At 36.0% G+C, this 120,675-nt stretch overlaps 13 protein-coding genes across 15 annotated transcripts; 6 read left to right on the forward strand and 7 right to left on the reverse strand.

The window, feature by feature from the left end:
- Window positions 1–1,371: 1,371 nt before the first annotated feature.
- Window positions 1,372–11,183, reverse strand: LOC136797995 (large ribosomal subunit protein eL14-like). The gene is made up of 4 exons (XM_067054585.1): window positions 11,079–11,183; window positions 10,822–10,923; window positions 4,903–5,151; window positions 1,372–1,433 (listed from the first exon to the last, which is right to left on the reverse strand). The coding sequence occupies exons 1-4, from the start codon at window positions 11,079–11,081 to the stop codon at window positions 1,386–1,388; spliced, it is 402 nt and encodes a 133-aa protein (XP_066910686.1). The 5' UTR covers window positions 11,082–11,183; the 3' UTR covers window positions 1,372–1,385.
- A 42-nt stretch (window positions 11,184–11,225) lies between these two features.
- On the forward strand, window positions 11,226–20,057 carry LOC136797994 (ubiquitin-conjugating enzyme E2 variant 2-like). Its single transcript, XM_067054584.1, has 5 exons — window positions 11,226–11,332; window positions 17,831–17,967; window positions 18,286–18,408; window positions 18,610–18,689; window positions 19,405–20,057. Exons 1-5 carry the CDS (start codon window positions 11,314–11,316, stop codon window positions 19,463–19,465), a joined length of 420 nt encoding a protein of 139 aa, XP_066910685.1. The 5' UTR covers window positions 11,226–11,313; the 3' UTR covers window positions 19,466–20,057.
- Window positions 20,058–25,046: 4,989 nt separating this feature from the next.
- On the forward strand, window positions 25,047–27,319 carry LOC136797981 (stabilizer of axonemal microtubules 4-like). The gene is made up of 4 exons (XM_067054567.1): window positions 25,047–25,306; window positions 25,554–26,160; window positions 26,423–26,529; window positions 26,805–27,319. Exons 1-4 carry the CDS (start codon window positions 25,083–25,085, stop codon window positions 27,217–27,219), a joined length of 1,353 nt encoding a protein of 450 aa, XP_066910668.1. The 5' UTR covers window positions 25,047–25,082; the 3' UTR covers window positions 27,220–27,319.
- Window positions 27,320–28,130: 811 nt separating this feature from the next.
- LOC136797982 (stabilizer of axonemal microtubules 4-like) lies at window positions 28,131–30,449 on the forward strand. Its single transcript, XM_067054568.1, has 4 exons — window positions 28,131–28,487; window positions 28,642–28,878; window positions 29,092–29,543; window positions 29,808–30,449. The coding sequence occupies exons 2-4, from the start codon at window positions 28,655–28,657 to the stop codon at window positions 30,425–30,427; spliced, it is 1,296 nt and encodes a 431-aa protein (XP_066910669.1). The 5' UTR covers window positions 28,131–28,487; window positions 28,642–28,654; the 3' UTR covers window positions 30,428–30,449.
- A 1,813-nt stretch (window positions 30,450–32,262) lies between these two features.
- LOC136797983 (uncharacterized protein MCAP_0864-like) lies at window positions 32,263–35,688 on the reverse strand. Its single transcript, XM_067054569.1, has 6 exons — window positions 35,234–35,688; window positions 34,721–35,044; window positions 34,335–34,625; window positions 33,049–33,372; window positions 32,596–32,838; window positions 32,263–32,299 (listed from the first exon to the last, which is right to left on the reverse strand). The coding sequence occupies exons 1-6, from the start codon at window positions 35,655–35,657 to the stop codon at window positions 32,292–32,294; spliced, it is 1,614 nt and encodes a 537-aa protein (XP_066910670.1). The 5' UTR covers window positions 35,658–35,688; the 3' UTR covers window positions 32,263–32,291.
- Window positions 35,689–38,521: 2,833 nt separating this feature from the next.
- Window positions 38,522–43,536, reverse strand: LOC136797984 (kinesin-related protein 4-like). The gene is made up of 6 exons (XM_067054571.1): window positions 43,051–43,536; window positions 42,256–42,567; window positions 41,043–41,336; window positions 39,925–40,263; window positions 39,404–39,652; window positions 38,522–39,053 (listed from the first exon to the last, which is right to left on the reverse strand). The coding sequence occupies exons 1-6, from the start codon at window positions 43,475–43,477 to the stop codon at window positions 38,905–38,907; spliced, it is 1,770 nt and encodes a 589-aa protein (XP_066910672.1). The 5' UTR covers window positions 43,478–43,536; the 3' UTR covers window positions 38,522–38,904.
- An 889-nt stretch (window positions 43,537–44,425) lies between these two features.
- Window positions 44,426–54,696, reverse strand: LOC136797986 (myocardial zonula adherens protein-like). The gene is made up of 7 exons (XM_067054574.1): window positions 54,639–54,696; window positions 49,037–49,285; window positions 47,437–47,754; window positions 46,814–47,092; window positions 46,213–46,536; window positions 45,080–45,325; window positions 44,426–44,778 (listed from the first exon to the last, which is right to left on the reverse strand). The coding sequence occupies exons 2-7, from the start codon at window positions 49,191–49,193 to the stop codon at window positions 44,741–44,743; spliced, it is 1,362 nt and encodes a 453-aa protein (XP_066910675.1). The 5' UTR covers window positions 49,194–49,285; window positions 54,639–54,696; the 3' UTR covers window positions 44,426–44,740.
- Window positions 54,697–54,764: 68 nt separating this feature from the next.
- On the reverse strand, window positions 54,765–69,520 carry LOC136797985 (RNA polymerase II subunit A C-terminal domain phosphatase-like). Of its 2 annotated transcripts, none has more exons than XM_067054572.1 (7): window positions 69,233–69,520; window positions 58,557–58,646; window positions 58,183–58,273; window positions 57,782–57,904; window positions 57,116–57,357; window positions 56,605–56,915; window positions 54,765–56,323 (listed from the first exon to the last, which is right to left on the reverse strand). In XM_067054572.1, exons 1-7 carry the CDS (start codon window positions 69,454–69,456, stop codon window positions 55,113–55,115), a joined length of 2,292 nt encoding a protein of 763 aa, XP_066910673.1. In that variant the 5' UTR covers window positions 69,457–69,520; the 3' UTR covers window positions 54,765–55,112. The 2 variants fall into 2 exon arrangements, with proteins under 2 accessions (XP_066910673.1, XP_066910674.1); XM_067054573.1 differs by lacking the exon at window positions 69,233–69,520 and adding an exon at window positions 60,426–60,494.
- Window positions 69,521–69,793: 273 nt separating this feature from the next.
- LOC136797988 (zinc finger TRAF-type-containing protein 1-B-like) lies at window positions 69,794–74,703 on the forward strand. Its single transcript, XM_067054576.1, has 5 exons — window positions 69,794–70,093; window positions 70,489–70,727; window positions 72,195–72,406; window positions 72,662–72,823; window positions 73,352–74,703. The coding sequence occupies exons 1-5, from the start codon at window positions 69,890–69,892 to the stop codon at window positions 73,561–73,563; spliced, it is 1,029 nt and encodes a 342-aa protein (XP_066910677.1). The 5' UTR covers window positions 69,794–69,889; the 3' UTR covers window positions 73,564–74,703.
- A 6,092-nt stretch (window positions 74,704–80,795) lies between these two features.
- On the reverse strand, window positions 80,796–108,642 carry LOC136797989 (alkylated DNA repair protein alkB homolog 8-like). 2 transcript variants are annotated; one of them, XM_067054578.1, is made up of 8 exons: window positions 108,058–108,642; window positions 107,615–107,818; window positions 107,301–107,371; window positions 106,896–107,002; window positions 106,199–106,705; window positions 105,385–105,901; window positions 103,595–103,636; window positions 80,796–80,879 (listed from the first exon to the last, which is right to left on the reverse strand). In XM_067054578.1, exons 1-7 carry the CDS (start codon window positions 108,611–108,613, stop codon window positions 103,631–103,633), a joined length of 1,968 nt encoding a protein of 655 aa, XP_066910679.1. In that variant the 5' UTR covers window positions 108,614–108,642; the 3' UTR covers window positions 80,796–80,879; window positions 103,595–103,630. The 2 variants fall into 2 exon arrangements, with proteins under 2 accessions (XP_066910679.1, XP_066910678.1); XM_067054577.1 differs by lacking the exons at window positions 80,796–80,879; window positions 103,595–103,636 and having other exon boundaries at window positions 105,300–105,901.
- LOC136797987 (carbohydrate sulfotransferase 11-like) lies at window positions 92,664–95,933 on the forward strand. The gene is made up of 3 exons (XM_067054575.1): window positions 92,664–92,844; window positions 94,530–94,567; window positions 94,833–95,933. Exons 1-3 carry the CDS (start codon window positions 92,709–92,711, stop codon window positions 95,811–95,813), a joined length of 1,155 nt encoding a protein of 384 aa, XP_066910676.1. The 5' UTR covers window positions 92,664–92,708; the 3' UTR covers window positions 95,814–95,933.
- On the forward strand, window positions 99,095–104,108 carry LOC136797991 (neural cell adhesion molecule L1-like). Its single transcript, XM_067054579.1, has 8 exons — window positions 99,095–99,432; window positions 99,851–100,150; window positions 100,628–100,945; window positions 101,227–101,352; window positions 101,772–102,041; window positions 102,460–102,617; window positions 102,863–103,031; window positions 103,680–104,108. The coding sequence occupies exons 1-8, from the start codon at window positions 99,369–99,371 to the stop codon at window positions 103,766–103,768; spliced, it is 1,494 nt and encodes a 497-aa protein (XP_066910680.1). The 5' UTR covers window positions 99,095–99,368; the 3' UTR covers window positions 103,769–104,108.
- A 139-nt stretch (window positions 108,643–108,781) lies between the features above and the next one.
- Window positions 108,782–111,624, reverse strand: LOC136797992 (nucleoporin Nup43-like). Its single transcript, XM_067054580.1, has 3 exons — window positions 111,362–111,624; window positions 110,063–110,266; window positions 108,782–109,798 (listed from the first exon to the last, which is right to left on the reverse strand). The coding sequence occupies exons 1-3, from the start codon at window positions 111,573–111,575 to the stop codon at window positions 109,089–109,091; spliced, it is 1,128 nt and encodes a 375-aa protein (XP_066910681.1). The 5' UTR covers window positions 111,576–111,624; the 3' UTR covers window positions 108,782–109,088.
- Window positions 111,625–120,675: the final 9,051 nt, after the last annotated feature.

Here is a 120,675-nt window from a genome sequence, read left to right on the forward strand (position 1 = left end):
TTTAAAGTGAGAGATTTGACATTAAAAATAAATTTGTATTGGAAAAGTGTCAATTTTTGTGACATCTTACTGTTAGAAATGTCATTATGCTCAAGGTGTGAAAATATTTAGGTATCAAATTTTTTTTGAAGCCAAATAAAAGTTAATGAAATTACAGAAAATTTCACGGCAAAAGCTCTATTATTTTAGTAGCTATTACTAATAATTTGACCTCCGAACAGAAACAGCCCCCCTAGGCCGAATAAAGTTAAGAAACATTTTCTTTTCCTTGGTGCGTATGAGAGGATGACAAAGATGACAAAAAAACACGCAAAAAAGGGCTATGAAAATTATTTTCTCTGTCTGCGTGCGTACATTTTCCTTGGACCCCTCCCCTCCCCTTGTACGCAAGCATACGCTTTTGCGGAGACCCCCCCCTGGTGCGCACGTACTAGTGAGGTTAGGTAAATCGGTAAAATCACGACGACGAACGAAAATTTAACAGGCTAGTGAGTTTCAACCAATAAAATTTCGTATTTCCACTAGCCTATTACATTTTTCGTCCGTCGTAGTGATTATCCCGGTATACTTAACCTCACTACTATGTGGACGGCCCCAATCTATCTTGTGGTCAAAATTTTTTGCATTTCGGCTTGGAGATATGCTTTTAAAAATTATACAAATTTTGTCATATTTCGCAAATTACTGGGGAATAAAAAAAAATTTCGTGCAAAAATTATTTGTTGCCTGAAAAAGGTTGAAGATTCATCTAACCCCCTATGAGCACTAACCTCCCTTAAAATGAGAATTCCTCGACACCCCTCTTTTTTCGACCTTTCACAAAAGCAGTTGAAAAAGCATCATACTCCATCAAGACTTGTAGGAACAGATCTTTTGCTTCATTCAAATTCAAATGAATGGAAAACACTCACTCTTTTGCAAATTGCCAAATCTTACGACCCCCCTCTTTTTGTCCAAGCCACCCCTTTATTTGAAATTTTCACAAGCCCCCTCCTCTTTTGAATTCAGTAAAATTCTCAAATCCCCCTTGGGGGGGCGGGGGGGGGGGGGGTGTGCCCACTATGTGAACTAATGTTATTTGCTTCCTTTTGTCAGAAAACTTTGTCCAAACCCGTTCCAAGATTAGCTACAAATTTAAAAAGTTTCACCGGGACAGTCCATTTCGACAAAAAAGATTAAACTAAGTGGGTTACAACATCCTTTTGTCGTTTACACACGCACTTTTAAATCGAAAACCTTCGCGAAATTGTAGGCCAAAATCATTTATAAAGTACGACCCTAAATTTAGAAATCATTTTAAGACTAAACATCCCAAAACTTAACCCTTCAATAGCAGAGAAGATATGGAGAAAAAACATAGATTCTCAAATGTAAGGTTTCAATATTTATTTCTTCTTCAAAGTCTTGACGATGGCCTTCACCTTGCGATTTCTCTGAAAAAAAGGAAGAAAAAAATAATAATTTAGACTGATTTTGTAAATCACGACACGACACGACAAGACAACCATTGAGTTTAAGCTATAGAGTTCAATCTCTAACCTTTATCAGGCAAGAAAAAGTGAAGCCTTAAAAAATGCGCCGCATTTTTGACGACAGATTGAATCTAGAAATTCCTTTGTTTACTATTAATATTTTTTTCGAAATTTAGCGGTAAATTTCAGTTTCAATCTGCCATTTGTGTAGTCTAGCAAGCTAGACGACTAATTTATACATAGTAGAAATAAAGCAAAAAGTAATGAATGGAACAATTTTAGTCGTCTAGAAACCTTTGTGCACTAACTCCAAACAAAAGAAAAGTGTCAATATTTGCGATTATAACTTTTTCCTGCTCAAAATAATTATTGAGAAAAAAAATATGTGTGGATTTGTGTATTGAAAGTTTTTCATTTGAGTTGATTTCGTTTTGAGAGTTTGTTGTTGCTTGATAAATTGTTTTCTCGCTACGCAAGTTTCTGCGTAGCTAGCCCCTGTATCTATAAGGCTGGAACACCGGATTCTTCCAGTCGTTTATACAAACTAAATCCCGTATTATTATTATTATTATTAGTATTGGTATTATTAGTATTACATACATTATAAACGACTCCAGTCTACCATTTGTGTAAAAACCAGGCGAGCCGCTCAAGGCCGCGCAACTTTGGTAGGATTTGTTGGCTTTAAATCCTACCAGGGAGATTGACTTCTAGCCCCTCGGGCTTATACTTCATTGAAGACAACCCCGATTGATTAAAAAGTTCTTAATCCTTAAAACAACATAATTAAAGAGTTGGTAGACGCATGGTTGAACGAAATTGTGTTATCAGTTACCATAATTCTTCTCACAGATCAATCTGATCTCCGAAGGTGTCCTAAGGTTACTAATCATCACTTAACACATTTAAACAAAGTATATCGTACTCATCCAACTCAGAAGTAGACAGATTCTGAAAATACTAGAAAAGCTCCGAGGAAAAAATGTAAGGAGGCTTCCAGCAGATAAAGAACATCAATCTCATATGCATTTATCCTTCCTTTTGATGATATTGGCACTTGGGAACGAATGGACAGTTACTGAAAACTTCTGCTCATTAGCTTTAACGTGCCTGAATCAGAAAGCCCAATAATAAATGATCGAGCGAAAGACAACAGCACACATTTTATGTAAGTTTTAGACATAGATGCTTCAGTTACCATAATCACTCTCATAGACCAATCTGATCTCCGAAGGTGTCCTAAGGTTATTAATCATCATAGCACATATTTCAGAGCTGTAACGAACAATTATTATCAAGTTGGATGGATGTAAGGAGGCTTCCAGCAGATAGAGAATTTCAATCTCATATGCATTTATCCTTCCTTTTGATGATATTGGCACTTGGGAACGAATGGACAGTTACCGAAATCTACTGCTCATTAGCTTTAACGTGCCTGAATCAGAAAGCCCAATAATAAACGATCGAGAGAAAGACAACAGCACACATTTTATATAAGTTTTAGACATAAATGCTTCAGTTACCATAATCACTCTCATAGATCAATCTGATCTCCGAAGGTGTCCTAAGGTTATTAATCATCATAGCACATATTTCAGAACTTGTCACGGAAAATGTTCATCAATTTGGATGTAAGGAGGCTTCCAGCAGATAAAGAACATCAATCTCATATGCATTTATCCTTCCTTTTGATGATATTGGCACTTGGGAACGACAGTTACCGAAATCTACTGCTCATTAGCTTTAACGTGCCTGAACTTTTAACAACTCTTAAAATGCACCACAAACATCAAAACAAATTGTTTAGCCCATGCCATGTGAGGGAAATTCGGTAGTCAGTTCAAAACCAAAACGAAACATTCAAATATGTAGAGAATGATGATACTCTTAACCCTATTATTATCAGGCTTTTTTGTGTTTCGTATTCTCAAGGGGGGGGGGTTGTGTTTTCCACCAGCCTTGCATAACTTTTGATCTAGAAAAGCTGTGGACTTGAAACTTGGCAGAAATGTTCTCTACCATATAAGGAATTCATAGAAAATAATTTGGGTTGATGACGTAATCATAAAGGTGATGACGTCATCACAAAATTTCACAATTATCACTGACCAGTGAAAAAGTACCATTTAATAAAATAATAATTAAAGTTGAACAAATGGAGATTTTTCATTTCTGTTTTGAATTTCTGAAAGCAAAAAAGAAAATCTTTTACATTTTTAACATACTAACAAAATGGACGTTTAAAATCCATGCAAAAGATGAGTAAATATTTTCAAAAAACAATGACGTCATTTTTCAAAATTTAAAGTCAGTTGGATGCCTATATCAAAAGTTATGCTAAATTTAAGATTTTGTGATTTTACAGTGTTTTAGCTGGATCAACGGATTAGAATAGGTGGATTAACTTCTCTCGTTGCTCCCAAGAGAGATCCATTGTCTTCTCATTGTTACAAGAAAAATCTGTAAATGACTCTGCGCACTCCTCGTTTAGTTTTTTCATTGTTTTTATAAGAACAATTTTCCAATTTATACAGTTTCGAAAACGAATTTGTCCTATGATTCGATCAATTTTGATGATTTTGCAAATATTTTAAATCCTGCACTTAAGTTTTAGCATCAACAAACGCTAGACCAGTTTTAATGTAAATTTTTAATCTTTTGTCAATGGCAATCTTCAGATAAGTGAAAATTAACGTATGGTCTATAACTAAGAAACTATCGATGGGTCACGAATGGGTTGCATACTGGTGAAAGAAGACTGTATTTAGAATTAGGAAAATAAATTTCAAATTATTTGGCTAATTTCTGCATTGGATAGAAAGGGCTAAAAAAGTGCATTTTCTTATTTAAAATGTACCACGTGATACGTAATGACCAATGAAAATGTTGAAAGTAATGATTTTTTACAACTTTTTTACAACTTATCAAGTTTTAATTGCTAGCAAACTCGTAAAAAAGTTTGATAACCTAACGAGGAGTGTTTTCTATGAGTTCTTAATCCACCTATTCTAATCCGTTGGCTGGATTTTATGCTATGCTTGCACAAAAAGTCCTAAAACCTGATCTGGTCGGTGTATAATTGTAAAATTTGGTATATATGCCGCTAATAAGATAATATTAAAAGTCAAAAACTTTCAGAGTGTTTAACATTTTTTTCAATGAGTTATAACCAAAAGAGTGCCAGCCTGGTGGAAAACACCAACCCCTGATAAAAATAGGGTTAAGGTAACTCAAATGCATTTATCGTCGACACATGCAAACAAATTTATAGTCACTGTTAACCAGTGTTAACCCCTGTCCTTTAACTTAAGCCTCAATCAGTGAAGTTTCTTTATAAATGTCCGAGAAAAAAGCACCAGCATACTTTCTTTCCATTAGTTTGCTGACTGCCAACGTCTCAAATTGGAATGATTACATGAAATGTACTTACAACTTGTTTTGCAACTTTAGATTTGTATCTGTCAAAATCATTCATGTTTCGTTTTGCTTCTCGTAAGGCCAACTTTTTAGCATAAGCAGTAGCACCCCATTTTCCCTTGATGTCATCTTTTTCTAATTGCTTGCGAATGGCTCCACTTCTTGCACCAGGAGGGATGTTAATCTTGAGAGAGGTCAAAGTAAGCTGGGCGAATGAGAAAAGTTGACGTGGTACTCCATCAACTGGGTTATCTGCAAGAACCTATGGTGTAAGATAAATATCATTAGCAGTAGCAATTATGAATACTTTTAAACATTGGGAATTGGTTATTCGAGCCCGGGGGTCAGTACTAAAATCTCCGACATCATTTTGTCTAGCGACGTGGTGACATATCAAAAACTTTAAAATTAAGAAAAAAATAATTTGGGATGTTTGTCAATGTTTTTAGCTATCAAAGTGAGATGTAAGGTTAATCTTAAGTTTTCTGAAACGATAAAAAACTTTCTGACTTTTAGTAAAACTATTAAGAGTACTTGTGCAAATTTATTTTGGGGTCAAAGGTCCTCTAGATCAGGTTTCTTGACTTTATTATGAAACTTGACATAAAACCAAGCTAAATTTGCAAAAAGATTTGAAAATACTGGTAACTTCTAAACTATTATTTATTAATATTCAAATGTTGAAATGTGATAGATACAATGTAAATTAAAGAAATTGCAAAAAATATTGAAAAAGATGATGTCAACAAATTTCGAAAATTTTACTATCTTCAGCATAGATTTTAATCGAAAGCTATGACCACTTACAAGTCAAAAATCACTTAAAAAGTGTAAAAATAAATAAAGGGATTAACATTAGTTGGATTTGCTTTATTGGCCCAGCGCTAAGCGTAGGCCTTTCATTTGCAATTTTCTGTCTGTCCGTTGTCCGTGTGTCACTTTAGGCAGAAACAGCGCTTAAAACCAGTACCGCACTTTTTAATTTTGCCGTCTGGAGAGGGAAAAGCTTGCTAAAGTCGGATACTGGCTATAAAAAATATATTTTCTGATTCCGCGCTCCTTCAAAACAATTTTCAAAACAAACCAAGATGGCGGTCGAAGCGAGGAGGTTAATTCATACTTTCTTGAACATTTTCTTTGCTTTAGTGGTCAAGAGACTTTCAAACCAAAGAAATTTTGTAATTGTTTTTCTTTATAAACCTTTTTCAACATTCTGCCATATCTTATAGTCTTTGCTCAAGTTTTCATAAAGTTTTATGAGTAAAAATTCTACCTTAAATCACTTTCATTTTTAGTTTCTTGTTTTCAAAAAGACTTTACAAATTTTTAGGAAATAATGGCTTCTGATATAGAAATAAATAAACTGAAATGCAGCTGATGTGTAAAATTGAATAAGATTGGAACTTTTTTCTTGATGCTACATAAGAAAACAATCACTTCTGGATCTGTCGCTGTTCAGGCTGTTAACAAAACCACGGTGCAGTGGTCAGTGGTGGGACGTGGTATGATTTTCAAACTCAACACATAATTATTTCAAGTAAACTGATTCTGGAATTTGGTAATGGACACTAAAATGGAGCCCATGTGTAAATTGGAACAAGATTGGAACTTTTTCCATGATGTTACGCGTGAAAATGGTTATATCTGGATCCGTCTCGTTTGGCGATTGGTGGCTTGGTTTGTCGTTTGTCAAACTCGACACATAATTATTTCAAATAAGTTGATTATGGAATCATGTTAATGGAGACTGAAATGCAGCTCATGTGTAAATTTGAAGAAGATTGGGACTTTTTTCATGATTCTACACGTATATTAAATAAAATGGTCATTTCTGGATCTGTCGCATTAAACGATCGGTGGCTTGAGTTTTCAAACTCGACTCACATAATTATTTAAAGCATAAACTGATTCTGGAATCTGTTAATGGACACTAAAATGCAGCTCATGGGTAAATTTGAACTAAGCAGTGAAAATGGTCATTTCTGGATCTGTCACATTAACTGTTAACTCACATTAAATCACATTAATTTTATTAGCCTTGATATGCAGACCGTAAACTATTTCATCGTCTAGTTTTTTAAAGATTATTTTTCTGGTTTACGGTCTGGTCCAACTAACATGCCTGCAGGGATATTTCTACCTGAATATGTGAGTGCACCTAATTGGTTAAAGAGCGCCCACTCACTATATATTCGCGGGTTTTTAAAAATATTTTTCTATGGGCGCGCATAATTTATGGAAATTTTCGACCTAGGACATTTTTATTCCAAACCCCCCCCCTGCTTAGTAAGTTTTGATATTTTTTCCAACCTCCCCCCGCTTATTCCAAACCCCCCAGCTATTAGGTACGTGAGATTGGATAACTTGCATCAGTGTAGGCTAACATGCATAGCCCTTTAAATGAAAGACCTGGCTGGTCATTAAAATACAAAATTAAATCAAAACAAAAATGGTAGAGTAGAGCTGCGAGCGGAGCTGCGTAGTTGTATTTTAATGACCAGCCAGGTTTCATTTGAGGGCTATGCATGTTATGTTAGCCTCCACTGATGCAAGTTACCCAATCTCACGATACCTGAGAGTATTCAACCGGGTGAACCTGCGCCTGTAGACCCGATTGGTAGGAGACCATTCAATAAAATTTCAAGCGTCTAACCGATGAGAAGAACAGCGGTGATTTTGGAAAAATTTTCCCTGTCTTCACTTTGATCCATGTCAACAGGGTCATACATTTGCTGTTTTGCACGCTCGTTTTCAACACGTTACTTTTCGCTGGGCCTTCAAGCCAACAGGCTTCTTGTTTTCTTTCATTTTGTTTCAAGCAAACATATAGTCGCGCGGCTGAGGTCGAAAAAAGTGGCTAGAAAATGATTTTCGTGATATACACCTCTTAGATTCCACTTTTTTCGATGGAAACTCTCAAATTAGTATATGTAGATTCCAAAATCAAAAAGTTTCCACGATATTATCGTGCAAGTAACGAGTAAATGGCGATTTTTTGCGTTTCCAGGCAAAATTGCAAGGCCTGGAAATTCATGATTTTTGGGGGTTTTCAAATTAAAAAAAGACCTATATCACATGATAGAGCTCTTCAAACTGAGCAAAAAAGTGTATTACACCAAAGTCCCAACTTCTCTAGATCAAAAGTTATGAGCCTATTTGTGGTCAAAAAGGTGTTTAATTTTGCATAAATTGATGCAGATTGTGGGGAAATTCCCTGTTTTCCATCAGTTTTTTACCACAAATAGGCCAATAACTTAGAGCTCTATCATGTGATATAGGTCTTTTTTTAATTTGGAGACCCCCCAAAAATCATGAATTTCCAGGCCTTGCAATTTTGCCTGGAAACGCAAAAAATTGCCATTTACTCGTTACTTGCACGATAATATCGTGGAAACTTTTTGATTTTGGAATCTACATATACTAATTTGAGTTTCCATCGAAAAAAGTGGAATCTAAGAGGTGTGTCACGAAATGAAACATTTATCGACCTCAGCAGCGCGACTAATATATGCATGTAGAATTAACAATTAAAATTGTTATCTGGTAAAACTTGATAGAAAAGAGTCAATCATTTGGATTACTTTTCAATTACCTTTAATCATATTGAATACTGTTGATTTTATTAAATATGTTTCCTGCAGCAGCGCGTCAAAATAATCTGAAATAGTTTATCTCGCCCAATGAAAACACGCAATTCACACACACAAAATCCACTTTTGTTTTTTGACCAATCAGAATGCACGATATGAGTTACTTGAGGACCCAGGACGGACCCAGGACAAAGACACAAAGTCTGGGAAATCCTCTCAATTGCACGCTTATGTTCCGAGGCCGTACAGTTATCAAAATGGCAGAATTTTTATACACGCGTATCGAAATTTGTTCTGAAACGGGCGGCGGTAAGCGTTAAGCAAGTAAGTTGACGGGTGACGGCTTTCGCGGTAAGCGTGCAATTGCACGCTTTAAAATTTCTTATATTTTTGACACGCAATTCCTTCCGAAAGCTCTGTTGAATTTCAAAAGCCTAGGGCAGTTTTACTCAAAATTTATCGTAGAAGAAGATTCCGTAAAAATGGATTGCCCGTTAAACCATGCCTTCGCCCGAATTAGAGAATTCTGAACCCCTAGGGAGCGGGCGTAAATTATAACCATGCAATTAGGCGCTTACGCCCTCGGAACGAGGTCGGGCCTTACGCGTGCGGCAGTAACAAAACATAGATTTTCGAAAAAAAATATTCAAGCTTACATATCTCAAGGAAGGAAATCTCTTTTAACATAACTATTTTTTCCAAAGTGTAGAGAATTTATTCAGCTTTCTTTTGCAGAAAAAGTCAGCACATCATGTCTTCATGTTCCTTCAAAATTTGAAAATGAGTACTCGCGGGTGAGTTTTTTCAAACTTTTTGTTCGCGGCACGGCAAAATATTTTATCCGGGGGTTTTAAAATCCAAAGCGCTAGCCACCCGAAACAGCTATCGACCTGGAATTTTTTGCATCGTTCCCCGCAATAGTTTAGCTTTTGAGACGTACCACGTTCGTTGGTTGGAGCAACGTATATTTTTCAGGAAGTCAAATTATGTACTTAAAATGCGTTTTTTTCATTGAAAAAATCAAATTTTTTTATTGAACATGAATTTTTTAGAAAGAACAATGTTTTTTCTTTCCAAATGTGAAAAAAGTAAGAATCAAGCTGTTTCCGGTGGCAAGCGCTAAGGGAAAGATTATGGTGTAATTACCCCCGTTTCAGCTACATCTACGGAAAATAAAACTCGCACCAAACCTCTCGCGCGGAATTTTTCATAAAACACTTTCGCTTTTGGTGCCGTAATGAAGGTACAAAATGGCTGGCGATGCGTGCACGAAAATGCTTGAAAAATTGAACTTCAAAATGTAATATCTTTGGAACTTTAAAGAATTGGAAGGTAAATGACCCCTCATTTTTCTTCTGATGGTTATGGCTTTCCATTAAACTTGTTTTGGTATTCTGCAAGTAAGTTTGAAATTTCCTCTGACCACCCTAACATAAGAGAGGATTTCCCAGACTGACAAAATGGCGGGGAAAGGGGTCAATCTTGAAGTCACTCAACATGCCTAAAGTGAACAAAAACCAAACATTTCCTTCGTTCTTATAAATAGCTATTGTATTCTAACAAAGGCTTTATTAATTTGACCTCCGAACAGAAACAGCCACATCTAGTATCTAGTTCAATTTCAACTGTTTTGAAGAGGAAGGGGGAAGAGAGGTTTTTTTTATCAACTGCTGTTTGAAAACTTCATTTATGGCACTTTAACTTTCATGAAGTACATTTGTGCAATCACTTCACCAATTTTTAAATTCTTAGGCCACGGTGACAAATAAGTTGTGTTTGCGTCCTCCGACCGACTCACTTTTTATCTTAAAAATCTGACCCTTTTCTAGTCGGAAAGGGCGATATTATTAAAATAATTTTGTAGATGCAGCATAGCCAGCGTTTTGATCATTGAGTGTTTTTAAGATTTCTATCCACAATTTTCTGAAGATTTTTTGTGTTAAAAGGCACTAATGCTTTTTGAGCGGTCGCGACGATATGCAAAATAATTGCATTACAGATGATTCTTGTCACCTGAACAAACCTTTGCTCAGAGTGCATCTTGTTGATGATTTTAACACAGCTCGACTGCCTATATTGAGAGCACATTTTTCAGATGGTTAAAGATATGCCAAGAAGCGACCGACCAAATCACATTTTGGGGCTGTAAATGACACGAACACAAGTTGTTGGTGACCCAGGCCTTAGTCTTAGTAAGGCTTAAGAAATAAATTGAGGGTCCCTTTAAAGGATTGATATTAAAGTTGCAATCAGAAGGTTTTCTTTAGAGAACTGAAGTCCCATCTGAAAAAGCCCCCTTCAGTTACACAAAATATAAAAGGTAAATCAAATTGTATACATACTCTTGACTGATTAACTACATTGGCGATGACAACAAGTTTTCCATCGTATTTTCCTCCATTGACAAGTGTCACACGTCCGGCTTCTACAAACTTGGTGAAACCCTAGAATAATTTTAAACAAATTCTTCATATCAGGTACAACAGTTTCCAAAAAAAATTTGTCAATGAAAATGTCTCCACAGATTTCAAAGATTATCATATGACATAAAGTAATAAAGCGAAATGATACAAGGATATGAAATAGAGGATTCACTAACCATGCTGACCTTCAGGAGTCAGTGATTAAAAAGAATGTTCATGCGTTTCTATACTTTCTTTACGAGACCGAAACTTTTTGAGCACCCGGCTGAGAAAACTTTTAACTTAAAAACCGGGGGTCAAACTATCATATTTCTAGTCATTTTGAACCCCGGATTGTAGACTTTTTATATAGAGAAGAAATAAATTCAGGGGGTACCGCTCCAAAGAGAAAATCACCTTCCATTTTGAAAGATGGCGGCGCCGGTCACAGGTAAGCTTCAATTTTCAATTTCAATTTCAATATCTTTTTATAACAGTTAAAAATGAGCTAAAAGATACAATTCCATGAATAAAAATATCCTATAAGAGGATTTCAAAGCTATTCACAGTAAAAATAACCTATTATGGAATATAGGTTACAAGGAAAAACATAATATATACGTTATTTTACAGTTTACTATTAAAAACAAAATATAAACAGGGAAGAAGGACTATATAGATTGTCCCATGAAACAACTAAGAGAAAAAAAGCATTTCACCAATAAAATGTGAATTTAGAAATACTATATGTTATGTGGATAAAAAGCTCCACAAGGTTCAACAACCACAAGGTGTCAATCAAAATTATATATAAATCAAATGTCTATATAAATCAAAAATGTCTAGAAATCCCTAGAAATATAAGAGATTATTTACTCATTTTTCAAATCTTTCTTCAAATGAGTAGAGAAAGCTGTAGAAGAGTACTCAGCTAATTTATAACAATTCCTATGGTTCCAGAACTGAGGCCCATGGAACATTAGCGGACAGAGAGCTTGGTCAAAATGAATAGTACCAACATTGTTTTTAGAATTTTTCCTAGCGATCATATTGCCAGTTTGAGATCTTTGGAAGAGACAAATCAATGAAGATGGAAGATGATTGTTTAGGAATTTATGTATGAGTTTACATGATTCAAGCTCATATAGTTGATCTATATTAAGTGGGTTAAAGATGATCTCATCCTCCATAGGAGGACAGACCTTGTTAATATAATTTTTACATTTAAGTATAGATTCATTAATTCTACCCAAGCCATTGGTTACAGGGGAACCCCATGAAGTTATACCGTATGTCAGATGTGAGTTCACTAAGGCATAAAAAAGAGATATCATATTCTTTCTAGGAAGAAACCAGCCAACTTTGTGTAGAATACCTATATTCTGCTTAATTCTTGTGTGCAGTCTCTTGAGATGTTCTCTCCAGCTCAGTTTATGATCAATGATTACTCCAAGGTATTTAGCTTCATTGACACGGTTCAGAGTCTGACCTGAAATAGAAATGTTGAAATTAGTTTGTTTGTGCTCACTGAAGATCATATAGTTGGATTTAGAGATATTTAGAGTAAGTTGATTAGCTCCTAGCCAGTCTGAAATCTTGCCAACCTCAACATTAATAAGATTTTGAAGAGCTTCAGGGTTTTTATGACTCATAAAAAGACACGTATCGTCAGCAAACAACGTCTGTGAGAATGATGAATTCAATGGCAGGTCATTAATATAAATCAAGAAAAGAAGGGGACCAAGCACTGAACCTTGGGGGACCCCGTGAGACATGGGTAAGGGTGTTGAATTGGCGTCGTTGCAGTAAACGCTTTGTATTCTGTTTGCAAGATAACTTCGAAACCATGATAGAACAGGACCCCTTATTCCAATTTTTTCGATTTTTTTTAGCAGTATTGCATGATTAACTGTATCAAAGGCTTTTGCCAGATCGAGGAAGATTGCACAACCAGTCTCTTTGTTTTTTTTGCATTTGTAGATAAAATTTGTGAGATGTAGGATTGCACAAGAGGTAGACTTACCTTTCTGGAACCCATATTGACCATCAAATAAAATTTTGTTCTTGTCTAGAAATTCAGTAATTCTCTCATGGACAATTTTCTCAAAGATCTTATCGAATAATGGAAGGACTGATATCGGTCTGTAGTTTTTTATATCCGTCTTATTCCCACTTTTGAAAAGAGGTGTAACTTTTGCATGTTTCAGAAGTCCCGGGAAGACACCTGTGGACAGAGATTTGTTGATTAGTATTGCAAGTGGATTGGAAATTAGCTTAGCAAATTTTTTTTTACAGATTCCACTTTTTGAGGTCCAACTATTAAAGCCATGTATTCAACGATTCTTTATCTCGACTATAGAAAGCCTCCAAATCTTGGACTGCATTCCTTTTACTTGTTTTGTCAATGAAGTCCATCCCCAATAAATGTCATTTTCAATCGAAATGGCATGGGCAGTTCCAGAAAAAATCCATAACACCCCTGTGGTGTGGACGACAGAGATTTTTCGATTTTTTTTTCACTTGAACATCCTTAAAAAATAAAAAAAGAACTCTAAGGTAAAATCCATGTCGCCCACAGGGGGCAGCAGACTATAACTGGAACTGCCCAATGTGACACAGCAAATCTCAAGTCTCTGAAACATACAGTAGGGAATATGTTAATGCCCCCACCAGACCAAAAAGGGCCCAACGAATAGGATAGGATTTTGAACGCGAATAATCTTTGACAAACAGCTGAAATAAACACAAATATCAAGTGTTACAATCACTAACATAAAATAACCTAAGCTAAGCAAATATATACAGGCAGTCAGTGTGGTAGACGTGCCAGAAAATCCGAACAAAATTTCAAAAACGCCTTAGTGAGAAATTTAGAAATCCAAAAAAATAGGCAAGAAATAGGTAGGCAGAGAATGAAGGCTAAGGCGGCAATCACAAATATCTTCATTTCGCGTCCTCGTTGGATTTAAAAAGTGAGTCGGTCAGTCGGCCGGTCGGTAGTAAAAATTTTTGGGTTTTCTTTAAGTTGGTCTGCGAGGCGGTAAAAGGTAAAAGGGCGTTAACTGAGGCGGCAGAAGGCCCAATCGCGTGTATGTTTTGCATGGTTTCAGATTATGAAATTTAAACACTGTGACCTTTGACACATAATGGCACGTGTAATGATAAACAAAGTTAAAATGCTGCGAATGCGCTAGAAATCGCTCACAAAAATTGGCAAAAATAAAATTTTTGAGCAAAGGAAACGTCATCAAAACAAAAAGTCCAAAGAATTTACCGACTCTCCGACTCAATTTTACTCAATTTTATGGAGACGGTCGGGCGACGCAAAACGAAGATATTTGTGATTGCCGCCTAAGTTATATTATAATTATAATATACTATATAACAATTATAGTGATTGTTATAGGGAGGCTATATACAAAACCGAAATCCAAAAATTTCTTACTAAAATCACTGTCTAAAAAGCACTAGATGTTACCACCCAACACATCATATTATTTGGATATCTTCTCTAGGGGTATCCTTCAAATTTCTTCAGCAAGCGGCGGTGGGAAACAGTATCGAAGGCTAGTAAAATCCAAATACTTCAAGGGAAGAAATTTTGGTGGGAATTTGATTTGGCGGATGAATTGAAAAATCAAATTTTGCGGGAATTTTATTTGGCGGATGAAGGACATTTTAGCCATTAATAAGAAAAAACCTGTTTTAAGGCCTGAAATAGCACACATTTGGGGAATAAATACAATAATTTAAATTTGGCGGGAATTTAATTTGGCGGAAGGTTTGAAAATTTAAATTTGGTGGGAACTTACTTTGGCGGATTTTGACCAAATTTCTCCCCTATGTGTTCACCTTTCTTGACACATTCTCTTTAATTGATCATATCTTTAGAACAACAAATTTTTATATATCAAAAGTATATATTTTCTGAAAGCCAATAATATTCTCTTTCTAATGGTAAAAGTTTCAGCTGAATTTAAAAAACTGGGCAGGATATAATTATGATCTTAAGAATTTTGACCTTACCTACTTCAAAGAAGTTAAAGTCACCCATAGCTTTTGAATTTTGAAAAAATAATTTCGATACTATGTTCCCAATAGATTGAACTAAAAAAGTGTCTTGGGATTTTTTTTGGGATTGACTTCAACTCTTTAAATCCTAAGTTCTGTAAAAATATCGATAAAAAAGTAAATTTAAATGTGATTTTTTCAGTTATCTGTAAATTGAGGAAAAACAACTCGGTTAGAAATAAAATCCTAAGACACTTTTTAAGTTTGATCTTTTGGGAATCTCATAAAAAAAGAATGAAGTCGATATCTAAATGCTATGGGTGACTTTAACTTCGTTAAAAGTAGTATGGTGTGGTAAAATTTCGTTTTTTTCTACATCAATTTGAAATTTTTAACGAGATGATTGCTGTTTATTCGAGTAATCAGTGAAATGTGTCAAAAATATTACTATTCAATAGAGGTGAGAATAAACATCAGCTGAATTCTCTCTTTTGTCTTTGATGTTTCCGAAAGAGACAATTATTTGAGTAAATAATCCATCATAAGACGAGCTTTGTTTTGAAATTTAAATGGTTATAACTCCGGATTAAAAAAAGATTTTAAGATCGCGATTTTACCAAAATGAAATCCAGTAACTTTTCTTCCACTTTGACTGAAAAAAAAATTTTTGACAAAAAATCGGAAAAAAGGTGTACACATACCTTAAGGTATATATTGTATCAACTACCGTGAGTGGTACTAAATCCGACAGCCCTGCCTAAATCCAACCCCCCAAATAACTGCTATGAAAAAAAATTCTATGTTTACAAACATTCCCTCTTCAAGTTGAACAATAAACTATTGGAAGAAATCTAGAAACAAAACATCTAACAAGATGACTATAATGTCAAGATGTCAATTAATGTGATCAAAAAAGTGCGAGTTGTAAAAATAATTACCTCTATTATTCTGAATCTGTTGCTTGTGTTTAAAACGTTAACAATTTTGTAATAAAAAATTATGTTTTGTATAAGAAGCAATTATTGTTATTTGAACCATTTAGTTAAGTGTATCAAACCTTTCAGTTTAGTTGACACTTTGGTATCTTCATTGCGTCACAGCGAAAGATTTGTTTTCATTTTGTATCTTTGAAAGACCCCATTGGATTTAGGCAGGGCTGTCGGATTTAGGACCACTCACGGTACTTTACCATTAGCAATGCATTCGCAACACTTATTCAAGTAGTTCAGGAGTTGATTGGTGACTGATGAAGCCACATTGTTTATTTTTACAATAGCTTTTGATCTTGCAGATGATTCATGATAGGCTTCCTTAGAAATGATTCCATCAATTTACAGACAACAAAGGTCAGGCTGACTTGTCTATAGTTAATTGCTAGAAATAAAAATGCAATGCTAAATTTTGAAGCAAAATAAAAAAAGCAAAGCAAAATTTTGAAGCAAAATAAAAGAATTGAAAGGGCTTTTCAAACCAATTTTGACTTTTGTGATCTTATTAAGTTTTGGGGCATTGTACTGTAAAATTTGGAATGATGGAAATGTATGCTTGTAATAATGGAAAGGGCAGTCTAGATCAAACTTCTATATCAGGATTAGAAACTTGGCTAATGTTACCTCTTTTCTCTTTCCCTTTGCGACAATACAATGCTGACAAATTGACACGACATATTGACATTTATGTAATTGGTGTAATCCCTGTCATGAAGTTTATATTGAAATATGCAACAAAAATGAAAGTGGTCTCTTCTACTGATGGCTTTCCGGCACTCCTTCACAGACTGTTTATCAAATTTCCACCAATGAGATTTCCGCATTTCACACAGCCCTCTTTTTTGGCACTTGTGCCCTCTCAGTGCCTTGCACAAAGGGCAGCTATAAAATCTCTCACCCTTCATATTTGTTTCAGTCCATGATCCTAAGGCTTAGGTTTTTTCTCATCTTCAATTCTCTGAAGAAAGCGGGAATGCAATGCAAGAGTTAGATTGTCAACAAAGTGCCATAAAATCATTGAATAAAAGAAGAACTTCAAATCTTAAATATTTTCATTTTGAAGAATTGGTGCAAAAAAAGTGAAACATGGAAAAGTTTCATTTTTTATTGGTTTAATCGAAAAAGGGGATTTGGAAAACTTTTTTTTATGTTTGGTTTTTTGCACAAGCCCCTGTAACTATAGGCGAGCCTCCCGTTGCTGAGATATTGGCTTGAAATCGAAACTGAAACCACTGAAAATGAAAGTAAAATGGGCCCGTACTCAAAATCTTGATATATGAGTTTAAGGGAGGGAGAAATAGTAGGCTTTATCATTTGAGCATAACATCTTCTTTATCTTAATTGAACGTATCTAAAAGCCTAATCTCTTTACAGTACAGTAGTACAGAAGAACCCTGGTTTAATAGAGACTCCAGAGTATATCCTTGCTGCATTTGAAGGGATTCTGTTCAAAGGAACAACTTTCCCTGAGGAAATACAGGAAAATGGGTTTGTTTACCTCCCTAGGACAAACACTAGAGAGCAACAAAATATGTATGCAAAAGTTTTTGAAATTACAGGAAAAGTGTATTTTTTATGTTCAGAAATTTCAAAGACATTACCAAGGAAGTAGGCTAAATTTCTTTGAGATCACGTATCAAATATCTATACTGAAAACTATGCCTTGATCTTTCTAGTTTGAAAGGTCATTCGGTCAGAAAAATCTAATTGGACTCAAAGACTTTTATAGGATAAATTGACTCTGAAAAACTGTTAAAAATGTTGGTGAAACTTTAAAGTATGATCGGTCAAACTTTACTGAATTTGTTGAATTAGTAGAACAGTTTGTGTAATGAATTTTGTGGTTTTCTAAATCATGTTATTTGTCTATTATTTCATCTGTTTGATTTTAATTTGGATTAATCACTATCAAAACAATAAATTAGTTTTGTCTTTATTTTGTTTTTCAGTTCCAAGGAATTTCCGCCTTTTGGAGGAATTAGAAGAAGGACAGAAAGGAGGTGATGGCACTGTTAGTTGGGGTCTGGAAAATGATGATGACATGGAGTTAGTTCGATGGACTGGTATGATCCTTGGCCCTCCAAGAGTGAGTACACACGCGGGCACTAGGCTTTCCTTTTAAAACATTAAAAAACTGCGCGCAATCTTAAATTTCAATGGCAGGGAAGGGCTAATTCCAGAGTAATTGCCTTGGACACAACAATTGCCCCTAATTGTAACGTTTACAACAATTGAGATTTTTTATAAAGAAGAAATATATTTCTATTAGAAAAGAGGGGAGCAGTTGTCTTGGGTAGGGGACTATACCCCTTCAAAATCGTTGACTTTCACATCTTTTCATTCATCATTAAAATATTTATATTTGTAAGTTACGAACCTTGAATTTTATCCATTTTTACAACAGACAGTATTCGAAAACAGAATTTACAACTTGTCACTGGTGTGTGGCCAGAAATACCCCAACGAAGTACCTACTGTGAGATTCACTACACGTGTAAACATGAGTTGTGTGGATAGCGCTGGAAAGGTTAGTATTTTGAAATCGAACTCCGAGGTCTTTCCTTTTTTTTGGTTTTGGAGCCATTGAAAAGGAAAATAGTTTGTAGTTAACACTTTAAGGACCGGACAGCCCTTAAATATAAAGTTCACTTAGCATACTTTCCTCACAATGCAATTGGACTTGACCGAACATGATGACAATGTATTGATTGTTGTTCCATTTTTCTAGGTTGAAGCCAAATTAGTGGGGGTTCTGGCCAAATGGCAAAGGACGTATACCATTAAAACTGTTCTCACAGAGTTGAGGAGGTGAGAGCATTTTGTTTAATCTCAAAAGATTGGTAACTCTTTGATACCTTATAAACTTGAAAGTATTCCTCCCAAGACAAGCACATTCCAGCTCTTTGCTTTTTGATTTTCTTTCACTATTTTTAAAGGTTACTTTTTCCACCCTATTTTTTATAACAAATTAAGAAATTTGTTGAATATAAGAACTAAAGTCGAAGAACATGAACTTTTGTATAATTGTGCTATGATCTTCATTTTTATATCATAAAAACTTTTAAATCTTAGAACGTTGTCATAAATGCTTAAAAATAATAAATATTCCAAGAATAATGCATTTTTAAAGGGCTCTTTTTGTTGTTTTTGATGGTTTTGGAAGTCAACCAGTGATAAGCTTTAGGCTATATCTTTCGATAGATAAAAAAATCACTCGTGTGAAAATTATAAATATAGCTCTGTTATTGAAGAAGTTGATTTTTTCTTCTTCACTTTCAATCTTAATTTTCCGACATTTTTTGATTTTTTTTGTTTTTGATAATACACCACTCTTGAATATCTCTCTAACAAGCACTAAAACATTATTCAATTCGAATTCTCTATCAAAAGTTACGGACTTTTTTCGTCTCCGCTGCAGATTATATTGAGACAGACTTCAGAACCATAATGGAATTTGAATGGTTTAAATTTCATGGGCTATATAAATAGTTTGCTGTTTAGTCTATTTTATTTTCTTACTCAGGATTATGACCGCAAAGGAGAATTGTAAATTATCCCAACCACCAGAGGGATCTTCATATTAGAGCGAAGCTGGGCTTCACCATTACAATTTCTTATAAAGACTCACTTTGTAGATGATAATTCGAGCGTTGGGTGAAACTGTTAGGAGATGCATGGGGATAGAGCCCTGCGTTTTACCGGACACGGACATTCTCCTTTGGAAAACAACGTACGAACATTACTGTAAAAGGAATGGAATTGAAATTTCAGAAAAAACCTTCGTATTTGCAATTTTCTTTAGAATTTTATTTTTAAATCAATTTAGATTCTACTGTTTTTTTTCTAGCCTTTTTTTCTATTGACTTTTCCATATTATAATTCCGTGCTTTTCTTAGTTAAATTATGTGCTGATTTTGGCCAATTGTCAATACTTGATGAGTACACTTAATTTCTTTTATTCTTTAATTAGAAATTACATCAAGTAAATCATGAACATTTGATTCACCGAATAGACTCGTCAACGTAACTCAAAATTACTGAAACAGAATGGCTTCAAATTTGGAGAAGTAAACTTTAAATATAGGGTAAATTGAAATCATCAGTATTTAGCATATAAAGTTATCATTATTGTGTTTGTGTATAGTTCATTGTCACAATAAATTAATGACAATACAATTATTCCATTTTAAAGTCCTTCAAATACTTTGGTGAACAAACTTTCACGAACAGAAATTTTGCTTAAATGAATTGCAAAATATCTTCAACTCCTTTCGCCGAAATTAATGTTGTAAACTTCCCAATTTAATTTAGGCTTCTGATCATCCTCTAGCAAAAAAAGTTTCAGGTCTGCGAATCAGACTACCTTGGTCGTGGAACTTTCTAAGCTTTAGTATGTTCCCAGTTTCCGTTAATAATGTCTCACTTTAGCTGTTTTCTTGCAATCTTTTATTTTGACTTTTTATCTAGCAATGTCAGAATATTTATCAAACAAATCTTGTGTAGCGAAAACTAGAGAAAATGAAAAAACTAGAGTAAAAACTTAAGTTTTGAGAATTTTTCGACCCACCCCGCCTTATTCCAAACTCCCCGTTTATTAGGAACCCGAGAGTATATTAAAAGCTCTTTTAACCCGAGCAACAAAAAATTTTCGATAACGTTTGAAATCTTTATTCATTTTCAAAAAACGACGATGTCATCAATGAGGCCGAAATTTTCACCAAAGATGGCCATTCATATTTAGTACACACTTTCAAAATTTCAAGTTTGACAATAGGACCCCCCTCTAATATTTTTTTCGCTTTATTCTTTTTTGCTCAAATTTTGTGAGACAACTCCGTGTGACATGTATTTTTGGGGAAAAATGGCGAAATTCTTCAAATTAAATTCGCAAAGCATACAGTAGTTTACGACACAATAAACTTGTTTTGAATCATGAAACATCCTTGGGGAAATTTTAGTTTGTGTTTTTTTTATTTTTCACTAAGAAATTTTATGACACTGACTTACCGTACTTACTTCTGGCCTTTTTCGCGTGCCGTACTTTACCTGCAACGTCGATGCCCATAACAATCCAAACGATCCCTTAACAATCAAAAGCGCCAGAATTGCAAAAAAGGGGCTTTATTTTTATAAGTTATGTCTAGCTCCCCATATATATACATATTTCGTTATACTTATAGAAATTGTTAGCCGCTCATTGCTTTGTTTATATCTATATATTTATAACTGTTTTGACTACTTCCTAACAAGAAATATATTTTATTTTAGAAAAAAAAAAAAAAAAAAAAAAAAAAAGGGGCTTTGCCGCAGCAATATCCGAGTTTTTCCGATTTTAACGCTATGCTTTTGATTATTAAAAGTTAAGAATAAGAGACCGTTTTGTGAAAAAGACCAGAAGGGATAGACTAGCGTGAGTATCACAGCTCGAATAAACTGATAAATATCGAAGGGATAGACCGTAATCTTTTTCGGGCTATGGGCTATTTATTTTGCCGGAACATCTAGGGTTGTCACGTTACCAACACAAATGGACGTAAATAAAGAAGGTTGCTACGATTATTTTGACCCCCGTGTTGATCGTGAAATAGTGCGAAATTTTCTTTGTGTGACATGTTTTTAACGGGGGTAAAGAATTTTGATCACATGTCAAAACATTCGAAACGAAATGGTAGATGAGCAGCGGTAGAAAAAAGATCAACTGCTGGGATTGAGGAGATGAGAATAGGCTGAAGATCATTCATCCTCCTGCCTAATGAGATGAACTATTTTTCAACCTTCCAGCTTGAGATTTCCCTTCAATCGAAGAATTTGTGATGCAAGTATAAAGTTTTTTAATCATTTCAATTTTTCATCAACAGGGAATGCGCCCATGAAGCTTGAAACCATCATGGTAGCATCTTTTTCATTTCTGTAATTTTTACGTAGAATTTGCAAGATTAGGCTTCATTTTCTTAATGCAAATACAATACTAGACCTAGAACTAGAATCTACATGCTCGTTTTTGGATTATGATGTCGGTTTATAATGACATAGGTTTGAAGATGTGATTTATATAGCAAATTTTCGCTTGGGATAGAAGTTACTACGTGCACACAATATAGCAAAACTGCTTCGCTCATAAATTCGCTTCGCAAAAATCTTCAATAATGCCAAAGCAAAGTCGCAAAAATGAAAAAAAAAACTATGCGTGTTTTAATCCCTATTGGGCCACAATCACAAAAACTTGCATTTATAGCTAGTAAGGTATATACCATCAACCAGTTAGCCACACTAGCGTCCCGCCAAAATGCGTATCAAAGATTAATGCTGCGAAAGCGCTATATCGTTTACTTGACTCTCAAGCAAAAAAATGCACCGCAAAACTTCTAAAGGAAAAAATGAAAAAATAACCCGGTGCTTTTTAATGAAATTAACATTTTCAAAAACTTTGAGAAATTGCCTAAAATTTGAGCCATAGATGAAAAAAATTGAGCCAAGCCAACCTTGAAAACTAATTTGAAGATCAACTTACCAAGAAAAAGATCTACGGGGGAGGCGGAACCCACCTAGATCCGCGCACTGCCGGATAAGCTATCTCCCGGAAATTTTGCCGGACCTCAAACAATGACCCATTTACATGTGCATAATTGTTTTATCTTTAGCGTATAAACAAGGCCTTAAAAATTGAAGCGCTGTCTCGGGAATTGAATGACAAATTTTGGTTGGTTGATTTTTGCTGCTGCACGTTTTATTTTGTTTCCAACTTTCAAGTTTTAATTAATATTGTCTTGCGAACTTGATTCAGGTAACTCTCATCCTTGTTGTTGAAATGTATCCTGTAGATGACTGATGTTGTTTTTTCTGAAAGCTAGATTTCCTAGTGTGACTAACTGTCAACTGCTCTAACTTGGGACGATTGGTCAAAACATGGGACTGGTTGATATCTGGCCTGTATGTTCACTTACTGTTAAATCTCTTAAAATTGACAACAATTTTTTTTGATAACTCCACCAGGTTTATCAATCATACTTCTTCGTTCCTCTTAGAGTGCACAGACACTCCCAGACGATCTCAATCGAACGGAATCGACGATCGAACCAGTCGAAACAAATCGAATGCAATCGACCGATTGAAATTCGATTGTCGAACGCAAAAGAGGTGCAAAAGAGAAATCGTGTATTTTTTGATACGCCGTTCATTAACTGAAATCAAATGACTTTGGGGGTTTGGTGAATTGCCGTCCCATGAAATAATCATTTCAATAAATATTCCAGGAGATAATAGTATTTCAAATTTTTGCTGACGTCAACAACAGCAAAAAGTGTTTTGCTTTAAATTTCCCAAAATAGCTGAAACAGAATTTTTGGCCCAGGGCTTTTTGGAAAGGTATTAATATGAAGAGTGAAAATAACGAAAAATTTTCCCATAAAAAGGGGTGGAACAACTGGCCGTCACGATTTATCAAATCTTTTGCACAGGCCGTAACTTGCATGAGTAATCAAATGCAATCAAATAATCAAACAATCGAACGGCCAATTCCTAGGTAATATTCAATTGTGTTTGATTGCATTCAAGTAGGGTTAGATTGTTTCAATTGATAGTTGACTATGTTCGATTGATTGTCAATTACATTAGATTAATCTTTGATTTCGTTCGATTACGATTATGTTCGATGAGTTTGATTGCGATTAAATTAAATTAGATCACTTACGTTAGAGCTTTTTAGCATGGGCAGTCAAGCGCTTAAGTACCGTAAGAAAGCAAATAAAATCAATCGAACGTAATCAAACATAATCAAATACAATCAGTATAGACTTAAACTTGTATATCAAGATTACAGGATTTCGAGTACGGGCTGATTTTACTTTCGTTTTGAGTGGTTTAATTTTCAATTTCAAGCTAACATATTAGCAACGGGGTGCTCGCCCATAGTTACAGGGGTTTGTGCAAAAAACTAAACATAGGAAATTTTCCAAATCCTCCATTTCGATTAATATGCAATTAAAAATGAAACTTTTCTATGTTTCACTTTTTTGCACTTATTCTTCAGAATAAAAATATTTCAGATTTTAAGTTCTTCTTTTATTCAACGATTTTTACGTCACTTTGTTGACAATCTAACTCTCGCATCAAATTCCCGCTCTCTTCAGTAAATTGAAGATGGGATTGAAACAAATGTATGAAGGGTGGGATTTTACAGCCGCTCGTTGTGCAAGGCACTGAGAGGCCACGGGTGCCAAAAAAAAGGGCCTTTTGAAATGCGGCAATCTCATTGGTGGAAATTTGCTAAACAACTGCAAAAGAGCGCCGGGAAGCAATCAGTAGAAGAAACCACTTTCGTTTTTGTTGCAGATTTCGATATAAACTTTTTCTTTACAGGGATTACTTGTCACGGTATTGTGTCAACTTGTCAGTATTGTATTGTTGCAAAGGGAAAGATAAAAGAGGTAAGACTAGCCTAGTTTCTAATCCTGATATAGGAGTTTAAGCTTAGACTGACAATCGAACGTAATTGAAGCAATCGAATGGCAAATCCTGGGTAATATTCGATTGCGTTCAACAATCGAATTGCAATTATTCGATTGTGTTCAACTGCATTCAATTGCGTTCAATTTATATTCGGCGTTCGATTTGTTCGGTTGACACCGTCTGGGTATAAAGTTTGTGGATATCAGTGTCAGGATGATTTATCAATAACTCAATACTCATTCCATTGTTTTGACGAAAGACTTTTCATTTAGCCTGGAAACCTGGCAAAAAAACCCATATTCATGAACGCTGAACGATGAATTATAAAATACACAATTTCTCTTTCACACTGAGTAGGCTTTTAAGGGGTCACTCACATATCGATTCTTACCACGACTAACATCAAATTGACGCTAATTTGAAAACCCCCCACCCCCACCTCTTCACGTCAAAGTTTAAAAATAATCAAAAATCGATGAAACTCTAAATTTTCTCCTTCACTTTCATTGTTATTTCGTCAGCCATCTTTATTTTTGCTAAGCCTCAAATATTTTTCATTTAAAAAATAACGGATATAATTTCTAAACTTTTTTACCAATAATCCCAGATTTTTTTATCTGTATATAAGAGCCGTTGATGGTATATTTTTCATGAAAAATGACCTTTATTCTGGCTTCTTAACAATTTCTTTTTTTTTTAATTTTCAAATCTTTTCATTGTTCACTTTCAGCTTAAAAAAAACAAAGCATAACAATGAGCCGACAGCAAATAGGTAAACCAAATAAGCATGTCAATGAAAGCTATGGTGCAGGAAACAATATCATGAAGTTTTATATCACAGAATATTCAAGTCGTCTTGGTATAGACGATTTCACTCCTCAAAAAGGAAGTTGTGAGGGAACTGGCTACAAAAGCAACTTTCGCCCAGGCGTTTATTACACAAGAAAACTTGATGAGCTAGATAATCCTACAATGGGGTAATAACACCTTTTGTCCAGTAGTTTATAGTTGAAATTGAGTTGAATTTATCTTAAAACCTACTTAAAAACTACGTTTTTACTAACGTAAATTTTTAACATTAACTTTATCATTTGCCAAAAATGAAGCACAATAGCTTAGAAAGTCTGTCAAGGAAAATAAAATCCTGCTTTTTAAAATATGAAGGCATAATCCACCTATTTCAGCTTCTGAAAGATTGATAATGATCCAAATTTTTTACTTTAGGAAAATTGTTGACAAGAATTACAAATCGTTGACTCATAAAGATTACCAACCATCAAGAGGACACAGTGGAAAAGAACCTTTGCCCCTCTCTACTCAAACTGCTTCAACAGGGTTCTCTAAAGAACACCAAACAGTCCCAACTGAGCGAGAAGCTTATGCTATGTTTCCTAATCTGGCCATGTCAAGCTACAAAGAGAAAACACCTCTACTTCACACTTTAAAAAACAAAGATCCCATAGCAGCTGAAAATGCCAGAAGCGGTCCTGCATATAGTTCAACAGAAAGCCATACACAATTTACAAAGAAACATTCTCATATAGAGACTGATGATAAAATCACAGGACCTCTTGAGAACACAGGCTTTACACGTGCCAAGAACCCTGAACCAGTCACCCACTACCCTGAAGCAAACCACAAAAGTGTGCAACCAACATTAAAATCCTACTTGAATCCGATTGTACCGAGTATCATGAAGACTTCGTATCAACCACACCAACACAGTGATGGACGTGAAAGATTGAGTGGCATTTCAAAACATGCAAACCCTGATACCGGATTCACAAGATTCATCCAGCCTACAGGTGCTCACACTGCTGCTAAAGGGAAAGTATGTCATTCTAAACTTCATATTTGAGAATATACTTTCAAAAAAACGAACAATTTATTCTTCAGATATGATTGAATATTGGCTACCATTCCGCTCCAAGAAACCCGAATTTTCCCACATCTTTGACCTACAGACTTCATTGTTTTTGATCTTTTAGTTATCGATATCGATTTCCTTTCTAACAAAATTCCAGAATATTGCTTTCGAAAACTATCCTAGACTTTTATTGTGATATCTCATTATATTTTCACAAACACTTCAGGTTTACACCACACTGGGAGAAGTTGACAACCCGTTCACGGTGGAGCGAACCAAGAAATCAGATCCTGCTGAATATCTCAATATGACAAACCCACATCCTTATCCGAGGTAATTCAATATCCAAAAATTACCAACTTAACCCATTAATTTGATCGGTTTATAATGTATGATACAAAAACATAATGAACAAATCTAACCTGAATATGAGTTTGTTTCTCCACTATTTTTTCTATATTTGCATAAATTCGTACGAGTTATTCGCAACAACTTTCACTATGTATTGAGTTTCTCGGCCATTCTCGGTTTTTCCTGGCAATTATAAGTAAGCAATTATCGATCTTAGAATTTAGGGTGTTTATAATTTTTTTTCTGTTTCACAATAGTTTGAGTAAATCAATCTACAATGGACAACAAACAAATGAGCCAGCTTTGAATGAAAAACTCGGTAACGTGAGTATCGGTAGGAAGGAAAACACTGGACACACGGACAACAACAAAAGTTTTTGGTCGACACCCAATGATTCTGAACAGTACAAAACTGTCTATAATGATACGTTCTTCGATAAAAACCGAATACCGGAAACCGAGCGTTCTCGTATCAACGACGATTGTACACGAGATTTACAAGGCGACGGGTTCACAAAGAGCGAGAAACTGCATCCGGCGCTCGGCTCATACGACGAAGGGAGCCAATTGAGATTTCTTCATCCCTACGTCAACAGAAGTATAAAAGCACGTGACCCATTTTATGGGGAGACAAAGTACGCCCACAAAAGTAGACCCCTGCTTTTAGCTTGAAAATTTCAAGTCAGATATTCGGAGTTAATGAAAGAGTTTTATGCTTAGGGTTGTCAGGATATGTCAGCATTTATTCGAATTCGTACTAGAAAAAGTTGGGTCGATTTTCAATTTCATGTATCTGATTTAGAGTAACTCGATTGTTTTTATTACAAATTTCAGTTACTACTCATTCTTCAGGATTGGAATGAAAACTTTGACCCTTAATATTTGAATATTGCGGAAACTTACCCGGCCTAGATATGACCAAAACTCTTCGGAATTCGAGAAATTATGGATTGTTTATCGCGTTTCCTTCGGTCCTATTTTTTTCGTTTTTGATTTTTATTGATTTTATAAAGGAATGAGGAATGAGGTTTTTGAATTTTTTTTTATGGAAATAATTTTTTGAATGATTTTATTTTTGTACATAGCAAATTTATTTTTATAATTTAACTGTAAAATTTTGAAGGGGCTGAAAAATATTATTCTCTACTTTAGGCGTACAAACTTTCGCGAGCAGAAACTTTCACAAGGTCGAAAAATCGCGAAATTCACGACATTTACTTTCGCGTATCATCCTGTTAAGAAAATTCAAAGACATTAACTTTCGCGAAAAAGGCCAAGTTTCTGCTCGCGAAAGTTTGTTCTTCATCAGAACCAGTAATTCTTGATCAAAACTCATCTGTTTTAATCTGATTTTAAAGCTTAAATGTTCTTAATCTGTTTTGAAACAATTTTGAAAGGAGTGTACTTCGTAAAATAGACGAACTGTTCATGTAATGTGAATTTTGCTTTGTTCACACTAATTTTTAGTGTACAGTATTGCAAATTACAGGTTAAGAAAATTGTACAAAATCAGATTTAATTTTTGTTTGAAATTTCTTTATTTAGTTCAGAAAAAGATCAAAAATATGAAAATATTGAAGATGCCATTGAACTTCAAATATATCTGGACATCAAGCTACTTTGGTATTTGGAGAGATGAGAATACAATGGAGGTCTTAACAATTTCTCGCGAGATGTTTTCGTTTCCACCACGCATGTGCTATCTTCTGGGCGATCTTGTGAAATGCGCTCACGTTTATTGATGTACAGGCTAGCTTCGGTTGGTTGGTACGGAACACCGGCTAATTTGCAGTTCTCAGCGATGCGTGCACGGTTTGACATATCTATCTTCCATGCTGGAGTGTACAGTTTTGGAATGACTGGATGGTAAGCAGAGAATTTGGATGTTTTATCCTCCATGTTGGTGTGTTGTACGTTGTCCAAAAGAATTGAGTTTGCAGGTTGGATTTCTTTTTGGTTTTGTTAGTTATTTTTGACGTCAAATTTTCTTTAAATAAAATATTTTGACGTCAATTCTTCAAGCTATTTTGAATACAAGACATCAGTTTTTTGAACGGAACTGTGAAATCTCGCTGTTAGACTCTATAATTTTAGGACTTTGAAGACGATGGGGCCACTACCTTACGGGCCCGTGACCCGCCACGTCAACGCGTCAAATGGGCCGGATAACGAACGCGCAAAATTTTACGCCACAGAGTATTCAGTTAGCCATGGTAAATCTGGCTTCGTAGCGCGACCAGGGAAACACACAGGGACTGGGTATCAAAGCAACTTTCGACCTGGCTTATTTTACAGCAGACGGCTCGATGAAATTGACAACCCTAAACTTGGGTAAGATAACATTTCCTAATTATTTTCAAACTTTTTGCATCACTTGGCAATTTTATCTACTTATTTGCTATCTTGTATAGATATTTCAATAGTCCATTAGAAACTTTAATTTTCAAAAAATTAAAAGTCTTATTCTAGAGTTAGAATTGGGATAGGGAGTTTTCTTGAGAGAGAAATATGCTTGCTAGTATGCTGAACTCTTCATCATTTTAGAGATGAATTATTGAAGAATTACTCATCGAGCAACTCTTTCCAATTCCGTAAATCTGCTGGTCCAAACGGGACCGACCAACTGCCCGGAAAACTTCACATGGCCAAGAACTCTTTCGTTCGTGATCTCCATCCAACGCTACCTTGCTCACGACAGATCGGGGAAACGTTGAAAATCAATGCCACCAATAAGTTCAATAAATCGCCAGCATCGCTTTTAAAACTACGGAGCAATGTAAGATCTGGGTTACTTGAAGACCATCCAAAAGCTTCTCTTGCTACAGAGAATACAACAGAGTTTGAAGATCGTATCCACGAGCAAACACAACTCACATCTAAACCAGACATTGGTCCCAAATGTGAATCAGGCTTCACCAATTCTTTAAGCAAGGAGCCAATCACATACCGGGAAGATGAATGTTATGGAACGCAGAATGTCTGTCGAAGACCAACAGGTTCTTTTCACATAAATTCTACTCTTTCCACATTGAAATCAAGTGAAACAGTCGCTCTATAGTTATCTTCTACTTTGCCATAAGAGCCAGTGAAACTCAAACATTTTAGGTACTTTCGCATGATTATGAGTTTTGTCCACTCTACTTAGTTAAGTCGCTGAGTCCAGTAATTCATAACCTCTCAAAAAGGCGCGGCAATCCTTCTTTAAAGATTTTTTGATATAAATTTCGGTTTTAACAACTCTAAACCTTTCCTCCTTTCAGGTATTTCAAATATGCGAAACTCATTCCAACCTTTACACAGCGCTGACGGTAAAGAAGAATACATACTGTTATCTCAGCGAGCCGCTAATGTCAACGGATATACAAAAAGCATGAAACCACGCGCTGAGTATGCGCTACATAGACTAGATACCTACACTAAAGCGAACGATCTACAACCTACCATGCTACGCAGGCTACAAAAGAACGATAAAGGTGAATTCTTCAACGTCTTGTATGCAGCACCCTTCCCAAGTATGAACAGTGCATCCTATACTCGCCATCCGAAACCCAATTCGGGACCGGAAAAGCGAAGAATCGGACCAAAAGAAGAAACCGGTTTTACAGAGAACAACTGCAAGTTCATCCCGACTTTGGAAACAGGGCAATCTTTGAAACGTTTCGATACTCACTACAAGGCACGTTTCTGTAACAAGAATTTGAAACCAGTTCCCTTCACCGCAAATCCTGGCAAAACCGCGTTGATGGAAAAGGGGAATGGGTTTAGTAAGAGCACACGTGTTCATTCGCCCATTGGGAAACGAATTGACTTCACTCTGCCCACAATGCACCCTTATGTTGTTCGAAGCAATGCATCACGGGATCCATCATATGTTAATTAAAGCATTGATTGAAATGATTTACTTAGGGAAAGAAAGTTGATTAAAAATTTAAACAAAAACAATGCTTTGATAAATTCTTAAACTTAATGCTAAAATCGGCAAGATGTGACACTGGTTCAGGATCCCTTATTCGTTTTTTTTGGACCTACCTGGAGGTCCTATAAATTAACCTTTGTCCGTCCGTTCGTTAGTTACCAGCTTTTCTCGAGATTGGCTCATTAGTTTTTTCAGATTTTTTTGCACAAAGATGCATAACTATAAACCCTCGAATGTGACGGAGCCCGATTTTCGGAAAAAAAAATTTTTGGCCAAATTTGAGCCAAAAAACGGCTCAAAAACGGGTTTTTTGGACTTTGTGAAAAATTGGATCATTAATTTTTTCTTATTTTTTGTATGAAAGTAGGGTATGTAAAAAATAACTCAAGCAGATTTTTGCAAAAAAAATTTTTGGCTCAAAAAACGCATGTTTATCTATAAGAATCACTATTAATAAGCATACATCAATGTTCTTAGTCAAATCACTCATTTTCTTTTATGAGATAGATGTTTTTTTTGCTCACGAGGGCTTACTTTTGAAGAATATGTGTGTTTAGACATGAGATTTTGGCTGCTTGGCGTGTTTTTGCAGAAAACTGGCCAAATTCGAAATGCTTTACTCGAGGTTGGCGCTTTCATTCTTTATGATTTTTTGCACAAAGATGCATAACTATAAATCCTCGAATGTGACGGAGCCCGATTGTTCGAAAAAAAAATTTGGGGGCAAATTTGCGCCAAAAAACGGCTAAAAAACGGGTTTTTTGGACTTTGTGAAAAATTGGATCATTAATTTTTTCTGATTTTTTGTATGAAAGTAGGTAAAAGATGGCTCAAGCAGATTTTTGTAAAAAAATTTTCAGCTCAAATAACGCACGTTTATCTATAAGAATCACTATTAATAAGCATATGTCATTGTTCTTAGTCAAATTACTCAATTTTTTTTATGAGATAGATGTTTTTTTTGCTTGCTTGAATATGAAAGAATATTTTAAAGGGACATTAAAGTAGTAAAATGTAAACATTGTGCGAACCACGTGTCATTAAAGAGAACAATTAAAACCACGTGTCCAAAACAAACTTGTAAAACAATTGAACAATCAAAATTAGCCATATTTGGTTTGAATTTTTATTTTGACATGTGACATTTGTTTTGATTTTGTATCCGCTGCATACAGTTTGTTTACAAATTTCGCAAGTACTGTTATGTTCCTTTAAAGAGCATGAAATTTTGGTTTCTAAACGTTTTTTTTATAAGAAACAAACGATTAATTTTAATAGATCGTCACTATTTGTGTTCTGAATGATTGTTTAATGGTCACGCTCACGTAGATATCAATTATATATGTGTTAAATGCATAACCAGGTAGGTCCATAAAAGTATCACTTGTTATTAAGCTCTGTTTGATTAAAACAGGATTTATCGTTCATTGGCTAAAATAGATCTTTCATCCGATATGGCCCAAAATCTGTCTGTCAGGATCGGAATTTCGTTTATCTGGGTCCGAATTTTTATTAGAATTTAATTTATGATAGGTTCAATTTTTCAATTTTGAGAGACAGGATTACAAACCGTGAGACATCAAAGATTAACATTAAGATTAACAATTAACAAATTGTTAACTTTGATGATAACCAAAATTTTAAGTAACACAGTTAAAAACTTTTAAGAAGATTCTTAAATCGTTATAATTCGAAGAACAAGAGAAATAAATTAAGTACAAAAATTAAAATTAAAATTCAAAATCTAGATTGAGGTTCTTCTTTCATTTTTCTGTGGGGAAAATTCCAGTATTTCGACAAAATGCAACAAAATGCGGAAAACGTCTCTTCATTTACCTGAAATAAAAAAGATATTTGCTATTTTTTTTGGAAAATGGCTGAACTCGGGATCCTTTTACACGATTCAAATTACTTTGCGGAACCTAGTGAATAAAGAGATTTTATCAAGTTGACAACACTAAATTCATAAAATTTGTCTGTTGTTAATTAAGTATGGTCCGTTTAGCTTTATCTGCATAAAATGGATCTCTAAAAGAGATTTATTTTGAAAAGTTTTGTGGGCTTGTCGATAAACGGTTAACTAGATAAAACTGAACGGTCATGATTAAGGAGATAATTGGAGTTCTACTTACAGAATAATTTAATGATAACAGTAAAAACGAAAATCATGTTTTTAATATTTTCACAAAGTGCCATCAAATTTTCTTGCATTTCGGACAAAGTAGCCTTCATTTCTTTATATTTCGGACAGTCAGCAAAATATTCTATCTCATTGGACAATTGTTGGACTTTCGATTTACATTCCTCAGCCTCTTTTTGTAGAGATTCCAGCTTGCTTAGGATTTTTTTGAAAGTGGTGCAATTGAATGTTAGACCTAGAGAAATATAATGGTGTTTTTATAAATTGGAAAACAATGAGAGGTATAGTTGTTGGTATCATCAAGAGAATTTCCGAGGCTGACAGTTTTCAGGTTTGCTAGAAATAATGATAGTTGAAGAAGTTTTAGTTCAGTTTAGTCAGATTTTCTAACCTGGTTAAATATAAGGCATGAGAAACGGTATGAAAAAGAAGATGTTTATTTCACCTGTAAAGAGGACGTTGTATTGTTGTTGCAGTTTTTCGATCTCCTTTTTCTTTTTGTTCATATCTTGCTGCAAAGGAAGAATCGTCAACAGTTTTTGTAAGTTCTCCAAACAGTCTTGAACGAGCTTACACAATCCTTTCAATTCCATCCTCAGATCATCCAAAGCATGCTTACATTTTTCGTAATCTTCAGGTGTCAGACATTTTGCAATTTTATTGAAACAATCGATCACAATTTCCAATTCTTCTTTCAGCTTTTGAAGTTCTTCGTGATACTTTTTGAGATTATTGATGGCTTCAAGGATCAGTTTTTTGTTGGATGACCCTGTTAGCGAAAAATAATACAATCGAACATTAATACATTTACGGAGAAGATCGTCGTTGTTACAAGAATGTTATATAGCTGAGTATTATGGAAGCGTTGGCTCTTTCACCAGAGCTACTATTTTTTCCTGAAAGATGGTGAACTGATTTTTTTTCTGTATAGTATTACAGAGATAAAGTTGTACGATGTTAGAGAGGCAGGAGTGTAAAGTATTATAGAGACAGGGGTGTACTATGTTAGAGAGACAGGGGTGTAGTGTTAGAGAGTCAGGATTTATAGTATTATAGAGACAGGAGTTATAGTATTAGAGAGACAGGGGTGTACTATGTTAGAGAGACAGTGGCGTATGGTGTTAGAGAGGCAGGGGTGTACTATGTTAGAGAGACAGGGGTGTATAGTGTTAGAGAGGCAACGGTGTATAGTGTTAAAGAGGCAGGGGTGTATAGTGTTAGAGAGACAGGAATGTATGGTGCTAGAGAAGGGGCGTATGGTGTTAGAGAGGCAGGGGTTATAGTATTAGAGAGACAGGGGTGTAGTGTTGAAGAGTCAGGAGTTATAGTATTAGAGAGACAGGAGTTATAGTATTAGAGAGACAGGGGTGTATGGTGTTAGAGAGGCAGGGGTGTAGTGTTAGAGAGACAGGGGTGTATAGTATTAGAGAGACAGGAGTTATAGTATTAGAGAGACAGGGGTGTATGATGTTAGAGACAGTGGCGTATGGTGTTAGAGAGGCAGGGGTGTAGTGTTAGAGAGACAGGGGTGTATAGTATTAGAGAGACAGGAGTTATAGTATTAGAGAGACAGGGGTGTATGGTGTCAGAGAGGCAGGGGTGTAGTGTTAGAGAGACAGGGGTGTATGGTGTTAGAGAGACAGGATTTATAGTATTAGAGAGGCAAGGGTAGAATGTCACAGAGACAGGGGTGTATAATTTTGTTAGAGAGACAGGGGTGTATGGTCTTACCTTCTACTTTCAATTTGGCCAACGAAATTTTGTTGTACAGATCGTTTCTGATTTTGTTGATCGCACCAATTTTGTCGACAAACATTTGTTTCAGACAATTTCCAAGTTCTTCGATCAACCCAGACACTTTTGATTGGAGTTTCAACAGACGTTGATAACAAGGAACTTTCTGTTTATCCGTCAAACACTTCCTACTAAGCAACTTTTCGATCTTCTGTTTGATCTCCTGTTGGAACTTGGTCAAAGTTCCCTTCATTTTGAGGTAAGCTTCGATACAATTCTTGTTGAATTCTAAAAGTCAAAAAAACATCAAAGATCTTCACACTGGGAACGAGAGAGTCTCGAGATAATACTCAGAAACCCTGAGGAAATCGATATCTTTTTACCTTTTTGTTGGCAAGCATCTTTGATATTTTTAAACTGATCATAAAACTGTTTGTATTTATTCTCCAAAAGTTCGATCTCTTTCAGCAAGGTTTTTTTCTTCAGCAAGCACTCCCATTGGTCAATCTGTTCTTCAATCTGTTTACAAAGTGCTTTCACTTTCTTCAAGAGTGCTTTTATCATGTTGACGATGGCTTGGTTGTTTTGGTATATATCTAGCCATTCTTCGATTGTTGCGGCAAATTCTTTGAGTTTCTTTTTCCGTTCTTTTAGTTTGTTTACGGTGAGGTTGATAAAATCTTCGTTGAATATTGGTGTCGGTGAATCTGTGGAGGAACATGATACGTTAGTTTACTTCGCTGGTTAATGGAGAGAATTTCTTTCACACCTTATGCGTAAGAATCAAGGAAATTTTCTGCCCACAAAACTGAGTTTCTTTTCTTAGAAGCCGGATGAGCAATTTTAGAAAACACAGTACCTGTGCTAAGGAGAAGGATAACTGAAGGATAACTTACTGATTTGAGCTTTGTATCCACGAACTTCTTTTGCAATCTGATCGACTTGTTTATCGGTTTGAGCGATCCTCTCTCTGATGCTGGTGTTTTCATCAATGCTTTTGGTGTTGGTTGTGGAAGCTGGCTGTTTGTTAACATTCAAAGATTCAACAATCAATGACTCATCCATATTGCTCTCAACGATCGGTGGTTCGGTGTTCGCTTTTTTATTCTTCAATGCTCGCCTGCCAGATCTTCTTTTTTGTTGTTTTAGAGAAGTTCTAGGGGCCAGCTGACTCAACTTTATCGCAACATTATCGTTAACTTCAAGTGCATTGGGTGCGGTATTTGTATTTGATAAAATGTTCATTAGACCCTGTCCCGACGTCACTTCTATTAACAAGGCGCCGAGATGGAAAAGGAAAACGAGCTTCAAATCTCTCATTTTGTTCAACTGCGTGGCTTTTGGTGTCTTTTCTGTTGAGTATATTCATTCTAAGTGAACTTCGTGAAACTTGTCCTTTTATAGAGTGTTTAGCTCGAAACTGACGTTTTTCCTGGAGATTTTGAATACATTTCATGTATATTTAACATCCTCGTGTTATAAGAAGCTGAATTAGCACCATATGAATTTCGTGTCTCTTATTAATGGAAATCTGAATGAAATTCAATAATTAGCCTTCTCGTTATGCAGATTAAAATAAGGAACTTACAGAATTTGTGATTATGTTGATAACTGTTCATATTTGGCATACATAAAGTCCATTTATAATCCCCCTGCACAACTTTCAAATACTTTAAATAGTACACTTTTTTTATAAGAACATCCAAAATTTTTGAAGCCTTCGGATGTTCTTAACTTTTTGGGTTTTTAGCCTATATCTATCCGCAGACACGTGTTTCGTCCTCCCCAGGACTCATCAGTGCGGCTCGGGTGAGCGAACATAGACTGCTGTTGTCACCAGAGTGCTCAAAACACTAAGCCTAAAAATGTCCTTTTAAAATGTTCTTAATTTCACCATTTTGTGACCATTTTTACCTATTTTCCTAATAAATTGGCTGTTTTAGAGTCTGCAAAGATTTAAAATGCTCTTAACTTGTTCTTAAAATTTTGGCCATCGAAGCCTTATGTTCTTATATAGTTTGTTCTTATAAAAAACGTGAATGTAAGCTTGTGACAGCAGTTGAATTGAAGGCGACTCGAAGGTTCCTTTTTCTTTAGCTGCTACCCTAAGGTAGGGGAAGGCGCCAATCCTTGTCCTGGATATCTTCAATTCCCCTTGATCCAGGGTAGGATAGGCATCGAGTACCACTTTTTACGCAGTCTTTGGTATAGCCCGCCGTGGATTGCACCCACAATATTGCGCACCAAAACTAGATGATCTTTCTTTATGCTACAGCCGCTTACGTTTCGAATAATATATAGCTGAAAGCTAGAGATGAATCTTCAACCTTTCTCAGGCAATCTAAAATGATGCCAAGTTTTAGATGGTGGATTGAATCACTTTTTGTTTTCGCATTTCACATTTTTTGTGATTCTAGCAGCAAATGTTACTTTTAGTCCAGTCATTGAGTGAAAATCACGTTGGACCACACAAGTTATTGAGGAAATTTAAGTGACTTCAAATCCTTCATATGATTTCACACCTCACCATTTATAAGTGAAATGAATGAATACGTGGTTTCATATAAGAACGTCCAAAATTTTTGAAGCCTTAGAATGTTTTAAATATTCCTAACTTTTTCAGTTTTAAGAAGCCTAAAATGTCTTTAAAACCTTCTATTTTCACCATTTTGTGATTATTTTTGTAAGTTATTTCTTAAGAAATTGGGTGTTCTAGAGTAAATTTTCTTATATAGTTTGTTCTTATAAAAACCATGTTCGCTCAAAATTCCTTTTGAAAAACGAACATCTAAATACGATAGTCTTGATACTGCACCAATTAGCATTCAGATTTAATCATCGAGATATTTTATCAAGCAGCTGTCATTTTCGAAACGGATTATATGAGGGATTAGAAAATGTTTCTTTATCACAATTTCTGAAGAAACATAGGATTTCTAAACAATTTATAGAGTATATGTATGTGTAAAGGAATAACACTTGTTAGTCCAACTCTACCCTGCTACCGGACCTGAGATACTTGCGATTCTATTTCATTTGATTGATAAAAAATTCCTAATATATAAAATCCAGTTTATAAGAACATTCAGGCTGAAATTCGTCAAAAATTAAGAACATCGTAAGAACACACCCAGCCTCAGTTTGGAAAGAAACTACAATTTTTTCCTCGATTTTTTCCTCTTTTCAAGCAGTTTTAACCAAACTTAGGGATGGATTTTCTAAAATCGAGAATCAAATATTGTCCAAATTTTACCAATTTTAAGTGCTCTTTATATTTTGCATGATATCGTCAATTTAAAGTAGTCTCAAAAATTAAGAGCGCATTTGAGGTGCTCTAATAAAAAAGAAACGTATATTACTCCCAGTATATATTCAGTCTCTTGGATCGATTTTCAAACTTTGGGTCGGACATACCCGTCATCTCCACTACCACTACCACTTTGAAAGTGATAGGTCCACGATATGCTGACTAAGGAGGCGCCATCATGGTTGGGGCCGACGGGTAAAAACTTTTGAATTCTAGCCCTTCTAGATCGCCTAAAACAGGTCCGTTTTAAGGTTATCAAACAGAATTCGGCTTGATTAGTAAATTTTCTTTTTGCTTTTAAAAAATGTGGTCGGGCCAAGGCCCCCCCCTGCTGCCACGGCGCCTGTATCTCAATGGTAAAAAGTTTAGATCTATAAGACTTGAATGTACCACTAGAATATGTAACGTGGCTCCCTAGAAAGAAATGAAAATCCGAGGAAATGGAAACCCTCATTCATTTACCCTGAGTATCAGAGGTTATGGTTTCAAAGAATACCTTCGTTCCACTAAGTGAGTTTGAGATTTTTTACAATCCTGCGAACTGTTTGATGATCAATACTCCTTCCACCCCGGATACAGAGACTTTAAAACGATTTTAAACGACTGGTCATTAAAAAATATAAAGAGAGAAAATATATTTTCTGAAAAAAATAGTTTTGACAAAATTTATGATTAATATTGGAAAACAAAGCTATAAAAATATCCAGTTGAAAAAGTTAGATTGAAAAAAGGATCCTAATTTAGTTAATTTTACTAAACCCCCTCGTAATGATTCTAGGATAGTTACCCCCTGGAACAGTGCCAGTTTTTCTGATCTGAGCGCTATCTTGGAAAGAAGAAGATTCGAAAAATAGAATTTTTTTGATCACCTGAAGCGCTAGATCTAGCTACCATTCGATTTTTTGTCTAAAATTGTCTTCGTTGATTCTATCTCACTGTTACATAATCAAGAGAGAATTGAAAAGAATAAATCGACCTTTAGTTGAAAATTAAAAAGTGTAAGATGACATTTTTTTTCTATGATGGGAATATCAATAGACCTAATTGTCCGGAAGTAATTGTTTGAGGGGGGGTTGTCCTGGGACCAAAAGTCCAAGTTGGGGAATAGTCTGGGTTGAATTGTTCCACGAGGCAATTTTCCTACCACGTTTCGTAACAGATTGAATTAAATACAAATTCGCCAGGCGAATAAAAAATCAAATAAATTCAATCACCATCCAATATTGACCAACCACTTGCACCGTCACACCGTCACACCGTTTAACGACTAAACGGAGATCCATCTGTCGTCGTGGTAACGAAGGGTGGGTCGGCCGTTGATGGACCAGATGTTGGTGGTGTAGGCGTTATTGATCCAGAAGTGGTGGTACCAAGTGTTGACGGGTCAGTAGTCGTTGTGACAAAAGAACCTAAAATAAGCATTTAAAAGATATGATATGCGTCAGTTCCCAGCTGGCACATAACATTGTTTCAACGTTCATCTAACGTTATATGGACGTTGTAAACGTTAGATAAACGTTGAAACAACGTTGTGTGCCGAATGGGTTACTTGACAGTAGATACATGAGCTTCTAAGTTTTTCCAATTTATAAAGGTTAGCAACAGGTAGCTCTGAAAAATCTCTTAACCTGTCTCTCGTTTTTTGTCCACTGATTCATATTTCACTCCTATTTTGAGCTTTTCTTTGCGTCGAACCTTAACACCCTTAACGCCCTAACTGGCATCAAAGTAAATGTTATAAGAGATAAAAAAAACTTACAATTCGAAAAGCTGGCATAAAACTCAAGGAAAGGAATGTATTTTGTAACTTTTTCACAAAGTCCTTCAACTTTTCCTTTCAATGTGTCTAGCTTAGCTTTCAACTCCTGATACTCTTTAGGAGAGTCTTTGATGTCATCGAGATACCGATACAACAACTGGAGCTCTTCTTTGTACGTCTCAAGTTTTGGTTTCAGCACTTTCAAACCAATCAGAGCATATTTGACTGAGTTGCAATTAAGTCCAAGGACTGAAATAATTATTAAAACAAGAATAAATAGATTTTCTCAGTTGTGCGGCCCTAGTAAATTTAAACTGTGATCAAAAGTTTAGCAAAGTATACTTCAAAAAGCCGTCACTTTCATTATTACAGCCATAGACCTGACATAAGAAAAATATTTTTCATCTTTTAGTCGGGAGGACAGCATTTTGAATTTCAAAATTCAAGATAATCCTCTTTGGATTAAAATTGTCTAAAGATAAAGAAAACTAGAAAATATTGTTTGGACCAACAGAAATCACCTTTGAAGATATGGTGATTTTCCACTCTCAAATCTTCAAATTTCTTTTCCATTTTTTCAACCTCCTGTTTCAAAAAAAATACCATACTCTTTTCCATGAATTGTAACCAAAGTTTTATATTTTTGCACAGTAAATCTGATTCCTTCTGCAAACCATCAAAAGTTTGTGTACATTGTTGATAATTCTCCGATGTCAGAAAGTTTTGAGCTTGTCTGAGACAATCCTTCACAATTTTCATTTCATCCTTCAGTTCCTGAAGATCACTTTGATAAGAACCAAACAGCTTGGCGAGAGCTTCTATCTCTTTACCTACATATCTGTTTTCAAGAAAGATGGTATCTAGAGGAGAGAAAATGTACAGTCAGACAAAATGATAACTTTGAGATTGGGGACAGACTTAAAGGTTTTGTTTTTACATAAGTGTTTCCGTTTCATATCAGACACATATTTCATATCAGGATAGTGTCTTGTTATTGTTATATTATACTTATATACGCAAAAAGATTTTTTTCTTTTCCTCTTTCTAACCAATCTTGCTTCACCTCTGTGCCAATTCAATGTGAAAAAGCTTTTAAATTAAAATCGATGAGTAAGCAAACGTTACATTTTTGTTACATTTAGAAAATTTAGAACAAGACGATCAAAACGAGCTATATATTATTGAAATTTTTTTCTCAATGCGTAATAATAGACGTTTTAAAATTTCCCTTCTTTTAAAATCACTTAAGCGTTGAGAGTGGGCTAAAGGCTTTAATGGGTGTCAGAATAAGACCAAATCAGTAAAAATTGTGACCCAGGTTTGGTTGATAGCTTGATATGTGCATGGAAAAAATAGCTAGGACTCAAATATACACAAGATCTTTTTGGGGGGTTTGTATTTTATTGCACCTGTCATAGGTTTGAAATGAAATGCTGACATTTATCATTAGTCCGGAATTTAAGATCTTACATACATACATGTGGTATGAACTTTGTGATCCTTATTGGGACTGAATATTTACAATCAGCTCGATACAAATTTTGATAATGGCTATGGGAATATTGATGTCCTATAATAAAGAAGAATTTCACCAGAAATGATTTTAAACAAAAAAAATCAATGAAATGCGAGCACTTACCTATCCAAAGTTGTCCAGCTGTTTTGATTCTCTTCTGCAGAGAATCCTTGATTAAATTCATTTTGGAAATCTTGATGTCAAAGAATCTCTTCAAACAATCTTGAATGACCTTGATCAGAGCACCGGCTTGCTGTTTCAATCCTAACAGACGATTTTCGAAGTCCTTTTTCTCTTCAGGAGTCAAACCACAATCGTATTTGTTCAGTATGTAAAGTGGTTGGTCACTTCTAACTTGGATTTCGGCGAGTTGGGGAATGTAGTTTTGCAAGTTGGTGATGCATTTTTTGTTGAAAACTAAAAACATGAGTTTAGACATTTAAGTTTTATGCTAGTTAGTAGCGTTCTTCTAAAGCAGTGCATTACTAGACTAAAAGTTATACTTCGCAACTCAAAGAAGTCATAAGGCGCGAAAATTTACGCATGGACGGACCTTGCTTCGCAAAATAAGGTTATAGCATTAACTTTTTGAATTCCGTTAGGTAGAGGTCCACAATGTAAAACAGCGAGTATCTTCGCAGAAAATAGTCATTTATCGGTTCATCATCAATGGGCGATCGCTTATATCCGCTTTGCTTTCGTCAAAATGCCCTGCTGGTTTCTATAATAATTGTTTTTAAAACTTATCTTTTAGACCCTCATACAGGGTGTCCCTAATTAAAGTATCAAGTCGAAACACAACTATGAGTAGAAAGTTTTATGTGCGTGTTCACAAAATTGTATTCTAAGCTCTCCCTCTTTTTTCTTTGTCATTACGATTAATTTATACGTTGTAACTACCTTTTGTAATAAGCCTGTGTGATGGAGAACGTTCTTATATTTTAGCGAAACTTTTCTACTCAACCGCATGTCCAAACTCGATACTTTAATTAGGGACACCCTGTAGAATCATAAAAAAAGATACAAAAAATATTCAAAATTGGTAATTTCGTGATTGCGTGATCAGAGATCAATACGTGATTGTGATTTGAAAAATTGTTGAGCTGCAGTAATTATCCAATCTTTTTGCTGATTTTCGTGATCGTTATTGAAGACAAAAAAGTGTGTGATATCATGATCAGAGTTACCACTGGGGCCTCATTTACTGACTTAATTTTCTAAACAAATTCCAAAGAGATTAGAAACGATTAGTTTAAAAACGATTAACTTTTGGAGAAAGCTAAACTAAGGTAAATGGTAAGAGCTTTTGAAAACAATCTTTCAAAAAACGACTTACTTTCACCGTTGCATTCTCCAGATTTCAATTCCTGAACTCTGTCATCAATGCTCTTCAACCACGATTCAAAATCATCGCTTAACATATCTTTCAATCTGCAATTAAACTTCCTCAACAAGTCAACAGTTCGTTGGAGTAAAGTCTTGATAGCTTGTGAAAACATCTTCAACTCTTCAAGTAAAAGTGTGTTGCCAGCATTCTGTTCAATGGTCTGACCAAGTTGTGTTTCCACATTTTTCATCTCTTTGTCCTTTAAGGTTTCCAATCGCTTAATGAGTTCACTAATTTGCTCCTTTGAAAGAACTTCGTTGGCTGTTAAAAGCAAAAAAAATCATCAAAAATATTGAAAACTACCTTAACAAAATAAGCCCGTTTTACATACATAATAAAATGTTGCTTTTATTTGATTTAGTGAATTTGGTTGACACCTGAAGGAAAAACTAGCTAGAAAAAGCTCAACATTGAATTTCAAGTCCAGAGCTCGGTCCTGAGTAGATCTTTTTGTTCAGAGTTGAAAGTTCGAAGATATTTTCTCTTCAACATTTTCAAATGAAAAACTCATTCTATATACCAGATTTATGACTTTTTACACTGGTGTTCACTCTTCATGTTTAAGAGCAAAATGTTTTTTCCCTTGAAACTATTTGCAAGCAATATTTTGGTTTTCCAGGAAGCAATATTTGATTTTGAATCTTTTGAATGTTATACTTAAATTGCCGTCATCAAGAATTAGTTTCATTGGGAAAGCTGTCTTTGAAACTAACTTCCTTAGAGAATGAAGAAGAAAATACGTACCGAATACTTTTTCATATGTTGTTATTTCACTTTGGAAAGCAGAAACCCTCTTTTGAAAGTAAATAGCAGAAGATTCCGTAGTTGTTAAAGGTCCTTGAGCTTCAGTTGTAGTCACGAAAGGTCCTTGAGCTTCAGTTGTAGTTACGAAAGGTCCTTGAGCTTCAGTTGTAGTTACGAAAGGTCCTTGTGGCTTTGTTGTAGTCACGAAAGGTCCTTGAACTTCAGTTGCAGTTACGAAAGGTCCTTGTGGCTTTGTTGTAGTTACGAAAGGTCCTTGAACTTCAGTTGCAGTTACGAAAGGTCCTTGTGGCTTTGTCGAAGTTGCAAAAGGTCCCTGTGGTTCTGTAGAGGTTGTCAAAGGTATCGAGTGTGTCCGTTGACTGCAGTAGAAGAAAGTCAGCATGGCCAAAAATTTGAGTTTCGACATAATTCAAGATTGCTGCGTCAGTTCTATTTGTTTCTGAGCAGTAAGTTGAATAACTCTTAGCAAAATTGAGCTTTTTATAGAAGTTTGAAAAAGGCATTATCGGTCATTAGCTTTGTGTGGGATTTGGCAAGACATTTTTAGTTAATTGTATGTTTGTGAGATTTTACTTTAGATCTTAGTTTGATTTTTAGATTTTTCTGATTATTTGAAAGATTGGTCTTCACATTACGAAACAATGGAAATCTTTGGATGGAATGTTGTGCTCTGTATACATAAATATGTCATGAATAACAGAGATTTGTTCACTGATCCAGATGACCTATTCTATTGGAATCGCTTGGGACATTGAATCTTTCCCAGACATACAAAAATCTAAATCTCAAATCTTGAGCCGCGTTTTAACGACGGTTTTTATATAACGGCTTTGATTTTAGTTTTAGTGTTACAGTATTATTTGTTTGATAGATTTTTTTTTTGATTTCTCACCAAACAGGGCCACTCAGAATGGTGACCTTTAAAATATGATTTTCCCACAAACCTGATATTGAAAGATAACGATCAGACTCCTACTCGCGTTTTTTTTTATCATAAAAACGATTAAACTGAGAAAATTAAAGATCACGCGAAAGGAAACTATATGACATTATCTCAGGTAAAGCCGTTGGCTGAGCGATCATACCTACCTTCAAAGAGAAACGAAATAGATTCCTTACGATTAAGTATTGACTTATTATCAATCACTTTTTAGATATATTTACGGATGTCAACACGAATCGGAGTGGTAGCGGTCAGAACTTTTAGAAGGGTTTCGGTACGACAATATATTCTTTATATTCTTTATAATATTTCTCTATATTTCTCCATTGGCAGGGGGTTCGTGAGAAGGGGGTATAATCTCATCTCTTGACTCATCGAGAAAGGGGTGTGGCAATTGATTATCAAAATAGGTTTTGAGATGCAAGAATTAGTTTATATATATTTCGTGTCACCAGTACACTACTAAAAAAATCTTTAAAATAATGAACAAAAGTATCATAAAAAATCAGGAGATGAAAAAATTACTTTAAAAAGAGGCTTGAATTACATTCGGATTCAACCGTTGTAAAAGCCAAAGAAAATTATTTAAATATACACTTGATTACACTGCATGGTGTCCGAATGATACATAGTGTCCCACCAGTGGTACCAGCTATGTTCACCGGTTATCGTTGAAGGTTTTGTCAGCTACTCCTTCTCATAGATGTCATGGAAGGATTTGCTCTCTCATCCGCTTAATCCAACTCCAAGTGTGGGACGTGGACCTGAGAACAAATTTAATTCAAAGATATTCATTTTGTGAACCAAAAAGAACTTTATCATAATGATTTCAAGTATCTAAAAAACAATTCTTTAATATTTGGAATTTTTTAAGACCTTTTTCCCGTTGAAAATAGTTTTAGCTGTTCAACGAAACCTCTTGTTTTGCACAGAATAACCCGACCACCTTTATCAAGAGAAACTTCTCACCCCCTGCCCCCCCCCCGTTTTTTATACACTTAAGAATTGTGTAGAGCCCTTACCGATTAGAACGATCGAATTCAATTGAAAGATGAGGAGACTTACAGAAAAAATTAATCAGGAATTGAAAGAAAGAAATCATCTGGCTGACGTTTCCACAAAGTTCTTCGATTTTCACTTTTAGAGCGTCTAGCCTAGCTTTCAACCTCTCGTACTCTTCGGGACAATCTCTGAGTTCGTTGAGTTGTCGGTAGAGAAGTGTCAGTTTTTGTTTGCATGCTTCAAGCTGCTCTTGTAGTTCCTTCAGCTTGTTCAGGATCCTTCTGAACAAGTCGCAATCGAATCTGAGGCCTTAAATAAGTAATATTGGAAATATCAATGGGATGAGAAATATGGTACTATGGTCGTGGTCCTTGGCCGGGTCACACCAACGACTTCTTACTTAGTACAAAAATGGTACTTTTTGCCTGTCTGCTTGATGCTCAGCAATTAAGAGAAAGATCAAGTGTAAATGTTGTAAGTGACGCCCTCCATTAACCTTCGCGTAGATAGCTATTTAAAGAGGAGCATTCGGATCACCTCTGACTTAGGTTTCAGACTAACGAGAAATATGGTATTTGAATTCGCATAGGAGCATTGATTTGCTGCAATTAATCCTTAAATTATTTTATGATCAATAGTTAATGGGTGGTACAGGAAAAGCCCCCCCCCCTAGTTCTAAATCGCCCAGTCAAGAACACCATCAAATTAGCCTAGGCTGATTAGTCATAAGCTGTTTAGAATATTTTGTATAGTCCAAAATTAGACGGCTCCCGTATCATCAGTGTATAGAAGGTAGTAGTAATTTTCGCGCTCAATCATAGATGAAAATGAAATTTTAAACATAAAATTAAAACCACGACGTATCATCAACTCCTTATTCGAAAGACAATAAGATTATTTTTGTCACAAAAACCGCACGAAATCCCTCTTTCATACTCAAATCAACTCCCTGACAAACCATTCGAAATTGCAGCTTTGCTACCATCTTGCGTTACACACATTTTTCATAAACTCGTATATTCATGACGTAATGTTTTATACGGAAATACCCCGGTTTTAGCCAGTAGTGACAAATTTTAACTAGACAAAAGTTGTATAAAATTTGCCACTACTAGCTAAAACCGGGGTCTTTCCGTAGAAAACATTACGTAATGAATATCATGAATTCGAAAGAGGGAATATTTCAGAATATTTACCAGTGAGAAGAGATTGATACTTCCTGGTCAATTCGTCAATCTTTTGCTCTTTCTCTTCAATATCAATCTCCAAACAAAGCACTTTCATTTTCTTGTTCAATTTCTCTAAACAATCTTTCACTATTTGACACCACTTCTCCAAATCCTCCTGCAATTTATCCAAAGCTTCTTTACATTTCTGGTAATCTGCCCGTGTTAGACAGTTAGCGACTTGCTTGAGACAATCTTGTACAGTGTTGATTTCTTTCTTCAGATTCTGAAGTTCGGTTTGATATCCAGTCAAAAGATTGATATAGTACTGCAATTCCCTTTTAGTGTTGGCATCTGAAGAAAATAAATGAGCGAGAGATGAGACCAAAATATCCATACACCACTGTGTTTAGTTAGATAGGACTATTCGAATTGTCAAAGAAACCAAAAGAGACTCCTAGGTTATTATTGGTATCTGGGGAAGGTGAAATCTTGACTGCCGAGGGTTCAGCGAAAAGTGCGATAGCATTAAAGAAATAGAAATCTCCTTAGTACAGACAAGGTGATGTAATTTCGGCCGAAAAACATACGGTATTTAAGAAATTAAAATACTGTTGAAAAGTGAATTTACTTTGTGCAAGGATTTTCGTTCTTGTGATCGTCTGAATAAGAGCGTTCATTTGATTGATTTTGATTTCGAAAAACTTTTTCAAACATTTCTGAATAAGCTTGATGAGGTCACAGACTTTGGTTTGCAATTTGATCAACCGATCCATGCATTCTTGCTTCTCTGCAGCAGTCAAACAATCCAAATTGTTCAAAATGGTAATTTGGTTTTGAATGTCCAATTTGATTTGGGTCAGTTGCTCCTTCGAACTTTGGAAAATGGATATACATCTCTTGCTGAAAACTAAAAAGTTTAAAAAAGGTTGAGTGAATTATTCACAAATTTTTTATCGAAGTCACGGAAAAAGGCTGATGCTTAGAAAATTTATGTTTGTACTGGTGCGAAAATGTGACGTAACAAAAACATTGGCTTCAGGCATGATGGGACATGAGAAACGTTAAAAATTATTCAAAATTTTCCAACAATCGGAGAAAACAGTCTAATTTAATCGAAAGTAGAGACTCTCAATTCCACAAAATCACCCGCTTCCCTGTCTGGATTTTTTTAAGGCCCACGTTGCATTTCTTTCTGTTAAACCAGTGAATTTCTTAACGAGGATTTATCTTTTCCAAACAAAAAATTCTTACTTTGGCCGTTGCACTGTCCTCTCTTCAGGTTTTGGATGGAGTTGTAAATTCTGTTGTAGCTTGCTTCTAAGTCAGCGATTGTATTTTGTAGACATTTCTTCTTCAACAGACAGTTCCATTTGATCAATAACTGTTCAATCTTTTCACACAAATCTTTGATGAGTTGCAAGAGCTGTTGTAAGGGTTTAACAAAAAGACTCCCTGCAAATTGGTCGATGAGCTGTTCGATTTGTGTTACAAAATTGATCAGGATCTCCTTGATTTGCTTCAAACGTTCGATAATTGTTTTGATTTCATCCTTCGTCAACTTTTTATCCTCTATGGTAAACGAGAATCATTTCAAAACTTAGCGGTGCTGTCAGAGACGTGGTAGTGAATTTACAAGGAAGATTTGTTCTCGGGGCATTTTTTAGATTGCTTAAACAAACTAAACGAGTTCCCGCTCCAGATCGTATACAACAAGAGATATTTTCCTTGGTTTTTGCGGTTGAGTGGAAACTAAATATAACGTTCGAAGCAAGGACGAGCATCTACTTCAAAGCAAGGGTATCTTACATTTCATGCATTACATTTTTCACAAGCGCGCTCTGTGTTAACTGAGCACTAATGGTAAGGGTCAGTGTTTTCTTATTAGCGTACACAAAATTGCAAAGGTTGAATGAAAACGACCCAAGGGTGAACGCCGTACGGCCCGGCAAACGTCCTTACGGGAAGGTGTCAAACGGGATTTAAGCAAAACTTTGACCGGGCGCCGTGGGGCGAGTTTTAACGTTACGTCTTAGATCTTTGGCAAGCACCTTCTCCCGTTGGTAGAGATTATCCATGCCAAATTTGAACGGCTAAAATTGCCGTACGGCCCGGCAATCGTCGTTAGAGCAAGGTCCTTAAGCGGTACCAATTTAATCTTTATAGCCTCGGTCCAAATATATTGAACATTTTGGTTTTTCCTCTTTTTTAGCAATTTAAATTTCGGGCGTGAAAGCCGAATTTTTTAACAGAGGGGGTTTATAGACTTCAAGGCTATATTCTGAGTCCTATTGGACCGTTCTTAAACTTTTGGATCCTCAGATTCAAGGTCCTTAAGTCTCCTGTTAATACTCAGAGCTAAAATCTACCCTTCTAATCTAAGATTCCGTGGGAATTTCCCTTTTTTCTCAAATATTATGAAATGACCCGGATTGTAGCGGATGACTGGAAAAAAATCAGTTTTGCTGGAGATTTCAAAATAGAAATCTTTATTGAATCAGCAAAAAACTAACAAGACTTGCATAATAACGAATTTGGGGATAGGAGTAACAAATTAGACTTCGCGGGAACTTTATCTTACATTTGGAAGGGTTTCTCAGCGGGTTTTATCAAGGTATCAAGGAGTGTTGATTTACAAATATTTTCGCAGTTTAATAATTTCAGGGAATGGTGGTTTAAAATCCACTAAGAATTCCTAAGAAATGGCTTTGCCACTTCAAGTTCATATTCACGCTAACTAATACACTGGGCTTATTGAAAATTCGTCGGTCTAGAATCTAGAATTCACGTGTTTTGGCACGCCGGAGTTAATTTTTATAAAAAATAAAGTAAACCCCTCAACAACAATACTTACCGAGTTGGGCGGTAAAACCTTCAACTTCTTTTTGGAATCCAGAGACAGACTTTTTCAAGCTGTCAACAGGTGGCACTGGTGCTGGCACCCTTACTGAGTGCACTACGTGAATGCAAAAGAAGACAGCCAGAACCACCAACAAATTAAGCTTCAACATGATTCAATGATTTCTTGACTGGACCAGTTTATTCCAAGTCGATGCTTATCTCCTGGATGTGTTTGTTGATGTACTCGTAGTAAAACGACCTCCTTTTTATAGGGATGGAGGGAAGGGAAAATTGAAATACAGATAGTTAGCTTGCGTGGGATTTGGCAGCGACTTTTGAGCTAATTATATGTTTGGTCAAGGCTTAGATTCTATGATTTGATTTACCGAGATCAGATAGACAGATGAAGTGGTATTTTAACGTGTTGATCGTATCTTCGGTTGTAATACTTTGTTTGAAGAACACACCTTTTCCTCACTAGCGCGACAAAGCCTAGTCTCGGGTGCTTAACAAATGCAGAGGGGGTTAGAATAAAAATGTCCTGGGTGGAAAATTTTTGAAAAGGTTGACAAAGGAGGGAACTTTCGAAAACATTTTCCCCAAAATTGATATGCGGGTTGACGCTTAACTAGCTAGTCCCCGAATAAGAATTATTCGAAAATTGATTAGCGGGGGACGCTTAATTAGGTACCCGAGAGTACTAGACTTTTTGAGTTTTCTTATCGCTATATTCAAACTCGAACTAAGTCTCTTATTTCGTTTTCTTATGATTCTGATTTCTGATAGCGCTCACGAAAGGTTTTTATTACATCCATCAGTGAAACAAAAAGTGACGTAAGCGGTTCTGGGCACGAGATTGTACTACTTTTCAATTCCTGGGACACTTGTTATTTATTGTGAACGATTTATTATTTTTTTGTAAATATTTGTCGCAAGAAATCCTCCCTCCTTTCTAATCCTTTTTAAAACAATAAACAGATTTAGTCTGAACTATCACAGGTAAAAAATTTTCAAAACCCCTCAGGTGAGTTAAGGCATGTTCCAAACATATTTTGCGTGACGCGCACCCGCTTTCCATTGTTCCTTAACTTTCGTATATAGCTCAAAAGAAGCGTATTAAGGAGAGGATTTCGGAAAGTGCTGGGCCGAAAATTTAAATTAAGCCAATCTCAAGATATCGGCCAAAAACTAATTTTTACGTTAGGAAATACGTCGAAAAAACATTTCACGACAACACGATTGGGGAGGATATATTATTTTTTTCATGAATTACCCCTGGACATTTTGATTTTAAACCCCCTGGACACGGGTTATACCCCTGGACAAACATCAAATCAACCCCTTGGACACAAAAAATTACCCCTGGACATTGGAATTAACCCCCTGGACATTGCAATTTTTGGTATTTTTTCAATACCCCTGGACAATTCATCTTCCACCCCCCATGAACGGATTTTTTCTGGAAAAGCCCAATCTGAAAATCTTGTGTCAAATTGTGATAGAGAAATTTTACAAAAAAAACTCTTCGTGGAATGAAGAATAAATCCGGGGAGGACTTGGGATACTAAAGTTAAAGAATGTCGTATAAGTTAAAAACCCCAGCGGTTTGCGTGATGGCGTGATTGGGACTTTTTTCTTGCGTGATGGCGTGATAAGAGATTTTCTTTGGCGTGATGGCGTGATCAAGATTTTGGCGTGATGCGTGATAGATAGGGCAAAAATTTGAGACGTGATGCGTGATTTGGGCTATTTTTCGCGTGATGACAAATTTTAGCGATTTTCGCGATGCGTGATGGAGAAAATTTTTTGGCGTGATGGCGTGATTAGGGGTGCCGCTGGAGGGGGGCTCGTTAAACCAGCCTCCGAAAAGGAGTGTTCTACCCGAACCGAGGGGTAAACGAAAGCCCCGAAATTCCTGAATCGGAAATAAAATCACTTTATTTCCCATCCAAAATGCGTGACCCGCGCAGTTTCCGCACTGGAAATTAACGTCGACATAAAATTCCCTTAAAAGGTCCCGAACAATTTTCGAATCTGTTGCGGTTTTTTCTGGCACTTCTATCACCCAAAATGAAGCTGATGTGAAAAATATTGAAAACCGTTTTTACCAGATTTAAGGGTTACCTTGCCTTAAGTGTATTAATTTTGGCGTGTACTCAATTTGGTGGTTGGCTGAGATGCGATTTTTGGCGTGTACTTAATTTGGTGGTTGGCTGAGATGCGTTTTTTGGCGTGTACTTAATTTGGTGGTTGGTTGAGATGCGAATTTTTGGCGGATAGCAGAATTTGTAAAATTTGGCAGGTTGGTTGGTTTTCATTTCTTTTTTCGTAATTACTTTAGGTAGGGTTTTGAATGATTCGTTTTTCAAGGGTTGATAAAAGTTCAAAGTATTTGATTAATAAAACTTTAGTGGGAGTAATGCATTTGCAATCAAAGTTCGTTATCAGTTGAAATTTCGCCAACATCCTACGTTAAATAAGTACGGAGGTGATAAGATAGCGAACACGTGGTTATTTATCAGTTGATTTGAGGATGGATTTATTTATCCAACGAACTTCCTTCGAAAACTGAAAGGAGGCTCGCATTTGTGCTTATATGATTCAATACTTCAAGTCATGGTAAAAGTACATTTTAAACAGCCTTGAAAGAATGGAAAAGATGAGATGTTTATAACTCTCTGAGACCTATATTTGAAAATTTAGGGTTCTTTCCAATCCCCCTCTTTTAACTAAAGTTAAAAGTTTCACAAGCCCTATTTATTTCAACACCTCCATCTCTGGGGGGGGAGTACTTAGGCAAATGGAGGGTACGGTATGTTCCGCCCTTAAGGGTACCTTTTTTAGATTTCCATTTTGGATTTTCAGAAAATCAAATTTCAGTCCCACTATAAGGGACCGGAAAGATCGAAATTTGTCCCAATAAGGGTCGTAAAATTCATAAAATTCTTCTTTGTTTTCTCTTTTTTAGTCCCGGTAAGAGTCCAAGGGTCGAAAGTCAGGCGGTACCCCCCCCCTTCATCTCGCAACTCTAGTACCCCGGGCTCTATCTATTAAGCATACGAGAGAGAAAAAAGGTTAAGTTAACACTCTTAAATTGATCTGAAGGTCACTATAGACTTTTTAAATCAATTTTTAAATTAGGTTAGCTCTAGTTTAGACGGCTCACCTTTCGTCCTGCCTATTCTAATTGTAAGAGTGTACACAAGGCGAACTTAAAGAACTATTGATGTATCTTAAAATGTAACCAATTTATTAATTTCGCTTAGCGAAAGTATTACGATAGCCTTTCGCGGTGTCATCGGAAAAAAAATTAGAAAACGAAAGTACTCGATACGGTGGATGAACTCACTAAATTTAATTTGTTTTTCTACCTTTCCTCGGTCACACTCACCATGTATAAATATTGTGGTCGTTTTTTTTTTCAAAAAGAAAAATAATAAATATAAAACGTACAATTTTGAAACAATTCAAATATCATTAATATTATTTGCTCATCTTCATTGTACTTTAAACAAACACTTTATTCTTTTATTATTTTTCTTATGAATGTTCTACTTGACATGCGTAAATGAAAAACAGAGAGTGTTTATTATGCGTTTAAAATAAAGACGATTTGGGGAGTTTCTAAACATCGACCAGAAATGGCGACCACGACCAGCGACCACGACCGGCGACCAGATAAATTTGGGTTATCGAGTTTTTCCTCTTTCTCCACCGTAGAGTCTCTCTTATGATCATTTATTTATGGGTTGAAGAGTAAAGGTCACCCCTGTCTCACATGTAGTGATTATAAAGCCACGTGCAAAACGTGTAGAGTAGCCATTTCAACGCTCTTGGAGCTTGAATATAGTGTCAATTAGTATCCTTTTGTATTTTCGGCATCAAATTGGTTAGTGGCAAAATTTGTGCTGGAATTTATTTAGGAAGCTTTATATTTGATCATCAGATCATTATTTTGTCAAAATAAGTCATTTTGACAATGTAAGGACAATAGAATAATTAATGAGATTGATATCTCTAAAACTGGCCTTCCCATCTTTTTCCTACTGACAATTTCTATCTATTCATACTAAAGGCATCTCATTCGGTACAATTAAAATATTTGGTGTAATAAAGTTTACAGGCATCACACTTAATTACCCTATCAATATTTTTGTCAAAAAGTGTCACTTTGTCTAGAAAATGACTGGTAACGTCAAAAGTCACTTTTAGTATTCTCTAGCTATAGAGTAATTCTCAGCCACATGCTCAGTGATTCATTTGAAAGCCACATCATGACTCGATTTGGATGTTCTCGACGGTGGAGAGAGCAGGTAAACTCGATAACCCAAATTTATCTGGTCGCCGGTCGTGGTCGCTGGTCGTGGTCGCCATTTCTGGTCGACGTTTAGAAACTCCCGAGGATTTGGTTGAGAAGCGTAGTCAAATAAAATGGACAATATACCTTTCGGATATTAGTTCCTACAGAGTAAACAAAGGATGGCATAAAATGCGGGAACAGTTTACTTTATTATATAGGCATCTACCTTATAAGAATCAACTCAATAACTCTTGATAGACGGTGATATACCTTTCGGTAATTAGTTCTTACAAAGTACAAAGGGACAGTGCACAATATGAGAATTTTTATTTTTCTTATAAGCATTTACTTTATAAGAATCTAATAAATAACTCTTGATAGACAGCCATATACCTTTCGGTAATTAGTTTTTACAAAGTAAACAAGGGATGACGCACAATTTGAGCATATTTATTTTTCTTATAAGCATATACTTTATAAGAATCAAGTCAATAACTCTTGATAGACAGCCATATACCCTTCCGTAATTAGTTCTTACAAAGTAAACAAGGAAATGCGCACAATATGGGCATATTTATTTTTCTTATAAGCATATACTTTATGAAAATCAAATCAATAACTTTTGATAGCTGGGGATATACTTTTAGATTAGTTCTTACAAGGTGGACAGAGGACTACTGGTTGCAGCAGTTTTAATATAGCTCAGCCTCGCTTATTCATCATAAAAAATGACCGTGTCCGAATCATTTCTCATGACTCGACCTAAACCTTTTTTTCTAATCCACCTCGTAATTTTCTTAACAGCTTTTTCAGAGCCAGCATTTTAGCATACTTTTTGCAAATATTTGGCGAAATTTTCGACTTCAAGTCGTCTTGTTTCATCTGAAAGAATGAGCAGGGGAAGGGGCAAAATATTCAACATGAATTTTAAGAATTAATTGTCGGTTAGAGCTTCCACTCTCAATAGACTACCTGTGCAGAATTCTACCTCTTGTGCAACGAGCACAATAAAAGCCAGGTCCGAGGGACTGCTCATTTTTTACCCGCACTTTGCAGATACACGATTTTTTATAAGAACAAACTATATAACAACATAAGGCTTCGATGGCCAAATTATTAAGAACAAGTTACGAACATTTTCAGGCTTTGCGGACCCTAAAACACCTATTTTCTCAGGAAAATGGACAAAAATACTCGCAAAATAACATGTTAAGAAAAGTTTCAGGCTTAAAACTCAAGACGCTTAGAACATCCGAAGGCTTCATAAATTTTGAATGTTCTCGTAAAAAAAGAAACGTGTAAGGGTCATACTCACCATACTCACCCACTTCGTGTTGGAAAAGTTCCTGAAAGCCCTGGGATCGGAGAGGACCTGAAAATAAACAACACAGATAACAAAGACAGCACAAAGCACAAAAGAAAATATAAGTAACAACTTGAATTCAGTAAGAAAATGACGAAAAATGTCAGCCATTAAAAAATTCTTTACAACAATTATCTTAGTGAGTTAACAAATTCATAAAAAAATCAAGTATGCAAAAATTTGGATAGAGCATAAATACTAAAGCAACTTTTACTTTCCACAAAACAGAACTTGCATAAATAAAGAAGAAGGGGTAACACGAAAAAGTGGATGGGTATTTTAGAGTTAATTCATCAGGAAGTATAATCGAGAACAAACAAAAACTAAACCCTCTGAAGTAAGAAAATGTTTATGGTTGGAAAAGACGGTTGGGCAGTGAACCTTAAAAAAAGACTGGGAAGCAGGTTGAGGGGAATGCAAGACATTTTATTCAGTCTGTGATTCACTAATCCTTCGTTCGAGGAGTGAACCAAGTTGGTCATCGTCATCATCAGCAACACTGCTATCTGAAGATGAAGAAGAAGAAGCACTGGAATTGGATGACGTTGATGAAGAAGAGTTACCATCATCTGAAGAATCAGAACTATCATCACTATCGTCGTCATCTGATGAAGAAGAACTACTCGAATCCTTTCCATGGTCGTTGTCTTTCTTATCATCTTCAGAAGTTTTCAATTTCTTTTTCATGGTTGAACTTTGTTTTCGTTTTCGTTTCTGTCCTGAAGAAGGTGGTGAAGATCTCTTCTCTTTCTTTTTGTTCTTCTTCTTACTCTGAGAAGTTTCTTCTTCAAGAGTCACATCCAGACTTTTCATTTTATTTTTCTCATCGTCGGAGGATTCATCGCGACTTAAAGATCGCACCATCTCTTCATCACTCGATCCTTCATCTTCGCTATGCATGAAATCCTCGACTTCTTTATCCATCGCGTCAATCTCATTTTTCGAAAAACTCCCCAAAAAATTCTCCGGATTGTAGCCTCCTGGCAGTTCAAAGCCTTCTTGTGCCAAAGGTGAGATCTTGTTGCGCGATTTCTCGAACGAATTATGCTGCGGTGTTCCTTGTCTAGAACCTGACGGACTCGGCTTATCATATGCCGGAACAATAAAATCGGCCTCGTCGGGTCGCTTCCATCGTTCATTAGCCGCCCACAACCAATTAGGATTGACTAACTTAATTTGATTGGGATTTTTCGATGCTTTATACGCTTTCTGTGTTCCATGTCGGGCCGCTACTACATGGGTCGTATGTAACTCGATTTCTGATTCATTCTTGGCTTCGATGACGTCATTCGAAACACGTGCTCCTAAACTAATGGCGGTTCTCCATGGACGACTTTTTTCTGGCGGAACATTAGTAGGAATGACACCAGTGAAGACGAGATTACAATCAGTTAGAGTTTGTCTTCGAAGTTGAGGTGCTATGACACGAACATCAGGATTCAGTGTACCGAACGAACAAAACCTAGTGACCTCTCCATCTTTCTTTGCCACGCCTCCTTTCTCTTTAACTGCATCGATTGTCTCATAAAATGCTTTGTGTATCCTCTCTAAAATTTCTCCTAGGTATGTCAGATAGTCGTCAGTGTCTTTTATGTGGTTGTTGTTGTTGGTGGTGGTCTTGGCTGTTGTATCGTTGTCTAAAAGAAATGAAACTCATTCTCAAACGTATTAACAATATTCAACAATGAGTGACAAAGGGATCGGAAACTCAAAGGCAACTCAGCATTCAAAAGTTGAAATGATCATTTGGCCAGCTTGCTAAGAGAACGATGAAGATGAACAAAAGTAAAGATATCCTAGCCACTTTATCTTACTCAAAAAGGATCAAAAGAATTTGAAAGGAGAACCAATAATAGTCCTTAAGATAGCAAAGATGTCGAAAATGGCAGAAGAAAAATGACGCATGCGCAGATATTACCTTTAGCTTCTTCAGTTTTCGATTCTCCATCTTCAACTTTCTTCTCTTCTTCATCTGACGTGTTTCCATTCTTCGTTTTCTCCTTGTTGTCGTCGTCTTTTGTCGCATTTTCCTCATTTGTCGTCGTCGTGCCGTTCGTCGTTGTTTTTCCTTCTTTGTTGTCTTTATTGGCTTTGAAAGGGTCGTTGACGTCGTCCGTGCCGCTGAAATATTTATACGGCTTCACCATGATGAGGTTGGGAGCGAAATTCCAGACGTCTTCACGATCGTCAATAATGCAAACCATGTGGTCACCGCATGGAAATAAAGCCCTGGGTAAAAAAGATGAGAAAGACTTCATTGAAAACTCCGAAGTAAAACAAAACTGATTGTGCAGATACAGTGAAATTAAGTAGTAAGAACAATCTACTGTAGAGAGACAAGGAGCAGCATTCTAAAAAAGCGAATCGGTTTCAAAAATAGCCGATTCCACTTTTGAGCACGAGGTGTCATTTATTGAACTAAATAATACTTGAGGTCGTGAAACTTGGAGAAACTATTAATAAATTCATCTCTGGATCGAATGCGATGTGCGAAATGTTTGCCGTCCGGATCGAGCATCTTTGCGATGGTATGCGCGTACATCCGTGACCCCATGGTGAATATGTGCAACTCGTAATATTTGGAGATACTTTCAAGAAACTTGTGGGCGTTCGGGCGTAATTTGGTGTGATATTCGTACTGATGGTTGGGTAGGGTGAAAGAATACACATCCTTGAGAGAAACAGAACAGATTAAAGCAAGAAGAAGAAGAAAGAATTAGAATCACGACGCGACGGTAAGAAATTTAATAGGAAGAGCGATGTCAAGTTGTCTAATGCGCGGTTCGATTCTTGCTCCCGCATGTGTTCTGTAGTTCAGCTAATCTAATTCAGCTGTCGGTATTAGTCCTAGATTCCTGCGCTATCCACGTAAAATATTGATAACTCCTAACAGATTTCCAAAAGCCTCCTAAAAACATCAATACTTATGTTTTTCCTATATGCAAAAACCTAAACAATGGCTCTATTGCTTAAGAACAATAGAATGTTAATGCGAGCCTGTTTATAAAAGGTAAGACACTTGAAAAATTGATCAGAAGGACGCGAAAAATCAGTTACTAACCTTCAAACATAGTAAAGAACTCTTAAACAAATACCTGCACTTTTGCAGCTGGTTGAACAGTAGTGTGAATTAACGTCATGTCCAAGTCAACAACTAAAACTAGTTTACGTGATTTCAACAGTTGTTTCTCGTCTTGTTTGGCAAGCCTTTCAGCCTCCTTAAAATCGGATAAAATGTGATTCTTTAAACGATAATATTATCATAAAAGGCTGTCAATCAACAATGGCTATGTTTTCGCGCAAAAAGAGTCCACAAGCATCATATTGCCCTGTACCAAAAATCAAACTACTTTTCAAATCTCTCCAATGCCCTAAATTTATGTAAAGAGACTGGTATTCTCAAATTCTAGCTCGCTAAATAAAGTTGAGACGTTTTACTAAAATAAGGGACTTTTCCAATGCATCAGGAGTGTAAAAGCGAACTGGGGAAGCTTACTTCAACAGAGACCCACAACTCTTGTATGTTGTGAACAACTGGTACCGTGGCCGTTGTGGCTTCTGCAAGCTCTCCTGGTACTCCTGGCTCTCTGTAATGAAAACAAAAGGTTTTTTTAACATCCGGGTTTTATATCAAGTGTTTTGATACTGACGCGGGTTGATTCACGATAAAGGAGTCATTGTCGAAGCCTGATTATTGTTAATGGTATTAGATTCCCTTAGGACCTGCAAGGACAAGTTTTCAACTCAAAGTTGAGACGACGAAGATCAGAAACATTTAACATTTCCATGCTTTCTATCTTGGGTTGCGACAATGACAATGCGGACTTAGCTGTCAGAGATGAGAAACATTTCAAACATTTGGATGCTTACTTTCGGAGGTCTGCCCCACAGTCGCAACACATATCTTTCATCACTGTATTGTGTTCACATTGCTCTTCTTGGAGACGAGCCACTGCTTTCCTAGACGTTCCAAAGAACAAGATCGAATTTATAAATTAACGTCTGATTTCTGAAGAAATTTGTCAGTACAAATATTTCAATACATTGCAACCTGTTACAAACTATTTTTTTCGATGTTTGAAGATCAAATATTTGATGCTACCAACGGATTCAGCGCGAAAAGAAAATAAAGAAAATGGGGTTGTTTATTAAGTGGTACTAAGAAATGGCATTTTTAAGGCAAAAAAATGATATTTTGGGCGTTTCCCGATGACATCAGCATTTTACTCAGAACATTTTCAAAAAAAAGTCATTCCCACAGCTATATAGCACTGAGCTAGTGATATCAGAAATTTCATGGCAGAAATTTTTAAAATTAAAGAGGTTGAAATCAATCTCCGCTCTGCAAAACTTCTGATCCTCCCTGAAGCTACCCGCTATACGTTCGGTATTTACGGTTTATCTTTTAGAGCATCTTTGCTGTGGAACCAATTGCCAAAAAAGTTGAAATTACATGACATCAAAGATTTAGCCAAGTTCAAAACTGGGATAAAAAACTGGAATGGCTCTAAATGTTCATGTAACATCTGTCGGTAATTGAACACAAAAGATCTCGTCGTTTTTAATTTTATTTTGTAAAATGTTGGATTTTATTAGTTATGAATTTTTGATTTGTAACTACGTTCCCCCAACAAGAAAGAAAGAAATTATTATTATTATATATCAAAAAGTGGTATGGTTTGTTAAGTTTCGGTGTCTGGATCACGAGATAATTCATGTTTTAAGGTGGGTAAATATGCTAAAAATCTGCTGGCTCTGCAAAAAATAATTTTCCATATTTAAATTAGATCTAGATCTCGAGATCTAGCTCATAATACTAACTCAGGGCTATCTAGCTGTGCGAGTGGTTTTTTTTGAAAATGCTCCCAGTAAAATGCACCCTCCTCCTCAGCTGATCAGGATCCAGGATAATCGGAAGCTAATCAACTCCGTCGCAAAAAAAACACACATTGCATGAACTTGCTAACATATCAAACGCCATGAAAATGCAAGACTTTGCCTGACTGACAATCAAATACAATTGAACGACAATCGAATACAGGTGAACGACAGGCGAACGACAAGCAAATGACAGTCGAATCAATCGAATATTACCCAGAAATTTGACGTTCGATTAAGATTCGGTTGCGTTCAACAATTGAATTTCAATCGCTCCATTGCATTCGGTTTTGCTCGACTGGTTCGATCATCGTTTCGGTTCAATTGAGATTGTCTGAAGAAATGCCAAGTCTACAGGCCTTACTTCCTTGTGTATTTTTTTCACCCAAAACACTTTATAGAATGTCTCTCAAAAAATTAAAATGTGCCTAGAAATTTATGAAGTGCAAAAAAATTAAAGGCGCAAAAGTTAGAGCCATGAAAACAAAAAATAAACAAAAATTAATTTGAATAAGGTAAATCTAAAACAAGTGTGGTACATCAAGAGTGCTCGGTTAGTTAAGAACCAGAGCCATATATCAATATTTCAAAAAGTTATCTTCTATTATTAAAAAACAAGATGTACTTCTTAGTTTTTTAATGGAGGATAACTTTTAAAATATTGATAAGGTAAATTCATACAGAATTTGCAGAAATTCCCTTTTTCCTTAATTTTGACCATAAAAACACCCATAAATTCTGATCTACAAAAATTAGAAATTTATTGTTGTAAATTTTTTTCTCACTTGAAGAGATCTACCATGTGGAATAGACCTTTTTTGAATTTGATTTAAAGATCCCCAAAAATCAAGATTTTTTTACCTTTTTGCCTTAAAATTTTGCCTGGAACCAGCTACTCTCCCACTCAATATATACAGTTGATAACTTATTCCAATTCACGATGATAAGAAAAAATTAATGCATGCATATGCTTAATAAAATTGTCACTGCACACTGGGTTATTTAAGACAAAAACAGTATAATTGTTGCTCTTTTGAGCAATTATTTCCGACAACGGCAATTTTCTTAACAATGAAATGATGAGTCAGCAAAATTGTGTTGACTTTTACAAGGGCAAAGATGTCAAAGGTGTTTAAAAAATGATAAATACATCAAGGAAAAATTTTCCATATTTCTAAAAGTAACTTATTCAAATTTTCATTCCTCAATGATATGAAAAGTTCTTATGTAAAAAGATACCCATAGTGTGCAGAGGGGTCTGAACCCCCCCATTAATATTTCACCCCCCCTATAAAGGTATCCCCCCTATTTTTAAAATTTTTTGATCCTGCACCATTTACAGGGGTCCGAGCCCCCAGCATATAATTTGTACTCCCAGTATTGGGGAAGAATTTTGATGAATGAAATATATAATCAGATAAGTCGAAATTATGTGATATTAAATTTTATTGACTTAAATCAACATATAACATAAAAAAAATTTTTTTAACCAAAAAGTTACTATCCCCCCCATTTTTATTTGATCCCCCCCTATAAGCTCAAACCCCCCATTTTAACTGGAAAATTGCCCATCCCCCCAATAAAGCCTTCCTTGAAAACTCGGATCCCCCCTTAAAAAAGGGGGGGTTCATACTATGGATACTGCATCAATGCCGAAACACAACCAGGAGAAAAACAAAACCCCCATTGTATATAAGCCCCGGGGGGGGGGGCACTTAGGCAAAAATGGATGATGGGTATGTGTGGGCGGTAAGAGTCGGTTTTTTCACCTTTCAAAGTCTCTCTAAGGGTCGGAAAAATCAGAAAGTTTTAAATTAGTCTCTCTAAGGGTCGGAAAATTCAGGATTTTAAGAAATTTTTTTGATTTTCAGAGAAAAAATCGTAATAAAGTCTCTCTAAGGGTATGAATTTTTTCAAAAATCGAAAAAAAAATCGAAAAAAGTCTCTCTAAGGGTCACTTTTTCAGCAAAAATCAGTCTCTCTAAGGGTCGGTTTTCGGAGTTCCCGTCCGCACATACCCCTCATTCGCCAACAACCCTAGTACCCCCCCCCCGAATATAAGTCTTTTATAAAAGACTCTATTTTGCTTGTCTACATTTCCAACAAAACCAGTTGAATACAAAACTAAACGACAGTGGTCTAATTAATTGAAAGGGTGTCAGATTGATACTAAATATATATTCAACAATAAAATCAACTTTACTTTCGAAAAATAGCAAAAATAGCTGAAAACAGAAATTTTCAATTTTTTACTTTTTTACATTTCTGCTGATTCAGCATTTCATGATTGAAAATTTTCAATTTAGCAGAAATTGTCGTTTTTATCTTATACCCAACTAATTATGACCAGACCGTGTCAATGGAATGGACCGCATCAAACGCCACACAATCCAACACAATCATAACTAATTGCAATTTGATTGTGGAACATAATCGAATCGCAATTGACTATTAACCATGATTTGCCGTTAATTGCTTCAATTATGTTCGATTGTATTCAATTACATTTGATTTTGTTACATTTGACTATTATATTCACTTGCTTTATTCGCTCTTGTACGGTACTTATACACTCACCCTTATCTGATGGCATATTTTGTGCTGCCAACGCTCTAAAGGAGTGGGTTAATTAAATTGCAATAAAACTTATCGAACATATTTGTATTTTAAAACTAATAGAACATAAACAAAGTTCAATCGAAACCTAATTGACAATCAATTGAACCAATTGAACGTTATTGAACAACACTCAATCCAAACCAATCAAACAGTATAGAAAAAACTCTTCATACAAAAATTACAGGAAACGCATATTTGGACTTTGTACCCTATGCTGAAACGATGGAAGTTGTTGGAATGTTTACAAGGCTCCTTGACAGAAAATCCTTTGTTTTATTGTCAATGATGACAGTGCCCTTATTAATTTTGTTAGATCTGACATATTGGTGTTTGTAAGTGCACTTTATAGTTTTGATTCCCATTGAAGAATCATATTCTGGTTTTCATGTTATTCGATGCTGTTTTAGAGCTTTAGAGCTAGCCTGTCAAATGCTATTGAAACATTTATAATCCAACACAATCGAATATTACCCAGGAACCGGCTGTTTGATTGAGATCCCATTGCGTTTGACAATCCAATACCGTCAACTGCTCTAATTTGGGACGATTGGTCGAAACATGGGACTGTTGATATCTGGCCTGTATTTTCACTTACTGTTATACTGTGAGTGGTCCTAAATCCGACAGCCCTGGCCTAAATCTGAAGGGGTCAAACTAAAATAAAAACAAACCTTTCGCTGTGACGCAATGAAGATACCAAAGTGACAACTAAACTGAGAGATTTGATACACTGAACCAATTGAACCAAACCATTAATTCCTTCTTATACAAAACCATAATTTTTTATTACCAAATTGTTAACGTTTTAAACACGAGCAACAGATTCAGAATAATAGAGGTAATTATTTTTACAACTTACAACTTTTTTTATCACATTGACATCTTGACATTTTAGTCATCTTGTTAGATGTTTTGTTTCGAGAGTTCTTGCAATATAGTTTATTGTTCAACTTGGAGAGGGAATGTTTGTAAACATAGAATTTTTTTTCATAGCAGTTATTTGGGGGGGGGGTCGGATTTAGGCAGGTATCTCTTTAACAACAAATTTGTTTTTGATAACTCCACCAAGTTTATCAATCATACTTTCTGTCATAACATGTCACAAATACATGTCACATTTCACTAATAGCGCGCCCTTTTAAACTTTTTTTGTTTTCATTCAAAATAACCGGACGCCGATTGGAGAATTAGAGAGAGCCAACCACCTAACCGCCTATCGCCCGAGGGGTTTAACAAATAAAGAGTGTGTAACTTGCCGCGCGAGTGACGTCAAACGCTCCATCGTTTTGCCACTAATTTGGTCTTCTTTGTTCCAGACTCTGGCGTGTGTTCCACTAGGGATTCTTTTCATGTTTCGATTTAAAAGCCTACTCTGTGCGAAAGAGAAATCGTGTATTTTTTAATACGTCGTTCATTAACTCAAATCAAATGACTTTGGAGGTTCGCTGTGAAATGGTGGCCGCATGCAAGTACGGAATAAAGGGAAGAGACTGCAAGTTCGACCATCCAAAAGCATGTCGAAAATTCATGAAGCACGGAACCAGAGCCAGAGTTGGCTGTCAAAAAGGTAGAAACTGTCTCTTTTTTCACCCAAAAATGTGCATTGATTCACTGAGGAAAGGAGAATGTTTCAATAAGATGTGTCAGCTAACACATGTAAAAGGAACAAAAAGAAATGCCGAAACCTACCCACATAGAGAGAGAGAATATCAAAACAAATGGGATGTCAAAGAAAATCAGTACCAAAATGATTTTAAGGAACAACACTATCAGCATGACAACAGGGAGTATGGATCTCAAGAAACCCATCAAAGGAATAACCAGAATACAAACAAAGAAATGGATTTTTTAGCTATTTTTCAAAAATTCAAAAAAGACTTAATACTGGAGATCGATCAGAAAATATCCACACTGATGGACAAACAAGTGAGGAAGGAAATACCACTACAATACCAGTATCCTCAACGAATGATGTCCCCTCAGAACACCAACTGGGGAATAAACCCGTCAATGATCAACCCGTCTCGCTAAATTCATTTTCAATTTTAAACGTTCAAGGACTTAAACCACAAACAGTTCAATCAACAGTACCATATATCAAAGACAAGTTGATTGAGAATAACTTTTTATTTATGATTTTAACAGAAACTTGGCTCAAAGACCATAATGATGCTGAGTTACACATAGAAGGCTATGAAATATTTCGGTCCGACAGAAAAAGACCAAAGTCACGATTTGGAAGATGTAGTGGTGGTGTCGCTATATACATGAGAGAAGATATTTCATCACACTTCAAACAGACCGTTACACACTCAAATGGCGTTATCGAAGTCATCTGTCTGAGTTCGACTACATTGGATATCCAAATATGGAGAATATACCGACAGCCAGACGACTCATCAAACGGAAATCCATCTAAGAATGAACAATTCAAACCAGTTATAGAGTTAATTAAATCAGAACTAGACAAAACTGAAGGAAAAACACCAGACATCTTCATAGCAGGTGATTTTAACCTGCCACACGCAAATTGGGACAGCAAGTGCTCAAACCCTGGGGCATCTACAGAGGAACAAAGAATGACTAGTGAAATATTCACTCTTATGAATGACCATAATCTGATTCAACACATTAGAGGAGCCACACACAAAGCAGGAAATACACTGGATTTAATGCTCACAAATAACCCTCTACTAATACACAGCTATGAATCAGCCCCATCACCAGATTACATATCCCATCACTCAATGATCAATGTTAAAATTCACTTTGATTTACACTCAAGTTTCCAAAAGGAGGATCCCTTTGTTGTGCGTAATGTATTTGATGAGTACAATTTTCATTCAAAAACAATAAACTGGGTATCAATCAAGGAAAAAATGAAGGATAAATTGTGGACAGACCTTCATGATCAACCGACAGCTGACCAATTGTCAACAATCACAGACTGGATCATAGACATAATTAAGGAATATGTACCAAAACGAAAACCAAACACTAAAAAATTTCAGAAGATACCACGCGAGCGAAAAATTTTATTCAGAAAAAGAAAAAACATTTTTAGAAAATTTCCAAACCCAATGAAAAATGCAAAATCCAAACAAAAATTAATAGACATTGAAACTAAACTAAAGCTATCCTACGAATCAGAGAAGAAAAGCCAGGAAAGGAAGGCAACAGAATCAATAAAAAACAATCCTAAATTTTTTTATGCATATGCAAAAAAGCATAGTAAATCAAAATCCAAAGTTGGACCACTGCGTGACAAAAATAATTCTTTGATATATGATGCTGACCGTATTGCTAATATACTCCAAGACCAATACACATCGGTTTTCAGTGTACCATCGGAAAATGACGTCACTCATCCAACAATATGTCCAAACGTGCTAAAAGACATAGACTTTGACGAAAAAGATTTCATTGAAGCAATCTCAACATTGTCACCAAACTCTGCTCCCGGTCCTGATGGATTTCCTGCGATTTTGCTGAAAAATTGCAAAGAAGAACTTGCTAAGCCACTCGCAATATTCTGGAGGAACTGTCTGAACCATGGAGTAACAGAGGAGATTCACAAAAGAAATCATATCACACCAATATCAAAGGGTGGAGATCAAGGAGAGCCATCTAACTACAGGCCAGTATCACTTACGTCCCATCTCACCAAGGTGTTTGAAAAAATAGTTCGAAAGAAGATAGTCGAATTTATCAACAACAATGACTTGTTCAACCCAACACAGCATGGTTTCCGGGAAGGGCGATCATGCCTTAGTCAATTACTCAGCCACTATGACAGTATCCTATCAAAACTAGAAGAAGGATTGGATGTAGATGTTGTATATCTCGATTTTTCAAAAGCATTTGATAAAGTCGACCACAGGATACTGCTATCAAAACTGAAATCTATTGGAATAACAGACAAACTACTTAAATGGATTAAGTCATTTCTTCAAGACAGAAACCAAGTAGTATTTGTAGACGGTCACAAGTCGTACCAGGCAAAAATTCAATCAGGAGTACCTCAAGGATCGGTTCTTGGGCCATTATTCTTCATCATCATGATATCAGACATTGATGAAGGGACAACCAAAGCAGAACTTGCAAGTTTTGCTGATGACACACGAGTAAAGAAAGGAATCCAAAACATCATTGACCAGTTTCACCTACAAAACGACCTTAACAATGTTTATCAATGGTCGACCATAAACAAAATGATGTTAAATGGAAAAAAGTTCGAGCATCTCCATTATGGAAACGGACCAGCCACCAGTTATTTCACAGGTGAAGGAAAGATAATCCAAACCAAATCTTCAACAAGGGATCTTGGTGTTACCATGTCAGACGATGCGAAATTCAACCAACATATTCTAACCATTGTAGAAAAAGTACAGATACTCATTGGTTGGATTCTGAGAACATTCAGCTCAAGAGAACATGATGTCATGCTCACTCTTTGGAAGTCTTTAGTCATACCACACATCGACAACTGTTCTCAACTATGGTCACCCAATGAAGTTAATCTGATCCAGCAGATCGAAGATCTCCAAAAATCATTCACAAGGAGGATTAAAAACCTACACAACCAAAACTATTGGGAAAGACTACAAACATTAAAACTGTTTTCACTGCAGAGAAGGCGTGAAAGATATATTATCATATACACTTGGTGTATTATTGAGAAGCTTGTCCCAAATCCTGGGACAATCACGTTCTATGCCAATCCCAGACAAGGAAGAAAATGTCACATACCACTAGTGAAAAGGGGGCCCTGGCAAAAAGTCATATACTCAAGTTTTAAAGTCCAAGGACCAAGGCTTTTCAACTCGCTGCCAAAACGTCTGAGGGATCTCACTGGGTGCAAGAAATTGAAATTCAAAACTGAGCTGGATAAATATCTTTTTACAGTTCCCGACGAGCCACTCGTGACTGGCTACACTATGATGAGACGAGCTGAAACAAACAGCATCATCAATATGAAAATTTACATCGGTCCTCACAGGATGGATGCGTAAAGATATTACGAAACAAGCTCAAGGTAACTCAAGGTAACATTGCCGTCCCATGTTTTGTCAGATAGTCCCAAGTTAGAGCAGTTGACGGTAGTACTCTTAGGTTCCAAACAAACGGGCCCCCCCGCTTGTTAATTTTTCGAAAATTTTCCAACCCCCGGACCTTATTAGGACCCCCCCGTTTATTAATCTCTAAGAATATTTTCAGCTGTCAAAGAGAAGGCCCCTTATTTTGCTCTAAATAGCCTGATTTTAGCCTATTTTTACCTTATTTTTGGGTTTCAGGAGTACAATTTCCAACCCCCCCGGCAATTAGGTCCCCCCCGTTTATTAAGATCTAGAAAATTTCCCAACCCCCCCGTTTATTCGAACCCCCCTGTTTATTTGGAACCTAAGAGTAATTATTTGATTGCATTGGATTACATTTTGATTCATGGTATGATTGTGATTTTTGTTTAAACATGTTCAATTGACACCGCGTCTGGTTTTATGGCATCATCGCATCATTTATATATTTATCATTGTCTTGAGGCTGAAATCTTTTTATTATTCAACATACCATCCTAAGCAGCAAAAGTTCTATCCATCAATTGGTTATCCAATGTTGTATCAAGTAGGACAGTCTGGCTGGGGACGTTTTGAATTTTATTGCTATTTTTTATTTTAAGCTAAAGTTAAAGTTTCTTTTTTTCGCGTAGTAGAAAAATTTACAATGAATAAAAGGCTGTGAACAAAAATAGCTTGTAAATAGTAAGCTTTCTAAGCCGTTCATCAGTACCCGGTATTTAAATCAAAATACGGGGAAGATATAAGAGTTCGTGAAATATAATTAGTCGAACTGGTACTTGCAATAAAGCAAGCCTAAAAATTATGTACACGCATAAGGGGACTAAAAATACCATATAGCACAAGTTTAATGGTCAACAAATAATAAAATGACTAGTTGTATTTTATTTTTATATAAATGGTTTTGAGAAGAAGTATATCAAAAATATAAAGATATCTTTATAAGTACTATTACCATTTTTTATATATTTAAAAAAAGAAAATTAATCGAAATAAATGAAAGAAAGATTTATTGAGCTTGAATCAATTTATTTTTCAAATGAAGACTCAGAGAGTGAAGAGAGAATTTGACTTTAGTATGGCAATCAAATTGATGCCATACAAGAGGAGCATGATACATAACTGGACAGTCAGCTTGATCAAAATGGGTTACAGCAACACTATTTTTGTCATTTCGTCGGTCTGGGTTGTCAATGTCATAAGGACGAGGATGGTGTGTGAACAAGTCAATGAAAGACAGTCAGGCACATCCTGGCAAATGAACGGGGTGAGCATTTGCATGGGGTATTCGTCACCCAGTGTAAATGAGATAGGACGTCTCAGGCTAAAAGCGCGAAAATGAATAAAAATGAACTTCAAACTGAAATAGGGGAAAAAGGAAGAAAACTGGGAACTTTATTTTTTCGTTAAAAGTTTCTTCAATCTTAGAAGACAAAATTGACCCATGGAAAAAAAATTTCATCTATGCAGTTCTTTGAAATGAAGCAAAATATTTCCAACCCGGCTCAATTAAACTGGGTATTCGGCGCTATTACGTCACTTTCGTTTTCGACCCCGTTCATTTGCCAATGGTCGCAAGTGAAAAATACCCCGTTCATTTGCCAGGATGTGCCTGACTGAAAGATTTGTTTAGATTGCCGTTTAAGAATTTATGTACACTTTTTACATGCTTCGAGTTTAAATAGACTGTTTAATATTTAGTGGTTTAAAATCTTTGCTATCAGTGTCATGTTTATTTTCGACTTTTTTGTTTATAAATTTAGAACATTTAGAAATAACCTTGTTTATTTGATTTAATCCAGCAGTTTTAGGACCTCCCGCCCCGTTATACAATCCACTGGTCATGGCCTACAAAGGAAGACCCAAACTTTGACAAATTTGCTGGTAATTTGGTATTTCAAAATAGCATCAACGTACAGTATTTATCACAAAAATCATTAAGGAATCAATTTATATTTGATACAAAATAAATACCCTTTTTCAACTTCCTCATTTGGTTTCACTATCAGGTCAACAACTTTTCCATCAAACTTCGCCTTCAATTTCCTTTGCAGTATAAAGTTAGAGGGGTCAATTTTTTCTGTGAAGATATATGTAGCAAGTATCTTCTCTTTCTTCACTGATTCTCCAGGCTTGACGTGCCATTTTAAGATTTTTGACTTGGATTGACAAGATAACACCAAATCTTTGGTCGCCATCTTGACTGGTTTCCTGCTCCCGGTTGAATAGAATGAAATTTATTGGGTGAAAGACCCATCTAATTTTCTAAAAAGAATCAAGATTTTGAGTCAAAATGAGGTTACTTTTATCAAGTCTTCATTATTTTGAGTAATATAGTGCTACCCTTTTTACCTTTAAAAAAGCTTTTTCTCAGTTCTTTCAGTAATTAGATTTTAATTTGTTTTGTTTTCTAATTTGGGTTTTACACCCTGTTTTTTTACTTCCAAACTGATCAAAACAATATAGTAAAGCAAAATTTCGACCAATCAAATGAATGTATGAAAATCATGTGACACCGTCGTGCAAAAATGTAAACATTGAAAAAATTTTTTTAAAGGGACATGCAAAAGTTGTTTTGAAGCTGTGAGCTGGTACAAAATTTTTCTAAGTGACAGAGAATACAATTTAATCATGACAGAAGTGGCATCATTATTAAGAGAGTCTATTGGCAGTGTATGTAAAGATGAAATCGATCTTACCCCTCCAGCTAAAAGGGTTAAAATGGAGAGTGAAGCTGAAAAAGTGGACGAAAAAAGAGAACGTCTTGAGTCAAGATTGATCAGTGTTCTTTCTTGTGTTATATGCTTTGATTTACCCTCTGGTTCCATATATCAGGTAAGACATTTCTGATATTTGTCAATTATATTGTGTTATTAAACCCTGTCACCTGTTGAGAAATATTAGCAGTAGTGCTTTGTAATGATTCTTAAAGGAACTTTTTTTGAAAAAAGAGCAAGCCCTAGTTTGCCTGATTTTTACCAGTTTACTTCAAAATTGTTTCCATTTTTAAAGGTTAAAGCAGGTGAATGAATGACAGAATGAGAAAGGAGATGTTACCACGTTACCTAATGCTGACCTGGAAAAGTTTTAAGAATTTGTAATTATAGCCAGAGTAACTATGGCCGCCTGACCTGTCACTAGGAGTGCCTTTTTCCCATTCACACTGTTACTATGGGTCACTGCATAATTCTGCAATTGAAATATTTATGAGTCAACTGTTCCTTTTATAGTGTCTCCATGGACATTTGATGTGCATTGGATGTTTTAATCACCTCCTTGCTGATGCTAGGCTGAAAAATGAGCAAGCACAATGCCCAAGCTGTAGAGCTGACATAAGTTCTAAGAACTCATCTCGCAATTTAGCGGTTGAAAAAGCGGTATCTGAACTGCCAACATACTGCAGATACTGTGAAGATGAATTCCCACGAAACCAAATCCCTTTCCATGAAAAAAGTAAATGTGACCAGAGGTATGTTTAGATTTTTTTCTACAAGTGTAACATTTTCTTTTAACCTTTAAGTATTCTCTTTTCGTACATTAATACACGTCTTATTTTCCTTTTTCTCTTGGTGTGTGAGTTTACTATTCACCACAAACCAGTAAAATTTAATACATAGGGTATTGTTATATTTTGTATGTAACTATATTTTATTTGTTTACAGTATTTTTTTAAAAAAATTTCAAACTTTGAATATCCTAGATTATTTTATTGCAATTGTAATTCTACTTTTTTTAATTCCATGTAAATATGTACAGTTTTAAGCCTTTTTTCCCAAAATTACGTAAATAGTTTGTCACAGCTTTTGAAACAATTTTGATACGCTATTACATAATTTGCATGAGATTTTTATCAAATTTTGTTAAAAGTGGCTCTGCTTCCATTTCTATAATAATTTTGCAGCTTCTTCTACTTTTAAATAAATACTTTGCATTCTTTCATGATCATTATCAAACTTTAGAGTTTTTGAAAATTGAAATTGTATATTATCATGTTATTGTCTCTCTCACCTATGCAGTTATTCTAGGAGTTGATGGCAAAGAAATTTCAAGGAAATGATGATAGACTTGGAAAATCTACATACTACATATATTTGTGATGACACATACTCTGTAGTAATGACAGGTAAAATTACGCCAACCTTTAGTTCATATATATTTCTAGACATGCATGAAGGTTACTTGAGTTAAGCACATTTCACTAACAAAAAGTTTTTGTTTATTTGAAAGTCTTCTTTTGCTGGTGCGGGGGTAAATTAAAATTTTGATTGAATTATATATGTTTTGAAATTCGATTTTCCATTCATCTGTCATCCTAGTTCATTTCAATCTTGTAAATATTTTAATTTTCTAGTTTTTAATTTATCAATTATTTCAGATGTAAATGACAGATGAAAGGAGAATCTTTGCCCAAAACTCAACCATTTACTCATAGTATATAGAAAAACAGAATTTTTTCAATGAATAATAATGCTCTATTTCAAAGATATCTAAATCATGTGGTTTTAGTTTAAAGCTTCTTTAATGTCACAAATTAATCTTCCTATAAATAAAACATAGAGCTAGTAATCGTTTCAAAAAGAATATTTACAACTCTTTCTTGTAAAACTATTTCAGCACCCACATCAGCAAACTTCATAAAGCTCACTTTTTAAGGAAAATTCTCGCATCATAATGCTACCCTTGTTACAAGATAACACACAGGATGCAGAAAATGCTTGAGAAGATAGACTAAAAGCCTTTGCTTTACAAGTTCCCTTCATGCATAGACAATATTTCTAAGTCAACTGGTATTCTGCGGTTGGGGGGTCCCTCTAAGATCTCGACTTAGAAATATTGTCAAAAGTATATTTGATAATCTAACCTAATTTCTTTCTTTTCAGGTTTTGCAAAACTTGTGAATGAATTTCTTAACACTCTATTTTTGTTTTTTCTTTAGACCAGCCTGCTGTGAATATAAGGGCTTAGGTTGCACATGGGTAGGTGTTCATCACCAAGTGGAGTCTCATGTCAAGGACTGTTTGTTCCCACAGAAATGTGGAGCAGACCTTCTGGAGAATGTCAACATCATTGCTGCAGAATCTAACGAGGAATTGAGGCGTTATCAAGACCTCTTCCAAATGTTATCGTATGAAAAAATCACTAATTGTGGTAACAAAATCTTTTTGGGGTTTTTTACTCTTATTCAGTTATAAACATTCCTTTCATTTTTTTTGATACACGTGTGATTTAGTTATCGTATGCAAATCTATATGATTGATTTATGTAACCGAGGATTTAAATTGTGTGACGCAGGTCACAGAAAGATTTTCTAAACTTACATAAACGTGTTTTGCTTACTCTGGACAAAAATTGGGCTTTTACCAACTTTTCAAAATTTTTACCAAGGAAACTCTAATTTTTTAGACATTCAACTATGCCCAAGTCGCAGTGATGATTATATTCCCAAATTGTATTACGAGACAAACAAGTTCACTGCTTTCGATCAGTTGTGGACAATCAAGGCCAAAGTTGTCGGCAATGAGAAAATTGCAGCACGTTCACTCTCATACCAATTAATATTAAAAGGTATTATATGATAAACATATTTTGAATGTTTATAAAGACAGTTCAATGCTCACAAAAACAACAACTTCTTGTCATGTGGGTTGTACTTTGAAACGTCACGTGAGAATTCGTTAATTAGCCATGACATTAAATCGATTCAGCCGGTTGCTTTAGAAAAAAATTTCTAATATTTTTTGCAAGGATCAGCTCAAAAGTTTTTCTCATCAATTTTCGTCAATTTAATACGTGTAAACATTTTACGGTAAGAGTTATAAAAGGGTAATCAGATGGTTTGAGATATTTGGCCTGCAAAAACCTTCTGGGGTCCTGAGTAGAACCTCTAAGAATTTGTAGTTTTTCCCAAAGTTCTTGTGTTTTGCACGGTTTCTTGCGTTTAAATTCTATTGTTTTCTTACTAATGGTTTAAAAATTAGATATCTCGGCAAATATCACAAACCTTCTGGTAATCCCTTTAATTAAGAATGCCTTCAATATGTCTGAAACTATTGACCTTAAAATATTAAGTCTAACTATGCTGTTATTTTTCAGGAAAAGGGAACCACGAAATAAAATACTTCCTGACGAAAGGACCCTTTGGAGATGCAAAGATCTCACCTGAAACACAACGCTTCGAATTTCGCGATGACAACAAAGAGTCAGACTATCATCACATCGCGCTGACAGAAGAGACCGATTGTAACCGCCTGCTAGCCGCACGCACAATCAATTTCCGAATCATGATGTTTTTAGTCAAGAAGTGAACAAAAAAGCTTTTCTTTGTGTGTGTGAAAACTGAAAATTTGTCATGTGAATTTTTTACAAGGCTGTGCAAATAGTTTCATGGTTTCATTTTTAGATTCACATTTCTTTATTGTAAAAGTGTCATTCTTTTGTTTCAACGATCTCTTGAACTGAATTGATAAAATTATTACTTTGAAACTCCTGGATATACAAAAGTCAGCTAGAACTTTTGTTTTAAAGATATTTCTTTCTTCCACTTTAACTTCCAGCCTTTTGATGTACATACATGTTTTTTTATAAGAACATCCAAAATCTTTGAAGCCTTCTGGTGTTCTTAGCTTTTTGAGATTTAAGCCTAAAAATGTTCTTAAAGTGTTCTTAATTTCGCCATTTCAGGAATATTTTTGCGCAATTTCCTAAGAAATTAGGTGTTTCAGAGTCAATGAAGCCTTAAAATGTTCTTAGGTCAATCTTAATGTTTTGACAATCGAAGTTCTTATATTGTTTGCTCTTATAAAAAAATGTGTAAAAAGCGTAGAATTTCTAAGAGTCACACATACTTATAATGTATAACATAATATGTATTGTTGAAAGTTATATATATATATTACGAGGAGAAATGCCTATTTATTTTATACAAGAAAATAACATGCAATTATTTTAAGTAATACAAAATTTAATTGCCTAGTGACCCACACTGTGTAAATAGATTTAGAGAATATAGTTGCTTATTTTGAAACTCAGTCTTTTGATTATTTTTTAAGTAACAATATTGTGTTTTAGATTTTAGATTTTTTATTACTGAATATCTGTCCATTCTCGTTGACAATTACATTCACAACAAGGTCTAATAAGGACGAGTCGTCAAATTGATGGGATAGCCTTTACTACCTCTTTCTTGGTTTCAGATTTTTTTCTCACCATTTTGGAAAGGTTGATTAACAAGATATTAGAAATTTCTTTTGTTTTCTATAGAAGAAACGGCTCTTGTTTTTGACATCAAAATATTGCAAGAAATCTTGTTAATCACTTCATTTACCCTTTATTAAATTTATATTAATTTTTTGTCATTTAATTTGTTTTAAAAATATAATCAAAATGTTACAAGAAATCTTCATTTTGTTACAGTAAGTTATTTTTGTATATAGTTTCTAATTGATCGAAACACTTGTCCAATTGTTTCAACTTGAAATTCTGCCATTATAGTGAGGTCTGTTAGCACAAAAATACTTCAGATGGTGATTAAAGCATGAAATTTGGCACAGATGATGCTTAGAGGGTCTAAAACTTAATTTTAAACAGTAACACCAAATTTTGCCACCTGGCCACCTGCCAGATGACGTCATCAGGTGGCTTAGCAAAAATTTATTTTTTTGAAAATATTTAAAATCTGATGGTATCAGCGGAAAGAGCCTGAAATTCTGATGAAAATCGAGGTATAAAACATGCCTTCAAAATCTTCCTATCAAAAGTTATGAAGGTTTAAAGTTTTGTGATGACGTCATCATAAGCCTTTCCAGGCAAAACCTAAAATCCCGTAATAACGGAACTTGTTGACCAAATTTAGTGTTTTATACATGAATCCATGTCAAAATTTGAAGTTCTATCTGATGCTTGGGTCTAAACAACATAGGAAGGCTTAAAACATCCAAAAAAAATAGTTGGTTGTGCACTGTGCTCCTGAAGGGAGAACGCTGCGTTGATTTGCCATGTAAAGCTCAAAATCTAAGTTTTAGTATTCTGAAGGATTTAAAGCTTTTAATTCAATTTGAACATCGGAATCGGAAAAAGCAATGAATTTTGATATGAATTGATGTATAAAACATGAAATTTGGTCAATTTGTACCAAAATTACGAGGTTTTTAAGTTTTGCCTGGAAAGGCTTATGATGACGTCATCAAAAAACTTTCAACCTCCATAACTTTTGATAGGAAGATTTCCAAGGCATGTTTTATACCTCAATTTTTATCAGCATTTCATGCTCTTTCCGCTGGAACCATCAGATTTTGAATATTTTCAAAAAAATAATTTTTGGCCCAGCCACCTGATGACGTCATCTAGCAGGTGGCCAGGTGGCAAAATTTGGTGTTACTGTTTAAAATTAAGTTTTAGACCCTCTAAGGATCATCTGTGCCAAATTTCATGCTTTAATCACCATCTGAAGTATTCTTACGTTTTTATGTGCTACCTGACCTCACTATTACAAACAATCATGTTGGGTAACTTTTGACGAAAAAAAAATCAATTCAACAGGGTTAACTTTTGTTAAAACCGGTTGTCATGTACTTTACAACAACAAATAATTTATTCAGCAATATATAGACCCAAAGTTTTTATTCTTCTAATTGATCGAAACACTTGTCCAATTGTTTCAACTTGAAATTCTGCCATTACAAACAATCATGTTGGGTAACTTTTGACGAAAAAAAAATCAATTCAACAGGGTTAACTTTTGTTAAAACCGGTTGTCATGTACTTTACAACAACAAATAATTTATTCAGCAATATATAGACCCAAAGTTTTTATTCTTTTTAAGGAAAAATACCAGATCTATATCTAAGAAACCGCCCACCTCTCAGCGTGTTAAGTATTCTGAGATGCTAAAGATGAATCACCGTATAGTTGATTGTTTTTTCTTTCTACTTCAAAAAACTCTATTTACAAAAGTATTTAAACTGTGAAAATTCCACATTCGGTCTCTAATGAAGTAAAACACTGTAAATTGGTCACCAATTTAGACCACAATTTCCTACGTACCGCGAGTATCTCAGTGTATCAATCAGTAGGTACCACTATATGAAAAAGGCAACTTTTGCCTTAATAGTAGGGGACCAATCCTTAGGATCCGTGACATATTTTATGCGACGCAACCGCACGTGGTTAGTTCGAAAGTAGGAAGGTTTTTAAGACTTTTTTGAGAGGGGGCCCGCGAATTAGGCCCGGCAAAAGTTTTTATGACTAAAAAACTGACTTTTACAGACAAAACTGTAAGGGGAAAAAATGAGTAAAAAATTGACGTTTTTCAAAAGTCAAATCCGAAAGAAATGAATGAGACCATCGGAAAGAGCATGAAATTCTGAGCAAAAAAGTATACTACAACAAGTCTCTTACTGGAACGCACGAAGAAATACGGCCACTTAAAGTTCAAAATTCTGTCAGACTCCGTACGGTTTAGACACAATTTGACGTCAATCGTACTCTATCTGACAGAATTTCAAACTTTAGATGGCCGTACTTCTAAGTAAGAGAACGGGAAGGTGAAAATAACCAGAAAAGGAAACTATTTCCAGATTGAAAATTTCATCACTTTTCTGTTTCCCGTTTTGGTCAAGAACTTTTCATCGATCCCAAACGGGAAATATAATTTTTGTAAACAAAGCAGATTTTTGTTTCCCGATCGAGAAAAAGTTTCCAAATAGGGAAGTTTTTAATTAGTAGAAATAAGAAGCGATTACCTGGTGGATTTCTTAACTCCCTGGTGAATATTATTTATTTTCCCTCCTTTACAAGAGGGACAAGTTTTAAACTTTCCACAGGCATTTCCGGAGTGCTCAGAGGCCACTTTCCCGATCGGGAAACTGTTGAACTTCACGATTTGGAAAATCTAGTCATTTTGGGAAGTTTTCCACCTTCTCGTTCGGGAAATATTTCCCGTTAAGGCAGTAGTTGCCTTTTCCATATGGTGTTCCCGACTGTCAATATTCACTGTCAGAGCGAACCGAGTATCCTCCATGAAAGCTGTCACAAGATCTTTCACCAGAACAATCGAGTCCTCTAAAAGCACTTGTGAGTACTTATTGTTCCGAGAAAAATCGATTTAGTTTTACGATCACAGATTGTTCAAAGAAAACCCAAATACTTTCTACGTCCTTTCGACTCTGCAATAATTGGAAATCCTGCAGGGTCAAAACTCTACTTTCCAACCCTACTGTAAAGCCTTTAAAATCACTTGCATTTTCAATTTTGAGGGAATCCCTCTCTTATTCCAAATATTAGCATTGCAGTTTCTACTTTTGTCTCGGTATTTTCGTATAATTTTAAGAAGATTTCACGACCGATCTTCAAACACTTCTTCTTCCATATTTTCAACGAGATCTTCTTCTTTGTTCTTGAAGATTTGGAATTGATGAACACTGCCGCTGTTTGTTTTCATCAAGTAACGATCGAGTAAAGACAATGCGAAACCTCCGATCAATATCATCCCGATCACCAGCCATATCATTTGGAAGATAGCGACACCAATTAATTCATCCTCGCGACCATAAGTCACTAAAATAGAAACAAGATCAGAAACTTCAAAAACTTTTACACCTTCTGCTTGTTTTAACGATATCATTATCAAGGACTTACCATTAAGTGCCAACACTTATATCTACGCATTGCCCGCAGTTTAATAAGCGACCTACGAAACTGAGGACTGAAATGGAAGAGTTCAAATCTTACTTCAGTCCTCTGTTTTGATTCATCGTTGACTCACTTGAAGTCTAGTGTATATTTATGTGAGAATTATGTGAGAACTTCATTTAAAACTCTTCCAATTTTCAGCCTTATGTAGACCTGAACAAGCCTGGGTTGAAAACCTCAGACGTGGGTGTGACTACGTATACTTCTCAATAAATGTATTTTGTTTCAATCCCCTTCCTTCGAGTACTGGATTTTGGGGATGTGAAATTGTATTTTGAATCAAAATATCTGTAAAAATATTCTAATTCCCTTTTGAACAAAAGAATTTCAAGATACTTTGATTAGTCAGGGTCAACTGAACCTTGAAAAGGGAGACCGAAAACTGGGCCTACGCACCCCCTTCTCACAGACCCGGTAGGATCTTTTCAGCTAGTGGTGGCGGGGGGGGGGGATAACGGACTGAAACTCAATGGGTATTGATATTGCCATATTTTTATGGCTGGCGATTCGAATTCCATTGATTTTAAGTCAGAAAATTAAGCGGGGATAGAAGAAATAGCTCAATATTTTGCTATTTTGCAGTATATTTTCTGATCACTTTCAGCGGGGACAAAAATTGGATTATAATTTTCCACTGGGACAATATTTTGATTAAATTTTCCAGTGAGAGATGTTCCCACCGGGTCTGTGAGAAAGGGATGTACCCAATGACCATTCACTTTACAGTTATTGCCACCGGAGGAAGCCTAAAGCTTCTGAGGTTGGCATTCATAGCTTCACACATAAGGAAGTTGGGCAAACATCTCATAATTTTGAGCGCGTTTTTCAGTATTTTAGTTCCGCTTAACCCTATTAGCCCCAGGGGGGGGGGTAGAATCTACCACGCTGGAGTTCTTTTGTGAATATCTCTGAGAAAAATTTTCAAACGACTTGAAACTTTCTGACTTTTAACAAGATCTTATTAAGAGTAATTGTGCAAAATTTTAGGGTCATAGGTTGTTCAGATCAGGTTTTATGAGTTTATTGTGAAACATGACATAAAACCCAGCTAAAATCGCTTAAAACTCAAAATTTAAAAGTTTATGACGTCATCAAATTTTGAAAATTTTGCTCATCTTCAGCATAGGTTTTAAGAAAAAGTCTTTATTGAAAATTTAAAACCGGCAATTATGTTAAAGGACAACCTTTTATCTTTCTGAATCTTCAAACAGAATCTAATTATCTTTATTGGTTCGATTGTAATAGACATTTTTGTAAACCAATTATTTGGGGTTTTTCCGACAGGTGGAAATTTTATGATGACGTCATCGGTTTTTGAATGACGTCATCAATTTTCTTGTCTTCCTGGAAAATTGTTTCATGATGGAGAACATCTGTACCAAATTTCATGACCATAGCTCTTCTAGATCAAAAATAATCGAGGGTGGTAGATTCTACCCCCCCCCCTGGGGATACCAAAGTCAAAAAAGCTTGGGCCAATAGGGTTAACGGTAGCATTCTTATCTTACGGTCTCTCTATTGTTTTATCATCATCAAAAATACTTTTCCGGAGCTATTTTGATCTGATTACTCATTTTGAAATGTCAGTTTGTCTTTTTCTTATCCCTGGAGAGTTAAATGAATCTAAGGAAATTCCCTTTTCTGGAAAATTCCCTTTTTATACCACAAGTAGTTATCAAGCGCTCTTCATAGGCTAAAAATATACCCGGGGGGGGGGGTACTTAGGGAAATGGAGGGTACGGTATGTGCCGCCCTTAAGGGTACCTTTTTTGAACTTCCAAAGTCCCGCTAAGGGTCGGAAAAATCAGAAAAATCTAATTTCAGTCCCACTAAGGGTCGGAAAAATAGAAAAATTTAAACTTTTTACCCCCTGAAAGATCGAAATTTGGTCAAAATCGGTCAAAATTGGTCAAATTTGTCCCGCTAAGGGTCGTAAAATTCCCAAAATTTTCCTTTTTTTTCTCCTTTTTAGTCCCGGTAAGGGTCCAAAGTTTGAAAGTCGGGCGGCACCCCCCCCTGTCAGCTCGCAACCCTAGTACCCCCCCTCCCCCGGGAAATATACTCTACTCAAAGTATCCGTACAGTTATGTTGCTAAACCTGTACATTAGTAAAATAACATATGAAGAGCAGTATCTTCAGATATATACGCTTTTTATAGGAAAAACCAGTAAGTCATATGATTCTGGCTGGGCTGCTCTTAAATTTATATGAGTTTTTCAGCCTTAAATGTCAATATTAATTAAAATGGAAACATGTACTTCTCAGTAATTTCTGGAATCCGAGGTTCAGAATTTTCTTAATTTGTTCTTAGGTTTTGGCCAAATTTCAGCCTCGTATTCTTATGAAATTGTTCTTATGAAAAACGTGTAAGACAAGGCACAGATGTCACTCTAAGTAGACTGTAAATCACTCCCTTGACACATTTGTCATCATTTGAAAGAATTTTGTCTCAGATGAGAGGTCATTCTTAACAAAAATTACTGTAGGGCTAAGATCATTCCTTTTGAACGCAAATTCAACTCTATGTGTTCGTTTTGCTGCGGTGGCACCTTAATGAAAGTTATGGCTAGTATAACTTTTGGAAGAACACCTACCTCTTCGTCGTTGGATGATATCAGTGAACCCGACTGTCATCAACGACATCAAAGTGTACCACAAGGCGTTCAAATAATCCAACTTCTCCAGCTTCATAATAACACAAGATGTCACAAACATGTAGATCAAGATGAAGCCTACCAATATGGGACGATCAAATTTATGCGTTCCACTTTCACGGTTACCGAAAATCTTGATTTCAGCTTCTTTAGCGAGGCGTGTGATGAGTGTGGAGCCGGATAAGATCATGATGAAGGTAAGCGGAATACCGAAGATAGCAGTCAACATGGTGAGTATTTTGGCACCGTCTGTTACTGGTAAATGGTGACCCCAGCCTTCGGAGAGAAAAAGTAAAATACAGTACATGTTAGTAAAATTATACTTAGCCATTGTTCCAAGAACATCAATATCATCGGAAAATAAAAGGATCTAAAACTATTTTTAATTCCAGGGAGAATACTCACTGAGCTAATTCATGTATACCGAGTTAATCGTTCTACATCTACAATTTGAGCTTTATTAACCTTTAGACCACGAGGGACGCGTGTATGCGTCCAAAACAAGCCAAAATAATGAGTCTCAGACTTGAGGCCATAACTCCTGACCACTTGATTTAAAGGGGCATAAACCGAATGCTTTTAGCAAGAGTATATAAATAGCTTTCTAGTGGTACCAAACCATCTTCTAAATCAAAAGCTACAAGCTCTTACGGCACTTTAAAGTTTTGAGTTTCAAAAAAATAATTAGAAAAATTTTAACTTTTTCAAAAAAACAGCGCGCACGAAGGGTTAAGCTCATTTGACGTCAATCGAAAATTCGATTATTGTTATTATTATTATCATACCGAGTTTATCGTTCTACATCTGCAATTTGATATATTAAATTGTCTATAAGTTTTTTACTTATACCATTTTATATATGGTGATAAAAAAAAAATTGAGGTTTAGTTAGCTCATTTGACGTCAATCAAAACTTCGATTATCAGCTGGTTTGAGAGAAGAGTGATATACCAGTGAAGGTATAGAGTCTATCACCATATTTATCCATGGAGGTATAAAGAAACAGGAGAAGTATGCTATTGTAACCATGCTCGCCCTACGATTAAAAAAATTACGAGGTATGCATGCTCATAATCTCATATATCGTGCATTTTTAATGAGCTCTTTTGTTGATAGGTGAAATCTTATTGGCTAACTTAAGTGTTGGAAATAAGATGAGACGAGATTCATTGTTTCTGACATTGGTGTAAGAAAATATTTGGACTAAAAAGGGCCTGTAAAATTTGCAATCCTTCATCAAATGACAAGATTTTTCGATCAACATTTTCTTCAAGGTGAACCCTATTGCTTAATACTTTCCTCCAAAATTCTCCAGCGACTTTTTGTCTACAAATTGGGTCTGAAATTGTGTGTGCTTGTAAAGAACTTTTTATTTTCTGGCTAGAGAAAATATATTTTCAAAATAAAATTTAATGGATGCCAAAATTGAACGCAAACTTATTTCGTGGAGCTAAATTTTGTTTTATTCTCGTATATTAGAAGGCTAGAAATCTTCGATGCTGATAGTAAGAATGTTCAGAACAGACTTGAGTTCTACTAAAAAGTCGTATTTCGTCGGGCGAGCCTAGAATTTCTTTTGATTTATTACATAAAAGAAATCAAAAGACTTTAACGACCAATTACCGACAAATTCATCTCCTGTCTTTCTTTATACCTCTATGATTTCCCTAACACCATGTCTGGAAGTGCTTGGGATTCGAACACAGTCCATTGTGGCACAAGTCTGTGATCGAAACCTACACACTACCAATCTTATACCGAGTTTGTCGTTCTACATCTGCAATTTGAGCTTTACTAACCTCATGACATACTAAGCTAAGGATAGACTCGGTATACATTCACTCACCATCTGGATAAGGCTATCACTGTGTCTCACTAACATTCTTCCGATTGGTAGTGTGAAGGTTTGGATCACAGACTTTACACTGCAATGGTCTGTGTTCGAATCCCAAGTACTTCCAGTCAGGGTGTTAGGGAAATATGGTGATAGAAACTCTCTACCTTCACTCGTGAGCTAACTCATGTTCTCCCATTGAAGATTAAAAATAATCACGTTCTATCAAAACAAGTGCTTTCAACTACTTTGACTCTTTCAGTACTAACCAGCTAAATTTCCTTCCTTTATGAAAGACTCTTTCGGCCGCCAGTTATTTTGATTCAGGACATAATTCAAAAAAAGAGAGACCTTGAAAAGAACTTTTCAACGAAAAATGACCCATTTTTACTTCAGCCAATAGCCGAGAAAATTGCATTTGAAATTGACGTATCGTGGTTTTGAAAAAGTCCTTAAATTTTACTTTCTCACAGTACTGAAGAAGTTAACAGTCTTACCAACAGTAGTCAGTGTGGAATACGTCAAAACAAAAGCCTGCACAAAATTCATGCCACGTCTTGGCATTCGGTAAATAGTATATGTCTCTTGCATGTCCGGTTTCAAAACACCAAAATAAAAAGCTCGAGTCATATTCGTCACAAAGTCATGAATCTCAGAAAACTTCAACTCGTGTTTTTGTCCGAAATGTTGGACGGCGGACACTGCGGTACGGTTCATGAGTTTGTTCACCATTCGAACACGGCGATTCTCAATATATTGCCCCTTCATCCGGACAGGTTTGAAACTAGTATTATCCTTATCCACAACATACAATAACCCTGATATACCCAACACACAAATGACAAATAGAATGAACTGCCATAGAAAACGAATACTCAAAGAACGAATTGTTGTTGCTTGCTTTCCTGTCATGGCTTACAACATAAATGAAAATTCTGTCAGAGTAAATTCTGTCTTGATACTTTTTTGGTATTCGTAATACCCCGTATATCTTATCAAATTTCCTTCTCTACATGTGTGCGTGCTCTCTTTCGCTTTGCATTACCGCAATGCACTCATCATGCTCTGATAGAAAGTCTCTCTCTTTTCATATAATGACTGCAGATGATAACAGATTAGAGAAATGTAATTACTTCGAAGATCTTAACCAGTGATAATGGATGCATCGCATTAACTTTGACATACTGTTTCATTAGTGGATGATTTATGACGCAGAGGAACAAGAGGTCAGGACCACCTAAGACTTTTTTCCTAGACGATGCTATCGTCCGTTAGAGGGATAGTAAACGTACGGGAAAACATGCACAGAATTTACAGCCGTAATGGGCGGTAGACGGAAAAATTGCAGTGGTAGAAATTGAAATACACACAGTAAACTTCCCCGTCGCTGTTTACTCCACCCCGTTCTTTGAACTCTGAGCTTTTCAAATTTATCACGCCTCTTTAATTATTCCCTTTTTAGTGATATTGTGTTATTTCCTGAAAGAAATTTCCAATTACCATAACTTTATAGGACTCCCAACTTTAATAGATTCAAAATATATCTAAAAAAGCTAGGAAATCGTACATTTCTAATTTCTATCGAATTGCTGTAAAATTTCAGTACATGAAACTTAATTATCCAAGGATAATAAATTCATTAGAGACCTATTGAAGTGCTAAAGCTAAAGGATGTTTTAGATCCATATCCATTTTGGTGACTTTCTGGAGCCTGGGTTGAAAGTGGAAAACTGGATGATGACTGGACTTTAGATTGTCTTGGACCATTTTAAGAGAGCTAATGGACTCAGAATGATGGAACACACCAAATTTTACTTTTTAAAAATCTTGTTTGTACTGGAAATGTGACTAGAAAAAGGTACAAAAAACTATTGCAATTGAATCAAGTTGCGATTTTGTGCTGGTTTAAAAGATATTCGTGAGTGTAATATTATCAAGTAAAAAAATTGAGAAAAAAAAGGAAAATGAAAATGAAAAATGAAGAAGAAAAAAATCAACTTTTTGTAGAAATGTGGTATAATTACAATTTTCACAGGAGTGACTCTTCAATCTTAGATCATCATCACTGTGAAAAAATTTTTCAAAAATATTCATTTAATCAAAAGATATCAAACAAAGTTTATTGCTGGTTGATCGACAAAAGGCTGTTTTTTTGTCTCCAGCTGCAAATTATTTTGAGACAGACTCTATAACAGCTGTTTATAATTTTCTTACGCACACGGTAAGCCTCTGACGACACTTGAAAATTAAACATCTGAGGAAAATAGTCCCCCCGCGGAAAATTCTACAACAAGAATCTTGTTGCACGCCAGAAAGTCAAAAAATGATGCAGCGCCCTATTCATAAACACAATGACGCAACTTTGTTGTCATTCCTAGTCCTATTAGACGAACGCAGTCCTTACGATTTCGAGATTGCATATTCGTCAGATTGTTATGTTTTCACATATCCCTTTAGAGCTTCAGCGTGGTGTGATGAAAACAATCACAATCTGATCTCAGTCTATTTTATAGATGATTCTACCAGACTTTTGAATTGAGCCGAAACTAAAGTAAAACTAAAGTGAAACTAAGAAGAGTTTCCGAAGAATGAAGGTAAACCATCAATGCACTCTATAAATAATGCAGACTTTAGGCAGAATTCTTTGGGGGAAATGAATCGTTTTTGAAGAAAGTAAAGAGGATTTTCATCTTGAATTTTTCATGAACACCCGTTTGTTATGAGTAAGTTTCAATAGGAAAGTTACAGTAACTTAACAGCAAAATCTCAGATGTTGCTAATATTGCCAATGAATAATATTTTACAGGATATACAGTGATATATAAGAAAGGCTTCAATTTTTAAATTTGGTTTGCGTTGTTAAGCACTGGTTTCTGAGACAAGGCTTTTGTTTAACGTCTAACTTTATATGGGGATGTATATTAAGCAGATATTCGACAAGAAAAATCGGATATCGAAAATTATTCAGTCGAGCTTGATGATATTCGACGAAGCGAAGCTGAGTCGAATATCATTAAAACGAGATTGAATAATTTCGATATCCGATTTTTCACGTCGAATATATGGTTTATCGTTCACCAATGAGCAGGAAACCCGGGGGGGGTGGGTACTAGGTTTGCGAGGTGACGGGTATGTCCGAGCCGAAAAGCGAAAATTGACCCTTTGAGAGACAAAATTTTGGTGATTTTGGGACCCTTTGAGAGACTTTTTCCAAAATTTTGGTCCATTTTTTTCAAATTTTGGTTTTATTGTCACCAAATTTTGGTCAAAATTTTTGGAAATCGTGACCCTTTGAGAGAGAAATTTTTGATTTTCGTGATTTTGGGACCCTTTCAGAGACTTACTTTTGAATTTGTACCCCTTTGAGAGACTTTTGAGGAATGAGAAAAAAAGGTACCCTTATGGCTCGCACATACCCGGCACCCATTTTGCCTAAGTACCCCCCCGGGGCAGGAAAGCATTTTAATTTTCCAAAATTCCAAAATTTTCTACTTTTTCCCTAAATTTTCCAAAAAAGGCACCCTACGAGGGACTGATTTTTCTATTTTGGTGTTTTTGCGACCCTACCTGGGACTCGTGGAGGTTGAAAAAGGTACCCTGACCAGCGGAGCATCCCCGTAACCCATTTTGCCCTAGTACCCCCCCCCCCCCGGGGTGGACGATAAGAGGAAATATCCTCTGCTGGTATTCCTTTCAGTGTTTGGAATGCAGCCCATGCGTATTTAGTCATCTTTGTAATAGGAAGTTGAATAATCTACAGCGGAAAAGACCAAGAAACTGGTTGGTTGAAAAATTGATTATAAGTAGGTCAGCTCAGAAGCTGTAGCCAGTTGCCCAGGCATTTATACTATTGAGCTAAGAGCCCAATCTAACCCAGATTGGAATCTTCACCCTTTCTCGAATAAGAAAAAGTGGAGCCTTAATACCGCCGCTTTTAGAATGACGGCTGGATATAGTATTTTTCGCTATTTTCACGCAGCATATCGTACTTACGGCTAACTATCCAAAAGTTCGCTAAACAAACAACCGACGCACCAAAATGACAAAAACTCGGATAGTGTTGCTGTACAGCCACTTTGGAATAAACCATAACTAAACTTGTACATAATCCACGAAAGACTTTTGCAGCCAGCTTTTCGCAAGCAGTTTGTTATTCAAATTATTCGAAAATTTCATCTTTCGCTCGAATGTTGAGTGAACTTTTGGTAAGTTAGCAGTAAGTACGGAACGAACTTTTATACGGTACGAAGTTTCAATCCAGCATTTGTGTAAAAACCACGCAAGTCACGTGTTTCGGATAGGAAAAAAAAATGGCTTCTTTTTCAGTTCAAGAGTGTTATCTCTACAACACCTGCTGACCCCGAGAATGTAGGTGAAATTTGAATCAGACCTGAAAGATGTAGATTTGAATTTTAAAAACCATTGAGTGTTTTCAACGAAATTTTGAAGTCCCAAAATCCTTTCCCAGGGGTTAGTTTCATTACTTTTGATAGATAGGTTAATTTATAACCCCAGAATGTAGGTTTGGTTTTATGACTTTAAATCTAGTAATAGTAAAATGTTGATATTTTTTCAATTTGATTAATTATAACAGCAAATTTTAGAAGTATTTTGTGCCAAAACAATTTCTAAAGAGCTTTTTGTTATTCTCAAGATTTTTTCGCTTTTTAACCCCCAGAATGTAGGTGGAAAGATTCGGTTGTTGGAGAATGGAATTTCAGTATTCACCGGAAATCTTTGTTCTCTAAGTGAAATTTATGCTTTAGAAATATATTCTGACAAAGATTTAACAAAGATATTAATTTCATCGTGCTACCATAGTATAAGAAAGCCGCGGCTGGAATATGTACCACATTGTCTTTTCAGTTAATTGCTGTTCCATCTCTGTCTCCGAGCTTTATAAGAACATCAAGATGATCAGTTTGTTATTGGTAGATAGTTTTTGAAATTTTTCTCTTATTTTCCTTCACAAAAAGTTTTTTTGTTGCTAGATATTCTTGAATCTGTACCCAATAGAACACTTGAACTAATTTCGGACATTTTTTAGGGGTATTTTGTGGAAGCATCGTTTTTCGCTAAAATTGAAATTATAAGAACTATATTCAAGATGACAACTTTCCTGTCAGTTTAAATGATAAATTTTGAAGGTGCTGGCTTGAAATTTTCACAGTGTTATCTTGATGTAGTATCATTGATTTCTAAAGAGATTTCACTGAAATATTGCGAAGGCATTTCGAGGCACCTCATTAATTTTTGAGTTCTTTCAGCCCAGCCATTTTGTGCTTGTTTCAATTTCTTAGTGTTGATTTTTCCGTTACATTGATTTTATAATGCAAGTGTATTATCAAGAGCATATCATTAATGTCTAAAACGCACTGAGAAGTAATTATTAACGACAAACCAATAAAATTTACCATTAAAGATGCTACATTACTGATTTCTTGATCAACAAATAGTCAAATACGACAGAGATAGAATAACAGAAATTCAGATGTTATCATTCCAACTATGGTGCTACAAATGAGGAAAAGTAAAAGAAGGACGAAAAGAAGAGACAAGAATGTTGTTTTTATTTTGTAGGTTTAAAATTTTGTGCTGAAATATGTGAATAATGTAACAACACCCCTGCCTCACAGCCCCGCTGGAACCATTTCCCACAACGGACAAAATTTTCTTACTAAAGTCCCAATGGGGATAAAAATTCTATAAGTCGGATAGTATCAAATCAACTTCGATTCAGATTAACATATCAAAAAAATTAATTTAAGCTAAAATTTAATCAAAGAATTATTATTTAATGCCTAGCAATAATGAGTAGTATGCAACAGTATGCCCTCAAACAACTTTTTTTGAAGTTGAACTATCATTAGGGCTACAATGCTAAAAAATGAGAAACCTATATTCTCGGGGTCAGGTGCTGTAGCCACTTTTGGGGCACTAAGCTCAATGGTTTATACCTAGTAAACAGCTGCTCTCCTGAAAAGTGGCCGTTAAAAGACCCGGGGGTACTAGGTTTGCGAGGTGTCGGGTATGTCCGTGCCGAAAATCGAAAATTGACCCTTTGAGAGACAAAATTTTGGTGATTTTGGGACCCTTTGAGAGACTTTTTCCTAAATTTAGGTCCATTTTTTCCAAATTTTGGTTTGATTTTCACCAAATTTTGGTCAAAATTCTTGGAAATCGTGACCCTTTGAGAGAGAAATTTTTGATTTTTGTGATTTTGGGACCCTTTCAGAGACTAACTTTTGAATTTGTACCCCTTTGAGAGACTTTTGAGGAATGAGAAAAGGTACCCTTATGGCTCGCACATACCCGGCACCCATTTTGCCTAAGTACCCCCCCCCCCGGGTTAAAAGAGCGAGGAATCCCAGAAATATACTAGGAAATGAAGTTAAGACGTTCTGACACCATGTTAACTGAGGTAATTTATTTTTCTTTTCTTTTCTTCAATAGTTCGACCGGGCTGTGAGACAGGGGTCTCACAGCCCCGGTGGAACTATTGAAATCTCAATGGGGATACAAATTACATTGTTTCAAGATGGGGTGGTTTTGTAGTGCAATTTTTAAACATTTAATTTCGAGTGGGGATGAAATCAGAGTCAATTTACAAGTGCGACTAAAATTCTGGTTTTTTTCCTACCGGGGACGAAATTTTAACAAAATTTTCCAGTGGGGCTGGGGTCCCAATCAAGACTGTAGTGTTTAGTAGTGTAGTTAGTTTAAAATAAGAATCATCCTTATTGAAAGTCTTTTTTCTTTTGTTGCCATCCTACTCAAAAACCCTCCAGGGTATATCATTGTTAATTTGAAATCCAATTAATAGTTTTTGCACTGATGAATCAAGTGAGATGTAATGATAAAAACTTTTTAATAAGTATTAGATGGTTGTCAATAAGTTTATCTTGTTTTGTATGTTATGTCTTTATGCTGATGTTGATGATGCTGGATTTTAAATGTAAGTTTTGTTCTTTGCTTTTGAACCAGAATTTTTATTCTGTACCAGAGTGTATATTTCACGTATAACGTAGCATAGTAATACTGTCGTTTTGTATTATAAGATTTCCATCTCCGCACTAACACAGGAAAAAAATTTCAAGGTTGGAAATTCAATATTTTTGGGTTGGAAATTTTGGTTTTATATTTGAAGGTTGGAAATTTGAGCGATTACCTTAAGCTGATTTGGAAAACGTAAATTACCCATAGGTTTTGTAGAATAAACCAATGCCCTTGAAAAGTCAAGTGAAAAAAACCCATGTAGAAATGACAATTTTCCAAGGCTGGTTGGTAAACATGACTTTTTGGGTGGGAAATTTTTATTTTCCAAACAGTTTGGGAATAGACCTTTTTTCAAAGAGGCCACCCTGTTGAATAATTATGTAGTCCAGCAGAAAAACAATGATAAAACCATGCATAATTATTACAATATGTATGATACAGTAATTATGTATGGCTCTATCATTGTTTTTATGGTTGGACTACATAATTATTCAACAGGACGTCCTCTTTGAAAAAAGGTCTATTGAAAAAAAGGTCAAAAATCGATGTGAAAATACATATTTTTGTAAATTTGATACCTCGGGTTGAAAAACTAGACTTTTTGGGTCGGAAATTTGTGTTTCTCCCAAACAGTTTAGAAAACGTTAAAAATCCATGTGGATATTACATTTTTGTGAAATTGAGACTCTTCCTTGGAAAACTAGACTTTTTGGATTGGAAATTTGTGTTTCTCCAAACAGTTTGGAAAACGGTAAAAATCCATGTGGAAATTACGTTTTTTTAACCATTTTCTGCGCATGTTTTTTGAGAAAACCACAAGCGATTTTTCGCTCAAAACTGTTTTGATGTATAGCTAACCTACATATTAGGCTATAATGTGAGCAGTCAAGCTGTAAGTTTCCGTCAGGTGAGGCGTCCCTTTGGAGCGGCCTCGGTCAATCGCAGTGAGTTTGCACAGTGAAGCACATAGGGTACTTGTGTCATAGTTTCAAATAGTGCCCTGCTGAGCTGTGTGAGTGATCTAAGATCAACCACGTTTCTGTGCGAACAATAACGAGAGATTGACCGGGAGCCATCGAGCCTAGGCTAGCGAGTGACTGTTCACAAAAACAAAAACCCTTGTTTAAGATCTCTTTTTCCACATCTCTGCCATCACTTTTTGGATTTTGGCTTTTTTCAACCTGAATTTTCGAAAATTCCAACCTTGTTTAGCTTGGATTTTGGCTTTTTTCCAACTGAATTTAAAAAAATTCCAACCTTGTTAAATTTGGATTTTGGCTTTTTTCAACCTGGATTTATGAAAATTTCAAGCAATGGAAAATGCAAAATTTCCAACCTTGGAGTATGTCCCACATTTCCAGGTTGGATTTTTCATTGGATTTTATCTTTTTTCCAACTAAGAAAACTTGAAATTTCCAACCTTGGAAATCGAAATTTTTTTCCTGTGTAAGATTCCTTTGCCACTTTTCTAGCGGAAGAAGACCAGGTAGTTGAAAAATGAGTTTCGGAACGTTAGGCAGTTTCGTGAATAAGTACAAGATTTTCAATACCTTTAGAAACAAATCCTTTCCAATCTCATGCCGGTTATCCCGGGAAAAATAGCGGAAAGATTCCGGAAAAGTGACAAGAATCTTAGTGCGGAAATGGGAATCTTATACAAAATACGGTACAAAGCGACGAGTGTCTGTAGATATCGGGTTGTTTACAGATAACAGAATTCTAACCATTCTAGTATTTTAATTTAGCTTTTAAAGTGCAGCTCAATCAGGGAGCTTGAAGGTCTAACGGTCTTACTCACCATTTCCGTATATACATAAAGTTTATCGATATTATTTGTCAAAACATAAAATGACATCAATAAACAAACTTGACATTACATCGAGAAAACGAAGGAGATTTCTCAAAATAACGTTTTTATGGTACCTTATTTGGTTAATTTAAACACTCCATCGTTGTTGAACTTTTTTGATTTACCATATCATGTGTCATTTCGGATTTAAAGTAACAGAGTTTTGTAGATGTAGAAACGTAGAAAGTTTTTACAAATTAAGAGATTTCACATCATAACTATGTTGTATTTTGCTCCAGATGTTGTAGAAAGTCTTATCGTAATTCATTCAGTTGTATGTTCTAGTGCGTTTATTTAGAAAGTATGTTTGGGTTTCGTGTATTGAGATATCCTTTAGGTCGAACTTAAGTCATCGTTTTTGTTGATGAAGTTGCATAAAACAAATGCATTATGCTTACTGCTCAGCCATTTTTATGCGTCACGAGAAACGCTTGCCTCCTTTTGAAAATATTGCTATGGTGATCGATTCCCAGAGGACTTTATTAGAAGTTTACTCTATTGTCAAAATTATACTTAAAGACTTAAAGGATATAGTGATCTTGGTAATGGTTTCCAAACGAGGCGTCGGTTGCATTCAAAATGATGGCTTTTTCATTTCGAGGTTTTCATTAGTCGCGAGACATTTGGATGTAAATATTAGTATGGGGCCGTCCACATAGTACGTACGCACTAAGGGGGGGAGTCTTCTCAAAAGCGTATGTTTGCGTACAGGGGGAGGGGAGGGGTATCAAGGAAAAGAAAAAGTTTCTTGATAAACATTGAGTTTCATGTATGAAATAAAGGTCCGAACCAAACGATTTGAATTCGATATTTTCTTCAACTGAGGGGGGGGGGTGAATGAAAAAGTACGTACTAACGTACTAACCAGAGGGGGTATAGCCATTTGCAGGGGGGGGGGTACTCGATTTTCGACATTTTAGTGCGTACGTACTATATCAAAATATGTTTAGATTCAAACCAAAATTACTTTATCCACGCTTCTCTTCAAAATATCATTAAGACAGGCAGGTATTTTTAACAGTGAAAAAGTACCCTGGTTTTCTTGAGGAGCCACAGATGATAAAAATATATTGGGATTTCTTTATAAAAGGCAACATCGATAAGCCATTTTACAACCATGTCTCTCTCTTAACGATCAGCTATTTTATCTTGTGGCTAGATTTTTTTCCACCTCAAATCTTTTATTGTGTTCCCATTTTTAGGGAAAGATTTGAGTGTTTTGCGCCCTATTCTTTGTAATAGAACTTTGAATTCGCCTACCGCCGGTCTCTAGATTGTTTTCATACAATTTTATGTCCAATGATAAAGGCCACCCTATGAGGCTCACCCATCAGTGAAACACCGAAACCCCTTTTATGTTATCCTTTTATTTTCATATTATAGAGTTTGACGAGAATACACATAGCGGTGAGAGACAGTGAGAAAAATGCTAGATCACCATGGAGGAGGAAACTCTAAATTACAGAGACTTTTCTTGGTGCTTCTCGGTGGGGTGATTGTTTTGTTGGCATTAGAAGGATTGTCGATGGTCAGAAGTGAAGCAAGGTGTACTATACAACAAGGTAGGAGAATGTTCTTTTGATCTACACACCCCCTTCTCACGGACCTACTGGGACCCCTTGTCACTGGAAAAATTGGCCAAAATATCATCCCGGGTGGAGAATTGTTCTCTAATATTGGCATCCGCTGAAAATAATCAATTGGTATATTATGCTATTTTTTCCATTCCCACTGAATTTTCTGGCTTGAAAACAATAGAATTCAAATCCCCAGCTATAAAAAAATATGGGAATATCAATTCCCATCGTCCTCAGGCCCTTTAAGTGGATTTCTTTTCGGAAAAAAAGTTGATTCTACTAACCATTTTTGAAACATCATTACTCTTTCAAAAAAAATTATTTTCAAAATTGTTTTTCAACTTCATGACGAGAAAAGATAGAATTTTAATATGGTTACAATGATACCCATCAAGTCGGTGAAAAATTTACATAGAACTTCATTAATGTGGAAAAAATCGCTAAAAAATACATAAAATGGCGCCTCCGCGGGATACGGTGTTGAGCTTTTCACCTCAACTTTTGTACACGAGTACTTCAAGCAGGTGGCTATTCGAAACTACCTCAATAGTGAAAGATATATTTGTAGTCTTTTCTCTATGCAAGAAAGAATTACCAAAACTTCAGTATTTTCACTTGAGTTCAAAGTTCAAGCCGTATTTTAACTATATTGCACAATGAAACCCTCCACTACAGAGGTACTTTCAATATACTTGCTCTCCTCCCTACTGCCTTGGAAAATAAAAATCACGAATTTCCAATTTTGTATCGCGCGGAATGTAGGAAAAACATAGTTTCTCCAAGAAAATACTCAAAAAAAGGAAGGTACAGGCCAATGGGTAAACCTGTTTGTTAAAAATGGTTGATTGACAAGTAGATTCTTACGCAATAAGCCAGTAATCAAATTTATAAAGAAGACGCACTTCTTTCGTTCTTTTGAGCATAAACCAATTAGCTCTCTCTCTTATTTTTTTCTTAAAAGAATGTTTACAAGAATAAGATTTCGTTTATTAAATAATCTTTTAAAAGTGTTGATTGATGCGTGAGGCTTTCTCATTGAACATACAACTCTGTCGGTGTTTTTTTAGACTGTACCAGAGAGATCTTAGAAAAGAGGGAAAAGACAATTTTCGTTTCAGAACCACTTAAAGGGCCTGAGTCTGTTATTTTTACCCCCACTGGCTGAAAATGTGTATCTACCCCTATTACTTTGAAACAGCCATGTCTCATATCGACACAAATTCAAGTCCAAGTTCAATCTGTATTTAGAACCAGTTGCACCTCTTTTTGATCTTACTGATGGACATTTGTGCGAATCATTAAATCATAAAAAAAGCGGACAGCGAGGGACTGGGTTCGAGGTTAATCCGAGTGGGAAATGAGTTTCTGTATTTCGGCCAAAAGAATAAAATGAAATAGGATTTGAAGAGCAAATTTAGTGCTTACGTCAAACTAGCACACTAGCCCTTTAAGTAACTACCGATGTCGGCATTTGTATGTATTTCAGAAAATAAAGTTAAATGTGATGGTAAATTCTCTTGTCGCTCATGTTGGCATATGCCGACATCTGGTAAATAGGTCGAACCTTCTTTTTTCCTGACAAATAGGTCGAACCTTAAAAAATACGCACGTCATTAAAGGGCTTTTACATTTGAAAATGACCACCGATGTCTTCATTGCTTTCATTTCAGTTCCAGTTGTGATACAACAAGGAGATAGGCGGGAAAAGGTAAATTCTTGATTTGTATCAGCGTTCCCAATTTCAACTTTTATTTAAAAGCTGTTTCTATTTAGTACAAACTACGCAGCAGTCGAGGTTATAATGAAAGATTATTGTGGAAATTTGTCCTAAGAAGTGCACAGTGTAAAAAATCTCAGCCAAGCCCGCTATCCCGAAGTTTTAAGCTCGTTTCGACAAACACTTATTACCATTTTAAGCTAGTCTGATCCAAATTATTTAAATTCCCGAACTCATATCAAAATTTTCTTATCAGGTTCCAAGAGAGTTTGATCTTCCAGACACTCATTCTGAACGACGTCTAAAAACAACAAAAACCACAAGAAAAACTGTCCCAACGACTGAAGCCAAAACAACAGCTGAACCTGTGACAGATGAAAACATAGCTACAGACACACCAGCACCAGTTATCGATCAGAATCGCCAAACACAACTCCAGCGTCAACAACATTTGAAAGAGTTTTGCCAAAACAATCGAAGATTACGGACGGAAAAGTTCAAAATCCGAGATTTCCATTTCATATATAGCGACAAAGCGTCCGCTCTATATTGTTATATCCCAAAAGTGGCTTGCACTAATTGGAAAAAGGTGTTCCAAGTGATGGATGGGAATTATGAAACTCCTTTAGATATCAAGGGTAAAGAAAAAGTTCATTATTTAAAGTTCAATACTTTTGAGAAAACGAATTTAACTGAAATCGAGTGGCGTCGAAATTTGTATTATTCTTTCTTGTTCATACGGCACCCCTTTGAAAGGGTTTTATCAGCATACAGAAATAAGTTTCAAGATCCCTACAACGAACAGTACCAACGTGTGTACGGCTCACGTGTTTTACGTCTGTTCCGTAAGAACCTTACGGAAGCCGAGTACAAAGCCGGGAAGAACGTCACTTTCCGAGAATTCGCCGATTATGTTATCCGAGTTCATACGAAACGAGAATTTGTAAACGAGCATTGGGACACGATGCATAATTTATGCCACCCTTGTCGTGTGAAGTATGATTATATTGGCTCAATGGACTCACTTATCGAAGACTCGGAGACGGTTCTAAAAGAGATTGGTTGGTATAATCGAGTCAAATTTCCCGCCAAAGCAACGGATAAATACAAGAATAAATTACCCACTTTGATGAAGCAATATTTTTCACAATTACCGAGAAATGTGACAATGAAGCTGTATAAAATTTATGAAGCTGATTTTAAAGCTTTTGGATACTCGGCCGATGAATATCTGTAGGGATTAACAAATTATAGTTCAGTTTTTAATGCACATCTTAGATACTTTATTTTATTCCTTTAAGATATTTAGAGATTAGAAATTTCGAAAGCATTACAAAGAATTTACTCCACACAGAAATGGATGGTTGTAGTGATTGAGCCGATGATAACATGTATAACAGTTTATATCAGAACCTTTGTGCAACTTTAAGCCTATTATAAATTTGCTTTTATATCTATTCAACATCAAAATCTAAGAGTAAATGAGATTTTTGGTATATTTTCTCAGTTTTCTTACTGTTCCGATGAAACACCTTAAATCTCTCCGCTTCTCACAGACTGGAGCCGTTTATAATCTATGTAATACAGTAATATTTTGTTATCATCAATGGAACCTCCAACTAGCGGACACTATTCGGAGAATAGAGTTAGTGTCCGCTATTTGGAGGTGTCCGACTAGTCTGACCGTCAATGTCCGCGGAAAGAGGAAAAGCAGGGTTTCGGCCATTTCGTGCCAAAAAACTTTGTCGGCTAATTGGAGGGTCCGTTAATTGAGTGCCCGCCTTTTGGAGTTTTTTTTATGAGGATTTGACTAGGAAATAGCCGGGGAAAATAGAATTGTCCTATTAGAGTGCCCGTTAATTGGAGGTTTTACTAATACGAGATGATATCAGTTTGCATAAAACTACATTTCGTCACTAACATTATTTATTTTGCTCATGTCTGAAGTAGTCATCTAGCATGCTAGAGCATACATTTAGTGGAAAACTATTTCTTAAGTCTCGCTCACGTCGTCGAAAAATGTGCGTGACTATGTTTTACGAAAGAGAGCGTAAATTAATAATCAATTTATACAAACATAAGTATTTGTTATGTTTTACAAAACGATAGAATAAGTTCTTCGAATATTTCTTCAATCTTGTAGATGGCGTCTTACGTGATCACTAAGAGAATTTCTGAAGTGAAATTATTTTTCAAGCACCAAAATAACAACTAGACAATATCATCCGTAAAGCCTTCTTGGTGATGTAGAAAAACATAGCGATAGTGATGAACCATTCAGACGATAGAAACTCAGCTTTGCCCTTTTTTGCGTAAGACCCTCGCAGAATCCTTTTGAAAAAAGCTTGGAAAATAAAACAAATATCAACGGATCAAGATGGCAGAAGGAGAAAAACTTTATCAAAAAGCTGGTTTTGAGGAGCATCTGTCTTCTCATTTGCTCCTCCTAGATAAATTTCGTTTCAGTAAATAAACCAAGATGCTTTACTACAGACGATAGAAACTCCTAAAACATATATTTACCTTATTTGGAGAGGATGCTTCGATTGTTAGTAAGAATATAATTTGTGGTACACCCCTGTCTCCGATTTTCAGCCAATGAAACTTGAGCATGAGTTTGATAAGGATGCACTGGCGACACAGGGTTGATTTATTCAAATGCAAGTAAAATCCTTGAGGGTAGACGATGCTATCGTCCGTTAGAGGAGAGTCAGTAAACGTGGCAAAATATATATGCGCCGAGTCGGGGCGTCAGGGTGGTTTACGGGAAACACTGTAAACACCTCCGCCACTGCTTACTCCGCCTTGGAATAACCACCATTTTCAAATTTATCCCGCTTCCTAAATTATTCCCATTTTTAGTGATCTTGAGGGGAACTTTTTTAGAAATGTTTCTTTGAGCACGATCGAAAAAAGGAATAGGTCAAATTCGGGGTACGTCATATGAAAGAAATTCATAACCAACAATAACATTTTTAGAGTTGTTGTCCGTTACGTAAAGAACAGTATCCAGTGAAACATCCTCAAAAAAGATCATTGCTCATTTAGGAGGGTTGATTGTTCATTCAAATTGAAACCACCATCATGATTACTTGCGGTTTGAAAAGAAATATCAACTATTCAATATCCATATAAATAATACTCGATATAATATGTTATACACCTCACCCAGCTAATTTTGCAAAACAAGATACGAAAATTTGCAAAAGAAAAAATATCTACTAGGGCATGCTGAGTAACGTAGAATGTCTGTATTAGTTTGAGTTTATCGACCCAGTAATATTTTCGTATTGGAAGTTTATCGTGGCTTGGATCACGAGATTCAGGTTTTGCTAACGTATTCTCGCGACCCAAAGCCACGAAAAACTTCCAATTTGTCTAATTCCTGCTATATTATGCACTCCCTACATTTGTAAAACAATGATTAATGATAAAGTCCTGGAAAATCACAGTAGTAGAATCTATATTCATGAGACCTGTACTATAATGTATGTGTGTATAATTATGCATCATTCCAGTTTGCAGAGTGTGGAACGTTTGCTCGAGATCTCGATGCACAACTCGGAGAAAGTCGCAAAATTAGAGGTTTTCAGGTACAAGTTCAGACGGTTTTTTAACCTCAAGTGCACAGTTCAGATATTTTTTCCTCAAGTGCAGCTAATTTTAGCAATTTTTTTGCCTTTATGGGCGAATTTTCGAGGTATAGGTGCACCTTGTCTAGACCAAAATATATCAGGTGCGTTCTTCCAGTGCGGAACTTGGTATTTCCGAATTTTTCTCGAGTGCAACCTTGCCATACTCTCTAAACTGGATCATGATTTGCAGAATCGTACACTACGCGAGGCAATGTCTTAATTGCAAGTTTTTAATGTGTTTACAAATGCTTCTCTCTTCTAAAAAGTTTCCAATAGTGGAATCGTCCACGAGACAAAGTCTAAGATCCAAGCTAAAAGCTGTTGAAAAAGCCTGAAAAGCATAGTATACGCTATACATTACGCTATACCTACATAGCTAAGGTTTGCTGCTCTTTATTTTTCATTTCGATCTTCATAAAAACTATCTAAAAGGCAAGAATTGAACTAAGTGCACAGTTATTCGACTATCCAAATGGACTGCTGCTAGACTGTGTTGCGTCTGCATTGTTTACTCAGGTTGGGAATCTCAGTTCTGTGGAGAATATAGACAATATGAACGCAAAGGTTGGTATTGAACTAAATCTCATCCTACTCAAGTTTATGACACTTCTAATAAATAGAAACATTTGACTAATGTTCGAAAGCCTAAATAATTCAATACCAACATTCCAGTTTCGGCCAAATTGACCTGATTTCGAAAGAATGACCGTTTTGTATGAATCATAAAAAGTCATTCAATGCCATCTATAACAAAATGCATGAATTATGCAAAAAGTAATAAATAAATTAAAGCACGGGAACAGACCGCATGGTAGGGTTACATTTTTTCATTGCGAAATTGTTTTAAAGAATTGAAAAACATGTTATTTTCCGATTGAGAGGTACGAACAATGGAATGACTTTATATGGTGTTGAAGGAATTCAGTTCCCGAAGAATTTCATTACGTTATAAAAATGAAGGGATGATCAAATTTGTGATCAGTTTTGCACAAGCATCGATTCGTCAGCTTCAAGTCTTATGTTACAACGAATTTCATGTTTGATGCAAACCAACCGATTTGAGTCGTAATTTTTTTTCATTTTCAATAAAACAACAGGATTGTGTCGTATTTATTTTTGAGTATTACATCTTTTTGGATTTATTAAGAAGAAGAACAATGGAGTTTTTGAGTTCGATTTTCTTTTTGGTGTTACTCAACACATGTAAAGCAATGCCCAAAGGTAAGCGTAAATTTTTTTTCAAAAACTCGAAACCGGAAAATTGGCTTCAGCATAAACCCTACCTTTGTCAGGAGAGATTTTTTTCTTTTTTATAAAACAGCCTAAAGCCGGTTTTCCGTCGATTATTTTTTCGCGCAGAATGAATTTTTCTTGAGATTAATTTTCATCTTGAGGTTATTCTGAAAAAGGTATTCAAACGTTATATTTTCAGCGTAGCACTAGACTAGAAAAGTAATGGTTTTATTTTCATTTTGCGCGCGATTCTTTTATCCCAGATGACGTCAAAATTATATACTGCGCACGCATATCGGCCGAAAAATTTACCCCGCGCGGACGCTTTAGCCAGTACTCAGTAGTACTGCTTATGGAGTAAGAACATATTGAACGAATGAAATAATGAGCATTTTCTTTTTCACAGCCAACGTGACGGCAGAAACAAACAAAACAATGAGCATTATATCACTCCAACAATCAACCAATCAGCGATTAGTATGCAACGTTAAAGGCCTCCCCATCAACAAATCCTTCAAACTATCATGGTACAAAGGAAACGAAGCCTTATCAAAGGAGACTTTCAATAACACGAAGAATGAGCACCAATTTCAGCATGAATTGGGAAAGGGGCCTGAGGCGAGTGGAGCATATCGATGTGAAGTTCGAGATGGGGAGGGAAGCATTTTGAGCAGTGATAGTGTCATCATTCAAAGAGATTCACCTTGTAAGTATGGGTGATCTTGTTTTCTTTTGCCTGAGCTGAAGTTGTAGGCTGTACACTGCACTGAAAATCAAAATAAACGAACTGTATAACTTGCCGTTCGATACACAAGAGTCACAACAGTTGTGCGGTTTACTAAGTTGAAAACTTAAACATTTCCACAAACCTTCAAAAAGGCTTCATTGATTGTTTCACCGTACTGAACGTGCAGAAAGCTTTTTGAAAAATGTTGGAAAAGTAAAAAACAATAACACCGACACATTAAGTGCTTACCACCTTTTTACCAAAAAGTGAGATTGAAGCATTGAAAATTGTTTTGCAAAAAGAACTAGTTAGTGCATTCATTTTTGGGGTGAAGAGTTTTGCCTGCAACGTCACTTTTTTTGGCCATAACAAGTTTCAAATTCCACATGAGGTTACGCCCGGCTACGGATTCAAGGGTTGGCCTCCAACTAATATTACTTATTTTTCTTTTTCCAGATTTGACGATCAAAGAGAGTGCTACGATTCCTGTCATGAACATCCGTACCAACGAAACGAAACAGACACCGTTCATCATTGAATGCGCCGTATCGTCATTCCCACGTGCTAACGTCACCTTTACACGTCTCGGCGAACTACTGAACAACACCAACCCTCGTGTGGAGGTGACGGTGACTGAAGACGGGGATACGGTTACATACACATTGACGCTCTCTAGCGTAACTTTCACGGATGCAGCGGAATATTTTTGCAGAGCTTCGAATAGAAAACAAGGACAGCCACAGAAAATGAAAGTTGGGGTCATTCATTTAGCTGGTGAGTTTAATGAAATCTATGAAAGTACTAATAATGCTTAAGGGTTCAAACAATTGCCTAGTGGTCTAAAGCATCTGTTTCATAAACTATGGGGGAGGGGGGTCTAGGTTCGATTACTCGCTTTTCGTGCTTCTTTCATTGAGAACTGGTTGGATGGACCAAATCAAAATAATCGAAAAGGGTCCTCGCCCCTTTTATCTACTCAATCTCAACATAAAAATAGTAGCGTGGAATAGAAATGGATAGAATTTTTAATGAGCAATCTTTTCTTTTCTTCATAGGACAAGAGTGTTCGAACAATTTGATCGAAGCATCCAAACAATTGAAATGTCCAAACCAAGAGAAATGTATCTCCACAACATTGTGTGGTAAAACATCTCATGAACAATGCAAACTTTATCGGTGTGGTAAGCGAGCTCTTTGAAATAAATATTATTCTCAGTCGAAGGTCTAGTTGACTCTCTCTAATTCGACGTTCTACTATTTGACACGCTACATAACTTGATACTATTGAAAGCCACCGTCAAACTCTCAGAAATTCTCATAAACGAAACTCTACTATTTGATACGCTCTCTTATTCGATGAAAATCCAATTCCCTTTGAACATCGAATTAGAGAGTGTCAACTGTAGTTAAAAACTTGAGCTAACTGCTTTACTTTACGGAAAAAACTAACAAAGACAAACTTTACCAACATTTTGATTCGATGTGAATCAATCAATCAACATCCTAGGGATTTTTAGTGCTTGCCCTTGAACAGCAAAGACAGATTTACCAAATGTTTTACGAATGAAAAGTTCAATTTAGTTTCATTTTCATTCATCAGAGCGTCCGAGCACACCACAAGAAGCCAAAGTCGTTCGATGTACTCACAACGCCGTCGAGTTACAATGGTCACCAGACGAGCGCGCCAATAAATATATCATTCACGTCTTCTCGTCTTACGGCGACAACTACGTCTTACCAACCAACGTTAATCGTATCGTTGAGAACGGCTTGCGTTCGAACCAGGAGTACACGTTCATTGTTGAAGCTATGAATGACTTTGCTATCAGTGATGCTACCAATGTTTTGAAATGCAAAACTAGACGAATGGGTGAGTAGATCACTCTAACTTTAACTTCGAGATTACACTCTCATCTTATCTCATTTTTGATACTCATGAAGTAATGTTTACTACGGAAACACCCTGGTTTAATTTAAGTAATAGCTAACTTCAAACAATTTCACTCTTGCCAAAATTTCACCACTAAAGCCACAAATAGCGTGTGTCTATAGAAAACATTGCACCGTGAGTATCATGAAAATTGTAGTCACGCAGTAACATTCACTTTCAACCGTTGGATTGGACACATGTATTTTTAAATGCCTAATTGAAAAAAAAGATAGCTTCATCTTTTCCGATCTGTAAGAGTAGATGGTAAATCTTTGCCAATGAGTATAAATCTAATGAACGAATAAAGGAACGTATAAGTAACGAATGAGAGTTTTCAATAATCTGTTCTCTTTGACAGAGCCTCCATCACGTGTACTGAACACCAAGGTAGATCGAAACAATGAAAACGAGGTCGTGTTGAGATGGGATTTACCGAGAGATGATGGTATGAAGGCGGCTGAAACGGAAGTCATCGGTGAACTGCAATATGAAGTCAAATATTGTCCACAACAAAAGGTGAGAAGGTCTTTTTCTTCCTTACTAAGGCTGACTTAAATAGGAGTCTACCGCTTTGGAAAAGTTTACAAGGTCTTAACCTTAACAGGCATTCAATGAGAATTTAAAATGAGTATTAGACTTTGCTTCAAGCTGACAACATTACCACCAGACTTCTTCAGAAATGAAAAAAGAACTTTAAAAATGTTTAAAATATCAAAGTGAGGATGACTACTACTTAATCTGACTCTCCTTCTAATTGACAGGTCGGTCAAGATTTATTACAAGAGTGTAAGAACGTCACAACAAAAGAGACGTCACTATCACTTCCGTTGGATGTCAATGTTGACGTCGTCTACAAATTCACCGTCATCCCTATCAACGGCGGTGGCGTCAAGGGAGAAGCACATACTACAATTCAAGTCATCCCAACAAGTAAGTGTCTTCACACTTCAGTTCATTTATTCCCTTCCATGTTTCATTATTTTCAATTTCATATTACTTCCTTAGAAAATCTAGATGCGTACGCATATTTTTGATTCTTAATAAGACCTAATTTAAGCTTCTTTCTTTTGCATTCTGAATTCTTGAACGATCTATTGTCGCTGTCCAAACCAATAACGTTTAGGCGAAGGCTAGAGTCGAATCTCCAACGTAGTAAGATTTGAAGCCACTTATTTCCTACATATGTTGCGCGGCCCACATGGTTTCATACATACAAATAGTGGTTTGGAAATAACATTTCCCAGCAGAATTAAAAAATTGTGTAAAGCACGAAAACAAAAAAAAGTGGTAGGTTCAATCCGTCATCTGAAATGCAGCACAAATTTCAAGACAAAACTTTTGCTTGCCCGAGATAAGTTGAAGACTCGCCTCTAGCTTTTGGTTCGAAACTCAATGGTCCTGACTGTAATGTAGTGACAAGAATCTCATCAACACAATCTTAGGCACAATATTCTAATATCTGAAAAAAATAGCTAATAACTGAAAAGACTAACCTTGAACTTCGATTTTTGGTCTTTCGGCTACACCAATCAAGTCTAGAGAGAAATGGATTAAACAATTCTTCATTTTCTTTTTCAGACGATTCAAGAATCTTGAAGATGGTGCCATCTGTGATCTTAGCATGTTTGATTGTCTCTTTACTGCTGACGTCAAAAGAGTTCCTTTAGTATGAACACCGAGAGGGAGTTAAAGAGAAACAGTCAACAGAGGTGGAGGGAGAGAAAGCTGATGTACAAGCGAGGATGTGCATATATGCTAAGAAGATAGCAGAGTTTTGAGCTTTCAAATGACGAGATAAATTAGTCTTACATTAATCTAATGATGACGTTTATATCAAATTTTGAACGATTTGAATCACGATGTTTGAGAAATTTATACGTTTTAGATATTTTGCTACTACTGGAGTAGCTAGAAGTTTTTGAGTAGAAAAAACTGATTTTTTTGTATATTATGAAACGATTATTGACCATTTTGAAACATTTCTAAAGTGTTAAAAATAACAAAGAACGATTTTGAAGTCTTCAAAAATTATCTTGTGTCTTTTTTCATATTAAAATACCCAATTTCTGAAGTTGCTCTTTGATCAAAATTACAAAAAAATACAAAATGACTTGACTTACAAAAAATATAACATAACGTGTTTCTGGGGAAAATGGTAGGAACAACTGAATTTCCACACTAGTATATAAGACTTTTGAGAATTTTGGTCTACAGAATACATATTAGTAAGGTTAAGTATCGATAGATAAATCACGACGACGTACGAATTTTCTCTAGCCTTCATTCGTGCCATGCTAGACTTACCCCGTAATGAAATCAACTTTGCTTCCAGAACGAATTTCCGATTGATTTTCCGTTCTAGAAGCAAAGCGGATATAATACACGGGATAAGTCTAGCTTGCTTTCCGATCAGCCTGTAAAAAAGTGCCGTGGGTTGAATGAAGGCTAGAGAAAATTCGTCCGTCGTCGTGATTTATCTATCGATACTTAACCTCACTATTATTCACAGTAGAACAGTTAAAACGTAGTAAGTCAGCGTTTTAACTCTAAAAATAGAAATTACCTAGTCTGCAAGGAAAATGACTCACTTAAACTTCCGAAAATCAAAGATAAAACAGCTCGAAGCCGATCGGTTAAAATTAAACGTTATTTACTTCCCCCGTATTGGGCTTTTCCTGAAAATGTTAGATGGGGGGAATAATTCTCCGGGGGGTCCTTGCTCTGCTTGGGGGTAATTTTCTCCAGGGGGTCAAACAGGGGGGTCAGTGTACCAGAAGGTGGCATGTATCCTGGGGTGGGTGGGTGTTTCCGAATTTCCGAAAAAAGTTTTCCCGATTTCCCGATTTTTGGAAAAATGTTTACCCGATTTTCCGATTTTTTCCAGGTAGTACCCAGTAGTAAATGGGGGTACTTCAGGGGTGGGTGGGTGACAAGTTTTGAAAAATACCTTGTAGTACACATACATGCCGCCTTCTAGTACACTGACCTGGGTCAAATCATGCTTGTTCGGGGGGTAAAAGACCATAGATTTATAAAGCCCGAAGCGCTAGATGTCGTGCTTTGACTGAAAAATGTGTCGTGGTTAGGTAGGAAATCCTACCTAGGTCACGTGACATTACAATAGAGTTTCAGCGCTTGACCAATCAGAAGCTTCGCGTAAATTTCCAAAAAATGTTATATTCTACGCCCCATATTTTTTCTGGAAGAACCCATTCCGGTTACACATCATTCCGGTATTTCCACCTCAAAAACAAAACAAGATTGCTGCGGATCAAGAAGATACCTTTTGTAAAACAATACACCAATTTCCACAGTCCAAGTACAAATCTCTCACTTCAACGTTGGGGAGTTGACGGCACAATGTCTCCAGTTCACCTCTTTTGAAGACATGGTAAAAACGATGAAAGACGTGTTCCTCTTGGGAAGGGTTAATATTCTTCAAATGCCAGGGCACTAATAAATCTTGCTGTTGAAAAGTATTTCGACCTTCTGCTACTTGGATGTATTGTTTATCGTTCGATTCCTTTGAATCAGAATATTTATTTGTCTCTAAATCTAGAGCTTCTAGTTTTTCATTATCAATAGAATAGCTAGGGTTTAATATTTTTGTTCCGTCAGTACCTAATAAGACACCTTCATTTTCTTCCTCGGTATCTTGCTCGAGTGCCCATACGTAGACAAGGATTAAGCCTCCGACGCGTGTGATTCGAACAAGCTCTTGTATAGCTTCCAATCGACGTTGCTCTGTAGACAGGTGATGAATGACCGCGATGCAAATACAACCATCGAAACAAGATGACCTGAAAGAAATAGGTAGTTCATTCTTGAAATCACAATAGTCAAAGCAAAGTATTCTACAATTTATTGATGAACTGATTTTGCGCTGATTGACGGAAAAAGCTGTTTTTATACTTGACGGTAATTCGTACCTACTCTTTGCTATAGACTAATTCTGTGTCTCGCTAGTACTAGCTTCCATTCCAACACATAGGAAACAAAAGACTGGCGAAAAAGGTGCCAAACCCTAACAAACCATTCATCGTGGTTAACTTTGCTAAGGTAGTAGTACCCTTTCTACAGGACAATATTTTACTGACCTGTATGGTAAAGTCAAGCAATCGGACACCATGATTTGATGTCCTCGTTCTTCGCAAATGCTTGCCAAGTTCACACTTCGATCCGATCCCATCATCATCAACTGGTTATTGACGCCCAAATATTTCCCATTACCACACCCAACATCTGCTACGATACTTCCGTTCGGTAAATTACACAAAAACTTCTTGACACGTGGCCAAGGGGAATGACGCGTGTCACTAAAATGTTCTGCGATTTCGTCATAAACCTTGTAAACAAGTTCATCTTCGAGGGAACTAGCCTCATTTTGAGACAAAGGTACAGGCCATGTTTTCTTGGTGACGTCATCGTTCTGCGAATCGCATTTTGTTGGAAACGCACATCGACATTCACCGCGTAATATTTTGCGGAACGTCAATGATATCCGTATACCACGTTCGCGCATCGTTAAATGTTTTGCGTTTTCATCTTCGGTATTTTGGGTAGGATCTTTACAAAATACAATATCGTGCTTCCGAGGTGTTATTCTATGAGGTAAGAAGTCAAAGCACATCAAATATCTTTTCAAGGTTTATAAAACAACCAGCCCAAATTCAAAATAATGACCTTGAGACAATAGCGTAGAAAACCTTTCTTAGAATAAGAAGAAATACACGATATGAAATAACAAAGTATAACATAACTACAAAGAAATCTCGTTTTTGGTCATTCTCTTACCCATGAGACCACAAATATCTGGACTCTCCTTTCATTGCAAGCAAACTTCGCCGTGCAAGAAAAACTGACTTCGTTCGTCCTTCTGGATTTGTAAAGTCCATCGCTACCTGAACGTGAAATGAAATCATAAGGTATAATAAGATGAATAAAGTAAAATATTTTGTGCGTCCAACCAAACCTATATATATATATAAATAATACGGTATAATATAATTTATAAGTAGGCTAACGCATGGCATTCAAGTGTCTCGAAAAGGTCCCTCGGGAAATAACTATGTACACTAAAAACTTGTTTTGGGGAATCAACTGGGTTCAACATGGCAAGATATCACAACTTTTCTAAAGAGAGGAATATTCAGGTTGATAAGCAAAACAAAGGGATATGTGAAAAAAACGATAATTTACCAGTGAATTTAGTGTGAGCGAAAATATTCCATCTTCGAAGGCGGAATGGGTGTCCACATGTGCCGGAATACCTGAAGAAATGAACATGTTTTGTTAAAAGTCAATCCGTCACGGAATTGTATATGTCTGCAGCCAAATCTTTTTACCTTATCGGATATCAAGGATATCTACAAAACATAAAGCGAGACCGTTCGTCAAAACCTCAAAACTGGCAATTACTACTGATATAATATTGAACATGTATTCATCAGAAACTCTTGATTCTTTGTTAAATACAATAACATAAAACATTCTCATCTATTGCAAAAATAGACCTTGTCCAGGTCGATATTGGTTTATGGTGAGTTGATCAGGAATTTCGTGTATGAGACCATCAGTCAGCATCTTGTCCAGTAATTGTTGGCAGATTCGTGGTATCCCTTCATCCATCGGTTTCTCTTTATCAATATTGTTGCTTCCATAAAGGAATTTATAGCCGTAATGCAAAACACTGCGATGTTTAAGCACATTTTCACCGGCTGGAAGAAAAGAAAATTTAAAACGTAAAAAGTTGAAATAATAAGCAAAAATGTACCAATCAAATCAATATCCGTCGATTCTACAAATTATAGACGTGGTTTTTCAAAAGTATAAGCTCAGATAAGAGCATGGTGATTTAAGGGTTGCTTGGACAAAAAATCAAACTTGAAAAACAACACGACAAATATGAGTGAAATGAGAGTAGATTTAGCAGAATCTGAATCACGTTTGATTTTACCTTCTTGGTCACAACATTGCCGGTGAAAGAAATCGAATAAGTCTTTTTCATATTCTTCATCAATGAATTCTCGATAGATCTCCAATCCCTCAATCAGCCCTTCACCTACATCTTCGTCTGGATAGCTCTCGTTCTCAGCACTCTTTCTCAAGAAGTGCAAGTCAGGTGTATCTAAATACTGGAAGTAAAGGGGAACGCTTGTTGGTTGTTTCACGTTATCACAATTGTTTAGAATGTGACCTTCGAGTGCATTGACAGCTTTTTCAGCGCAAACGATCGACTGCATTTGTACCAACGCAAAGGATTTCTTCGGTAACATTACCAGATCAGCCACAACTCCGTAAGACGTGAAAAGTTCCAACAGATTTTCTCGTGTTTGACCACACAACATACCGCCATTGCCGATGAACAAACAAACCGAGGGCGTGGACGTTATATTTAGGCCCTCGAACTCTTTCAATAGATTGGTTGCTTTCTTATGATATTTCTTCGCATTACGCTGTTTTTGCTTCAGCTGACTTTTCGACGATTTCTCTTTGCCAGTCTCCATTGTCATAATTATCAATGTATTTTTTAATTTTTAATCTTCTAAAATGGAAAAGAAATTTAGAGTTAAAATTAGCAAAAGTGTAAGAAGAGGTTATTTGGTAACACTGTAATAATATTTAAAGTTATGAGAGTTCCATTGTATTCAAACAGTTGGCATGTATTTGATTAGTATAGGTTGACATTAGTTAGAGTTTATTTCAATATAAAACCATGATTGTTCTTCTTTTGTTCATTGGTTGATGTGTTTGCATGCTATTTACAAAAATATATATATTTTCCCGGTTCCTGTTATCTAATTCCTTTTAAAAAGCGTAGGAAGGTCTTTTAATGTTTCTATAAGTTAAATTCTTTGAAAACAGCTAGAATAGTAAAAGCTGATGAATGATCCGGGCGATAATTCTACATCGAAAGTTTCAGATAAACTTTAAACGTAACATGATAAGAGGGAGAACCGAACTCTAGAGACGCTAATTATACAAAAGCTAGTGTAGAGGAATATCATTGACACAAATGATGGCCTCATTATCCGTTCCACATATCAATCGAGAAGCGTTCACATCGAAAGTATTGACAGCACTCTGGTTGAAGGGAACCAAAGAGAAAGTTTCCATTTTATGCTTATTGGCATCCACGTACAGCCAGATACTGGATGAAACAGCATCCATCATATTCTGCTGGTGAAATGATAAACCTCCACCAAGGCCAGTTTCAGATAAAGTCTTGACCTGGTTAGCACCTGAAATCATGGAAGAGCCACCCCAAAACCAGCAGGAACCATCTTCTGAGCAAGTAAACAAATTGTCCGGATACATTGGATGGAATTTTACTTGCCAAACCTCTGCTGAATGAGCATCAATGAGTGTTACTGGAGCTTTTTCTTGACGCGTATCCCATATACCAATAACTCCGTCACCGTGCCCCGTTACCACAATATGTGGTTGGTTCGGGTGCTTGTCTACTGACAGTAAAGGACATGCATTGCCTGAAAGTGTCAACGTTTTAGATGGTTTATTGTCCTTGGCAAGTTTTCGTGTATCCCAGATTTTGAGTTGTCCAGTGGAGTTGATTGAAAGGAATTCCTTGGAAGTAATGTATTGGATTCCTGTCACATTGGAACTATCCATCACGTCCATAGTGTAGATAGGGTCTTTACGATCAATGTGTAAGATATTCATTCGACCATCTTCACCACCTACCGGTTAAAAAAATAATCAAATTTAAAGCCGGAAGAAAGTTACCGTATTAAAGCTTAAAAAGGTTTATTTGAAAAAGCAACTTAGATTTGAAAAGTAAATTGACGTCTGTTCTTAATATTGAGTTTATAAGAATGTCAAGGAATTTTTGTTTTTGAAGTCTGGTTAAAGATTATACACTTTACTTGAACCGATGAAAAAATTAGCAATCTAAAAAAAACAGTAAATATGATTTTCCTTGATTAGTGAAAGTAATATGATACCTGTAATAATCTCCTGTCCACTGACATCAAAGGTACAACAAGGAGCCAACTCATCAGTGACATCATAACGATGGAGTTTATTCCAACACTGTCTGTCTACAAACGTATTAGTGTGGATATCAAAATCTAGAAGTGTCAGACTTCCAGTGTTGGTAGTGTAGAAGACTGTGGATGATGAGGTTTGTTTGATTCCTGTCACTGAACCTGCAAAGAAATATAGACCTCATTATAAAAGACCTCTTCTGTTGAAATTGTTTCTCTTGTACTAAAGTCTGTTCCAAAAATATTGGCAGTTTGCACATTTTGAAAAATTCCTTTCAAAGGAGAAAAAATATATTTAATCTCGTTGAAAAGATAACCTTAAGCGGATGATTTTAAGACTTCAAAATCTTTCAAAACTTTTGAGAATGAAAAATTTTTTTTTCTAGTCGACAGAAAATTCAGTCAAAAGTGAGAAAACTTATCTCAAGTAATAAGTAAGTTGCACATATTTAAAGGTTTTGTTTGTAGATATGATATCGTTTGCTTACTCGTCAATTTTAATTTACAAGCTTTTTGATATTGAACTGACACGGATGTGGAGCAAGATTGGTCAGAAAGAGGAAAAAAAATTTTTTTGCTTACATATTATGCTGATATGACAATAGGCAGACACTGTCCTGATATGAAACATGTGCCTGGTATAAAGCACTTATATGAAAATAAAACCTTTCAAGTAAGTGTAAGATTATCACAAAACCAGCACCTTAAAGACAGAACAAACATTTACTACGAACTCTCAGGGCTTTTATCTGGCAAAGTCCTGATAATTATCTGAAGACTTGCAATCTTTAGAAGAAGACTTGCAATTTTTAGAACGCTCAAATCCAAGAAATAGTTTGTTGTTGTATCATGTAAGAATAGTCACTCTACTATCCTTTGTTGTGATTTCTAAGTAATAAACAACATCTTTTTTGAAGCTATGAAGCAGTGACATAGTTAAACCCAGTCCAGGTGCAGAAAGGGCGATCTGTTAAAACCCCTCTTTCTAGCTCATCAATTTGAATTTTAGAAGAAGAGGTATGCATGTGAGAAAGAAATATTCATATCAGAGTGATTCATATCACCAGATCTGACGAACTAAAAAAGGAAAAATTTTACGAAGTTCCATTTAAGGGTGAGGAGACTGGGTTAAAATTTACCACAAAGGAGCTTTGTCAAAAATCTTTGACCTATGAGAAAATCATCTTCTCAGGAATTGACAGGTGTATACAAGACACAAGCTTCTAAAATAGAAACTGTACCAAAAGATAGACTAACCTATTGGGACCTCTTTCTGTGCTACAACAAAGGGTTCTGTTGAGATATCCATCGCTTCATCAGGGATTTTCCACAAACAAAGGGAATTCACCTCATCGTCGTAACCACCTGTCAGAAACTCATCTTGGCTTGTTGAACCATCCCGCTTTGTGCACCAACACAGATTGGATATCTTTTGCCCAACAAAACTAATTACCACATTCTCCTGAGACATTCTTTATAATATCTGTGTGTATTGGAAGAAAATATTTTACAGCATATATATAAGGCTAGAGGTAGAACCTCTAACCTATCCTAGGCAAGAAAAAGTGAAGCCACTTATTTCCCATCCAGGACGCACCTAGAACCCGCCACACTCATGACGTACCAATGAATGAATCTAGCGGTTCCTTTGTTTTTGAGGACTGCACTGAGGATTTTACTTTCAATCTGGTGTTTGTGTAAAATCCACGCCCGGCGTTCTGGATAGGAAATGTGACTCCCCAAGCAATTCGGAGTACACAATAGACCAATCGGCCCCGGCCAAAATATAATTTTTAGTGGTCCGTCATTTGTGAAGATCGGCCTCCAAGTGGGCGAGAGAATTTTTTAAAGGTCCGCTTGAGACCGCTCTTTTAGCGGCCCTTTCTTGAGCAAGAGACTTCCAAGCGGCGTCTGGAGCGGTCGAAAGTAGGATGAAATGTAGAAAACGAGTTATTAATGTTAAAACTTAGAAAGAAAAACAAGTTGATAAAAGTGTGCATTAGAAACTCTAGTGAAATTTATGAACAAAACAACAATGCTTTATTTAGAGAAGCTCTGATGTTACAACGGGATTGGCTAACTAAACAAAAGCTGTGGCTAAGAAACAGGGCTGTTCTGTTTCTTAAAAACTATGTTATCGTACACATGCAACCTACTATACCTTAAGACATTTTTGTTTGTAAAAATTTGGACACTTAAAATCACTAAAATGACTTCTAAGTTGTATCGATAAAGTTTTATCGCTAATTTTCTATTGCAAATTTTGTTATCGTTATCGACAGGGGGGGGTCATGCAGTTATTATATAAACACTATGACAATTACTACCGTGGTGGTATGTAAACCAAAATTTGGGAAAACAGTTACTCCACCAGTGGACTAACTGCAACATAGGTGGTGCCTAAGCCCAAAATTGTCGATTTTGGTAGGATATGGTGCACTAAGTGAGCACATTTTTCAAATTTTCACTTAAAATTTTAGGTTTTTAAAAATTCCGGAAGCAAAAAAATTCAAAACATTTTTTTCAAAAGTAAAAAAAAAATCACAAAATTCTTTCTTCAATCAAGGCATGAAAGATATTTTAACAAACTTGGAAAATGATTGAGATATTTAACTCTTGAACGTCCGTTAATAAGACGTACCCAGTAAAATGGTATAAAAAATGAGGAATTCAGTGAAAAAATTGCCAAATTTGGCATAATTTTGGGGGTGGTATACACCAATTTTGAGGGTAAAATCAGTTAGTACACTATGGAATAACTGCAAGGGTGGAGGTGTCTGTAGAAAATGTCCAAAATTGCAGTTACTCCACATAGTGTCAAGGAGTAACTGCAAGACCCCCCCTGTTATCGATAAGTTTCTATCACTAGATTGCTGCAATCAGGACGAAGCGGACCGGGCATTTGACCGTTCTAGGGCCCCTTTAGCGGCCTTGAAGCCTCTTCGCTATGGCTGCTTTTCATGATCGACCAAGCATCAGCCCCTTTCAATATTTGAACGGCCTTAACATAAAAAGATCGGTCCATTAGAGGCCAAAGAGGAACGGTAATTAGACCGATCGGACTTTTGTGTACTCCAAATCGCTTGGGGAGTCACAAATAAGTGGCTTCATTCTTTGCACTAAGCATCCGGCAGGAATGAGCATCTTGTCGTTGAAATGGAGCATCAAGTCGTTGAATGGAGCTTTCGTCTGTCGAAATGATCATCTAGCCGTCAAAATACCCATCCGGTTGTCAAGACGAACATCCAATCGTTGAGAGGAGCATCCAGTATTCAAAACAAACATCTGGCTGTTGGAGCGAACAGGCGAGCATATTGTCTAAAGCAGACCTCACCAGGACTCTAGGATCCCTAATGACATAGTGTCCTCTAGGGTTTGTCCCCCCCCACCAAATTTTTGATTTTTTTTAAATCTCCCCCTCTTTTTTTTCTCCCTATGGCTTTTCAGTTTTTTTAGTTTACCCCCTCTTTTTTGCTTTCCCCCCAGAAAATTCTGAAAATATCAGTTCCCCCCATATACCCATATAAATTTCAAAACAAACATGCTTAGAAAAGCAGACTTAAAACAACAATGAACTTTCACTTTTCTGCTCAGTTTCTGTACAGTTTTTATGCCTAGTGAATTTTTCAATCATGATCTAATCACATGATATCATGTGGACTGACCTTGGTTGCTGAGATAAAGTTGAAGTGATTTCACACTCCCCCCCCACTAGATTTGCTAACTATCAATGTTTCCCTCCTCTTTTTCCCCCCTTTACTATTCAAATTTTCATTCCCCCCCTCACCCATCCAAAATTAGAAAATTGGTTCCCCCCCCCCTTTATAAAAGGGGGGGGGCACTATGAATGAGGACCTTAATTTTGTTAAAGCTGGACACATCTTTTATAAGGTAAGGACTTCGAGAGCAGATCATTGACAAGGTTTATGGTCCTCTTATAGGCAGGTTTGCTTTCAAAAAATTTGGAATCCTACTTTATGTAGAATTTTGACAAATTTGGGGTCCTCCTTTAGAGGTCCACTTTTGAAAAACTAGGGAGTCTTCTTTCTTGTAGTAGTACTCAAGACCAATTTGGAGTCCTCCTTTAGGGTTCCATGCTTTCAACAAATTTGGGGTCCTCTCTTTTAGAGGTCCACTTCAGACAAATTTGGGGTCTTCCTTTAGGGATCCTCATTGTGGTCATTTCAACGGCCGTAAGCTCCATTTAACGAATGGATGGTCATTTCCACGAACGGAAGCTCCATTCCACGACCAGATGCTGATTTCGGTTCAACGGCGGATGCTTAGTGTGACAGCTTGATGGTCATCCTGGATGCATTATCAATTCAACGATTTTGAGCCCAACCCCCTATAGGATACTGCCCCCAACCCCCTATAGGATACTGCCCCCCCCCTCATCTGAAGAAGAAATTGGCTTTCAAATGTGATTTTTAGAAACCCGAAAATCTTTCCAACCGCCTGCCTACATGTATTTTTAACAACAGCTGTGACGCGAACAGAAAATTTTTTCGATGACTGCCTAAGAGCAAGAGTAGCGACTCCAGAAGTCACGCAATAACCAAATGTTTCAATTTTCGGTGAACTTTGAACTTTTCTAACTTTTTTTCTATGAATTCAACTATTTTGGCACAGGCCTGACCGTGTATGGCTCGTATTGCACTCGCACACGCTGACACACACCTAAAATGGTTGGCGAGTGCTAAAATAGCACTTCTAAAATATATAAGAACTAGCCGGTATCCGGCGTCGCACGCCGGTTTAGCTGTTTGCTGAACGCATTTAAAGTCCTTTGAGATGTTGGGAAGGTGGCTTAAACACGATGAAATCAAAATTTAAGGGAAGAATTCTCTTCAAAGTTTTACTCTATCCCTCCCGGGTGACGTATCTTTTAACCATATTTTGAAAAAGATTTTTGTGGCAAAAATGATCAGAAAACAGAAAGGGCATCATTCCCAAATTACACCATACCGGCGATCAGCGACGTCCGAGACGGCTCTGCAATTAGATTTTTTTCTCGCTTCGCTTGCGTTATATTTTCCGTAGTTCTTGATGTTTAAGTTTAGGAAAACTTTGATGTCAAGATATAAGCGGAGTGAAATAATAGACATGACACGCGATTCGTCGAAAAAGGCAGCCCAATGGGGGGGGGGTACTTAGGCAAGAGAAGTGTATGGGTATGTGCCGGCCTTAAGTGTGCCTTTTTGAAACATGGCAGAATGAAAAATCGGAAAATCAAACTTCAGTCCCACTAAGAATCGGAAAAATAGGAAAATTTCAACTTTTTGCCCCCAGAAAGATAGAAATTTGGTCAAATTAGTTCCAAAAAGTGAATTAAAATTCACACAATTTCCCTTGTTTCTTCTCCTCTTTATTCTGCTAAGGGTCCGAGGGGCAGGGCCGAAAGTCAGCTCGCAACCATAGTCCCCCGGAAGGCAGCTAGGACACGCAGACAAAAAAGCGTGATAGATAGCGCAATTTTATATTGTTTTTTATAAAATAACTTCGTCATAACTTCAATAATTTTTCAAATTCAACAATGACTTAGATTTACAGCAAAATAATTATCGACATACATGTTTAAAGGTCCGTTTTTGAAGAAAGAATTCTAGTTTTTACCGCCTTTTGAATGTATTTTTAATGTTGCTGTTGTTCTAACAAACTTGTTATGTGATTCTTGAGTTTTATTTTATATTTGTTCTTTTCTTTAACAGATTCTGTTTAAAATTTTTTTTTTGTTTTGAAAAGAATTCAAATGTCTCAAATCAAATAAGGTCGTTAATTACATTCGAAAACATAAAACAAAAGAAAAGAAAGAAAAAGAAAAGAAAAAGTCTAATCTATCAATCAAAACAAAGTCTTTATAAAACGGCGCGAATATCGTTAAACAAATTTGTGGAGCAAGAACAAAATAAAAGTCATCTTTTAAAAGAACAAAACATTGCTTGCGAAAACGAAAGTGACACACAAAAAACAAACACACATACAGACTACGGCTATTAATATATAGATGTACAAAATCTCTTTTACAAGGGCTAATACACGCTAGCTCTAAAGCTCTAAAACAGCATCTAATAACATGAAAACCAGAATATGGTTTTTCAATGGGAATCAAAACTATAAAGTGCACTTACAAACATCTATTTGTCAGATCTAATAAAAATAAACCAGCCGAGGCTGGAAGGTCAGCCAATAGAGCGTAGCTAGATTAGATAGCTTTAATAAGTGGGTTAACAGATGTAAGAGATGTACTGAAACAGAGTAGACTAAAAATGTTGAATAATGTACAAAATGTGAAACATTTGATAACTTGATTTAAAATTATTTAAAACAAGCCTGAGAGCTCCTCCCAAAAATTTTCTTTCTTCAAAAGATATAGAAAAAGAATTCCCTTGATGAAAATCATGTGTTTAATTTGCTGAGTTAAAAAAATAAATGACAGAAATTGAAGCTTGCAACAATTTACACTGGAAATACTTTGGTACAACACTGACTTATCACATCTGACTTATCGCTTGAGCCACCATCTTGAAACACCACATTTTATGATCTGAAAAAACAACGCACGCTAAAAGTACCCAAAAAGTTAACCCGATCGGAAGAAAGTTTAGAAATCAAAGTGAGATCGGGAAATCGGATTTTTTTTTTGCCGTCTTATGGTGGAAGAAGAACCGAATTTTACCTATTTGAATGCTCAGCTTAGGCTGACCAATAATAACGGCACTGTCATCATTGACAATCAAACAAACGATATTCTTTCAAGAGCCTTGTAAACATTCCAACAAATTCCATCAAAATGATCTGCCACAGCTATGTCTACCATTTTAGCGCCCGGTCCGAGGATTGACCCGAGAACACTCGCAGAACGCCCGCCAGCTCCTGCGCGGGTGAAAAATTTTAATCTGTCAATCATATTCTCAAGCGAAAAGACACGAAGCGATTCTAGCTTTACGATTGTGCCGCGGATCAGTGAATAGTATTCAATTATCATTATCCTTTTATTTTCATTTCTAGAACTTTTGCGAAAAAAAGGAAAAATATTGATTGTGAACCTGATTGGTTAATTTCAGAACATCTTCATAATGGCAGATAATTTAGAAGTGTCTAGTGGAATAAAGGTCGGGTGAATTTGTTGATGTCAGTATTAATTTTGTTGGTTGATGGCTTGTTGAATCTGGCAAGAAAAAAGTAAACAGGTATAGCTTTTTCTAACCAAGGATCTGAGGGATTCGAGCAACACTGATTAGTTCTGGAGATATATTGAAAAGTTTAAACATCAGTAGTTTGTGTTTGCATTTCGCGTTCCCAAACCAAACGCATGTGACACGTCCAGTAAAAATTTTCAAACACGCCAAATCATTTTTTTTGACTCTCTAAACTGTAAGGATTTCAAAATAAGTATATACTCAATATTTTTCCCTCAATTTTCACTTATTTCACTTTTTTTGATGTCATCAGCTGCCTGTCTGTCTATTGCAACCCGGGCTGTGGGGGTTGCCATCAGTCAATACCTTTAGCCAAATTAGAAACATTTTTCTTACTTTTACCAGGATTCCTAATTAGGAATCTTATTTATTCCTAATTAGGAAGAAATATTTAAAAGTTTACTGAAACGAGCTACATTCGCAAATTTCAAGTATGACCAATAGATTCGGTATACCAAATATGATAACTGTGCAAAAAATTGAAAAAATTTATTCGCGGATAGAGGAATTATTAACGTCCCAAAAAAATAATTCCAAATTAGGAATTAAACAAACTGCCATTTTTATTATCACGAAGAAAAACAGAAAGTGAGCTGAGTTTCCCGCGTTTTCTAAATAAGGGGACCCGTCCATATTCATTTTGACAACGCATTACGTCAAATTGACGTTATCCTCTGAACCCCCACCCCCCACAGATAACGTCAAGCGTTGTACTGATGTATACCCAAAGTTGTAGCCATTTTTCATCCAATTTTCTTTGTTTCGTTGCAAAGTCCGTACTTGGTTGTACCCGTGCGTGTATGTGTTCTTTTAACTAATGACCTTTATTTAAAAAGAAATTAAAAGCTCCACTTAGCGCTAGGTCCGTCCCGTGCTTTAGGCGTACCACCTTCTTTACCCACTTGTGCGATGTGGTTCGCTCGATCGCGCAAACAATGAAAATATGATGTAATGATATCATAGCGCAAACCAATGGGATTATGCGAGCAGCAAATTTTCATGTACTTAATACACAAATATATTTTCGACAGCCTATAAAGTATAGTGTGGTTGGTGGTTACAAATATCCACGATTTTCACAAAAAGGTATACCTTTGATTTCTTATAACGTCAAACCTAACTTTTGAAAACCCCCCACCCCCTCATAACGTCAATTTATCTGGAGATATATTGAAAAGTTTAAACATCAGTAGTTTGTGTTTGCATTTCGCGTTCCCAAACCAAACGCATGTGACACGTCCAGTAAAAATTTTCAAACACGCCAAATCATTTTTTTGACTCTCTAAACTGTAAGGATTTCAAAATAAGTATATACTCAATATTTTTCCCTCAATTTTCACTTATTTCACTTTTTTTGATGTCATCAGCTGCCTGTCTGTCTATTGCAACCCGGGCTGTGGGGGTTGCCATCAGTCAATACCTTTAGCCAAATTAGAAACATTTTTCTTACTTTTACCAGGATTCCTAATTAGGAATCTTATTTATTCCTAATTAGGAAGAAATATTTAAAAGTTTACTGAAACGAGCTACATTCGCAAATTTCAAGTATGACCAATAGATTCGGTATACCAAATATGATAACTGTGCAAAAAATTGAAAAAATTTATTCGCGGATAGAGGAATTATTAACGTCCCAAAAAAATAATTCCAAATTAGGAATTAAACAAACTGCCATTTTTATTATCACGAAGAAAAACAGAAAGTGAGCTGAGTTTCCCGCGTTTTCTAAATAAGGGGACCCGTCCATATTCATTTTGACAACGCATTACGTCAAATTGACGTTATCCTCTGAACCCCCACCCCCCACAGATAACGTCAAGCGTTGTACTGATGTATACCCAAAGTTGTAGCCATTTTTCATCCAATTTTCTTTGTTCCGTTGCAAAGTCCGTACTTGGTTGTACCTGTGCGTGTATGTGTTCTTTTAACTAATGACCTTTATTTAAAAAGAAATTAAAAGCTCCACTTAGCGCTAGGTCCGTCCCGTGCTTTAGGCGTACCACCTTCTTTACCCACTTGTGCGATGTGGTTCGCTCGATCGCGCAAACAATGAAAATATGATGTAATGATATCATAGCGCAAACCAATGGGATTATGCGAGCAGCAAATTTTCATGTACTTAATACACAAATATATTTTCGACAGCCTATAAAGTATAGTGTGGTTGGTGGTTACAAATATCCACGATTTTCACAAAAAGGTATACCTTTGATTTCTTATAACGTCAAACCTAACTTTTGAAAACCCCCCACCCCCTCATAACGTCAATTTATCTGGAGATATATTGAAAAGTTTAAACATCAGTAGTTTGTGTTTGCATTTCGCGTTCCCAAACCAAACGCATGTGACACGTCCAGTAAAAATTTTCAAACACGCCAAATCATTTTTTTGACTCTCTAAACTGTAAGGATTTCAAAATAAGTATATACTCAATATTTTTCCCTCAATTTTCACTTATTTCACTTTTTTTGATGTCATCAGCTGCCTGTCTGTCTATTGCAACCCGGGCTGTGGGGTTGCCATCAGTCAATACCTTTAGCCAAATTAGAAACATTTTTCTTACTTTTACCAGGATTCCTAATTAGGAATCTTATTTATTCCTAATTAGGAAGAAATATTTAAAAGTTTACTGAAACGAGCTACATTCGCAAATTTCAAGTATGACCAATAGATTCGGTATACCAATATGATAACTGTGCAAAAAATTGAAAAAATTTATTCGCGGATAGAGGAATTATTAACGTCCCAAAAAAATAATTCCAAATTAGGAATTAAACAAACTGCCATTTTTATTATCACGAAGAAAAACAGAAAGTGAGCTGAGTTTCCCGCGTTTTCTAAATAAGGGGACCCGTCCATATTCATTTTGACAACGCATTACGTCAAATTGACGTTATCCTCTGAACCCCCACCCCCCACAGATAACGTCAAGCGTTGTACTGATGTATACCCAAAGTTGTAGCCATTTTTCATCCAATTTTCTTTGTTCCGTTGCAAAGTCCGTACTTGGTTGTACCTGTGCGTGTATGTGTTCTTTTAACTAATGACCTTTATTTAAAAAGAAATTAAAAGCTCCACTTAGCGCTAGGTCCGTCCCGTGCTTTAGGCGTACCACCTTCTTTACCCACTTGTGCGATGTGGTTCGCTCGATCGCGCAAACAATGAAAATATGATGTAATGATATCATAGCGCAAACCAATGGGATTATGCGAGCAGCAAATTTTCATGTACTTAATACACAAATATATTTTCGACAGCCTATAAAGTATAGTGTGGTTGGTGGTTACAAATATCCACGATTTTCACAAAAAGGTATACCTTTGATTTCTTATAACGTCAAACCTAACTTTTGAAAACCCCCCACCCCCT

This window comes from Clytia hemisphaerica, unplaced genomic scaffold, assembly GCF_902728285.1.
Source record: "Clytia hemisphaerica strain Z4C2 unplaced genomic scaffold, Clytia hemisphaerica genome assembly, whole genome shotgun sequence".
In the NCBI taxonomy this organism is placed as follows: Eukaryota; Metazoa; Cnidaria; class Hydrozoa; order Leptothecata; family Clytiidae; genus Clytia; species Clytia hemisphaerica.

Excerpts from the sequence above, each read along its gene's own strand:
- LOC136797981 (XM_067054567.1), top strand. The coding sequence starts at position 25,083 with ATGAGCCGACAGCAAATAGGTAAACCAAATAAGCATGTCAATGAAAGC. Across the intron at positions 25,307-25,553 it reads CTAGATAATCCTACAATGGG|GAAAATTGTTGACAAGAATT; the intron begins GTAATAACACCT and ends TTTTTACTTTAG. Across the intron at positions 26,161-26,422 it reads ACACTGCTGCTAAAGGGAAA|GTTTACACCACACTGGGAGA; the intron begins GTATGTCATTCT and ends CAAACACTTCAG.
- LOC136797984 (XM_067054571.1), bottom strand. The coding sequence starts at position 43,477 with ATGTCGAAACTCAAATTTTTGGCCATGCTGACTTTCTTCTACTGCAGT. Across the intron at positions 42,568-43,050 it reads AACATATGAAAAAGTATTCG|CCAACGAAGTTCTTTCAAAG; the intron begins GTACGTATTTTC and ends TGCTTTTAACAG. Across the intron at positions 41,337-42,255 it reads TGGAGAATGCAACGGTGAAA|TTTTCAACAAAAAATGCATC; the intron begins GTAAGTCGTTTT and ends TCATGTTTTTAG.
- LOC136797995 (XM_067054585.1), bottom strand. Across the intron at positions 5,152-10,821 it reads ATGTAGTTAATCAGTCAAGA|GTTCTTGCAGATAACCCAGT; the intron begins GTATGTATACAA and ends CTTACACCATAG. Across the intron at positions 1,434-4,902 it reads CTAAAGTTGCAAAACAAGTT|AGAAATCGCAAGGTGAAGGC; the intron begins GTAAGTACATTT and ends CCTTTTTTTCAG.
- LOC136797988 (XM_067054576.1), top strand. The coding sequence starts at position 69,890 with ATGACAGAAGTGGCATCATTATTAAGAGAGTCTATTGGCAGTGTATGT. Across the intron at positions 70,094-70,488 it reads CCTCTGGTTCCATATATCAG|TGTCTCCATGGACATTTGAT; the intron begins GTAAGACATTTC and ends TTCCTTTTATAG. Across the intron at positions 72,407-72,661 it reads TGAAAAAATCACTAATTGTG|ACATTCAACTATGCCCAAGT; the intron begins GTAACAAAATCT and ends CTAATTTTTTAG.
- LOC136797992 (XM_067054580.1), bottom strand. The coding sequence starts at position 111,575 with ATGTCTCAGGAGAATGTGGTAATTAGTTTTGTTGGGCAAAAGATATCC. Across the intron at positions 110,267-111,361 it reads ACAGAAAGAGGTCCCAATAG|GTTCAGTGACAGGAATCAAA; the intron begins GTTAGTCTATCT and ends ATTTCTTTGCAG. Across the intron at positions 109,799-110,062 it reads TGGACAGGAGATTATTACAG|GTGGTGAAGATGGTCGAATG; the intron begins GTATCATATTAC and ends TTTAACCGGTAG.
- LOC136797987 (XM_067054575.1), top strand. The coding sequence starts at position 92,709 with ATGCTAGATCACCATGGAGGAGGAAACTCTAAATTACAGAGACTTTTC. Across the intron at positions 92,845-94,529 it reads AAGGTGTACTATACAACAAG|TTCCAGTTGTGATACAACAA; the intron begins GTAGGAGAATGT and ends CTTTCATTTCAG. Across the intron at positions 94,568-94,832 it reads AAGGAGATAGGCGGGAAAAG|GTTCCAAGAGAGTTTGATCT; the intron begins GTAAATTCTTGA and ends TTTTCTTATCAG.
- LOC136797982 (XM_067054568.1), top strand. The coding sequence starts at position 28,655 with ATGGGGCCACTACCTTACGGGCCCGTGACCCGCCACGTCAACGCGTCA. Across the intron at positions 28,879-29,091 it reads ATTGACAACCCTAAACTTGG|AGATGAATTATTGAAGAATT; the intron begins GTAAGATAACAT and ends TCATCATTTTAG. Across the intron at positions 29,544-29,807 it reads TGTCTGTCGAAGACCAACAG|GTATTTCAAATATGCGAAAC; the intron begins GTTCTTTTCACA and ends TCCTCCTTTCAG.
- LOC136797989 (XM_067054577.1), bottom strand. The coding sequence starts at position 108,613 with ATGACAATGGAGACTGGCAAAGAGAAATCGTCGAAAAGTCAGCTGAAG. Across the intron at positions 107,819-108,057 it reads GCAATGTTGTGACCAAGAAG|CCGGTGAAAATGTGCTTAAA; the intron begins GTAAAATCAAAC and ends CTTTTCTTCCAG. Across the intron at positions 107,372-107,614 it reads CCAATATCGACCTGGACAAG|GTATTCCGGCACATGTGGAC; the intron begins GTCTATTTTTGC and ends TCATTTCTTCAG.
- LOC136797986 (XM_067054574.1), bottom strand. The coding sequence starts at position 49,193 with ATGTTGAAGCTTAATTTGTTGGTGGTTCTGGCTGTCTTCTTTTGCATT. Across the intron at positions 46,537-46,813 it reads AACGAAAATCCTTGCACAAA|ATGCCAACACTAAAAGGGAA; the intron begins GTAAATTCACTT and ends TATTTTCTTCAG. Across the intron at positions 44,779-45,079 it reads ATTCCTGATTAATTTTTTCT|GTCCACGTCCCACACTTGGA; the intron begins GTAAGTCTCCTC and ends ATTTGTTCTCAG.
- LOC136797991 (XM_067054579.1), top strand. The coding sequence starts at position 99,369 with ATGGAGTTTTTGAGTTCGATTTTCTTTTTGGTGTTACTCAACACATGT. Across the intron at positions 100,151-100,627 it reads CATTCAAAGAGATTCACCTT|ATTTGACGATCAAAGAGAGT; the intron begins GTAAGTATGGGT and ends TTCTTTTTCCAG. Across the intron at positions 100,946-101,226 it reads TGGGGTCATTCATTTAGCTG|GACAAGAGTGTTCGAACAAT; the intron begins GTGAGTTTAATG and ends TTTTCTTCATAG.
- LOC136797985 (XM_067054572.1), bottom strand. The coding sequence starts at position 69,456 with ATGGCGACCAAAGATTTGGTGTTATCTTGTCAATCCAAGTCAAAAATC. Across the intron at positions 57,905-58,182 it reads AGTTGTGGGTCTCTGTTGAA|GAGGCTGAAAGGCTTGCCAA; the intron begins GTAAGCTTCCCC and ends TCCGATTTTAAG. Across the intron at positions 56,324-56,604 it reads GAAAACTGAAGAAGCTAAAG|ACAACGATACAACAGCCAAG; the intron begins GTAATATCTGCG and ends CATTTCTTTTAG.
- LOC136797994 (XM_067054584.1), top strand. Across the intron at positions 18,409-18,609 it reads GTGTGGATAGCGCTGGAAAG|GTTGAAGCCAAATTAGTGGG; the intron begins GTTAGTATTTTG and ends CCATTTTTCTAG. Across the intron at positions 18,690-19,404 it reads GTTCTCACAGAGTTGAGGAG|GATTATGACCGCAAAGGAGA; the intron begins GTGAGAGCATTT and ends TTTCTTACTCAG.
- LOC136797983 (XM_067054569.1), bottom strand. The coding sequence starts at position 35,657 with ATGAGAGATTTGAAGCTCGTTTTCCTTTTCCATCTCGGCGCCTTGTTA. Across the intron at positions 35,045-35,233 it reads TGGATACAAAGCTCAAATCA|ATTCACCGACACCAATATTC; the intron begins GTAAGTTATCCT and ends GTTCCTCCACAG. Across the intron at positions 32,839-33,048 it reads ATACAACGTCCTCTTTACAG|GTCTAACATTCAATTGCACC; the intron begins GTGAAATAAACA and ends ATATTTCTCTAG.